Source organism: Sapajus apella, unplaced genomic scaffold, assembly GCF_009761245.1.
Source record: "Sapajus apella isolate SASKATOON/1434 unplaced genomic scaffold, GSC_monkey_1.0 scaffold93, whole genome shotgun sequence".
In the NCBI taxonomy this organism is placed as follows: Eukaryota; Metazoa; Chordata; class Mammalia; order Primates; family Cebidae; genus Sapajus; species Sapajus apella.
Window position 1 is genome coordinate 6,620,621 of NW_022437033.1, and position 127,809 is coordinate 6,748,429.

The 127,809-nt window shown below is 37.5% G+C and overlaps 1 protein-coding gene and 4 long non-coding RNA genes across 18 annotated transcripts; 3 read left to right on the top strand and 2 right to left on the bottom strand.

The window, feature by feature from the left end:
• Positions 1–17,267: 17,267 nt before the first annotated feature.
• LOC116535283 lies at positions 17,268–35,181 on the bottom strand. The gene is made up of 3 exons (XR_004262137.1): positions 35,106–35,181; positions 20,642–20,653; positions 17,268–17,278 (listed from the first exon to the last, which is right to left on the bottom strand). It is a non-coding gene; the product is annotated as an uncharacterized LOC116535283 (long non-coding RNA).
• On the top strand, positions 35,172–42,029 carry LOC116535282. Its single transcript, XR_004262136.1, has 3 exons — positions 35,172–35,206; positions 40,809–40,900; positions 41,455–42,029. It is a non-coding gene; the product is annotated as an uncharacterized LOC116535282 (long non-coding RNA).
• A 1,626-nt stretch (positions 42,030–43,655) lies between these two features.
• LOC116535284 lies at positions 43,656–63,635 on the top strand. Its single transcript, XR_004262138.1, has 3 exons — positions 43,656–43,757; positions 46,353–46,358; positions 63,623–63,635. It is a non-coding gene; the product is annotated as an uncharacterized LOC116535284 (long non-coding RNA).
• Positions 63,636–66,098: 2,463 nt separating this feature from the next.
• Positions 66,099–68,427, bottom strand: LOC116535245. Its single transcript, XR_004262119.1, has 3 exons — positions 68,254–68,427; positions 67,929–68,032; positions 66,099–67,644 (listed from the first exon to the last, which is right to left on the bottom strand). It is a non-coding gene; the product is annotated as an uncharacterized LOC116535245 (long non-coding RNA).
• Positions 68,428–68,536: 109 nt separating this feature from the next.
• On the top strand, positions 68,537–107,358 carry FMR1 (FMRP translational regulator 1). 14 transcript variants are annotated; one of them, XR_004262139.1, is made up of 18 exons: positions 68,730–68,811; positions 74,287–74,388; positions 77,803–77,876; positions 78,353–78,405; positions 82,344–82,437; positions 84,971–85,042; positions 85,304–85,452; positions 86,532–86,625; positions 86,712–86,828; positions 88,999–89,169; positions 89,259–89,337; positions 92,845–92,954; positions 93,898–94,032; positions 97,178–97,264; positions 99,718–99,913; positions 100,628–101,634; positions 102,410–102,492; positions 104,920–107,358. XR_004262139.1 is itself a non-coding variant. In XM_032256114.1 (18 exons), exons 2-18 carry the CDS (start codon positions 74,295–74,297, stop codon positions 105,079–105,081), a joined length of 1,917 nt encoding a protein of 638 aa, XP_032112005.1. In that variant the 5' UTR covers positions 68,732–68,811; positions 74,287–74,294; the 3' UTR covers positions 105,082–107,358. The 14 variants fall into 14 exon arrangements, 13 of the variants coding, with proteins under 13 accessions (XP_032112016.1, XP_032112010.1, XP_032112015.1 ...); XM_032256114.1 differs by having other exon boundaries at positions 68,732–68,811; positions 101,488–101,634; XM_032256117.1 differs by having other exon boundaries at positions 68,732–68,811; positions 101,527–101,634.
• The last annotated feature ends 20,451 nt before the right edge of the window (positions 107,359–127,809 follow it).

The window sequence follows — 127,809 nt, forward strand, 5'->3', positions numbered from 1 at the left end:
GTGCAGCAAACCACCACGGCATATGTTTACCTATGTAACAAACCTGCACATCCTGCACCAGTACCCCAGAACTTAAAATTAAAATTAACAAAGAAACCTGAATCTTAAGCAGATAGTAGAGAAAGCCAAGAAACAACATGATTTATACTGAAGAGTATCCCTAAATCCCAGGAACTGACTGTACCAAGTACCGCTGCAAAGAGGGTGGAAGAACAGGTTGAAAATAGAAGTGCTTGAAAGTCTGAACATCTAGAGTCTCAGATGTATACTTCTTTGCTCCATGCTGTGCGGTTGACTACTGTTCCCCAAACTCATCAGAGGACCAAAGGTATAGCCTATGAAGAAGATAAAACAGATGTCTGGACTAGAAAATAAGAAGCACAAATGACGGTGGAGATACCATATTGAAAACTGGGATTAAGTAAACTTCTCTGAGCGCTGACTATTGAGACCTTCAACCTCCTTCATCAACTGGGTTCCCAAAACACTAGACTGTACATTCCAGGCAGGAGATGGGAGGATGTCTCTCTGCAGAATACAACCAAGAAGAAATATCTAAAAACACTGAGTCTAAAGATACTGACAATCAGGGGTTCCCTTATGAAACAGTACAAAATACCACTGGCAGTGAACCCTACATGCTCAGCATTGCTAGTTTTCCTTTTAGTATCTCCCTCATAAACATGAGTGGACATCTAAAGATGACAGACATCTGAGGAAACTCTAACATGAGAGAAACCAAAACAAGCAAACAGAGAGGAATAACCTGAAGAAGAGAGTGATCATTCAAAAAGATGACAACTTCAAAATATATGCACACATTAATATGCCCAGCATCACAATAATGTAAACACTGCATATTGTTCAAACCAATGTGTGGGGAGGGAGAGAAAAGGAGAAACAGGAAGCATGATTGTTTGGGGAGTACAGGCACTGGTTGCACTGAATGAATTAGAAAGCTTTTCATTTTTGTTATATGACTAGCACAATTTGCATAGCATTACAATTATCCGTCTATTGAAGATTTGATGGAATGTTACTGTAAAATTATCTGAGTCAGATACATGCTAAGAGCAACATTTTTTAATATTTTTTCAGATTCTTATATTGCTGTTTTCCTACTCAAATTTTCTACCATTTCTTCAGGTATTTTCTGCAACCATGAGTTTAAATGTAGGGCATAAAATTGTACATGTAGAATTCTTCTTATAAATTTTAAAATATGCTCCATATATTTAATTCTGCTTTCTCATTCTTAACATTAATTGTGTGTTTGCTCTTTTTCTTTTTTTATAATCACACTTGTCAACGTTATTTTTCTTGTTCTTTCCAAAACCAGATTTCTGTTTTGTTGATTTAATTTAATGTATTGTTGGCTTGTCTTACTATTCTCTATAACATTATCTGTATCAATGTCAGTTCCTTCTGAATTTGTATTTTTAACGAGACGGAGTCTCACTGTCACCAGGCTGGTGTGCAATGTCGCGATCTCATCTCACTGCAACTTCCACTTCCTGAATTCAAGCAATTCTCCTGCCTCAGCCTCCCCAGTGGCATGCGCCACTACACCCAGCTGATTTTTTGTATTTTTAGTAGAAATGGGGTTTCACCATGTTAACCAGGATAGTCTTGATCTCCCTGGCCTTGTGATCTGCCTGCCTCGGCTTTCCAAAGTGTTGAGATTACAGATGTGAGTCACCACGCCCAGCCCTTCTTCTGATTTCTTTAGGTGTATTTTTTCTGTTAATTTTCTAGTTTGTTGAATTAAGCACTTAATTTTTTACCAATATTTACTGTTTTGTAATACATATGTCTAAAACTATACCTTGTCCTCTGAGTACAACTTTGAAGCATTCCATGGGTTTGAATATGTAGTACAATAACTGTTTTTCATTTTTAAATAAATTGCAATTTGAGTTTTTATTTCTTTTTTTAAAATCCAAGAGTTACAGGGAAGGTTGTCTTTTCACTCCCTGATTGTAGTAGATAGGACAACCTCCTACCCCAATCCCCCTGCGAAGACGTTCATGTCTTAAACCCTAGAAACTGTTACCTTACATGGCAAAACGGACTTTGCATATGTGATTGACAACTATCTTAAGATAAGAAGTGCCCAATATAATCTCAAGGGTCCTTAAAAGATGAAACAGGAAGGCAGCAGAGTCAGAGAAGGAGATGAGTCAATATAGATCAGAGTGATGAGGGCAACCTCTAGACACTGGAAAAGTCAAGAAAAGGATTTTCCCCTAAAGCCTCCAGAAAAAACAGAGATCTGTTGACACTTGATTTTAGCCTCATAAGATCCATTTCTGATTTCTGATCTCCAGATCATAAATTTACGTTGTTTTAAACCAAGTGTGTGGTAATTTCTTACAGTTGTAGTAAGAAACTAATACATAGGTTAATTTTATTTTTATTACTGTCTTTTTATTAAATTCTTGATTTTGCTTCCCTATTAAGAGAAAATGACTTGCTTACCTTTTGCTTTGGAGAATGTGTTCTTTTCCTTTGTGATCATATTCATTATCAATCTTTGTAAATTTTTTGTAATAGCCTGAAAAAGATGTGAAGTCCTTCTTTGATGGATATATGTGTGGATATATATATATATATGTGAAAAGACAACCTTCTCAATACATATATATATATACGTATATATATACATATATATACACACATATATACAATACATATGTATACATATATATGTGTGTATATATATATATGTGTATATCTTAGCTGACAAGATACATATATATCCTCTTGAAGGATAATCGATTGTAGTACCAATATAAGAAAGATCTCTATGTTTTATTTAATTGTTATATACACACACCACATTTAGCATTTGGCCTTAAGTTATATCTAGTATTGATATGTGCTTTTTTAAAATATGCATTTGCCTTGTGTTTATTTCTGTATCTCTTTATTTTCAACTTCTCTGTGTCATTTAATTCATTTGGCTGATTTCTAGTATATTTCTTCATGGTATATAGCTAGACCTTGTTAGAAGGGGAGTTTTTAACTCTATTTAAATGTCTTTATCTTTGAATTGGGGAATTTAACCAATAGATAATTATATGATCACTGATGCTCTATTTAACATTTATATTTACCTTTCTATTTATATTTATCATACATATTTATATGATTACTGATGCTCTATTTTGTATTTTATATTTATATTTACCTTTCTTTCCTTATATTTTTATTTTCCCCTTCTATTCCCATTCCTTTCCCTACCTTTCCCTCCTTTTTACTTTCTGGCACTTTGCTGACTTTTTCTTTTTTGCCCCTATACAGCTTTGTTACACATTCTATTTCTATTATTTTAGTGGCTACCCTTAAACTGTGAATAAATATTAAAAATTAACATTTTCCTTCTTCATGTACAATTAATAAGTATCTATATACTTCCCCCTGAAAAAGATCAGATCTCAAGCCCTCCATTATCCTTTCACCCTGCCCTGTCCATCTCCCATATTATAGTGATCTGGAAATTTAGTTCTAGGGATTTTTTTAAGTTATGCATCAACTATTATTTAGGCATATGTATAAGTATTTCTGGCCTGTTTGTATACTTTTATTTCTTGTATCTCCAATTTTCCACCTTGGATTTATTTTTCATTTTGCTACAGTAGCTTCTTTAGTAATTTTTTTCAGTGAGGTCTGCAGGGAATAACTTTCTGACTCTCTCCACATCTGCAAGAATTCTTACTTTGCCTCACTATAGTTTTAGCTTGACTACATATGGAATTTTAAGTTAAAAAATTATTTTCCCTCAGAACTTTGAAGATATTGCTTCTTTTTAATCTTATACAAATCTGATTTTTGCTTCCTTGGACAAAATTTTATTTCTGGTTCCGTCTCCCTAGAAGCTTCTGGAATTTTCTTTTATCCTTGGAGTTACAAAATACATAACAATATGCCCAGATGTGGGTCTTTTATTATTCTTCTTTGTCAGCTTTGGATAAATCTCTTCATTCTGAAAATTCCTTTTTTAAGCTTCGGAACAATTTTTCTGTTTTATTTCTTTAATTGTTTCTCCCCTCTTACTATGTTGTCTCTTACTGGATGGAGATTAAACTTCTAGGATTGATTGACAACATCCTCTCTTAACTTTTATCTCAGATTTTCAACTCTGTAGCTTGCAGGAGTTTTTTGTTTGTTGGTTTCCATCTTTCATTTTTTTAAATCCTTGACTTTATTCTCCAGAACCCCAATTTGCTCTTCAGTCATGCACATTCTATTATTTAAAACTTTTCTTGCATTTTTCTTATTTTGCTAAAAACATAATTTCAAAGAACTGTTTCTTGTTCTCTAATCTTCTTGTCACTGTGAAGCTTATTTTGTTTTATGAATGAAAATTATTTTTTTCTAATTTCTCAAAAATTTTATTGTTATTGTTGTATTCCTTAGCTGTTGTATGCATTATTTCTATTTCCTCTGAGATCAGTTGTTCTCTTGGTTTGTAGCGGCTTTTCTGTTTTATGCAGCTCTGTAGAGGTACTTGGCTATCTGTTCATGTTTATGAATGAAGGGCTAGGTTCAGAATACCAGTAGTTTTCATGGATTTCTCTGCAGTTTTGTGTTTTCCTAACAGGATGTTCCATTGAATGGGCACTATTGTATGTTAACTCAGCTATATGTAAATGGATAGGGCTTAAAGTATGTTTAGATATCTTTGCTTAAATGTATGTCAACCTAAAGTAGACCATCACCACTGCAATTGCTGATATATTGAAGGGTTTATTTCTCTCCTTAGTAGAAGTAATCTTTCTCAGCTATCTAACTCAACTGCGTATCTCAAATTCTTTTCTACTTCTCTCTAATACTTAGATACTCACACTGAAAGCTGTTCCTACAGGGCTAGTTCACTTGTTAAAAGTGTAGTTTCTTTACTGTCCACCTCTCCATGGTTAAGTGTATAACAGCTCAGTAAGAGGCGGGTGTTGTGAGAAGGTATTGGGAAAGATGGACAAATAGCCCTGTTATTTTAATTTAGTTATTTAATTAATTTCACTGGTGATTTCCACAGGGCACCTTTTGCCCTGCAGCATTTATTGCTTCTGATTTTGAAGTTTTGGGGGGGTTTGTTTTTACCTCTGCAGTTTTCTCCCATGTGTTTTAGAATGTGGTTTTCTCTGTCTGATCCTGTCTGCTCTCTATCCTCTGGAAATTCCTTATAATTTCTGGTCCACTGGTGATATACTGTCTTGTTTATCAGCATTGTTATATACTCAACAAATACTTTGGAGCTCCTGCACTGTGCCAGTCACTGTTCTAGGTACCAGAGATATAGCCATGAATAACGACAAAAAAATTCTCAGCTGCCATGAAGCTTACCTTCTAGTGGAGGGAGACAGACAACACATACGTCCTTAAAATGCGTAGCTTAACAGATAGTAATAATTGCTGGAGTTAGGTAGGGAGGAATTTAGAAAGAAATAGGAAAAAAGAGTATCTGCATATTTGCTTGTGTCATGGGATGGGGGTGGAGTTTGTGTAGCAATATGAAACAGGGTGTTCAAGAAAGACATAGATTGAAGGAAGTAAAGAAGCGATGAAGAGAGTCATGCAGATAGCTGAAGAAAGAAATCCAGACAGAGAAAACAGCAAGTACAAAGCCACTAACAAAGAAATTTCCTGGAGTTCTATAAGAATAGTAAGAAGGCCAATGTGGATTTGCTTCTATATCGCTATTTTACTAATTTTATAAAATTTGGAATAGAAGGGAGGTAGATATTTGTGCTCAATTGACATACTTGATCCAACCTTCCATTGGGATTTTATTCCCTGGATGTATTAGCCTTATTCTCTATACAACTTATTTATTTATTTATCTATTTATTTATTTTTGAGACAGAGTTTTGCTCTTGTCGCCCAGGCTGGAGTGCAATGGCGCAATCTCTGCAACCCCTGCCTCCCAGGTGCAAGCAATTCCCCTGCCTCAGCCTCCTGGGTAGGTGGGATTACAGGAATGCACCACCACACCCAGCTAATTTTTGTATTTTTAGTAGAGACAGGGTTTCACCGGGTTGGCCAGCCTGGTCTTGAACTCCTGACCTCAGGTGATCCACCCTCCTCGGCCTCCCAAAGTGCCTGGATTACAGGCGTGAGCCACCGCGCCAAGCCCATACAACTTATTTATAATTATAGATCCTCTCATGACCTTTTATATTGCTATGCCATGTTATATAACCAATGGTGTGCTAGAGCCAGCTCCCACGGGCTTACAAGACTTGGTTGTTAAAAAGTCAGGAGTTTTGCAAGTTGGTTGTTGAACCATTGGTAGCTTGTAGTTAGTTAACCATGGTAGGAGTATTTACCAATGGAATCACCAAAAGCTACAAATCAAGCCTTTTTTTTTCAGAGACTCACTTAACCAGTACAACAGTACAATTAATTTTCATATTATACAACTTTTTATGTATGTGTATTTTGCCTCCCACAATAAATTAATACCAAAATTTCATAAGGACCAAAATTATATTTTGGTATAACCAGAAATAATAAATAAATGTTGCTATGTATGTAACAGTGCCCTGTAGTTATTTGTTAAATAAAGGAAACAATTAGGACAACTAGAATTTTCTAGTTAAAAAGGTGGCTAAGACTAACAAATACGAACAGAAGAGTAAAACCAATGTCATTAAACCTTTAGGCTAGCCATTGAATCCTTTTGTAATTCATATCAATTATCATGGCATGTCTTAGTCTTTTTAATCAATGTTATAGTTAATGATTTTTAGTACTAATTATGCATACTGTGGTAAGCACTTTATATGTATTACTTCACTTACTCCTCAACAAATCCTAGGACAGGGTATTATAAATGGCTCTATTTTTGTATTAAGAGACTTGCTTTAAGTCATAAAGTTAGTGAGGGACAGAACCAAGGCTTGTCTGGCCTGTGTGACTTCCCATTCCATGCTCTTAACCGCTGCATACCATCTCCTACTTCTTCCCAAAATGTCACTTCATGTAGCCTCATATGACCACTAATAGCCCCCATACTGTGTGTTAATTTAAAATTAGATTGAGGTGGATTACTTTTTTCAATTTTAACTGAAGCAGATGTGAAAAGTCTAATATGGACGGTGAGATGTTTTGCTAATTACACTTCAGTTTAACAGCATGAGCATGGTGGAATTTTGAGCTCAACTTGTCTTTGCAGGTCCTCTTGTGGTATAACTCAATTACTGCAGTTTGGATTTATTAGATAACATAATTTTGGAAATTTTCCAAAAGCAAACTGTAAAAGGTACAAGAAGTCAACATTTAAAAGCCTAGGAACTTTAGTCTGAGAAATATATTTTTGAGGAGAGTACTTTGTTGATTTGCTTTTTAAGTAATTATGTTAATGGCATAAAACTATATCATAATAGAATTACCTTCCAGATAACATTTGTATCTGATTTGCAGTTAGGTACCATATTTCTAGAGCTGTATCATGCAATATGGTAGACATGAGCCACATAAAAGCTTGGAATGTGTATAGTGAAATGGAGAAACTAATTTTTTTAATTTATTCCACTGTATTTTATTTTATTTAAATTTAAAAATTAAAGCAGTGTACAATAATTTCTGTTAAATTTTTATTATTTTGGTAGAACTACTTTTTGCTGTAACCACTGAAAATTTAGCATCTGAACTGAAATGTGCTGTAAGTATAAACTTTATACAGATTTCAAATACTTAATATAAAAAGTCAAATATCTCGTTAATAATTTTATATTGACTACATGTTAATACATTTAAAATACATTTTAATGAAGTATAATATTAAAATTAATTTTACCCTTTTCTACTTTGTTGAAGTGACTAGTAGATCATTCAAAATTATATATGTGGTTCACATTGTATTTCTATTGGACAGTGTCATTCTAGAGCATTTAAATGTTAATGAGTTCTAGCAGAAACCCAGGTTTGCTGAGATAATTTGCAAATGGGACATTATACCTGTAGCAATGGTCACAGTCAGGCCTAATCTTCCTCATAATCCAAGGGCCATTTCTTACAGCTCAGATTCTCAACTGGTGTGCAGGAATAGTACATGATATGCAGTGACAGGAATTGCCACTCCCATTCCTGCACTCAGGGTGGCAAGGGCTAGGAGCAGAGTAGCATCCAGGCAGAGGCTTCTGGCTGGCACATCTTCAGGCATTGGCCCCAATATTTGTCTTTACATGTATTGCATATTTCTGTCCATTTGTGGCTGACATGACCTTTTGGTGATGTCCAAGCTCGATCCAAGTTGACTGCTCTAAGAATGTATAGATATTCTGCATTACTTTGAACAACTAGATAGGGCACTATTCAGCTTGATACAAAAACATACTTATTACAAAAATGTCAGTGTCACACTTCTTAATGAAATAAAAGAGTTGTTGAAATATTTATGTCATTTTAACTATTGTACATTTGGAAATGCAAACATTGATTTTACATTTTGAACTGTCTCACTAATGATAACTCTCAAGAATTCAAAGAGATGGGCCAAGCATGGTGGCTCACACCTGTGATAGCAGCATTTTGGGAGGCTGAGGTGGGTGGATCACTTAGGTCAGGAGTTCAAGACTAGCCTGGCCAACATGGTGAAACTCTGTCTCTACTAAAAATCCAAAAATTAGCCGGATGTGGTGGCAGGTGCCTGTAGTCTCAGCTACTCGAGGGGCTGAGGCAGGAGAATTGCTTGAACCTGGTAGGCAGAGGTTGCAGTGAGCCAAGATCCAGCCTGAGCGACAGAGTGAAACCCTGTCTCAAAAAATTTAAAAAATAGGATTTAAAGAGATGTCCTACTAAAAAGTCTTGATCAGGAATAGCAAGGATCCTTTAAGCATAAAACCTTTCTTTATTGCTTCTTTCCTTTAACAAATATTTACTGTGTACCTACTTTGTGCTCAGAGTTGTTCTAATGCTTAGAATCTATTAGTGCACAAAACAAACAAACAAACAAACAAACAACCCTGAGCTCAAAATGCCAGAGGTTGGAAAAGACACATGGATTATTGGCCACTTCTACTTTTAAATGCATTTCTCAACAGAAAATTCACTTTCATATAACATGTTGCACCATCTATTCATCCTAAAAGGACTGAGATCTACTTATCATTTGGTGATATGAATTTCTTTCACTGCCCAGAATTTAATGATTTATGAAAATATTTCCCAAAATTAGTATGTTTGCTTCATTGCTCCTAGATCTCCATTAAGAGGTTTGATTTTCACACCCCCCTCCAATCCTTCAGTGGAGAATAATAAATTCTTGTTCACAGGGAATAGGACTAAATCTCATTAGACTGGAACTTACCTAACCTAGATTAAAGAAAACTGCTGTTCATGTCCTTTGCAGGGACATGGATGAATCTGGAAATCATCATCCTCAGCAAACTGGCACAAGAACAGAAGACCAAACACCACATGTTCTCACTCATAAGTGGGTGTTGAACAATAAGAACACATGGACACAAGGAAGGGAACATCACACACTGGGGCTTGTCGGGGGGTGGGGGACTAGGGGAGTGATAGCAGGGGGTGGGGAGATAGGGGAGGGATAGCATTAGGAGAAATACCTAATGTAGATGACGGGGTGATGGATGCAGCAAACCACCATGGCATGTGTATACCTATGTGACAAACCTGCACATTCTGCGTATGTACCCGAGAACTTAAAGTATAATTTTAAAAAAAGAAAGTTATTTTAAAAAACTACTAATTTGGCTGCGATGATATATTCTTATGGAAAAGTGCTGAACTATACCTATCTGTATAAAATAACTTTTATAAAATCTCAAGACCTTTGAGTCTGCCTACAAGCCTCAAGTCATAATGGTGAGTTCTCTGTCTTCCTGGGACACCCTTTCCTAAAGATTTTGCTGCAGTCATCTCCCCTATTTGCTTTGAGAGTCAGAATATCCCTGAGATCTAACTGTAGCTTTCAGGATCCTCTCTACATTTCTAAGAGATCTAGGGGTTTTTAGGCAAATGACTCCAGTACTTGCCCAGACCTTCCAAAGCCTGTGCAGTGAGTTATGTTACCCATACATGAATAGCCCCACTTGAACCCTTATTCCTTAAGGCACTGTTTCCCACCTTTTGCATACTAGAGCAATTATAGGAAGTGATATTTGCAATGGGCACTAGCCTAAAGTGGAGGGCTTCAGGGCATTAGGAGGGAGTTGTTCAAAAACACACATTACATTTATGTTATATAATAATAGAAAATATATTAAGGAAAATAAAAAACCAACCATTACAGAAGAAGTGAAATATTAAATTTGTTAAAAATAATAATTTTAAGCTTCCTTTCATAAATACAACTTTACATCTGCTTTGCAGGAAAGCTATGGTATAAAAAAACCAAATCCATATCCCTCTTTTGAATTCGTAAATAAAAGTTTTTTTTCTGTTAAAAAAAAGAGTCACCAATAGTCTGTCCAATTCCTCTCCTTTTCATTCTAATTCCTCTTCCTCCTTGTGTAAGTTTCTTTTAGAAACTATTTCTGCCGCATTCACCCTTTCTCCACCACCTCCCCATCCACCATACGCAGCTCTGCATATTATTTTCCTTCTTAACTTTCCAGTGTTTATAAAAATAAAGCATTTATGAATATATAGTCTTATCCTTCTCCACCCTTTTTTATACCAGAACAATGCACTGTTCTACACATTGCTTTATGCAGCTAGGAAAATATCCTAGACATCTGAGATGTTTTATCATCACTGCATAGAGATGACTCTCATTTTTTCAGCTACCTCCCAGCCTATCTTCCGGATGTTTCACAGTTTATTTAAATAGCCTACAACAGCAGACCTCGTGATCTCTTTTATGATTACATACAATGCCATATATATATGTGAGAGAAAGTATAACTATACAGGTGAGGGGAAATGCAGCTTTCTCACCATGTGATCTTGATCAAGTCATTTCTCCACTCTGTGCTTCAGTTTGCTCCTCTGTAAAATGCAGACTTTCATCTTGGGATTGCAAAACTTCATTTCCACCGTAACGCTCTATAAGCTGCAATAATGAGAAATGAGCATTGCCCACTGACTTAACATAGTAGGGATGAGGATAATACTGACGTGGCCCTTTCTTTTTCCCATCTTCTCCAAACGTAGTGTTCTATTATCTACATTCTGTTGTTCCCCATATGGAAGGTGGAAAATGTTGAATAACTAGTGCCTGGCTCCACACAGATGTTAAACAGATATTTTTAAATGAATTAATGAATGAATAATTAAATTATCCTAGCCCCCATTTCTTAGAGACCCTGATATGACATTTCTTTATCCAGAGAAATGCTGAAATTTTGCCCACGGGCATGTATATGTACACACCTGTGTGTGCGCATGTGCTTGTGTGTGCATTTTTACAACTATGCCACATTCTTGTCCAGATTCTTTTTGTTCAAGAAAAAGACTGCCACGGTCATTCAAAAGCTTTCGGTAAAGAATGTTCTGCAACAAAAAGTCATGTCAGTTGCTAAAGGAACAGATTTTTGAGACCAGTCAAAATGGCTTGAGGCTCTTAAGAAAGTTGACTAAGTAGTTTAAACACTAAAAAGAAAGCGACATGTCAAACTCTGCTGTTGATGGATTCAATTAAATGGCTGTTCCTTCAGGCTGTACACAGGTTTGTTACGTACATTTGCTTTTAAATTAATCAACAAATAATTAAAACTTGACTCTTCATTCTTTAAAGGTTTTCCCATAAAATTATTAAAGTAAAAGAAAAAATGTAGGAGCACCATGTCTTGAGAGAACAAAAACTCAGAAAATATACATATTAGATGAGGATTATTCATGTTACAAAAAAGTTCACTGAATGCAGTTCCTTGAAATAGCCTGCTCCCTCAGTGCCCTTAAGATATGACTGGATTTTCCAAAGTTGTATCAACACAAAGCTTTTCAGGAAAACACATTTTGTAAAGTGAGTCTCCTCTATATTCAAAACTGAGCAACTTAAGTTGCCACTGTGTATCCAATAATTTTAATAGTTACTTAAACTGAAAACTCATTTCGAAGATGTCAACTCAAAATTGTTCCATTGGAAGCTTTCCAATAAACATAATACAGAATGTTTGTATAACAGGAAGGAATTTAAAGTTAATTTTATCGAATATTTGGCTATCTTGTGATGGAATAATTGCATTCTATTAACAGTTGCATATTAGTTTCTGAGTGACAGTTTCCCAGAAACTAATGTGCATATTTCCCAAATATAAAGTGAGTATACTCGGTATAACTCCTTGGTCAGGGTTATCAGAAGCTCTTGGCAAATCCTCTTTGCTTTTCATTAGTTAATTTATGATTTGAAATTTTACCCAATGCAGTAGTTAAGATTAATATCTCTTATGAATTTTTCCCCTTGTGGTATATATGTACTAGGTCGTACATATACTAGGTAGGAGTATAGGTACCTACTATGTATATGTGTGTGTATATATTTGTGTGTATATGTGTGTGTGTGCGTGTATGTGTATACCTACCCAGGAACACATATACCAAAAGGGGAACATTTCTTAAGAGATATTAATCATGACTACTGCATTGCATAACATTTTGAAACATATCTCAATCTTTCTTCCTCACTACCACATGCAGATTACGTTCAGATCTCCTTTTCTGTAATCTGCATGCAGTAGTGGGGAAGAGAAAGATTTAAAGCAGGAACATTTGAAAATGAGAAGCAGAAAAAGTGGTCCTCTTGAGGGAATAGTCTTTCTCGTGGCATGCTGCCCAGACACTGCTATTCCTTCCTGGCTAAAGCCACGGGGAAGATGAAAGGCAGAGGCCAACAAACAGAGTCAAATTGTGGTGGGAAACAGAGCTTCATGGAAGTCAGCAGTTTAAAAGCCGGAATGTCCGGTTTGAGTGTAACACAAGCCAGGAAGCTGTAATGGTCAGTCAGTGGCAACTGGGCAGGGCGGCATGAGAGTCAGGGCTGTCACTCAGAGCAATAGTCAGTGTTCCCAGTGAGAGTGGGACCCTGTGGTCATGCAACCAAGGTGGAGTTTCTCAGAAGGATCATGTGACCTACAGCCCACCTTTTTGAAGAATTGTGCAGCATTGAGAGACAACTGCAGACAAAAAATGGAGACACAAGGAACTATCCCAAAGACAGCACAAAGAACAAATATGCAGGGTTCAAGAGAAAACAGTGTAAATGGCAGTAGCCACAGGAACAGTGGCAGTAACAGCGGCAGAAAACTGGAACACAAAGCATATGATTTTGCATCAGGATCAAAGACTAAAGGAAAATGCAGCAGGAATCTGAGAGCCCCAGATGTCCACTATCAAGTACCAGTGAGATATCCAAAGTAGGGATAGCAAGTGTTGTCAAGGGGGAAAAGAAAAAACAAAACAAAAAACAAACAAAAAAACCAGAATTGAAACCTAGTCTACCACTTTAATATTTCATGATGCATCAGGGCACGAAAAAAAAAAAATGTCCAGTGTGATCAGGTAGGACAGACAGAACCAGGAACTAGAACAAGGTGTGCCTGCTATAATGGGGCATGGAGTTCTAGACAAAAGAGATTCCTAAATAACCTTCCCCGAGAACACTCTTCCAACAGAGCCTGCTCTCTTAAACCATCCCCACCCAGCTGATTCTGGGGGATTTCAGCAGTGGGGGCCTCTTCAGCCATCTCCTGCCTGCAGCTGAACTCACTCCAGGCAAGCTGGTGCCAGCAATTAACCCTACAGGTCACAGTTTCCCCCAAGGGATGTGACACCTGGTTCTGCAGTTTTAGCAGGATCCCAGGCTGAGTTCTCTTGCATTCCATCGGCTTGTTTATTAAGCCCACATCTACTAAACTGTCAGAAAAGTTTCAAGCTAGTTCCTTATGACCAAAAACATAATCCTATAATCCTTGAGAAATATTTTTAAACAGATAAACTGTACAGCATAGTATCTGACACAGCCAGGCACTTGCAGGCCAACCCATCCCCCAAAGCACAAGCCTCCTCACAGCAGTCTGGTCTGGTTAGTAGGCCCCATCCAATACAGTTAACCTGTTCGTGCTAATCAGGGTTCCAATCCTTCCTTGGAACTATGTTTTCTGTTAGGGTGCAGGTTACATGCGAAAAAAGAATCAATAAATAATGATGCATGGAGTAAGTGTTAACTTTCAGCAAAGAATGCTGTTCGTTGACCCAAACACCTAAACAAGATAGATTGAAGATAATATTTGCCTTCAGTAAGCCTAAATAGCTTACCTTTGGATGATTAAAATTTTTTTTTTAAAGAAAGCTCTCTCATTTAATGGACAGTTGGAGGTTTGTTTAGGTTGATTTTTTAAAATAAAATTAAAATTTGATCCTAGGTGGTTTTGAATTTTGAAAGTTTCATTTCCCTGAAAGAATATTGACAAGGAAGCAAAAGCTCTTATTCAATATGAAGCAAGTGTAATACTCCAATTGCCTAGAAGTTTAACTTCCAGCAACTTTAACCAACAAGCTCAAACTGGCTCAAACTGGACAATGAAGGTAAGTGAAAGTGTCCCTGAGCCCTTAAGGAAACTGTACAAAGGCCATGTACTTTAGCAAGTAGTAGGTGAGGAAGCTACTCTTCAGCCTTTCAACTAAGAACTATTGTTTTTGAATTATGTGTAAAATAATGAGAGGGCTGCAAAAGAAAACTGTGAGAAGGTTCATTAATGAAACACAAACAGAGAGAAAAGTCACTAGATGAGCCACGGAAGCCTGTGCAAACACTCTAAGTGAACCCTGAGTGCCCTGACAGGGCTACAAATAAAATATAATCTATAATGTTCCAAGGCATCATCAAGAAAGGGTTAAATCAGGTTAAGTACTTTATGTTGAATAAAGCACAGAAAGTGCATGAGGCATTTTAGAACTTTTCCAACTTTTGGGAAAACAAAGAGATAGACATTAGTTATGATGGGAAAATGCATTTACAGACACTACCCCATTCCTTCATAGATAATACTCCATTCCTTCACATAGAATACAGTATCCCTTATAGCTCAATAATAAACAGTAAGAACGGTTCTCAGTTTTTGAGTACCCTCACTGAGATAATCAATGCTGGAGTTCAGCTTCAAATCCAGAATGATCAGGCTTCACACCCTTCCCATTATACAACAGCTCAACAATAAGAAAGCCTGACTAAAAACAGGCAAAGGATTTCATTAGAAATTTCACCAAAGATTATAAAAATGGTCAAGGGGTACATGAAAAGATACTCAACATCGTTAGTCATCACAGGAATACAAATCAAAACCAGAATGAGATACCACTTCATACCTTACAGCTTCCATTTGTATTCATGACCTCCTTTGCAAAGTAGAAATTGAATTGCTGCTGTGGTATAGATTTGTTCTATATAATCCTGGGAGAGGGAACACTATAATCAAAATGACAGATAATAACAAGTGAGTGTTGGTTGCAGTTGCTCATGCCTGTAATTACAGCATTTTGGGAGGCCAAGACAGGAGGATGGCTTGAGCCCAGGAGTTTGAGACCAGCCTGGGCAAAATGACAAGACTCCACCTCTACAAAATATTAAAAAAAATTACAAGTGTTGATGAGGACACGGAGAAATTGGAACCCTCATACATGCTGTTGGAAATGTAAAATGGTGCAGTGGCTTTGCAGAACAGTCTGTCAGTTCTATGAAACATTAAATGTAGTCACCATATATCTCAACACTTTCACTTCTAAGTGTAATCAGAGAGGAATGAAAACAAATATCCACACAAAATAATTCATAGAAGCACTATTTATAATAGCCAAAAAATGGAAGCAATCCAAATGTTCATCAACTGATGAATGGATAAACAACATGTGGTATATTTATATGGCAGAATATTATTCAGCCATAAAAAAAGAATGAAGTAATGATATATGCTACAATATGGACAAACCTTGAAAACATCATGCTAAGTAAAAGAAGTCAGTTGTAAAATATCACACATTATAAAATTCCAATTATAAGAAAACACAGAACAGGAAAATTTGTAACAACAGGAAGTAGATTAGTGGTTACCAGCAGCTGGGGTAGTTTGAGTATGGGACGGATAGGGAGTGATGGGTAAGTGGTGTGAGGTGTCTTCTTGGAGTGATAAATATGTTCTAAAATTGATTATGGTAATGGTTTCACAACTCTGTGAATACACTAAAAACAACACTTAATTGTACACCTTAAATGGATGAATTATTTGGTATGTGAATCGTATCTCAATAAAGCTGATACATATGAAGACAGGATTTTTCTTCAACCTGCGTATCTTAAGGATCCTTAACATTCAGCTTATTTTCTACTGAATTTTGTAAATTGCTTATGAAACACTGCTGGTTTTCGAGTCATAGTCAGCAATGTACTTTTGCTGCTTTAAGTGTGTGTTCTTCCAAAGGTGCTGAGTAAAGTGAAAATGTTGTGTTGTTATTTATTCCCAAGAATAGGAAAAAAATATTTAGTAATTATAATTCATAATATATTGATATTAAATCAAGAGGTAAATCTATCTTGGCATGTGAAGTTTTTATTTATTTATTTATTTGTATCATATATATTTAAGGTGTACAACATGATGTTTTGATAAAAATCTACACAGTAAAATGATTACTACAGTCAAGCAATCAACATATCTATCACCTTACATAGGTTACCTTTATTTCATAGAAAAAGCACCTAAAATCTATTCTCTTAGCTACTCCTTAGTATACAGGACAATATTATAATCTTCATCTCATGCGTTCACTTTCTAGACTTACTCATTTTACACAACTGCAAGTTTGTGCCCACTGTAAGTGTGTGGATTTGTTTCCAGTTTCTCTATTCTGTTCCATTGGTCTATGTGTCTGATTTTATGTCAGTGCCATGTTGTTTTGGTTACTATAGCTCTGTGGTACAATTTGAAGTCAGGTAAAATGATACCTGCAGTTTTGTTCTTTCTGCTTAAGCTAGTTTTGACTATTCTGGGTCCTTTGTGGTTCCATATAAATTTTAGTATTTTTTCTATTTCTTTGAAGAATGTCACCTGTCTACCTTGTGTTCTATTTTATTGTGGCTGAGCTGGCACTCAAACCACAAGACACAGTCCTTCCCACTCTTTCCTCCCCTTTCCACAAGCAGAGAAGCCTCATCCTGTAGCCACTGCCACCCCAGGTCATGAGGAGTACTGCCTGACTACCAATCAACAGTCCTCTTAAGACCCAAGGGCTCTCAAGCCAGCTTGTGGTAAATGTTGCCTGGCCTGGGACTCACCCTTCAGAGCAGTGGGCTGCCCTTTGGCCCAGGACAGGTCTATAAATGCAGTCCATGTGTCAAGTCCTGGAATTGCAGAACCCAAGAACCCATTTGGTGCTCTGCCCTGCTGTAGCTGTGTTGATACCAAAGGTGCAAAACAAAGTCCCCTTTACTTTTGCTTCTGCTTTTCTTAAGCAGAAGTTTTGCCTCATAGCCAACAAAGCTGGGAATGTGCTGAATCTCACCTGCAGCCAGCAAGTCTCACACGCTTACAAAAGGCCCCTAATGTAGTACCTGGGTTTTGCAGCTTGTTAATTAGGGCCCAGGGGCTCTTTGGTTAGCAGGTGATGAATGCTGCCAGCATTAGGTTGTTCCCTTCAAGGCCTCAGGTTCTCTTCTGCCCCAGGGTGTTTCTTGAAATATCATCCGGGACCTAGGGCCTGGTATGGGTGCCTCATGCTGGCTGGTGTCTTAGATGCAAGACAATGTCCTCCTCATTCTTCACTCTCCACTTCTCAAGTGGGAGGAATGGGTTTGTATTGGAGACTGGAGCTGTGTGGCCTGGGGTTATAGGAGGGGTGACGTTAGCACTCCCTTGGCTGCCCAGCTGGCGTTTCAGTATGTCAGGTACCTTCCGCAGTCCACTGACTCTGGGTCTAGTTCAGCACTAGGCCTTGCCTATGAGTTGCAGTCCTTATGGCCTAGACTGCCTTTCAAGTTCGTTTAGACACACAGAGCACTGTAGCCCTTGGTGGTGAGGTTTGCAGGAACTCAAGGTTTGACCACTGGGATCAGCAATTCCCCTCTGGCTAGCACTGGTTTAAATGCTCCCTTAGTGGGCAGGTATCAGCTGAGTTGGTCTACTTTTCTTTTCTGCTCTAGCAGGAAAACACTAAGTTCAGTTACACTTAATTGCCGTGCTTTCCCTCCCCTGCAATGCCCGGAGATGCTCTCAGCACCAAGCTGCTGCTGCTGGGGGTGACAGAGGGGTGACATTGTCTTCAAGACTTTTTTTTAAATCTCTTCAGTGCTTTTATCAGTGATATGAAGTTAAAGCCAGGTGCCACGAGTGCTCACCTGATTTTTTGGTTCTTATGAAGGTGTTTTTTTCTGTGTAGATAGTTTACTTGGTGCCCTTGAAGAGGGGGATGATTGGTGGAGCCTTCTATTCTGCCATCTTGCTTCACCTATCTATCACATGTTGAAGTTTTTTCTTTACATGTTTAATGCATAAAATTATTTCTCCCACTAAAAAATAATGCATAGCAAAAGCCTTTTGCCAGGATGGATTTCAGTCAAGGTAATCAGCCTCCTTTTCGAAGTACATTATTATTGAGACACAGAGATTGTGTGAAACACTTCCAGTGCCCTGGGAGGGACCAGAAAGGTAACCAATTATGGGAGAGAAGAAATAGAAGGAGCTAATCTTCTCTGTCCTGGCTTGCTTTTCCCCCGAACTCTTAAAAGAATTAATTCACTTCTCTTGGAGATAATGGGAAACTGAGGTTGTTATTGGCAGCCTTCAAACACTATCCTTAATTATGGATAGTTACTAAACCACATAATCACACTCAGTTATCCCATTACAGGGCTCAGCAGAGCCCAGGTCTGCAGCCCTGGGTGTGAAGCTCAATTGCGAGAGGTTTTGAGAGTGTTTATTAAAAAGGGCATGAGTGCGCCCAGCCATCGTGCAGACCATTTAGGCTCCCAACACACAGCCCAAATAATGGATCCCATGCATAGGATTTGGCATTCTTCCATTGAAATCCTTTCCTTTATTTGATTTAAAATGATAATTCAACTAAAATAATTATTCTAATCAAACTTTATATCTTTTTGTCAGGTTCTGTGGGGAGGCCTCTGCCCTCAATGTTATTTTAGTATTTGCTTCATTTGTTTTCTCACCTGGCTGACTTTGGCTGTCTGACTTTTTGGAAAATTTTATGTCATTGGGCAATTACTGCACCATTCTGGAGCTTTCCACTCAAGATGCAGGGAACAAGGGAAATAAAATATCCTGGAGAACTGTTGCACTTTGAATTCTTACCAGTGGAGGCCAAGAAATAACTGAAGATGGAATATGATTGAGGTCACTCACCCATTCACCTAAATGCAAACCTCCAAGTGGTTGGCTAGCCTGTGTTAAAGCTGTAAGGTGAGGACAAATGATAGTCTCACCATCAGATTCCTATCTTTTTAAAATTTCTTCATTTTTCTTTTTTTTTTTTTTTTTTTTTTTTTTTTGTTCGAGACGGAGTTTCGCTCTTGTTACCCAGGCTGGAGTGCAATGGCGCGATCTCAGCTCACCGCAACCTCCGCCTCCCGGGTTCAGGCAATTCTCCTGCCCCAGCCTCCTGAGTCGCTGGGATTACAGGCACACGCCACCATGCCCAGCTAATTTTTTTTTGTATTTTTGGTAGAGACGGGGTTTCACCATGTTGACCAGGATGGTCTCGATCTCTTGACCTCGTGAAAAATTTCTTCATTTTTCTTTCAATGGCTGTTGTACTTTTGAAAGGTGTAAGTGTTGTTGTATCAGATCTCAGAAAGTGTGTGATATGATTTGGTTCTGCGTTCCCCACCCAAATCTCATGTAAAATTGTAATCCCCATGTGTCAGTGGAGGGGGCTGGTGGTAAATGATTTGATCACGGGGGTGGCCTTCCCTTTTGCTGTTCTAATTGTAGAGTTCACGTGAGAGCTAATGGTTTAAAAGTGTAGCACTTCCCCCACCGCCCCTCGCTCTCTCACTTGCCACCATGTAAGAGTTGCTTTGCTTCCCCTTCACCTTCCGCTATGATTGTAAATTTCCTGAGGCCTCCTCAGCCATGCAGAACAGCGAGTCAATTAAACCTCTCTTCTTTATTAAAATAAATAAATAATGCAAAATCAACATGGAAAATTCAAAAACTGCAGAAAACACAAGCCAGTCATTCTATTCTCACATACAACATTAACAGCCGTTAACATACTGATGTATTTTTTCCTTTGTTTTGCCATGCATATTTTTTTCACGCATTTGTGATCACATGGTACATTTCAACATTTATTCCCCATCTACTTTCATTATTACTTTGATGAATGAACCTAGTGAAACTTGTACCAGAGCGCTGATCTATCTCTTAAGGTACATCTTCCTTCCCCTCTTAACCTTCTCTTGCCTGGAGCTCCGCACCATCATCATTGAGCCTGAAGACAATGAAGTTGTTAAGAAGAAAAGCTAAGAAACAAGACTTGAACTGTCCATCATCCTGAAGTGCCTATCCATCACCATAAAGCTTGTTGTCTCTCAGGGTTACATGGAATGAATCAATACCACAGCAACAGTTCAGTTTCATCTTTGCAAATAAGGTCATGAATACAAAAGAGATGTTAAAGAGACTCTGCACTCTTCTAATCAAGTATCTGACCCCCTCACCACGTCACAGGAGATCTGTCATGCTGTCACAATCTTCTCAATATGTGGCCTCTTTAATGTTGTTAATAGAACAACACACCAGTTCTCCAGGAATCAAAGGCTGTGTTGCCACTGTTAGGGCATGATTACTAATAGTGTAAAATCATTCCAAGCTGAACATTGTATTTTAAAAGCTGTTGGGCATGGTGGCACACACCTGTAACCTCAACTACTCAGGAAACTGAGGTGGGAGGATCACCTGAGCCCAGGAGTTCAAGGCCAACCTGAGCAATACAGTGAGACCTCTGCCTCTAAAATATAAAAATTTGTAAAAACTCAATGATGCAAATTGCATCTACAAGCAGTGTGAAGCCTGTTTAAAGCATCAAGAAACAGAAGCTCTGCACACTGCTATAAAGAAATACCTGAAACCGTGTAACTTGCCTTTTTTAGAAAGAGATTTAATTGGCTCACAGTTCCACAGGCAATACATAAAGCATGGCTGGGGGAGGCCACAGGAAACTTACAATTATGGCAGAAGGTGAAGGGGAAGTTGGCATGTCCTACATGGCTGGAGCAGGAGGAAGAGTGAGCAAAGGGGAAAGTGTCATACACTTTTAACCATCAGATCTCATGAGAACTTACTATCATGAGAACGGCAAGGGGAAAATGTACCCCCATGATCCAATCACCTCCCACCAGTTCTCTCCCCCAACATTGGGAATTACAAGTCAACATGAGATTCGGATAGGGATACAGAGCCAAACCATGTCAAGCTCTATCTATTCCAAAGTCCCCAGCCAGCAAAAGTTGACAGATCCCAAGCTTGCAAACATAATAAATATAAAGGAGTTATTGTCCTATACATCAGTTGTCCCCAAACCCCAGGCTATGGATGGGTACTCTTTCATGGCCTGTAAGGATAATGAAACCAGGCTGCACCACGGGAAGTGAGTGGTGGGCAAGTGAGCATTACCGCCTAAGCTTTAGCTCCTGTCAGATCATCAGGTTTTAAATTCTCATAGGAGTGTAAACCCTATTGTGAACTGTGCATGGAGGGATCTAGGTTGTATGCTCCTTATAAGAATCTAGTGCCTGATAATCTGACATGAAACAGTTTTATCCCTACACCATCTTCCCCCATCCCACAGTCTGTGGAAAAATTGTCTTCCATAAACTGGTCAATGATTCCAAAAAGGTTGGGGACCACTGCTGTGCCTGGGAAATGTGCCTGTGTGCATATGTGTTCTGTTGCAGGAAGTGCTATTTGATCCAGCAAAGCCCAAAGCCCCACATTTAAAAATGCTTGCTGAAGGTAAGATCCACAGATATAACACTGCAAGATCTACCAAGGCAACAGCCTTGATAACCATGGTAGCACCTGAAGTTGCTCAAATGTTGAGTAGATATCAGATAAGAGACCTGCTGCTAATACCCTTGTGAATCATTAGGTCCCAATTTTCTCTTTTACATGCTAATTATTAAAGTGCCTTAGACCCCCTTGTGTACAGATGAAAATAACATATTTTTAAAAATAAGACACCTTAAGCCAGTTGTTCTTTGAATCTAACTGTGATCGAAAGCACTATTAGGACAAAAGCAGAGATGGATCATTCAAAGACTGTAACATTAGTCACTAATAAATCCTGTGGCAGAACCAAATGTAATAAGATAGGTACACAGTATGATGTCAAATTCACCCATCTTTTCAAGGACTATTGTACTAAGAAAAACAAAGCTAAAATGTGTGTACTTGTGAATCCAAAGGTTTGCAGTTATAAACAAGACTAAATTTGTTCAATTTACTAGAATGACCTGAAGCTAAAGTAGCCAGTCCAGTAGACAGGAAAATATTTGGCTAAAACATGGCAAGAAGCACAAACCAACTCTTGAGGAAGTAGTGAGTGTTATGAAAAGCCAGTTGGGGTGGAATAATGTTTTAAATGAGTGTTTTCTTCTACCTTCACCTTGATAAACAAGCACCTCTGAAGTGAGCAGAAGTCTTAAGGACAGCTACCTTGTGCCACAATGATGACCAGAGTTCAGTAAACAAGTGGTTGAACTCAAAGGACCCTCTTAAAGCTAATATTCATCAGAGGTTTCTTCTAAGGCTAATCCACTAATTTATATCAAACAATCCATAAGTCCAAATACCCAATCTAATAGATCCAACACAGAAAAGACAATTTAAATATGGAAAAATATTGAACTATCATATAATTCTCCTCCCAATTTAGTCTTGCTGTTTCAGGATAACTGGAAAATATTATGATTGATACTGTTTTTCATGCTAGGGGTCAGGGATTTACAGGTTATTCTTTAGGCCATTCTCTAGTTTCTATTTGGATTAGAGAAAAATAATTTAGAAAATTCATTCTCAGTTTCCATTTGTCATCTTTCTATATCAAAGACAGATGGAATTAGATGCAAACACATGGGAAGATTTTTTTCTAAGCCTAAAATGTCTTGTGTATTTGTGTCTATTCTCATGAGTATACAGGGCTGGACTTTCACTTGGCTGCTACCTTAAAGTAATTTCATCTGGGACATAGAGCGTATCTAGGTCTAGGTTAATTCCACTATAGGAAAAATGCAGACTATATAAAACAACTTCACTATACAGCTTGTTTTTTTCTCTACCCTTCATAAAAACTACTTCTGACCAATGTGCCCAGGGAAGTTTCAGCTACACTCTTCTGGTGCCTCTCTCTCAGCAAACTTTGGATCCTATATCAGGCTTACAGGATTTTCCATGGCACAATTACTTGTAAAATCAATTTCCGTATTGTCTTTCCATTTGTCTGCTTATACTCATCTCTTATTTTTGAAATTGAACCAGCATTCATATTCTTTCTCATCAGCATTTGAGGTCTATTTGCCACAAAACATTCATTGTCTTTAAATAGACCCCCCCACCCAGGATTGACCTTATTTAGCTGCCATCACTACCTGCCAATAAACATTTTAACATAAAATATTTCTTTACATAGTTGGCAGGACTGGCTTCCCATGTTCAGTGGTAGTAGATTAAGTTTGTTTTTTCTATTTGTTTGTACCCACCTCCCTGAATCACTCCGTTCCTAGTCTCAAATAAGAAGTGAAAGAGGGTACCATTTCAGCTATTTTAAATTAAAAGGAAACCATGAAAGATCAAGAAGAAAATATGGAAGGATATTAATCTTTTCTTAGAATGGGCTAGACTTTTACGAACACAAGAGCAAAAACGAAAAGTCATGAAATAAAAGATGTGTGGACCTAACAACTAAAAAATACAAATCTTCCGTATGTTGAAACAAAATTAAATTATAAACAAAAAGCTGGGAAAATATATTTACCAAACATATGTGATATGCAAAAAGATAATAAAAATATAACTTAGTAAGTTTGCCAAACAACAGTATATGGTCTTTTGCCTTTTTATCTTTTCAAAAATACAACTTTTTTGTATTGGTTTCTAAAAGCTATTTGTATATTAACAACATTAACCCTTTTTGTGAGTCACTGGCAAAATGACACAAGGGTGGGGGTAGTAATGTGACACAATCTTGCAAGTAAGTATCTGCTGGAGGAGAGAGGCATTACTAGGAAACCTGGCTACGTTGATTAAAAATACAGACATCACATACATTACTCACCTCATTCTTCCTTCCAGAAGGATGGGATGGCTGAAGCTGGGGCAGTCATCTTGCAAACATGATATCAGTGAGCTGCTCAGACTGGGATTTACACCACTGGCTCCTCTGCTTCTCAGGCTTTCAGACTTGAACTGAATTGAACTGAATTCTAACACTGGCTTTCCTGATTCCTCAGCTTGCAGATAAAACAATATCAGCAGCTGCTTACTTCAAGACATCTGTTTGTGTGAGAAAAAAATAAACCCTTATTAGTTGAAGCCACTGTTAATAAGGTTTCAGATACTTTGAGCCAAAAACATTTTTCATGGATGTTACTCACATGATTAAGCAATTCACACACAAAAAGTGAGAGACAGATGGACAATAATTATGAATATTATTTCACTTTTGTGATGGTTAATTTTATGTGTCAACTTGACTTGGATAAAGGATGCCCAGATAGCTGATGAAACATTATTTCTAGGTGTTTCTGTGAGGGTATTTCCAGAAGAGATTAGCCTTTAAATTGGTAGACTCAATAACAAAGATTGCTGTCACCAATGCAAGTGGGTATCATCCAATCCTGTAAAGGCCTGAATAGAACAAAAAGGCAGAGAAAGGATCTGTTTGCTTTTATTTGAGCTGAGACCTCCATCTTCTCCTTCCCTAGGACATTGGTGCTCCCAGTTCTTGGGCCTTTGGGCTCAGGGTGGGACTTACACCATTGGCTCCTCTGCTTCCCAGGCCTTCAGACTTGAAATGAACTGGAATGAATTGCAACACTGGCTTTCCTGATTCCTCAGCTTGCAAATGACAGATCATGGAATTTCTAGGTCTTCATAATCACATAAGTGAATTCCTATAATAAATCTCCTCATATATACATATATATATGCATACACATACATATACATCAATGTATAATTCCATTTATTGATATTAAATTTATATATGTGTGTGTTTGTACGTGTGTGTGTATACATATATATATGTACACATATATATAATTGGTCCTGTTTCTCTGGAGAACCTAATACAATTTTACAAATAATAAAATATGTTAAAAATAACCACCTTGAAGACTTTATGCCAAGTGAAAGAAACCAGTCAAAAAGGACAAATATTGTATGATTCCACTTGTATGAGGTCCCTAGAGTAGTCCAATTCATAGGGACAGAAAATAGAAGAGTGGTTTCCAGGGGATTAAGGAAGGAGAAATGGTGAGATAGCGTTTCATGGGTAAAGAGTTTCAGCTGGGAAAGATGAGAAAGTTCTGGAGATGGATGGTGGTGATGGTTGCACAACAATATGAATGTACTTAATGCCACTGAACTGTACACTTACAAATGCTTAATGCTAAATGGTAAAACTGGTAAATTTTGTATTATATATATTTTACCATAATAACAACGTTAAAAATCAGAAAAATAATATTTTAAATTAATAATTAATACTGTTTTTCAATTTTAAAACTGACTACATTTAAACGTTTTTTATTAATTTTGTTAATGATGATCTGCTGGTTCTGAGTGTAGGGAAACAGAAATTCTCACATACACTGGGGACAGTCTAAACTGGCCAAACTACTTTAGAGAGAAATATGGTCAATTGTACTAAAAAGTTTATACACTTTAACAAAGTGATCCTACTTCTAGTAATACAGCCAATAAAATAATCAAAATTGTAGATAATGTTTTGTGTCCAAAGATATTCATAACAGCATTGTCTATAATATTAAACCATTTGAAACAGCCTATGTGTCCAGAAAGTGACTGATTAAAATACATTGCTCTCTATTCTTTCCATGGAACACTATATCAGCATGATGAAAAATGGAGTAAGTAGCTCTGCATATTTGCTGCACATTTGAATCACCTAAGGAGATTTTACAATTCCTAGTGCCAGCCATATCTCATATTCAGTAAACCAGTATTTCTGGAGGTGGGGCCCAGGGATCGGTACTTTTTAAATCTACCCTCACCCCCACCACCCACTGATTCTAATGTGCAGCCAAGCTTAAGAACCACTGATGTAGTTTTATATTTATTGACATGGAAAAAATATAAATATTCACTGGAATTTGATGATAAAAGCAGATTATAGAAGAGTCTGTATAGCATGAGCTCATTTAAAAATATAAATGTGTGGGCCTTCTGAGTAAAGATGATGGATTGAACACCTACATTTGCTTTTACTTCCTCCTGAAACTCCACTAAAACAACAATAAAAAGATATTTTAAAAGGTACAAACTGATGAGTAAAAAATAACTGGAGGGAGGAACAGCAACAAAATTTTGGAAGCTAGAAAGCATTTGAATGGTGACTTAGAATGAAGCTGAATCCCAAACCAACAGTGGTTGGTAAGCAAATTTACAATGCAGACCTCCCATCCCTTATGATAAACTAATTAGTAGATGTGGATACCTCTGGAAGGGATGAAAGAAAAGGTCACTATAAAGTTTACTTAGGAAGCATTTAAAGCTCCCGATTCTTTCCACAACCCCAGTAGGAGTTGGAGGCTTATTTTCTAAAGAGGATAAAATGAAATGTCTCCAGACGGAGTCACCAGACACACTTGTGGACTGAGGGTGCTGTGCTAATAGTGGATGGATTCAGTTAATGCTAAGATCTCCAGCTCCTTTTCCCTACTCAGTTTCCAGAGCTGTAGTTGCCAGGTTTATCATCTTCCAGGAAGAAATTTGGAAGGAATCTGAGTAACCCAAGAAGAGAGACATGTACTTGTTATGGGCTTATTGGGGCCTCCAAAAATTGATATGTTGAATTCCTACCACAGAATGTTACTATAGTTGGAGATAAGATCTTTAAAGGAGTATTTTGGTAAAAATGAGGTCATTAAGGTAGCCCTTATCCGATGTGACTGGTATCCTTATAAGAGAAAATTTGGACACAGACACATACAGAGGAAAGGCTATGGTGAAGATACAGGGAGAAAATATCCATCAACAAGTCAAGGAGAGACACTTTAGAATAAACAAACCCGGACAACACCTTGTCTTGGACTTCTGACATCTGGAATTGTGAGAAAATAAATTTATCTTATGTAAGCCACTCAGTATGTGCTTTGTTATGGGAGCCCTAAGAAACTAATACACTTCTATACCAGAATTCTCCCCAAAATGGCCTCACCATACATACACGGTATAGTGAAACGAAGTTGACAAAGCCCACACACTCTCAGATATTCCAATGGATATCTGGTCCCTCTCTTTTAAAATTTAGCAGCATCCAAGGCTTATCAGACATTTGTGGAACACTTCCAACATAAAAGATAGAATCCAAAGCAAACAAACAAAAAACTCAGGGAAAGCAGGAACTATTCATGAAGGACTAAACCACGTGCTACAACATGATGAACTTTGAAAACATTATGCTAAGTTAAAAAACCAGACACAGAAGGCCACATATGTTATGATTCCATTGATATTGAATGTCCAGAATAGGCAAATCCATGATGATAGGAAGTAGATTAGTGGTAGCTGTACAACTGACTGCCCTACATCTTTTCTTTTTGAAACCATCCATTGCCTTACTGGGGAGAAAATCCATCATCATACAACTCTGCTTCCCCTACCTCAAGAGTGTGTACTTGTCTATTTGATCAATATATACCATCCTCCTGAGCATGCTGTTTGTTTCCTAACATTATACACGTAAAGCCAAGCCTGGATCTTTTTCAGCATTGATACAGAGACTGGTTATGAAAGTGCCTCTTCTAACACTGTAAGCACCGGGGACAATGTAAGCCTGGAGTGTTCGGATTTTTCCTTTGTAGCCTAGTGTGAGAGGAGTGCTTAAGAATGAAGCCAACACTAAGGGAAACAGAACAAAGAGATGGAAAGAGAAAAATAGAATTGAAATGATATTATTTGAATGCCTGCAACTAGCTTCATCTTCGGTGATGCAAGATTATGTGAGCCATCAGACTCCTTTTTTTTCCTTTTTGCTTAAGCTCATGCTCATTTGAGATAAGTTTCTGTCAAAATCAAAAGTCTCGACTAATTCAATAATTCATTGCACTGGTATTTCAGAGCAGAATAACTATATGAGCAGTGATATGGTTTGGCTTCGTGTTCCCACCCAAATTTCATGTTGAATTATAATTCCCAGTTTTGGGGAAGGGACCTGGTAGGAGGTGACTGGATCATGGGGGAGGATTTCCCCCATGCTTTTCTCATGATAGTGAGTGAGTCCTCATGATATCTGGTTGTTTAACAGTGTGTAGCACTTCCTCCTTCTCTCTCTTGCTCTGCCATGGTAAGACATGTTTGCTTCCACTTCATCTTCTGCCATGATTGTTAAGTTTCCTGAGGTTTCCCCAGCCATGCTTCCTGTACAGCCTGTAAAACTGTGAGCCAGTTAAAACTCTTTTCTTTATAAATTACCCATTATCAGGTAGTTCTTTATAATAATGTGAGAACAGACTAATAAAAGCAGTAATCACTAGAATATGCTAATTTTGTCAGTTTCACCAAGGTAGATTCCAATTGTGGCAAGGATTCCTTGGACAATCAGAAAAATTCAATTACAAAATTTTCTGCCCCCTGGATTTACTCATACTTCAATGAGATCTTTTAATGGAATAGAGATCCTATTAGGCAACCAAATAATATTGTATCTGTAATTCAACATTAGTGAAGTGTGTGCAAAAAGTTAATTTTTAAAAAGCAGTGTTATTTTCTGAAACAGCATATGTCTTAAATTTGAGCTGTAAGATATATGATACAGTTGAAGACATGATAAAAGGAGTTTATAATTCTAGCCTAAACTTCACAAATAGGGAGCAAGATGGTGCAATAGAAGTCTCCACCAATCAACCCCTCTTCAAGGACACCAAGTAAACAACTATTTACACAGAAATAATACCATCATAAGAATCAAATACCAGGTGCACACTCAAGAGTACTTGGCTCTAACTTCATATAACTGATAAAGGCACTGAAGAGATAGAAAAGCAGCCTGAAATCAAACACATAGACCAATGGAACAGAATAGAGAGACTAGAAACAAATCCACACTCTTACAGTGAACTCATTTGCAACAAAGGTGCCAAGAACATATACTGGGGGAAAGACAGTCTCTTTAATAAATGGTGCTGGGAAAACTGGGTATCCATCTGCAGAAGAATGAAACTAGAGTTCTACCTCTCACCATATTTAAAAATCAAATCAAAATGAATTAAAGACTTAAATCTAAGACTTCAAACAATGAAACTATTCCAAGAAAACTTTGAGGAAAATCGCCAAGACATTGGTCTGGTCAAAAATTTATTGAGGAGTACGCCATAAGCACAGACAACCAAAGCAAAAATGAACAAATGGGATCACATCGAGTTATAAAGCTTTTACACAGCAAAGGATACCATCAGCAAAGTGAAGAGATGACGCACAGAGTGGGAGAAAATATTTGCAAACTACTCATCTGACAAGGGATTCATAACCAGAATGTATAAGGAACACAAACAGCTCTATAGGAAGAAATCTAATAACCCAATTAAAAGATGGGCAAGAGATTTGAAAAGACTTTTCCCAAAAGAAGACATATGAATGGCAAACAGGAATATTAAAAGGTGCTAAACATCACTGATCATCAGAGATATGCAAATCAAAACCGCAACAAGATATCATCTCATGACAGTTAAAATGGCTTAAATCCAAAAGACGGGCAATAACAAATGCTGGAGAGAAAGTGGAGGAAAGAAAACACTTGTACAGTGTTGGTGGGAATGGAGATTAGTAGAACCACTATGGAGAGCAGCTTGAAGGTTCCTTGACAAACTGAACATTTAGCTATTGTATGATCCAGCAATCCTATTGCTGGGTATATACACCCAAAAAAATAAATCAGTATATGGAAGAGATATCTTCACTCCCATGTTTGTTTTAGCACTGTTCACAATAGCTAAGATTTGAAAGCAACCTAAGTGTTCATCAACAGATGAATGCTTAAAAAATATATGGTACTTATGCACAATGGAGTATGGAATACTGTTCAGCCAGAAACATGAATGATTCTGTCATCTGCAACAACATGGATGGAACTGGAGATAATTATGTTAAGTGAAAGAATAAATAAGACATATCATTTGATCCCACAATAAGGTGACTACAGTCAATAATAGCTGTACATTTCAAAATAGCTAATAGAGTATAATTAGATTGTTTGTAACACAAAGTATAAATGCTTGAGGGGATGGATAACCCATTCTCCATGATGTGATTATTTCATATTGCATGCCTTTATCAAAACATCTGATGTATTCCACAAATATATATACCTATTATGTACTCACAAAACTAAAAATTAAAAAAGACTTAAAGTTTATCAAAAAACAGAGGCAAGGGGAGGGATAGCATTAGGACAAATACCTAATGCACGCGAGGCTTAAAACCTAGATGACAGGTTAATAGTTGCAGCAAACCACCATGGCACATACATACCTATGTAACAAACCTGCATGTTCTGCACATGTATCCCAGAACTTAAAGAAAAATTATCAAAAAATACACTTCACAAATAATTTGCAATCTTTTAAATTTTTTAAACTTTATTTTGCAATCATTATAATTTACTCCTTATAATCTGCATATATACATGTTATATGTGTGTATATATATGTGCGTGTATATATATATATATATATATATATATATATATATATTTCTCCTTAGAGTGTATTTTCAGAACTAAAAGAGAAAAATGTTTTCAATTACTATTGGCAAACAATTAGTTTATGTGGGACTCAGATCAGTGTGAGTTTTTACTTCAGTGGGTTTTTTTTAATTGAATATATTAATTTTCCTTTACAGAGAAAAGACTGAAGTAGGGAGAGAAGAAGGAGATGAAGAAGGGAGGAAAAGGAAATACAAAGGAAAAGGGAATAATAACTAATACTTGAATCATTTGTTAACTGTAAGCATAATTTTAAATTTTCAGGTGCAAAAGTAGAAGGCAAAAGATTTTGCATAATTATGATTCTTTCAAGTCAGATTCTGAAATGGATGTGTTCTAAGTTTGGTATAAACAGGCTAACTCAAGGGTATGCATCTTACCACACTTGTCACAAAAATGTCCAGTTTTTTAAAATTCTTGTTTAATTTTGTCTGAGAGCCACACTTATTTAATGTAAAGGTTGAAAATACCAGCCACCTAATAAAATATCTCCTTTTTTGTTTGTTTTTTTAATAGTATCTCCTTTTAATCAGTAAAGATTTCTTCAGATAAAACCACTTTTAGGCATATAAAGTATAATATAAGTGTAAGGTTTATTGCCGAGGTAAAATGAGGAAACTGAGGCAAGTATAAGAAAATGAGAAGCTAATTTATTCAGCTCCCAGGTGAGGTTCTGTGGTCCAGGAAGGGGCCAGAGAAGTCACTTCCAGCTGTTTAGGTCATGGGGTTTTATGGGAAGGGAAGGTGATTGATTGGCTATTGGGGAAACAAAGCAAAGGCAATTTTATTGGCTGTCAGGAAGCAGGAAGTGCTTGAAACTAGTTGCTATTGGTAGGCGGGTGGGACTTTGGGTAAGTGGGTCTTGATTGGCTGTTGGGGAAACAAAGTGAAGGCAATCTTATTGGCTATTAACAAGAAGGAAATGCCTGGAGCTAGTGGTTATGGGTAGGCAGGCCTTCCGGGGGCATACAGAGCAGACTGCTACTGGGCAGGATCTGATGGGGCTTCTTTAAAAATTTTTCCTGCAGGTTTTATCAACAGCAGGCTGGGGGTTAAATGCATAATTTAGTGCTGAATGTGGGCTTGGGTCTGGTATGCAGAGGCGGGTGCGGAGAAGGCGTGCGGCAAGGCCAGATAACAAGCCCGGGTGATGACGTGGTTATCAGACACGGAGAGAGATGGATGTGTCCATTTAACCCTCTGCGAGGCAGCCGGCCTTACAATAAGGAAATGTCATTTGTATAAATATCCAATCTATTAGCATAATAAAATTTCTAGATCTAATTACAATCTAGTATTTATAAAAATAATTTGTATTTTAATATTTAAAAAGCAATCAAATTTACTGTCTTCACAATCAATTAAAAGTGAATTACGGTAATTCTGACATATTGGCTTATGACCTGGTTTAGCTGTGTCCCCACCCAAATCTCATTTTAAATTGTAGTTCCCATAATCCTCATGATGGGAAGGACAAAGTGGTAGGTAATTGAATCACGGGGGCTTTTATTCCGTGTTGTTCTCATGATAGTGAGTTCTCAGGAGATCTGATGGTTTTATAATGGGCTTATTCCCCCTTTTGCTAGGCACTTCTCTTTCCTGCATCATGTGAAGAATGATATGTTACTTCACCTTCTGCCATGATTGTAAATTTTCTGAGGCCTTCCTAGCCATGCTGAACTGTGAGTCAATTAAACCTTTTTTTTAAATAAATTACTCAATCTCAGGTATGTCTTTATTAGCATCATGAGAACAGACTAATACAGCTTATCCAACACAAAACAAACTGCTGCTTTCCCTGTCTTAATTTTTATTTTATCAAAGTAATGAATACGCATGGTACCAAAAGGTACAGAAAATCCTATGATGAAAGGCCGAAATTCTCTCCAGCCTCACTCTTCCCCAACCCTGAACCCACTTTTCAAAAGCAGTCAATTTTTACTGTTTTGCACTTTGAGCTCTCTGTAAGAGGGGATGATGTGCTTAGACCACTATTTCATGGTTTGTATCTGTTGAACCTCTCATAGTCCTGATATGAAAAACAAGCACTTAATTCACACAATCCCTCTGGTCCTCTCTCATCTTCCTGATTTTTGATCTTTGTTATTTTTAGTTCTCCTCTGGTTGCTTAGGTAACTTTAAATACTTGTGAAATGTGATATACAAAATGGTATCACTCTGCTTTAGAGCTCTAAAATGGAGTGAGGAAGTCGTTCTAAGAAGGACTACTTACACAGCTTGCAACCTTGCAAAAAACAAAAACAAAGCAGAAACTTGCCTTGAACTTTTGAATTAGGCCAAACTGTAGTGACCACATCTTAGAAAACAGCCAAATTTCACCAGTACTACAATTCCTGAACAGCAACAACCAATGAACTATGGACTCACTTATCAAGCCAGCCACCTGCACCAATGATGATTCTTTCAAAACAACTTGCACAATCAGCATTCTTTAAAAAGATCTCTACTCTCCTTTTCCTCTTCGGACACAATTTCGTTTCTTCCCCAGTCTGTGTCTCCTGAATTGCAGTTCCGAAGATCGCAATAAACACTTCGTCTTACTGCTTTACCGTCTGGTCTTTTGCCTCTTCTTGGTTGACATTAAATGGTGTCAGAATAGAGTGGGATACAAAGCAACTTTCCCCTGCATTCTGACACTGCCATGGATTCAGGCATGGTACCTGTAGGATCCCTATGTGTTCCATCGTCTCCCCAGCAGCCCAGGACCTCACTGGTGAGTCCTCTTATGTCCTTGAACCTCCCCCTTTGGTTAAGTTCAGCCCTTTATTGAGAGTCTTTTGTTGCTGGCTGTCGACAAAGGAATTTTTCACTTTTTGATGAGTATTCATAGATACTTTTGCTTCTAAGGGTATAGGTTATGTCATTCCCTTCTGGATGCCCTGCTGGTTTCTCGTGCAAAAAAAATTATAGTCCTTCATTTGATAAATTTCTTTCTTGAGGGGTCAATATTACTAAAAATAGTTTGGAATTACAATGGCCAACCTGAGGATCTTTTGATCTCCTGAAACTTGTTTTCCTCCATGGAAAATTAGAAGGGCTAAAAAGAAAGATTAAAAGATTAAAAAGCCCAAATGGGACATCTACTTTAATTTGGTATCCTGAGGCAACTAAAAGACTCCAGGAATGTAAACTAGTGTTCTTAAGAGATAACAATACCAAATGAGCTCAAAGACCCTAAATTAAGAAAAAAAAAAAAGTAGAAGCTTCTATTAATAATAATAAAACAAATCTGGAATTGCACATGCCTCTGTTTGTCTTTGGCCTGTGTTGCCTCCTGCTCCTGCCCCTACCCCTTCCATCCATCCCACTACTACCCTCTGCGCCCTCTTGCTTATGTGGTAAAAATGTATTCTAAACTGGAAAAATTATCTCCTGGGCTCCATGGAGAGGCTTATTGGATGGAGTCACTATTGGAATAGGAACACCATTAGAAATTCTACTCATCAGTAGCCAAAAGATGAATCTTTTTAAATTAGAAAGACTCCTTTATTTGAAAAATAGTTTAGAGATTTGTCATTCTAAATAATTATTTGTATTTATGGGAGGATTAAAAATATTTAAGGTACATAATAATGTCATGGCTAGCCCTAGAAATTCTGACAAAATTAAAGAACAAAGATCTGACCTAAAACAAAGTTAAAATCCTTTGTATGCTCAAACTGACTGCTTTGGATTCCCTGTGGGATTTATACAGGACGGGCACTCCATCCTATGGTTTAGTGGCTAGGATTTGGCACTTCACCACCGCTTTTTCCCTGTTTTGATTCCCAATCAGGAAACTATTCCCTGCTGATGTAAGTCTTTTAAATCAGAAGAAAGACTTATTTAAAAACTCGTTTGATATTTGTGTGACTCAACATTTCAGGGTGCTAATTTGTTATTGATCCTTTTTCCCTCTATGGACAACTTTTGATTTTCTGTCTTACCAACTGACATGGTTTGGATATTTGCTCCCTCCAAATCTATTTCAAAATTTGATCCCCAATATTGGAGACAGATCCTGGTGGGAGGTATTTGGAACATAAGGGCAGACCCCTCATGAATGACTTGGTGTGTCTTCACAGTAATGAGTGATTTCACACTGTATTAGTTTACGTGAGAGCTAGTTGTTTAAAAGAGAGTGGCACACCTGCCCTTTCTTGCTCTCTATTTCGTCATGTGACATGCCTGTTTCCTCTTCACCTTCCGCCATAATTGGAAGCTTCTTGAGGTTCTTACCAGAAGCAGATGCTGGTGCCATGCTTCCTGTACAGCCTGCAGGACTGTGAGTTAAATAAACTGCTTTTCTTTATGAAATACCTAACCTCAGGTATTCCTTTATAGCAATGCAAAACAGACTAAGACACTAACTGACTTTTAAAAGCTTTTATCTATGGGGCACATGGGATGGTTGACTTTTGTGTGTATATGGTCGGCTGGGAAGCTGAGATCCTAGAGAATTTGGCAGGAAAGAAATATGGGTTGTACTTTGTGGCTGGCAAAACTTTCTTTAGCTGCCTTTGAGATGCTCCTAGATCTTTTGAGGACTGCTTTGTACCTCTTTGGAGATGTCCCATGTATTCTTAGTTAAATCAAAACCTTGGTTAAGGAGTTTTGGTTTTGGTGAGTTATTTGAAAGATAATTTTGGGGGAAAATGTTTGAAAGCAAAGAATATTGGCTATTCATCCCAGCTAAAATCTGATCATGAAAGATTGAAAAAGATTTTTTTTAAAAAGCTCTATGGCCAGAAGTAACCTTAATTAAAAGCTGATATACCGACTATAATACTTTTTTTTAAAATAAAAGTTCTTTCTACTTTTTCTCTTTTGTATTCTGCTATTGGTATTTACTTTTCAGTCAACTGAAATCCCTTTTTAATTATATGATTGGTTCTTCTGTATGCTTTTTTTCTTCACATGATTTTTGCAGAGAAAAATGTAAAACTATATTGGCCCTTCGGGAAAGCTTAAAATCTCTAAATTGGTACATCTGAGACTTGTTCTTTCATTTTCTCTCACTTCTACTCCCCCTTCTTTTTTGCCATTTTCAATTCCACATAAAGAAATCTAGAAGGGACTTCTAGCAGCTCTAAGACCCGTTGAGGAACACAGAAAAAGGTGCCACACACACCCTTTTTGGGGTCATCTATTTTTCTCATGAATCCCCAAGAGTTGTGGACTGGTTGCTCTCAGGTCTAAGGCTCAGTTCTTTTGCATTAAATTCCGTGGTCTCTCTAACTTTTCGGGGTACCAGGGATTACTTTGTACTATGAGAGAAAACTTAATCTTTGTGTGTGTGATAGCTAGTTGGTCACTAGCAAAAGCTGCAATTCTGGGGGTGACTGAGAGCAGTTACAATGAATGGTTATTACTGTACAAGGCTATTCATTTGTTTGTGCATTTATATAAGAAAAGTGAGGTTTGGAAACTTGGAGGCTATGGATACATCACTGCAATCAAGGGATAAGACTCCCATGGGGGATAAACTTATCACAAAGTGGCTGATTGACATTGGGTCACCTTTGCAGTGACGTGCCCTGTGGAAGTGTTGAACAGCCTGGTCCTGTGGCATTCCCCTCTTCCTTTTTTGACATCCCAGGATTCAATGTAAAAATGAGTTATTGGTTTCTAAGGATATAGGTGATTTGCCTTCCTACTGCTTCTGCTTTTCCCTGTATAAGTATTAGGCCTCAGAAGCTGCAAATGCTTTGTTTGCCCTATTCATTAATGGGCTCTACCCTGAGGTCAGTGGTCCTGTTGTAAAATGGAGACTAAATTAAAAGCCACCTATCTAACTAAAATTGGTCTCCTTATAAAATCATCTACTGATTCTCAATGATTTCTTGTTACCTTAGCATTCCTTTTAATTGTCCTCTAACATACCCAAATTCCTTCTTCAAAAAGCTTAAATTCTCCTTCATGCTTTGAGATGTAAATTTGCAACCCTAGTTTCTCTAAAACTCAGTAAGGACTTCAACCATGTAGGACAAATAAACTTTATTTTAAAATATTTTTATTTATTTACTTTTTAGAGACAGGGTCTCACTCTGTCACCTAGGCTGGAGGGCAGTGGTATGATCCTAGCTCAATGCCACCTCATATTCCTGGGCTGAAACAATCCTCCCACCTCAGCTTCCCAAGAAGCAGGGACCCCCAGGCACACACCACCAGGCCCAACTAATTTATTTTTTTTATTTTTTAGTATAGACAGGGTCTTGCCTTGTTGCCCAGGCTGGTATTGAACTCCTGGATTCAAGTGATCGTCCTGCATGAGGCATTGCACCCAGCCCAGACAATCTTTAACTTGTTTCATTTACAGAGGTGCAAATTAATCCTTAACTAATCCTTTAACTGTCCTTTTAAACTAGTGAGTTTTACAGTCTCGTGACTAGAATTTTAAAATAAAAGCAAATATAGTTTGCATATTTTTCCCTACCCAAATCTTGTGTTGAATCATAATCCCCAGTGTTGGAATTGAGGCCTGGTGGGAGGTGTTTGGGCCATGGGGGTGGATCTCTCATGGCTTGATGCTGTCCTCAGGATAGTGACTGAGTTTTCCTGTGATTTAGTTGATTAAAGTGTGTGGCACCTCCCCCACCCTCCCTCCTGCTCCTGCTCTATGTGAAATGTCTGCTCCCATTTTGCTCTCTGCCATGAATAAAAGCTTCCTGAGGCCTCATGAAAGGCTGAGCAGATGCCAGCACTATGCTTCCTGTACAGCCTGCGGAATCATGAGCCAATGAAACCTCTTTTCTTTATAAATTACCCAGTCTCAAGTATTTCTTTATAAAACAGCCTAACACAAAAGCTATAAAACCTTTATTTGTGTTTGTTTGTATTTTATGTATAAAGGTGTATATGTCTGTTTTTATATTGTCTACATGGTACTGAGCTGAGTTATAAATAAATGAGCACTCATAAATTAAACAGTTAATCCGAAAGATTTTTTTTAAATTCATATGACTTTAGTAATCTTGGATATAAAAAGCAAATGTTGAAATTGTTGATAAAATAAAATAGAAATTCTTCAGAATTTTAGACCTTTTTGTCTTAGTCTACTGGTCAAATAAATGTATGCTGTTTCTGCTAAATATTTTAAGGTCAAAAAACTTGTTTTGGTGATATTTTTGATAATTGCTTGGTTTGTCTTTAAGCATATGTCTTTGGTTTTGAGCCTTTAGATTCCAGAGTCTAGACAGGTGGTCAGAGTGAGGCTTCCATAGCACCTAGACCACCAGCTGCAGGGCAGAGTCAAGCCCAATACTTCCTCCCTGGCCCAGCTCTGCCTCCTGGCCATGCTGGAAGGGGATAGATCCTCCATTAACTGTCTTTGCAGCTCTGTCATTTGTCCTGGGCTTTGCATTTGATACATAACAATTAAAATTGTTTTACTTCCTAGCTTTATCGCTAGAAATTGGGGTTACTAAAGTTAAAATTGTAGATAATATAATTAAAACTACTATATATAAGATAAACAATTATGTATAAAGAGTGTACAAAGAAAGTAGGATATGTTTTTGGTGAGGAAGTTCATAAGAAAGACATGAAGCCAGATGCTGTGGCTCATGCCTGTAATCCCAGCACTTTGGGAGGCTGAGGCAGGAGGACTGCTTGAGCCCAGGAGTTCAAGACTAGCCTGGGCTACATAAGGTGACCCTAACTCCATGCGTGCGTGCACACGTGCGTGTGCACACACACACACACACACAAGACTTGATGATGTGGCTTTGTTAAAGAAAAAGTATTTTTTCTAGTTTAGAGGTTATTCAAAGGCTGCTTTAAGTTGAAAAGATAAAAAAGAATGACAGAAAACTGAATGGATATAAAAAGTTCAGGAAAAAAAGAATGGGAAAAATTGTAAAAGATTATAAAATGTTCATGTAAATCTTTTCTGTGGTCAAAGGTGATTGAGATTGGATGGATTTGTTTATAATGTTTTGTTAAATTAGGTTTAGTGTTAATAATACACTGATGCAAAGTACAATTTGGTTTCCTTTTTTGAACAAGATTTTCACGTAGTACTAATAAGAAATGGTAAAACATTTGTTCACCTTTTCAGTAAAAAAAAAAAGATGACTTTGCCTTATGCTCTCTTTATTAGGTCTTTTGATTGTTTGGACAATTTAATCTCCTCTCTATCAAATAGTAAAGGTTTTTTTTCACTTTTTGAAACCTTTTAATTATCATTTTGACTAAATGAGTAACTAACATTTTACAGTGACTTGTGTACACTTATTTTGATATCAAGTGTTTTAAACTTTTGATATTTGACAAACATCCCAAAATCAAATTTCAAATTCTAAATTAAGTCTTTTTAAAGCTTGAACTAAATGTTTAGACATTCCAAAAAGAGCCCCTGGAAGTCTAAGAGAGACATATTAGGCTTATTTGGTATGTTAAAGTTATATGGGAAGCATTGTCAAATAAAAAATGATATCTAACTTTCTTTGAGTTATATTTAAATGGATATGTTATTAATGTATTTCAAAATTGCATGAGATTCCTAAAATATGATATATCTTCGTATATTCAGTAAATTGCTTAACTCTAATTATCTTTTTCTGACAGCTGTTTGTAAATTCTAAAGTGATGTGTCTTCAAGGAAGTTAATGGGAAAGACTGACAGGTAATCTGAAATACAGTCCTCTACTTATGACTTTGAGATTATACAATTGGACTGGGTAGAAAGTTAAAAAGAAAAGGCTAACGAAAAACTAGACATAGAATTGGAAAATTGCTAACCTAACCTCAAGTAGAAGAAGAACATGAGACTAAAGTGATGAAGGGCTGAAATGATTTTTCATGACTTTTTGCTTAAACATGGATAATTCTTTTTCTGTTTTGTTCTCCAGAATCAACAAACCTCCTTTTTCCTCTTAAGTCATTCATAGCTTATAGTAATTAGGTGAAGTATATTTTTGTAAGCAAAATGAAAACATTTACCTCAATAAGAGCATTTTCTTCATTAACGGGACACAATTGAAAATGCTGGTTATATTACAAAAGCTTTGACTGGTAATTTTGTGTCATATTTTCAAATGTGACCAGGCTGCTTTGAAGAACTGCAGTTTACTTTAAAGCCGACAGAGTTGGAAAAGACTGGCCGGGTACCTTATCTACACTATTCCCTTACAGGGTTCCTAACCTTGTGGTAAGTAAAAGTTGTCACTTTGTGACAAAACAAGCTACCTCAGATATTTTGGGGACCTCAAGAAGAGAGAAATTCACACAAGTATTACAAGCCCAGTCAGAAGATGAATCCTTCGCTTAGTGTCCTAGCCTCAAGAGGCTTTTAAAAGTCTGTTCTGGTATTTCTTATTTAAAAGTTCCAGCAAGGCCAGCTTAAAAATACCCTATATAGCCAATCACTATTCTTACTGCAAACAATCAGGCAAAGTATAATAAGACTAAAAGTTATTTTGCAAATAAATTGGTCTTCCTATGTTTTGTCTTTGGTAGAAATGGGAGACTAAAGAGAGAAATACTATTTTTCAGAAGAAAACTATAGTACACATTGCTAGATTCTAGCCTTGTCCATTGTTTGTGAGTTTTTATTATTTGATTACAACAATTTGGACTGAATCCTGAATTCTTTCCTGGCTACAAATCTCCAAACCAACATGCTCATATTTTTCCATTTTTCTGACTTGGACTCAGTGAAATTGCAGCTTTTTCCTGAGGCCCTGCAAGCTGAAGCTTATATATAAACGTCCTTGTGATATACAAACTACAGGCCAGAAAAATATGTCAGATTGCCACTGCCTACTTCCACTTTAACTGGAGATGGTTTGAGTCTAACATCTAGCACTTCAACTGACTGCTCCCCCCAAACTCTAAAGAAACTGGCTTAAAAAGTGTTCCAAACATTAACCTCTCTTTTGCTTCAGTTTGAGTGCCTGACTGCAACACCATCTCCTGAAATAAGACACAACTGTTTAATTCACTGGCCTATTCTCAGAAATGGGAGACCAGTTTAATGGTATCCTTTGGCATTCAGCTATTAACTCAATTTTTCTCTCCACAGCCACCAACTCAGCTTTTAGTGTGTAAAACTTCTAGGGAGGTTTCAGGAAGGAGAATGCTGGGCTGCAGAAAATGATTTTCCAAAATATGGCACTTTGGCATGCTGAGTACTTTTGAAAATTGAAAGGCGTCAGAAATAGGATGTTAAGTTAGCAATTTTATAAGTCCTCAGAATCGAAGTTCATCTAACCTTGTCTTGTTCCTCCCCCTCCATGGCCAAGAGGGTATTCTCTAGAATTTCCTTCCAAGTAGCTAGAATTACAGGTGTGTCCCACCATTCTTAGTAAATTTGCCTTTATCCTCTCCCTGAAATCTCATAATCTATTTCAGAAAAGAAAACTGAGTAATGACCTATAGACACTGTTAATCAAATATACCCTTCTCCTGACATACTGCTAATCACCATAGACTAATGCAGACCTGCTTGTTAGAATGGCTTTATTGTTACTTGAATTAGACCAATCTCTAATGCCTTGGATGCACATTGACTTTCCATAATCCAAACTCTAGAAATACCTCTAGAGTGGAACATGACACTCTAAAAAACAGGCATTTCTACCTCCAAGGGAAACAGATAACAAATCTCTGGCTGACCAACTGATGATTATCAGCAATGCTTCCTCGCATCACATCTTTATCAACATGATGAAATGTGAAATGTCAAATACAAAACAATATCACTTGGTTCAGAGCTCTAAAATGAAGTCGGGAAGCCATTCTATTACTACCTACACAACATGCCACCCTACAGAAAAAAAAAATAAAGAAAAAGGAAAAGGAACTTGCCTTGAATCTTTGAACTGGGCTAAACTACAATGATCACATCTTAGAAAGTAGCTGAATTTCACTAGCACTGCAACTCCTGCATAGCAACAACCAATGTACCATGGACTCATGTTCTAAGCCAGCCACCTCCACCAATGATAATTCTTTCAAAACAACTTGTGCAATCACTCTCGGCATCCTTTGAAAAATTCCTACTCTCCTTCCTCTCTTTGGAAAACAATTTGACTCTTAGCCAAATCTGTGTCTCCCAAATTGCAACTTTTAAGACCTCAATAAATGCCAAGTCTTATTGCATTGCACTCTGCTGTTTTGCCTCTTCTTACTTGACACATTACACTTACATCTCTATTTCTAGTAGTATTGATTTTTTTTTTTTTTTTTTTTGAGATAGTGTCTCACTCTGTCACCCAGGCTGGAGTACAGTGATGCAGTCAGGACTCACTGCAGCCTTGACCACCTGGGCTCAAGTGATCCTCCCACCTCAGCCTCCCAAGTAGCTGGAACTACAGACATGCACCACCATGCCTAGCTAGCTTTCTTATTTTTTGTAGAGACAGGGTTTCACCACGTTGCCCAGACTTGTCTCAAACTTCTGGGTTCAAGTTATCCACCTGCCTTGGCCTCCCAAAGTGCTTGTATTACAGGTGTGAGCCACTGTGCCTGGCTTTGTAACAACTTTTTGATAGTATCTATTGGACAGAAGGTAAATGTGAGTAATACAGACTCAGCATGATAGAGAAATGATATATGGAGGAGTGGTATTACAGAGACAAGATAGATTATTCAATACATAGTTCTGGGACAATTAGATATCCAACCATATGCCCTATTCAAAAATCAGTTGCTGGTGGATCCAAATTTTATTTTAAAACTTCATTTAAAAAATTGTTTTATTTTATCACATATGTGTGTGTGTGTGTGTGTGTGTGTACACATATATATGTACATATATATATATATATATATATATATGCATCTGTATGGAATTTTTCCCATCTTACTTTTTTAATTTTGGGGGGTACACAGTAGGTATATATATTCATGGGGTACATAAAATACTTTCTATATTTTCTACAGGCATGCAATGCATAATAGTCACATCAGAGTGAATGGGGTAGCCATTCCCTCAAGGGTTTATCTTTTATATTACAAACAATCCAATTACACTCTTTTAGTTATTTTGAAATGTATGATTAAATTATTTTTACTACAGTCCCCTTGTAGTGCTAGCAAATACTAAGTCTAATTCATTCCTTTCAACTATTTTTTGTACCTGTTAATCATGACCTACTCCCCCTTGCCCAGAACCCCACGACCCTTCCCAGCCTCTGGCAACTTCCTTCTACTCTCTACGTCCATAAGTTCAATTGTTTTGATCTTTAGCTCCCACAAATAAGTCAGAATATGCAAAGTTTTTCTTTCTCTGCTTGCCTTATTTCACTTAACATGATGACCTCAAGTTCCATCCATGTTGTTGCCAATTACAGGATCTCATTCATTTTTTATGACTGCATAGTACTCCATTGTTTACATGTGCCATATTTTCATTATCCATTCATCTGTTGATGGAGGCTTAGGTTGCTTCCAAAGCTTGACTTTTATGAATAGTGCTGCAATAAACATGGAGTGTAGATATAACCTTGAAGCACTGATTTCCATTCTTTTTTGTATATACTTAGGAGTAGGATTGCGGATCATAAGGTAGCCCTGTTTTTATTTATTTGAGGAACCTCCAAAGTGTTCTCCATAGTGTTTGTACTGATTTCCATTCCCACCAAGAGTGTATGAGGGTTCCCCATTCACCCCATTTTTGCCAGCATTTGTTGTTGCCTGGCTATTGGATAAAAGCCATTTTAACTGGGGTGAGATGATATCTCATTGCAGTTTTGATTTTGGTTTACTGATGATTAATGATGTTTAGCACCTTTTCATATGCCTGTTTGTCATGTGACATTTCTTTTGAGAAATGTCTATTCAGATCTTTTGCCCATCTTTAAGCAGATTATTAGATTTATTCCAATAGAGTTGTTTGAGCACCTTATATATTCTGGTTATAAATCCCTTGTCATATGAGTAGTTTGCAAATATTTTCTCCCATTCAGTAGGTTGTCTCTCACTTTGTTGATTGCTGTGCAGAAGCTTTTTAACGTGATGTCATCCTATTTGTCTATTTTTGTTTTGGTTGCCTGTGCTTGTAGACTATTATTCAAGAAATATTTGCCCATTTCAATATCCTGAAGAATTACTCCAATGTTTTCTTTTATTATTCTTACAGTCTGGTGGCTTATATTTAAGACTTTAATCCATTTTGATTTGATTTTTGTATATGGTAAGAGGTAGGGGTCCAGTTTCATTCTTTTGCACATGGATATCTAGTTCTCCCAGCACCATCTGTTGAAGAGAGTGTCCTTTTACCCAATCTATGTTCTTGGCATGTTTGTCAAAAATGAGTTCACTGTAGATGTATCAATTTGTCTCTGTGTTCCTTATTCCGTTCCACTGATCTATGTGTCTATTTTTTATGTCAGTACCACGCGGCATTGTGTATTGCTCTGTAGTATAATTTGAAGTCAGGTAATATGATTCCTCAAGTTTTCTTATTCTTGCTGAGGATAGTTTTGGCTATTCTGGGTCACTTGAAGTTTCATGTAAGTTTTGGGATTCTTTTTTCATTTCTGTGAAGAATGTCATTGGTATTTTTATAGAAATAGCATTAAATCTATAGATTGCTTTGGGTAGTACAAATATTTTAACAATATTGATTCTTCCAATCTATGAATATGAAGTACCTTTCCATTGTTTTATCTCTTCTACTCTTGCATCAATGTTTTAAAGTTTTTATAATAGAGATCGTTCACTTCTTTGGTTAATTCTGAGGTATTTTGTTTTATATTTAGCTATGGTAAATGATATTACTCTTTTATTTCTTTCTCAGATGGTTCACTGTTTGCATATAGAAATGCTACTACTTTTGTATGTTTATTTTGTTTCCTGCAACGTCACTGAATTTGTTTATTATTTCTAATAGTTTTTCGGCGGAGTCTTTAGGTTTTTTCCAAATATAAGATCATATCATCTGCAAATGAGGATGATTAACTTTTTCCTTTCCAATTTAGATGTATTTTACTTCTTTCTCTTGTCAGATCATTCAAGCTATGACTTCCAGTACTATGTTGAATATTAGTGATGAATGTGGGCATCATTGTAGTGTTTCCAATCTTAGAGGAAACGCTTACAGTTTTTCCCCATTCAGTATGACACTAGATATGGGTCTGTTGTGTATGACTTTTATTATATAGTGGTATGTTTCTTCTATACCCAGTTTTTCAGGGTTTTCATCATGAAGTGATGTTGAAATTTATCAAATGCTTATTCAGCATCAATTGAAATAATTATATGGAGGCCAGGCGCAGTGGTTCATGCTTGTAATCCTGGCACTTTGGGAGGCTGCGGAGGGTGGCTCACTTGAGGTCAGGAGTTCAAGACCATCCTGGCCAACATGGGGCAACCCCATCTCTACTAAAAATACAAAAATTAGCTGGGAGTGGTGGTGCATGCCTGTAATCCCAGCTACTCAGGAGGCTGAGGCAGGAGAATTGCTTGAACCCAAGAGGCAGAAGTTGCAGTAAGCTGAGATTGTGCCACTGCATTCCAGCCTGGGGGACAGAGTGAGACTATCTCAAAAAAAAAAAGGGGGGGGGAAGAAATAATTATATGGTTTTTGTCCTTCAGTCTGTTGATATGATGTGTCACATTAATTGATTTGCGTGCATTGAACCATCATTATATCCTTTGAGTAAATGTCATGTAGTCATGATGAATGATCTTTTTAATATGGCAATCGATTCTATTTGCTAATATTTTGTTGAGGATTTCTGCATCAATATTCATCAGTCATACTGGCCTATAGGTTTCTTTTTTTAAGTGTGTTTATCTGGTTTTGGTATCATGGTAATACTGGCCTCATGGAATAAGGTTGAAAGTAGTCCCTTCTCTTCTGTTTTTTGGAATAGATTGAGGAGGATTGGTATTATTTCTTCTTTAAATGTTTGGTAGAATTCAGCAGTGAAGCCATCGGGTCACGGGCTTTTCTTTGCTGGTAGACTTTTTATTACAGCTTTGATCTCATTATTTGTTATTGGTTTGTTCAGGTTTTGAATTTCTTTATGGTTCAGTCTTGGAAGGTTTTATGTGTCTAGGAATTGATCCATTTCTTATAAATCTTCCAATTTATTGGCATATAGTTGCTCATAGTAGCAATTAATGATCCTTTGAATTCCTCCAGTATCAGTTATAATGACCCCTTTTTCATTTCTGATTTTATTTATTTGGGTCTTCTTTTTTTCTTAGTCTGGCTAAAGATTTGTCAATTTTGTTTAATTTTTCAAAACACCAAATCTTTGTTTCTTGATCCTTTGTATTTTAAAATTTCAATTTCATTTATTTCTGCTTATATTGTTATTTCTTTTCTTCTACTATTTTTGGATTTGATTTGCTCTTACTTTCCCAGTTCTTTAAGATACATTGTTGGATTTTTTTATTTAGGGTTCTTCCTCTTCTTTGATGTAGGCACTTGTAGCTAAAAACTTCCCTCTGATTACTGCTTTCATTGTATCCTATAGGTTTTGGTATGTCATGTTTCCATTACGATTTTCTTCAAGAAATTTTTCAATCTCCTTAATTTTTTCACTAACCCCACAGGTCATTCAGGAGTATATTGTTTAATTTCCATGTGTTTGCATGCTTTCCAAAATTATTCTTGTTGTTGATTTCTAGTTTTGTTTCATTGAGGTCAGAGAAAATGCTTGATATGATTTTAGGGTTTTTTTTTTTAATGTTATAAGAGTTCTTGGCCAGGTGTGGTGGCTCACGCCTGCAATTCCAGCACTTTGGGAGGCTGAGGCAGGTGGATCGCCTGAGGTTAGGAGTTCAAGACCAGCCTGGTCAACATGGCAAAACTCTGTCTCTACTAAAAATACAAAAATTAGCCAGGCATGGTAGCACATGCCTGTAATCCCAGCTACTGGGGAGGCTGAGGCAGGAGAATCATTTGAACTCAGGGGTGGAGGTTGCAGTGAGCTGAGATTGCACCATTGCACACTCCAGCCTGGACAACAAGAGTGAAACTTGGTCTCAAAAAAGAAAAAAAAAAGAGTTCTTTTGTGACCTTAATATTGTCTATCCTTGAGAATAATCTATGTGCTGAGGAAAGAAGGTGTATTTTACAAATGTGGGATGAAACATTCTGTAAATATGTATTAGGTTCATTTGGTCTACAGTTCAGATTAATTCTGATGTTTCTTTGTTCATTTTCTGTTTGGAAGATCTGTCCAGTGCTGACAGTTGGGTGTTAAAAGTCTCCAGGTATTATTGTACTGGGGTCTATTTTCTCTCCTTAGCTCTAATACTATTTGCCTTAAATATCTGGGTGCCCCAATGTTGGGTGCATATATATTTACAATTGCTATATCCCATTGCTGAATTGGCCCCTTTATCATTATATATTGTCCTTTGTCTCTTCATACAGTTTTTGTTTTGAAATATATTTTTTCTGTTGTAAGTATAGCTACTCCTGCTTTTTCTTGGTTTCCATCTGCATGCAAAATCTTTTCCCATCCCTTTATTTTCAGTCTGTATCTGTCTTTATAGGTGAAATGCATTTCTTGTAGGCAACCAATCATTGTGTCTTGCTTTTTTTTTAATCCATTCAGCCACTCTATTGGAATGTTTAGCCCATTTACATTCAATGTTATTATTGGTAAGTAATGACTTCTGCTTTTTTGTAATTTGTTTTCTGGTGGTTTTGTGGTCTTCTCTTCCTTCTTCGCTTCTTTCCTGTATTCTTTTTAGGGAAGACGATTTTATCTGGCAGTTTTAATTTCTTACTTTTGATTTTTTTGTGTACTCATTACATGTTTTTTGATTTGAGGTTACCATGAAGCTTGCAAGTACTATCTTAGAACCCATTATTTTAAGCTTATAAGAACTTAATACTGTTTGCATAAACAAAGAGCCAAACAAAAAGAAACCTAATAACAATTCTACATCTTAACTTTTTCCCCAGCTTTTTACCTTTTTGTTGTTTCTATTTATATCTTATTGTACTATGTCTTGAAAAGTTGTTTTAGTTATTATTTTTAATTGGTTTATCCTTTAGTCTTTCTACTTAAGAGGATTTCACTCACCACAGTTACAGTGTTATAAAATTATGCATATTTCTATACACTTATTATTGCCATTGAGTTGTATACCTTCAGATGATTTCTTACTGCTCATTAACATCATTTTCTTTCTGATTAAAGTACTTCTTTTAGCATTTCTCATAGGACAGCTCTGGTATTGATGAAATCCCTCAGCTTTTGTTTGTCTGGAAATGTATTTCTCCTTCAGATTTGAAGGATATTCTTAGGATACACTATTCTAGGGTAAAATATTTTTTCCTTTAGCACTTTAAATATGCTATTCCATGCTCTCCTGGCCTGTAGGGTTCTCAGTGAGAAATCCGCTGCCAGATGTACTGGGGATCCATTGTATGTTATCTGTTTCTTTTATCTTGCTGCATTTTAAGATCCCTTCTTTATCCTTGACCTTTGGGAGTTTGATTATTAAATGCCTGAAAGTAGTCTTTTGGGGGTTAAATCTGCTTAGTGTTCTATAACCTTATAATTGAATGTTGATTTCTCTCTACGTTTGGGAAGTTCTCTGTAATTGTCCCTTTTAATAAACTTTTTATCCCTTCTCTTTTTCTACCTCCTCTTTAAAGCCAATGACCCTTAGATTTGCCATTTTGAGGCTATTCTCTAGATTCTGTAGGATCTGCTTCATTGTTATTTTACTCTGTTTTGTGTCCTGTAACTGTGTACTTTCAAATAGCCTGTCTTCAAGCTCACTAATTATCTCTTGTGCTTTATAATTCTGCTATTAAGAGAATTTAATGTATTCCTCTCTAGGTCAATTGCATCTATCAAGTTCAGAATTTCTGCTTGATTCCTTTCATTTATTTCTGTCTCTTTGTTAAATTTATCTGATAGAATTCTGAATTTCTTTTCTGTGTTAAATTTCTTTGAGTCTCCTCAACACAGTTATTTTAAATTTTCTGTCTGAAAGTTCACATCTCTGTTTCTCCACGATCGGTCCTTACTGCCTTATTTAGTTCATTTGGTGAGGTCCTTTTCCTAGATGGTGTTAATGCTCTTGGATGTTCATCTGTGTCTGGGCATTGAAGAGTTAGGTATTTATTGTAGTCTTCAAAATTTAGTTTTATTTGTACCAATCTTTCTTAGGAAGGCTTTCCAGGTATTCAAAAGGACTCGAATGTTGTGATCTAACCCATATCTGCATTAGGGGGTAGCCCAAGCCCTGTAACTCTGTGATTCTGGCAGACTCATAGAGGTACCGCCTTGGTGGTCTTGAATAATGTCTGAAAGACTTCTCTGAATTACCAGGCAGAGACTCTTGTTCTCTTTCTTTACTTTCTCCCAAACAAATGGAGTCTCTTTCTCTGTTCTGAGCTACCTGGAGCTAAGGGTGGAGTGACATAAGTACCCCTACATCCACCACCAGTAGAACAGCCCTGGGTCATGCCTGAAGCAAGCACGGCACTAGGTGTTTTCCAAAGCTTGCTGTAACCACTACCTGGCTACAGCCTACATTTGCTCAAGGCCCTGGGGCTCTATAATCAGCAGGTGGTAAAGCCAGCTAGCCTCTTATTCTTCTCTTCAAGGTGGTGTGGGTGAGTTCCCCCAGGCCCAAGGCAGGTCCAGATGTGCTGTCCATCAAGAAACAGCACATAGACAAAGGGAAGGACTTCATGACTAAAACACCAAAAGTAATGGCAACGAAAGCCAAAATAGACAAATGGGATCTAATTAAACTTAAGAGCTTCTGCACAACAAAAGAAACAATCATTAGAGTGAACTAGCAACCAACAAAATGGGTAAAAATTTTTGCAATCTACCCATCTGACAAAGGCTAATATCCAGAATCTATGAAGAACTCGAGCAGATTTACTAGAAACAAACAAACAAACCCATTCCACTTGCATTCTTTTTTATTTGCATTTGCCTAATATTTTTTGCCCATCCCCTTAAATTAAATATGTATCCATTTAAGTGTATTTCAAATCTCCTTTCTGTCTCTGTAGTTTAATGAGATCAGCCCATTCAAATATAAAGTCTCACATGTATTATTTTGTTTTACATCTTGCTTTATATCTTCTATTTACTTCATTTGCTATTTTTTCTTTCTTCTAATACACATACTTCTTTAGTATTTACTTAAAATAGTAAATAGTAAATGTTGCCTCCATCGAAATGTTCTATTTCTTCCCCAATTTTTTCAATGCCAGTAAGATAAAACATATAGAATACTTTCACCTCACCCTACCTTCATCTCCTTATCCTTTAAAAAGACCTTTATCTCTTTTCACCTCCCATTTTTCAGCCTAACCTCGACATTTGGTTCAGGAACAATTGGATATCTATTTGGAAAAAAAAGTGAATTTTATACAAAAGTTAAACTGAAATGGATGAGGCTGAGCATGGTGGCTCACGCCTGTAATCCTAGCACTTTGGGGAGGCCAAGGTGGGCAGATCACTTGAGCTCAGTACTTCAAGACCAGCCTAGGCAACATGGTAAAACCCTGTCTCTACAAAAAACACAAAAATTAGCCAGGTGTGGTGGCATGCACCTGTACTTCTAGATACGTAGGAGGCTGAGGTGAGAGGATCTCTTGAGCACAGGAGGCAGAGGTTGCAGTGAGCCAAGATCGTACCACTGCATTCCATCCTGGGCAGCAGAGCCAGACCCTGTCTCAAAAAAAAAAGAGAGAGAGAGAAAGAAAGAAAGAGGAAGGAAGGAAGGAAGGAAGGGAGGGAGGGAGGGAGGGAGGGAGGGGAAGAAAGAAAAGAAAAAATAGATTTAAAATTTTAAAAACTGAAATAGATGATAAACCTAAACCTAAAATATAAAACTACAGAACTTCTAGAATATAATATAGGAAAGAAAACTTTACCATCTTCAGGTAAGTAAAAATTTTATTTGGTAGGACACATAAAGCCCAATCTATAAAGAATAAATTGTACTGTATCAAAACAGATTATTAAGACAAACAAACAGCCTTTTTGAAAATGGGCAAAAGATTTATGGGCAGTTTACTATAGAAGATATACAATGGATAGTAAACACATGAATTTAACATGCCACTCATGAGGAAAATATAAATTAAAATCCATATGTGATATCACTTCACACCTATTAGGATGGCAATTTTTTTAATGACAATGCCCAGTGCTGGCAAAAATGTTCAGCAGCATATATCACTGGTGGCAATGCAAAATAGCCACTTTCAAAAATCAGCTAGCAATTTCTTATAATAGTAAGCATACAATTACCCTACAAACCAGCAATCCCACTTCTGTATATTAACCTGAGAGAATAAAAAACCTGTATTCACATACATATTTCTATGTAAATTTTTATGCCAGGTTTATTCATAATCTCCTAAAAGAGAAAACAACCTAGTGTCTTCTCAACAATGATTAAGCTGTGGTACATGTCCATATATGCACATAATGCGCTACCACTCAGCAATACAAAGTAACAAACTACTGACACATGCAACAAAATAGACAAAGTTCAAAAGCATTTTTCTAAGTGCACAAATTCAGACTCCAAAGGGAACATATTGTGTATGATTCCATTAATGTGACATTCTGGGAAAGGTAAAACTATAGGGAAAGAAAATAGGTAAGTTTTTGCCAGGGGCTGGGTATGAGAGGGTGAGATTGTGGTTGTACAATTGTGATGATTTATCAAAACTCATAGAACCATACATCAAAGCCTGTAAATTGTACTTTATGTAAATTACACTTCAATAAAAAGGACAAAAACATCCAAAATAGCTCATTTTTTCACTCTGTGGTTACCTCATGATCTACACAGTGATAAAGCACAAAGCCTGTCCCTTCCAAGTAATCTGCTGAGGAGTCCATAAAATCCTCAAGAACGGTGTATGGTTTTGCCAGAACCATAAGAGGTCAACTAGAAGTTGAAATTCCTACTGAGACTTGGATGGGACCCAGTAATATATTCTTCAGGAATTTAACTGCTTCAAATGAACTCTTTTCTTGTGGCTGGTAATACTAGCAGTTCTCAGTTTGCATGTCCAATCAGCACCTGTTTTCAGCAGCAATTTAACTTGGGGGCAGGTCTCAGTCAAGCCTGTCTCCCCAGAGTTCAGTTCTCTGAAAAGGTTTTTTCCTAATTCTATGTCTTCCTGGTGCCTGCAGTCAGACTCTTTGAGCTCTGAAGCTAGGCAATGCAGCTTTTCTTCCACAGGTCTTTCTGATTTACTTTGAAAATCTGACTTATGGTATCTTTCATTGTGGTTGGTTCTGGCTATGCATGCATGAGGAGCTCAATGTGACCTGACAGGGGTAGGAGTCAGGGGATCTCCGATGCCTTGCTGTTTATTCCTGTCCTGTACGCTTAATGCCAGAACTACTACTGAACTGTTAATACTATAGATTTCCCTCCCATCCAATAATACTGTCTATATAACAACCCCTCCCATCTTTTACAATCTGCACTTTCTCAACTTTTATTAGACAGTCCAAATTCTCCATCTGCCAGCTCAGATATCACAGCCTCAAGTCAAGATTTTAAGTCTAAGAAAAAGAAAACAAAAGAAAAGCAAACAAACTATTCTTTTCCCAAGACTTGTGGCCTTGGGAAAAAATATTCAGTAACTATCTGGGTTTACTGAAAACATCCCAGCCCCAAACGCTAATGTTGAAGAATTAATTTCTTCTGAATAATTAGTTGGTCAGTTTCCATGAATAAAGTTCATGTTTAAAGTGTAGCTTTCCACTTCGGGACATTGAGGGAGGACAGCTTGAGGCCAGGAGTTTGAGACCAGCTTGGGCAACATACCAGGACCCCATCTCTACAAATAAATAAAAATAATAATAATAATAATCAAGATCTTGTTCCAGTGCAATCGATTCCTTGCCTCCTCAGTATGCCAGCTTTATGAATGCTTTTACTGGTTCTTTTATATGCAGAATTCCAGCAGGAAGCCATGGGTTCTCGAGCCAGGACACATTCTGAAAAACTGATATTATAATATACTTAGTATCAGTCCTCCTGTCCATGCAGGCCTCTGTTCTTGAAACACATTTGCTTGATATCTCTATCTATTCTTTCATAATAGGCCTCCCATTCCTCATGAAAAAACAGACTTATTGTGGACCATTCTACTAGCAGTTTTGTGGACATGCCAAAATTCCAGCTGTGAAAATACCTTAGGCTCCGACTAGTACAATTGGATCTCATTCATCCTGATTACAGTTGCTGTTTTTTAAATGTAAATACTTATTTTGTCATATAATAATTTTTTCCTCCAGCATTCCCTTAGTTTTTTCTTTCTTTCCTTTTTTTTTTTTTTTTTTTTTTTGAGACAGTCTGGCTCTGTCACTCAGGTTGGAGTGCAGGGTGCGATCTCGGCTCACAGCAACCTCCACCTCCCCAGCTCAAGCGACCATCCCACCTCAGCCTCCAGAGTAGCTGGGACTACAGGCACATACCACCACATCCAGCTAATTTTTTTATTTTGTTATAAAGATGGGGGTCTTATCATATTTCCCAGGCTGGTCTCAAGCTCCTAGGCTCAAGCTATCCTTCTGTCTCAGCCTCCCATAGTGCTGGGATTATAGACGTGAGCCACCGCACTCAGCTGCCCTTAATTTTTCTAATGAAGAAATTTTGCATGTTCTTCACATGTACCCCAAAATGTAAAATGCAATAAAATAAATAAATGGGAAAAAAAAAAAAAAAAGATTTATGATTCCAAAAATTCAAATAACTACGATGCTGTAAAATATTGTACAATTTAGATACTCAACTTTTAAATCCTTGAGGTTGTTATTCATCAATACTTGCTTATAATTATGTTTAACAGTAATGATCTTAACTTCCCACATGAAGTAAATTAAGTACTCTGATCATTAATAAAAGATGTAATTGCTTTAAAAAAAAAAAAAAAAAGAAATGTTGGAAGAAAAATTATTTTCTTTTTTATTTTAGAATAACTTTCAATTTACAAAAAAAAGGTACAAAGCTAATACAGAGTACTTATATAACCCTCACCCAGTTTCCCCTAATGTTAACACTTTATATTAGCATGTTACATTTGTCACAACTAAGAACGCAACATCTGTATGTTACTGGTAACTAAACTGCAGACTTTTTTCAGATTTCGCTCATTTTCACTACCTTCCTTTTTCTCTTCCAGGATCTAATACAGGATACCACATTGTATTTTGCCAATATGTGTTTTTAGTCTCCTTTGGTCTACTGACATTTCTCAGTCTTGTCACTTTAATTTTTAAATGATTGGGATTTTTTTTTTTTTTTTTTGAGACAGGATCTTGCTCTGTTGCCTAGGAGGGAGTGCAGTGGTGCAATCTTGGCTGACTGCCAGTCTCAGCTGATCCTCTCACCTCAGCCACCTGAGTAGCTGGGACTACAGGCACATACCACCATGCCTGGCTAATTTTTTTTTTTTTTTTTTTTTTTTGTAGAGATGATGTCTCCCCATTTAGCCCAGGCTATGGTTGGGATATTTTTATGTCAGTTCCACAGGAAGGATCTGAGGCCTGCTCTGCCTAGGTACTACAATTTATGAAAAACATTATTTCCCACTAATTCTAACAACGTATATTTGTCAATAGAGAGGAGTAAGAAAGCGCTAGAATGTTGCTTCATAATACAATCATGGATTATACTACTGAGGTTGGATTTTCCTTTACTTGTTCAAAACAGGCAACCTTTTCATTCAGACTTGGGGCAAACATCTCTACACTTAAGCCACATACTCTGCTCCATAAACTAGTTTGCCATTTTGAGTAACGGGATGAAGGATGCAGCACTCACAGCAAGCTGCACACCCAACACCATCATCCTCATCTTCCAAAAGAAATACAGTTCTGTTTAGGACAGCAAGGTGTCTGACCACAATCCTTGGGCTTCCTTGTAGCTATGTGTAGTCAGGTAACATGTTCCCAGCCAATAAGATGTAAGCAGAAATCTACTGAATGTGGCTTCTGGGAGAGCTAGTATTTTCTTGATTATTATTTTTTAAAGGAGCAGCTGGCATGTGCCTTTTGCACACTCTGTTCTTAAATCGTTTTTCCTGCATAAAATGTAAACTCACGGTTTAGAGAAGGAGAGTCAACTTCCAAACATGGGGATTTCAAGGAGGATTAGTGGGAAGAAGAAGGTGCCACCAGACTACTTCCTCACTTCTTGTCTCCAGATTTCTTGTTTCATAAAAAGAATAAATAAAATAAATGCTTTACTTGTTTAGGTCAATATTTTTCAGGTTTAAGTATTACATAGTCAACTGTAACCAGATCAAGAAACAGAGCCACACTTGTGACATGTACTGACCTAGTAAGTGCAATAGACAGTGACAGTCAGTAACCACCTTAAATAATCTCTGAGAAAGATGCCCGGAGATTGGAGATAGACAATATTCCACATTTCCACATTTCAAAAGGTACATACAGGCCTCCCAGCTTAATCAGCTCCTGGAAAAACCCTAAACACTATTCTTTCTAAACAGAGTTGCACTTCTGAAAGAATTTGTTTACTGCCCTTCAGGTAAAAGTTCACTTAACTTTGGCAGCTCATTAAGCCCAAATTAATGTTCAAACCAAGGTCCATTGCAGCTCAGAAATATTTCTCTGCTTCGGTATTAAGAGCTCTCTTAAAGCACTCCTTGATATGAAAACAAACTAGTCATGAGTGCTACTCCTCAGAGGCAAAATTCTGTGTGGGTTTGTGGACAATGTGGGCAATATATGCAGAGACTTAGGGCCACAATTCAGTTTTAACATCATTGAAACTGTAAGGCTGGTTGCCTCGCAGGGAGTTCGGACACGCCCATCTCCCTCCCCGCTTGAAAATTACATTATCAGAATATGCCCATCATTTAGCTCCGCCTTGGAAATCCCCTCTGCACTCAGCACTTAGCCCGCTCACCGGAAATCCCACCTACCTACCAATAGCAGCTCACTCTGACCACATCTTGTTTCTCCACATCCAATCAAACGCCTTCACTCCCTATAAAACCCCACTCCTGAGCGGAGTCGAGCGGCGGTTTCCCTGGCCTGTCTCCCCGGGATCGCAGAACCTCACCTGGGAGCTGAATAAATTGGCATCTAATTTTCTTGTGCTGGCTTCAGTTTCCTCATTTTTAACTCGGCAATAAACCTACAGAGAATAAACTTTACAGAAACGACCTTTAATGTGTACAGACACTGGCTGACTTCTTTACATAGAATATCTCATTTGATGCTCACAACACCTCCAATGAAATGCATGCTTTTATTATTCCCATTTTATGGATAAGGAAACTGAAGCGCAGAGAGATCAAGTAACTTGCCCAAGAAGACTGATTAAAGAAGAGCCTCATTCCTAACTCATAAAAACCTTAGAAATCTATCCTTTGGTTGGATCTGATAACCAAAATGAGTGATTGCGGCATAAGTCTCGAAACATCAAGGTTTATTGAGCCAGCTTGAGGGTGTAACCAGGAAATATGTAACAGAAGCATCTGTGGCTGTGTTTTTCCCGAAGAGGTTCACAGAAGGTTTAGTATTTATACATTTTCTTTAAAAAATGAGTGGTGGCAGTGAGACAAATAATTATATATTTGTGAGACTTTAGTGGCCAGTAAATCCACACTGACATAAGGCGAACATTTGAAGAAAAAGGCAATGGAGAAAGCAAATTTCTTGGGGAGAGGGGGTAAATAAATGATTAATCTCGTCTTTGTTCTGTACCTGGGACAATCACCTAGTAGCCTTTTGAAAGGGCTGGTTTCTGTTTAGCCCTTAGGGAATAAAACCTATGACCGTTAGCGAGGAAGGGGATATAATGAGCCGTGTCCAATCTCTCATCCTTTCATGGCCATGAATTCAGCTTTCAAGGTTTCTCTTCAGTTCCCCTGGCCAAAGTGGGGTCTGTTCATTCAAATGAAAGCTAGGAATTTTATTTTTATTTCTCAGATCCATCTGTGCAGCTCAGGGAGGCTGCTATGGCTCCCACCTCCTTGAAAATTGCCATTTTCTCAATGTTACTGATCACTGGCACTTTGGTTTAATGCTTTTTCTTTTTTCTTTTTTTTCCTTTCTTAAACTGTTTTTAGAGACAGGGTTTTACTTTGTTGCCCAAGCTGGGGTGCAGTGGCCTGATCTTAGCTCACTGCAGCCTCAAATTCCTGGCCTGGAGTGATCCTCTCACCTCTGCCTCCTAAGTAGCTGACACTATAGGAATGCACCACCATGCCAGGCTAATTTTCTTACTTTCTTATAGAGTGGGGGGGGGGTCTCACTATGTTGCCCAGGCTTGGCTCAAACTCCTGGCCTCAGGCAATCTTCTCAATTTGGCCTCCCAAAGTGCTGGGATTACAGGAATGAAACTGGCACTTTGAGTTTACAGAGAAAATATCCCCTCCACATTTGTTATGACACATGTGCATAACAAATGGCAATCAGCAAAACTCTAGTCCTTGGAATTTCAACAATGTTGCAACTGATCTTTGCTTTAGTTCTTTGAATGGGTGGGCCTCAACATGACTCACTGTAGCCAAGTTGACTCCTGCTCTTCATAGTTGTTATCTATTAGTCTGACTGGTTTTGTGCCTCAGATTCCATATAGGTTAGGTGTTCTATCAGAAATGCATATGGATGCAGGTTATTGAAAAGCCACTTTAGGAACACTTAATCAAACAGAGGTTTGTTTTTCTCATATAAGTCTGGTGGTGGCTGGACACAGTGGTGTATGCCTGTAATCCCAGCACATTGGGAGGCCAAGGTGGGTGGATCGCTTGAGCTCAAGAGTTCGAGACCAGCTTGGGCAACATGGCGAAACCCCGGCTCTACAGAAAAATACAAAAATTAGCTGGGCGTGGTGATGAATGCCTGTAGTCCCAGCTACTTGAGAGGCTGACATGGAAGGATGGCTTTCGATTAAACACAGCCTCAAGGTTTCCCTAGGTTTAGGTGTCACATCCACAACCAAAGCGGGCATTACAAAAGAAGATGTATCAGCCAAATTTGTCCCTTTTCCTCAAAAAAGCAAAAGCTTTTCTAGAAACTTCCCTGTAAACTTATATTTAGATCATATTTGCAAAAAAAAAAAAAAAAAACAAAGAAGTCATGTGGCTACTGTGGTTTCAGGGGTGGCTGGAAACTTGCATATTTAGGTTTTCCAGTCTCTAGAGTAGAGGCAGACAAGAGAAATTAAGGCTGGGCATGTAAGTCAAGTTAGCCAAACCAGTGATTGTGACCGATTGCATGCTATTTGTTCTCAATGGATAAAGAGAAAATAATGTGATTATCTCATAATGAAATCAATACTAAAATGACCATGAGGGTCAATACTTCTACCTGTACAGGCTTGTTTGTGATGTTTGGGCTATAAATATCAGTCCTGACACTCGACTACAAGCCAAGAAGCAAATTCCAAATCAAATGTATAAAATTGTGCTCTGACATGTACAGACATTGTAAATTGGCACTCCTTTCAACAACAACAAAGCATTGAACAAAGAGAAAAGCAATGACTTCTCTTAGACCAAGAGATTTGAGGGCAACGTGCCAGCACCAAATCTGGAGAGATAGGTGAATACAGAGAATCAGAGCAGAATTTAGATTTCCTGAAACAGAAGCCACTGGAGCCAATTGGGTAGGAAAACTTAAATGGTGGTTTTGGTGAATTGCTTGAGGCTGGGTGTGGGCTAGTTTGAGAGTTAAAAATTCCTGGGGGACAAATGTTGGATGGTGAAGGCTACACTTTCATGGGTTTTGCCCTCAGGAACCCCACCAGTTTCTGACAGTGTGGATCAGAGAAGCTCCCCTTCTTGTTTCCTGCAGGAGGAGCGGGAAGCAACCACTTTGAAATATATTCGGCATATTCTTTATAACAAATGCCTGCCCTACCAGGGAAACTACCTTTCCAGAACCATTCCTGACCTAGGAAGGGACTAATAGCCAGTGCTAGTCCTTTCTTGCCTTCTTATCTCACCTAAAGGGAGAAAAAAAGCAAAGAAGATTACAGCCCAGGAACTCAACTAAAAATCTGAAATTTAATCATAAAAGTATAGAACACTTCCTTTCCCTAACACCACGCTACCACATCAAGAGTGCTCCAGTATAATAGCAATAGATTACAATCAGAGAGCTGAGAAACTCAGACCATTTAAGAAGAAGTTGATAGGGAAACCCAAAGACAGCAAAGGAGACAAAAACAAGGATGCTGAAGTAAAGCATCTGGCACCTAAAGCTACAGTAAACATTTAACACCCCAACACGTAACTGATTAACATAAAAACTCAAACTAAAACCTAATTGCCTCAGTTCCTATTACCCAATACATTATACCTGACTTTCAAAAAAAAAAATTGCAAAGAATGCAGAAAGGCAAGAAAAAACAGTCTGTAAAGATAACGCAAGCATAGGAACCAGATTTTAAATGTAACAGTGATTTTAGAATCATTAGAAAGAAAATTTTAAAAAACTATAATTAATATGTTTAGAGCACTAATGGAAAAAGTAGACAACATGTAAGAACAAATGGATAATGTAAGCAGGGCTCATCAGTAGACTTCATCAGCTGCGGAAGAATTAGGGGAAAGAATCAATGAGATTGAAGATGTGTTAATAGAAACTTATGTTAATCAAGTTTATCCTAAAGCTGCCTCCTTACATACCTTACATATTTAAGTTCAGCCTACAGGTTTTTCTGTACATCTTGAACTATAACAAGTGGATGTATAAAACGACCATAGCCCACACCTGTGCCAGTGACTGAGTTTTGGCCAATCAAATGTAGCAAACTATTTGAACCCTGTTCAAATAACGCTAACGCCAAGCTGTAACCAATCCAGTTGTTTCTGTACTCAACTTCTGATTTCTGTACATCATTTTCCTTTTTTGTCTATAAATCTTCTTCCACCACATGGCTGCAGTGAGTCTCTGTGAATTTGCTGTGATTCTGGGAGCTGCCTGATTCACCAATTGTTCATTGCTCAATTAAATGCCTTTAAATGTAATTTGGCTGAAGTTTTTCTTTTAACACTTCCCAAACTGAAATTCAAAAATTTTAAATTAAAAATAAACAAAATTTTCTAGAACTGTAGAACAATTACTAAAGGTATAATATGCTTATATGAGAATACCAGAGTAGGAGAGAAGAAGCAGAAGAAATATATGAAATAATAAAGGCTGAGAATTTTCCAACAATCAATAACAGACACCAAACCACACAACCAGGAAGCTCAAAAGACACCAAGCAGGATAAATTGGGAGGAAAAAAAAAAAAGTCTGACCTAGGCATATTATGTGCAAATCACAGAAAGCTAAAGACAACCAGAAAACATGAAAGAAGCTAGAAAAGAGGAGAAATTTACCTATAGAGAAACAAGGATAAGCATTACATCACAAATCTCATTGGAAACTATGCAAGAAAGAAGAGGGTAGGGTGAAATATTTAAAGTGCTGAAAGGAAAAAACTAGATTTCTGCATACAGTGAAATTATCCTTCAAAAGCAAAGAAGAAATGCTTTCTCAGACAAAGACTGAATCTGCCACCAGTAGAACTGCCTTGAAAGAAATGTTAAAAGAAATTCTCCAGACAGAAAGGAAATGACATTGGTAAAAAACTGAAATCTACAGAACTTTCAAGAAGGAATAAATGAGCATAAAATAAAGCCTTTAATTTTCCTTAACCTTAATTGATCTAATAAATGTAACTATTTTTCAAGCTAATAATAACAGTGATGTTTTGGATGATTATAGTATATGGATAAGTGAAGTGAATAATAGCAAAATTATAAGGAACATAAGGCAGGAATTGGGAATACTCTGAAATAAGGTACCTGTACTACCCATAAAGCACTATAGTGTTATTTGAAAGTAGATTTAAATTAGATGTAAATATATACTGCAAAATCTAGCGAAACTACTACATTTTTAAAAGTATAATCAATATCTAAGATCTCTTTTCCTAGAGAATAATACAAAATGTTCAATTAAAACCAGAGAAGGCAGAAGAGGAGGAAAAGTTAAAAAAGAAACCAAGAACAAGTGAAATAAATAAAAAACAGTTAAAATAGGGTAGATATGAATCGAACTATATTATTATAATAATCACTTTAAATTTGAATGGTCTAAATACATAAATTAAAAGATGAATGCTGTCAGAATGATTTTTTTAAGACTCAATTATGTATTGTCTGCAAGAAGCCCAATTTAAATATAATGATGTAGCTAGATTAAAAGCAAAGGGATAGAAAAAGATATACCATGCTAACACTAACCAAAAGAAAGCTGAAGTAGCTATATTAATTTCAGACAAAGCAGACTTCAGAGCAAGAACATAATCAGGAATAAAGAGAGACATTACATACCGATAAAGGTGTCAATTCTCCAAGAAAACATAAAAATCCTTACTGTGTATCCATCTAACAACAGTGCCAAATATATGAGGCAAAAGCTGACAGAATTGCAAAGAGAAATAGACAAATGCACTGTCATATTTGGAGACTTCAACACCACTACTCTGTCAGTAATTTACAGATATAGCCAAAGAAAATCAGTAAGGATACAGTTGAACTGAGCATTCTTATCAATCAACTTGATCTAATCAACACCTATAGACTTGTGCATGTGTGCGTGCATGTGTGTGTGTGTGTGTGTGTGTGACAGTCTCGCTCTCTTGCTCAGGCTTGGAGTGCAGTGGTGCAATCTCTGCTCGATGCAACCTCTGCCTCCCACCTTCAAGTGATTCTCATCATGCCCCAGCCTCCTGAGTAGCTGGGATTACAGGCATGCACCAGCACACACAGCTAATTTTTTTGCATTTTTAGTAGAGACAGTGTTTCACTATGTTGGACAGGCTGGTCTTGAACTTCTGGCCTCAAGTGATCCTCCCACCTCAGCCTCCCAAACTGTTGGGATTACAGGCATGAGCCACTGTGCCTGGTCTGATAGTTATAGACCATTTGATCCAACAGAGACAGAATATACATTTTTCTCATGTTCACATGTAACATTAATCAATATGGATGACATTCTGTTTCATAAAATTCACCTTAAAATTAAAAGAATAGAAATCAAACAAGATATTTTCACATATTACAATAAAATTAAACTAGGTATTTTTAGAAACCTAGAAACTTAGCTGGGCAATGTCCTCAAATATTTGGAGATTAAACAACACACTTCTAAATAATATATGGATCAAAGAAGATGTTTCAAGAGATATTAAAAATATTTTAAACTAAATGAAAAAATAAAACTTATTAAATTTATGGGATGCAGCAAAAGCAGTGATGAGAGGGAAATTTATATATCCCCATAATAAACAATTGGAATTTGAAATTAGAAACATATCATTTAAATCATTACTGAAAAACAAAATATTTAGGTATAAATCTAACAAATATGTACAGAATCTAGTGCAAAACCTTATGAAATAAATGAAAGATATAAAAAGCTGGAGAAATATCCCATGTTCATAAATAGCAAGACTAATATTTTTAAGCTATCACTTCTTCCCAACTTGATCTACAGATTCAATGCTATCTCAATCTAAATCCCAGCAAGTTATTTAGTGAATATTGACAAACTGACTGTAAAGTCTATATGGAAAGACAGAAAATCCAGAATAGACAGTATAATATTGAGGAAAAACCATGTTGGAAGACAGACATTTACTTCAAGACTTATTATAAAGTTACACTAATCAAGACAGTGGGGTATCGATGAAAGGAAAAGAGAAATACTGTCATTCCTCAGTATCTGCGGGGAACTGGTTTCAGAATGTCTGAGGATATTGTAATCTGTGGATTCTCAAATTCCTTATATAATACAGCATAGTATTTGCATATAACCTATGCACATCCTCCTGTATACTTTAAATTATGTCTAGATTATATATAATACCTAATACAATGTAAATGCTATGTAATAGTTGTTATACTTTATTGGTTTTTATTTGTATTATTTTATTGTTATATTGTTATTTTTAGGGGATTTCTTTTGAGATGGAATCTCACACTGTTGTCAGGGCTGGAGTGCAGTGGCGCGATCTTGGCTCAGTACAACCTCTGCCTCCCGGGTTCAGGTGATTCTCCTACCTCAGCCTCCCAAGCAGCTGAGACTACAGGTGCCTGCCACCATGCCCTACTAATTTTTTGTATTTCTAGTAGAGACGGGGCTTCACTACGTTGACCAGGCTGGTCTTGAACTCCTGACCTCATGATTCCCCCAACCTTGGCCTCCCAAAGTGCTGGGACTACAGGCGTGAGCCACTGTGCCTGGCCATTTTTAGGGGATTTTTAAATAATGTTTTTGATCTGTGGTTGGTTGAATCTGTTGATGAAGAACACATGGATACAGAGAACAACTGTAGATCAATGGAAAAAAATAAAGAGGCCAGAATTAGACCCATACAAATATAGTCAACTGATCATTGACAAAGGAGCAAAGAATCCAATGGAGGAACAATGATCTTTTCAACAAATGGTACTGGAATAACTGGAAATTCATATGCAAAAAATAATCTAGACACAGACCTTATATCTTTCAGAAAAATTTACTCAAAGTGAATCACAGACCTAAATGCAAACACAAAACTGTAAAACTTCTGGAAGATAACATAGGAGAAAATCTAGGTGAACTTGTGTTTGGTGAGGATTTTTTGAGTACAATGCTAAATGCATGATCCATGAAAAAAACTGAACAGTTGAAATTTTTAAATTAGAAACATCTGATCTATAAAAGAAATTGTTAAGTGAATGAAAAGACAAGCCACAGTCTGGGAGAAAATATTTGCAAAATACACATCTGATAAAGGGCTGATATTTAAAATATATAAAGAACACTTCTAGATTTGAGCTGACACTGTATCAAAGAAGATATATAGATGACAAATAAGGAGAAGATGCACAATGCCAATGCCGTATGTCATTAGGAAATTGCAAACTAAAACATTGAGATTCTACGACACACCTATTAGAATGGACAAAATTCAAAACACTGGCAACACCAAATCCTGGCAAGGATGTGTAGTAACAGGAAAGTCTCATTCATTGCTGCTGAAAAATGTAAACTGTTACAGCCACTTTGGGAGACCATCCGGTAATTTTTGATAAAGCAAAATATAGTCTTACCATATGATCCAGCAATCACACTCCTTGGTGTTTACCTAAATGAGGTAAAAACTTATGTCTATACAAAAACCTGTACAAGAATGTTTACAGTAGCCTTATTCATAATTATTAAAGACTGGAAGCAACCAAGATGTTTTTCAATAAATAAATGGATAAACAAATCATGGTACATCCATACAGCAGAATATTGTGTCCAATAAAAAAAAACTATCAAGCCATGAAAAGACAGAGGAATGTTAAATGTATATTGCTAAGTAAAAAAATAAAAGCAGTATGAAAAGACCACCTACTATATGATTCCAACTCTATGACATTCTGGAAAAGGCAAAATTCTACAGAAAGTAAAAAGATCAGTGATTGCCAGTGCTTGGTTGCGGGTAGACTAGATGAATAGGTGGAATACAAGGAATCTTTTAGTGCAGTGTAACTGTTCTGCTGACACTGTAATGGTGGATATGTTATGCATTTTTCAAAATCCACAGAGCTGTGCAACACAAAGAGTGAGTAATAATGCATCAAAATGTACCATACAAAGGCAAGATGTTAGTAATAGGAGAAACTGTACAGGAGGAAGGGAGATTAGGTAGTACATGCATTATGGCAACAACCTCTTCGCTGGTCTCCCTGCAGTCACTGTTGTCCCCTCTCTGACATTTCTCAACATTTAAGACAGAATGACCCTGTTCAGGTGTCAATCAAGTCACTCTGCCACTCAGAATCCTCCAGTGGCTCCCTATCTGCTTAATTTTTCCATAAATCTAAAAGTGTTCTAAAAAATAAAGCCAACTAATTTTTTTCTAATATCTCATTCAAATGAGAGGTCACAGTCAAGTGAAATTGTCAGATAAAGTGTCAAGAAAGAAGTGTGACTTTAGCTGGATCCTGAAGAGTACATAAGATTTTTAGAGTTGGAAAGGGCAGAAGGCCTTTCAGCTGGGATTGAGGCATGAAAAAGACTCTAGAGGGCTCAAGTTGCGAAGGAGCAGGAAATAGCAGAGAATAAATCAATGCAAAGACAACAGGCAGCAATTTAATGGAAACCAGGGGCCAAGGCAGGGCTAGAAACACTGAAGCATCATTGCAATATCAGATAAATATAGGCATGACAGCTGACTCAACCTTGGCCGGGTCCTCAACACATATCCGTTCATTCATGTAATATTCAGTAAACATTCACTATGTTCCAGACACTGTGGTAGGCACTGGGGACAAGCAGTAAATTAAACAAATGGAAATCTTTGTTCTCACTGAGCTTACACTCTAGTGAGGGGAGACAGACAGAACCTGCCTGGTATTTTCAAGAAACAACAAAGAAAATACTATGGCTGAAATGAGAAACAATGGTCTTTTCAACAAATGGTCCTGGAATAACTGAAAAATTAATCTAGACACAGACCTTATATCTTTTGCAAAAAAATTTACTCAAAATGGATTATAGACCTAAATGCAAAGCACAAAATTGTAAAATTTCTGGAAGAAAACATAGGAGAAAGTCTAGGGGAACTAGATTTCATTCACTGGAATGACGTGAAGGGGGAAAGTAAAAGGTGAGATAGAGGAGATAATAGAAGTCAGAGTATATAGGGCATGGAAGCCAGAATAAATAACGAATGTGGCTTTTACTCTGAGAGATATAGGGAGTCACTGGGGGATTCTGAGTGGCAGAGTGACTTGATTGATACCTGAACAAGGGCATTCTGTTTTCTGTGCTGAGAACTGTCAGAGAGGGGACAATAGTGACTGCAAGGAGACCAGTGAAGAAATTGTTGCCACAGTGCAGGTAAGAGAGAATGGAAGCTTGGACTATGGGTTGTAGCTGAGCAAACGATGAGAAGCAGATTCTGGATTCTGCAATGATTTGCTGATGGATTTGATGTGTGGAAGCAGGTGAAAATGTCTCAGTTTTAGGCTTGAGCAATGAACTAGAAGGCAAGAGTTGTCTGTAAAAGGAGAGAGGGAGAAAGAGAGAAGGCGGGGGAGAGAGGATTTTGGAAGAGCAGGCTCATGATCAGGCCTGAGCCCAGCGTCTGAGTTCAGGTAAGCTATCTTGAAAGGAGAAATATCAAAAGCTAGAGGTCAGAGTGAGGCTGAGACTCAGAGTCAACTGGGCAAGACTAAGTTGCAGTATGTACTGGCAGTGAGGAAACTATTTATTTATTCCTTCATTGAACATACCTTGAAATCAACCACTTTTAATGTGCCAGCGACACAAGGATAGAAAAGATATTTGCCCTGTCTGGGAGGTACTAATAATCCAATAAGGAAAACAAAAATATAAATAAATTATTCTGGTATACTAACCATCAATAGTAGAGGTATTCAACATTTGTTGAGTCCCTGCTACATGCCAAGCAGTGTAATGAGGAGGCAGGAGGTATGCACAAAGTTCTACAAGAGCACAAGATAAGTTCTGGTAAAGGTTTGTAAAGACATTCCCAAGGGTTTTCACCACAGTATGACTTCAGGGAGTTGGCAGCAACCTAGATGCCGGATCAGTAGGGATATGTATGAATAAAATCTATAGAATACTCAGTAGCAAACTAGGTGTACACACAGCAATGTGGGTATAGCTCAAAAACATAGTGTTGAGTAAAACAGTGGGAAATAGAGATTTACAGTCCAATACCACCTCTGTAAATGCAAGAGGCATAAACAAAACATTATCTGTCTTAAATTATCAAGGATCTATATTGCAGTTTGTGTCTGGAAGAATGAGAGTGGGAATTGAGAAAGATGAGGAAAAAAATCATATAAACAATATAAAATAATATAAAACAAGGACCTTGTAGGGACTGATATGACAATGTGCTGAAAATGGAGGAGCAAAGTTAACTTTCTGTATCTGAAATAAAATAACTAGCTAATAGGAATCCAGCTGAAAACCTTAAGGGGCAGGGCCTCTATGGGGCTCAGGAAGGATGTGTAGAGACATGAAAGGATGAAAGTGCATCACAGGTTCAGGAACAGCACAGGATGAGTGTGGCTTGCAATAAAGATAGTTGTGAAGAGTTGACCTATTTTTAAGCCCTGGGTAAATTGAACAACACCTTACACGTGGAGAGGTATAATTATTCTAATCAATGTGCCGCCTTTTACTATAATACATTGGAATTACAGCTAATGCTCTGCTCCCATTCAACCTATGATGAGATTCTCTTTCAGCCCTATTGAAGTCTTGGTCTCAAGTGACTACTCCAAAGACGGTAGTCCAAATAGGTCTTTCCTGTTTACTATGGCCTTGAGGAATGTGGCCCTAAATCCACTGCTTTAAAGCTGGCATTCCACCAGCACCAACATCTTCTCATTCTGGGGCACCTGCCTGGGGCAGGTCATCCTGCCTCTGCCAACTCAGTGCTACAGTTAACTCCCACCTGCCATATTCCAGCTGGAATCATTTCTGATTCTCCACCCCAGACTGGGTCATGTTATGTCATCATGGATGCACCTATTCTTCGTAGCCCTTATCACAGCTGCAACTCCTCATTTACTTGCCAGCATAATTTATGTCCATCTACTTCGCTAGGTTCCAAGTTCAATGCTGGCACTCTTTTCTTTTTTCTGTTTTACTCACCAATTTCTCGCTAGCACTTAGCACAGTGCCTGGCACATGATAGGTGCTCCATAAACTTCTCAGTTGGATACCAGCATCCCTAAGGAAACATCGATCAACGCAGCTATAAGCACGGTGCAGAAACAGGAATAAGAAAAAGTTGGGCTTTGTTTTAGAGTAGAAGGTAAAGGGTTGCAAGGAGGTGCATCGGTCCCCGTAGACAGGACCCATGACTGCCACACACATGCTCACCCCGACATAGGGTGCGCATACAGCAGGGGCAGAAACGAACTTTAAAGACATTAAGAAGTGCTTAACACAATTTTTTAGTGTGTCAAGTGAAAGTATGAAAATAAACTGAGGAAAGGCAAGTACGTGGGTCAAAGCTGGGTGTGAGGAAAGGCTAACATTTTGAGGTCCTGACTCAATACATTGTCCCTGAAAAGGCCCAGGATGTCTCCACAGGAAAGCCCAAAATCTGGTGAGAGAGGGCGTGACTCTTCACCCCCTGCCTCTATGGGTCTCGAAAGCCAAGGTCATCCTGGTTGCCACTGTTCCTAGTTCAAAGTCTTCTTCAATCTACTCCTTCACCCTCATTCTCGCCTTCCACTCCACCTCCCGCTCAATCAGGCTCTGCGCACTTTGAATCAAACCAAACCAGACATGCCCCCGGAATCCTAGCGAGGCCAATGGATAACCGGATGCAGTTGATTTCACACGACACGGCATGCACCTCTGCAGAAATGGGAGTTCTGACCCTCGCGAGGCGGTGCGACCTGTCACCGCCCTTCAGCCTTCCCGCCCTCCGCCGGGCCCGCGCACGCCCGGCCCGCGCATCTGACGTTCGACCCGGCACTCCGGCCCGTTCCCAGCAACGCGCATGCGCGCGCTCTCTGGCCACTGGAAGCGAGAGGGCGGGGCCGAGGGGCTGAGCCCGCGGGGGGAGGGAACAGCGTCGATCACGTGACGCAGTTTCAGTGTTTACACGCTCAGAGGGCCGAGGGTTCGGCCTCAGTCAGGCGCTCGGCTCCGTTTCGGTTTCACTTCCGGTGGAGGGCCCGGCGGGCCGACGGCGAGCGCGGGCGGCGGCGGTGACGGAGGCGCCGCTGCCAGGGGGCGTGCGGCAGCGCGGCGGCGGCGGCGGCGGCGGCGGCGGCGGCGGCGGCGGCGGCTGGGCCTCGAGCGCCCGCAGCCCACCTCTCGGGGGCGGGCTCCCGGCGCGAGCAGGGCTGAAGAGAAGATGGAGGAGCTGGTGGTGGAAGTGCGGGGCTCCAATGGCGCTTTCTACAAGGTACTTGGCTCCAGGGCAGGCCCCATCTTCGCCCTTCCTTCCCTCCTTTTTCTTCTTGGCGTTGGCGGGAGGCAGGCCCGGGGCCCTCTACCCCAGCGCCGCGCCTGGGTGCCAGGGCACGCTCGGCGGGATGTTGATTCGGAGGGAAGGACTGGACTTGGGGCCTGTAGAAAGCCCCTCGAGCCCCGCTCCGACTCCGAGAGGCCCTAGCGCCTAACGGGATGAGAGACGAACGCGGACAGGGTTCCCTTGCGGCGCTGAGCCCCGTCGGGGTGAGCTGGGGATGGGCTAGGGCCGGCGGCAGGTACAGGAGCCGGGGCGGGAAGGGCCGAAATCCGCGCTAAGTGACGGCGACGGCTTCTTCCTTCTTTCCTAAATATCTTCTCCCAGCGGGATCCGGGCCTGACGTGTGGGTAGTTGTGGAGGAGCGGGGGGCGCTTCAGCCGGGCCGCCTCCTGCAGCGCCAAGAGGGTTTCAGGTCTCCTTTGGCTTCTCTTTTCCGGTCCAGCATTGGGACTTCGGAGAGCTCCCCTGCTCTGGGCGAGGGCTGTGAAGAAAGAGTAGTAAGAAGCGGTAGTCGGCACCAAATCACAATGGCAACTGATTTTTAGTGGCTTCTCTTTGTGGATTTCGGAGGAGATTTTAGATCCAAAAGTTTCAGGAAGACCCTAACATGCCTCAGCAATGCATTGAAGACGTTGATCATCGTGAATATTCGCGCCCCCCCTTTTGTTAAACGGGGTAAATTCAGGAATGCACACGCTTCAGCGTCTAAAACCATTGGCAACTCTGTTACTTCAAAATTTTGTGTGTGTGTGTGTGTGTGTGTGTGTTTAAGTTTCCAGAGACCTAAATATATGCCATGGAACTTCAGGAAATTAACAGAGAGTATATTACTAGGGCATTTTTTAAACTGATCGAAAATATTTTTGTGCCCTTAAGAACTTGACCATATTTCCTTTGAATTTGTGGTGTGGCAGTGGACTGAATTGTTGAGGCTTAGGGATCCATGGGTTTACTGTGCTTTTTAAAGTTACACCATTGCAGATCGACTAACACCTTTCATTTTTAAATGGAAGATTTACAAATTTGATGTAGCAGGAGTGCGTTTGTTGGTATGTAGTTGCTGTAGATCTACTAATCTATAATTCTCATTTCCTCTTGAATGTCTATGATCTCTGTAAATAATATCCCACCTTACTACAGTATTTTGGCAATAGAAGGTGCACGTGGAAGAAAGCATGGAAAATAGCTATTACCATTGTCCAACACAATTCTTAAATTTATTATGGAATGACTTGAATGTTTCAAACATGACAAGTTTGGCTAGGAAAATAAACAATTTGACTTTAATATATTCTGGGTTTACCAATTTTATGAAGACTTTTGGAGATCAGTATATTTCATAAATGAGTAAAGTATGTAAAATGTTCCATACTTTGAGCGCAAAGATAAAACCTTTCGCTGTAAAAGGAGGCACAAAGTAACCCCACGTTTATGTTCTTAACAGTCTCACGAATATGCAATTTTTTCAGTTGACTCTGCAGTCAAAATTTTTATTGCATTGACTTTATTGATCCATAATTTTTTCTGGTGAGTTTGCATAGGATCGTTCAGGGTCCTAGATTAGTGGGTTTGGTCACTAGATTTCTGCCACTAATAACTCTGTATATACATATATATATGTATGAGTAAGGGCTTAATGGGTAAGTAGGATTCTGATTGATCTGTGATATCAGCTTAGGTTGGATGCCACTAAACTTTGCTTACCACAGAGGGCAAGTAGCACATTCTGGCCTTGAAGCACTTATTGTTCTCTTCCAGCCACTTAGGATTTGCTCCAGTGATTTTGCTTGCAAACTGACTGGAATATAAGAAATGCCTTCTATTTTTGCTATTAATTGCCCCCTTTTGGGGTTTTCTTTTCTAACAAAGTTGTTTAACTTGAAGGTAAATGAAGAATAGATTGGTTACCCCTTAGTTCCCTGAGGAGAAATGTAGTACTTGAACAAGTGTGTGTCAGAGAAATTGCTGTTATGTTTATTTAATTAAGTTTAATTTCTTAGAAAATGTCAAATGGTCTGCACTGATGGAAAAATGGTTTCTGTAACAAAAAGCTCAAAGTTTTTATATGACTTATAATATTACTGTGAGTTATAAAAGTAAAGCAAAAGTACACTGAGTTGCTTGTCCAGTGGGATGGACAGGAAAGATGTGAAATAAAAACCAATTAAAAATGAACTTCTATGGAGAAGTCTTACATTTATGGAAAAAGAAATAGGAACCTTGTTCAAATTGATAGAAAAGCTTTAAAAACTAAACAAATCAAACAACTTAGGTATAATTGAATTCAGACTTTGATTTGCTTAACATAACCACCATATTTCCAAGGACAGCTCTCTTTTTCTGGTGTTTCTTCTTGAAAACTTAAGTTAGATTTAGTAATCACCAGAGCCACTACTTTTAAGCTTAGGTATTTGACTTAGAAAAAGTTGGACACGTGTACCACTTACAGTGCCCTGCGGGTGCTATGTAAGATATGAAGACACTTTGACTTAGACTTCATGAAATCTTTACAAAGTATTTTCTAAATGAGTAATGATGAAATAAAGCCTTTATTCTAGGGGCATGTGCCCCACATAATTTGTTTTCTTTGGACTAGAAGTTTTGATGTGTTGAGAATGGTAATGAATTAACTCCATTTTAAATGTAGAATGCATATCATTCCAATATGAATGCCCTAATAAATCCTAAGATTTGTAGGTTTTGGTAAAATTGCTAAAGATGGATACCTCACATATCGAAGACATAAGAACCCTTTTTGTTTCTGAAAATACAGCCTCTAATTTCTGATTCCTTATTGTCATATGGTATAATTGTGCTACATTGTAATTTTGTTGTTAGATTATACTTTATTTTTTCAGTATTTACAGACAGACTTTAATTTGGTGAGCAGTAGTATGGCAGCTAGCAGCTAAATATGATAAAGTGTACAATCAAAAGAAAATTTTTAATGAAGGTATTAGTGGTCTAACATGTCATTTCAGATGCTAAGTGAAATGTAGTAAAATCAGTTTTACTATAAATAAACTTGTATAAGGCTTATAAGTTTATAAAAGAACTTGCATAAAGTGTAAATAAACTTGCAACATGTTTTCTCTGAAGTTTCTTGAGCTAGCTTTGCATAAAGGTGTTATTCTGTACTTCGAGGAAGTGAATTATTTGGGTCAACCACATTTATTGTTTCCTTCCTAGAGTCTAATTACTCTTTTTAGTTTTTAGGAGCTTCGTGGCTACATCATTTTCCCCTTTTTGACCTTTGTATTTTCTAACTCCATATCTAAGTATTCTGATAACCTCCAAATTATTAATTAGATGCAGAATTCAGTGGTATATTACTAGAGTTTCTGATTTCTGCCCACTGTAGGAATGTGCTTCCTGAGAAGATCAGGATCACGATTATAATAATATTTAACAGGGGATGAGTACTTTCTAGGTGCCAGGCACTGTCCTAAGTGCTTTACCTCTGATACTTTATTTGAGGTATTGTTATTATTCCCATTCTTTAAATGATGCACAGAGAGGTTAGGTAAGTGGCTTACTACCAAGTGTCAGGGGCATTAAGGGTCAGGATTCTGACTTCCTGAAATGATGAAATTTAGCTTGAAGAAATTGGTTTGATTTCCTGCTCAGTTTTCAATTTCACTGCGGTCTTTGATTGTATTTTGTGTTGTAATACTGCCTTCGCATCCTATAACTACAGTTAGAAGGTCATATTACTATTTTTTACTGTTAATAGAAAGCTGTCATGAAATAATTTAGTTTATGTGCCAGCCTTTTTCGTTGTTAACTCTTGACCCTTGACACTGTACTTCTTCATATGGATGCCTATTAAGGAACAATAAGGTTGGAAATCTTTGACCCGGCTAGGAAATTTGCCTTGTTATATTGGGAGCTCATAAAACTGAACTATTCAAAAATTAGAATACATACACACGAGGAAAATTAATAACTAATACTGTTTTCTTTGCACGTGTCTCTGTTGTCTTTTGGTCAGGGTGAAGCAGAATGTGTTTTTTTCATAATTTGTGGCAAATGCCTATATGAAGTCCTGGATATGTGGTATGGTTGGAAGGACTGTTGATGAGGTTTATTGTCCTTGTTTATTCTTTTATGTTGTTAGTGTCCCCATAAAAAGGGGACAAAATGATAACTTTATATATGAAGACTTTGGTTTGAATCATACTTTTATCACATTTTCCATGTCCCTGTCCTCTCTATCTCCTGCAGGTTTGGTTTTGTTTTGTTTAGCTTTCTGTCTTTCTGTCTTTGACCTTCCTCCCCTGCCCTCGCTCTTCTCTTCTCCTCTCCTCTCCTCTCCCTCCTCTCCTCTCCTCTCCTCTCCTCTTCCTTTTCCTTTTCCTTTTCCTTTTCCTTTCCTTTTTCCTTTCTTTTCCTTTCCCTGTCTTTTTTTTTTCTCTTTTCTTTTTTCTTTCTTTCTTCTTTTTTTTTTTTTAATAGAGTCTCACTCTGTTGCCCCAGGCTGGAATGCAGTGGCAGGATCTCAGCTCACTGCACCCTCCACCTCTCGGGTTCAAGCCAGTCTTGTGCTTCAGCCTTCCAGGTAGCTGAGATTACAGACATGTGCCACCACGCCCGGCTATTTTTTGTCTTTTTAGTAGAGATGGGGTTTCACCATGTTGGCCAGGCTGGTGTCAAGTTATCTGCCTGCCTCAGCTTCCCAAAGTGGTAGGATTATGGGCGTGAGCCTCCAGGCCCGGCCTCCTGCAGGGTTTCCTTAGGAGGGATATTTTACAATGCTGTTAAGTTTTTCCTAATGAAAATTATCATAGCACTACATGTTCTGTCTTCAGTAAGTGATAGAAGCTTACTGATAATGTAGTAGTTGTGTTCATTGGTGGTTGGGTGTACATTGAAACATTAATACACAATATCCTCTCCTGTGAGCAGTGGCTCCTGTTTGCAAGATACCTTACTAAGCTAAGGAATGTGAGGTGTGGTAGGGGAGAGTTTACCCAAATAGAGATGGACTTTCTTTGTTTCATCAGTCCCAATAATAGAATGTTTGAATGGATAGTTCTAGGCATTACATACTTTGGTAAATATGATTTTTTAAATTACCTCTTTGGCCCAGTTGCCAGTAAATTGGGGATTCCTTAATGATTTATTTTCTGTTTATTCACCCTGATGAAGGACCTGTATCTCTTTTAAACTGTACTTTATCACCTTTCTCAAACCCCAAAATTTTCGTCACATTTTTTTTTCTTCCAAGACTCTAAACAACCTTTTAGTATTGAGTATCTTTGTGGAAACATTCTTTTCTTTTTCTATCCCAATTTTTAAAGCTTTTTTAAAGTGTACTTTTGTTGTGATGTACATTTTTAAAATGGAAGAGCATTTATGATTCTGCATTTTTTGTAAAATATGACACTCTCTACTTTATCTCTTATTTAGTGCCACCCATGTGTGTAATTTCATTACCCACAACAACCTTAGGAGGCTGGTCGAGTTCCTTATTTGCAGATGAGGAATCTGAGGTCCAGAGATCACTTCTTGGTGAGAGTCTCACAGCTATTTTGTGTTAGAGCCAAGATTTTGAACCTAGATCTGATTTACAGCAAAACCATTATCTACTAAGTCCACTGACTCCAATAAGAGTCCTAGCTCTCACACAATACACTGTAATTCCCCTTGTGTGTTTATTCAAACTCATTCAATATGCTGCTTTTGGAAACCTCTCAGGAATCTTCTTAACTTGTCTTCTCTACAGACATCAGCTTTACCTGAAAGGTAGGGATCACAGCAAAATACAATTTTACAAGTTGGTGATTGCTGGAGTGATAGTGCTCTGGAGATGGCCAAAGAAGGAAGGTATGAGTGTGTCTGTGGGTGGGTGAGTGGTGGATAAGGGGAAGGACAGTGCCAAAAGGGGGACTATTGGAAAAACTATGATGAGAAACAGGAAGATGGAACCTTGTTGGAATGAAGATTTAGTGAAAGACCTTAGAATTCACAGGAGGTATTTGTCCTTCATGCGGGAGTAGACCAAAGGCAACCTATGAGTTTCTTTTATTCCACTTATTAAGGCAGCAACCAAAGGTTTTATATGCCTTCTGTATTCACTTAAAATGACTAGTTTTGAAACAGTCATGCAAACATCCATATACAGATAAGCCTGATTAACTCAGTCAGTGGCCCTGTTGAGCTATGATGATTAGTCAAACAATTTCTGACACTATGTCTGGAAATGCATTCAGAGTCTGCTAAAGCTTTTTTTTTTTTTTTTTTTTTTTTTTTTTCCCATAGCCACAGCACTTGCACATCTTCCTCCTTTGAGAGATTATTTGATTTCAGGAAATAAGCAAATGTTGCGAATAAGTATTAATCAACTGGGCAATAACTTTTAGGCAAAGAGGAAAAAAAATAGCAATGTAGTGATAAGGCTGATATTATAGTGCTGTGATTAGTCTGAAGACAGTCTCCAACATTTCTAAATGTTTTAAATCGATTCTGTCTACTACAGTAGCCCTTAAGTCATATGTGGCTATTGAGCACTTGACATGTGGCAAGAGTGAATGGGAGACTGATTTTAATTTCACTTAATTTTAATGTAAGTAGCCACACATGACGCATGGCTGCTGTGGTAGATAGCATAGTTTTATACAAGGGCAGGAGTCTTGGATAGACACTTGATTTTCTGAAAACATTTCTTTACCTCGCTGTAATAAGGTCCTAATAGCTGATTAAAAGACTTAACGTTTTTAGCATATAATATACAGTAAGGAGCTAATGTTAATTACTGCCAAGATGTATAAACATTATAAAACTTTAGACAGGGATGAACACAGAAGCAATCGCCCTTTGTAAATATGGGATCAGTTACTTCCTAAAAGGTGTCTTAATTTTAGTTAGTAATCTAATAGCACCCCAAAAAGCAAACGGTTAATTTGTGGGACAGGAGAGTCCTCTTTCCCATTCTCCATAATTTTTACAACTTATAGAAAAAAGAGCCTAAGAGTTACCAATTTCTGCAACTTAACTCAAAATCAGGCCTCTCTGTTGAAGTAATAGGGAAACAATCCCTTATGAAATCTAATAATTCTAAAATTCATTGGCATTATTAAGCTAGAGTTCTCAAAATATGCTGTAGAAAATATAGCTGAGTAAAAATAAGCAGGATCAAAATGATAAGAAAATGTTGATTTCTCCCCCAGCTCTAAGGATATATACCCATGCTTAACTTAAAAATAATTATTTAGCCACCTTGGGTATAGCACAACATGTGGATGCCGTTATAGTCCACCTTGATCTTGCAGGGAAACTTTCTTTTAGCATAGCTTGACTTATATTTATTTAAGCATTATTGGAGAAGTTTGGTATCTCTCTTTAAGTTGCTTCTGTATCAGTGTTCCCAGGGCCCTGTCTCAGCTTCCATAGTTTTTCTTAAGAGCAGCTAATTAATGCTTCACTCCATATGCTTTAATTTGATATTTTGGGAAGTTTCATTTTTTAAAAGAATCTTTATGTAAGGCCTTTAAAGACATATTTGTTTACCAAGACATCTGCATTGGAACATTTGTTTTTAAAAACATGTATTGGGCACCCACTATAAACCAGAAACTGCCATTTACTGAGGACACAGAAGTTAGAGAATGGTCTTAATCCAAACTAGTTATCATCTTACTATCTAATATAGAGATCAGACATTCAACGTCAGGAGGATTTACTACTGTGTTTTCTCCCAAGAGTTGTATACGTTTAGCGTTTATATTTAGGTCTTCAATGCATATTCATTGACTTTTTTGTATGCAGTATGAGGTAAAGGTTGAAACATGTTCTTTTTGTATGTGAATATCCACTTGTCCCAGCTTCATTTTTTGAAAACAGTATTCTTTCCCCCATTGAATTGTCTTGGCTTCTTTGTTGACAAAGGATTTATTATTTCTGCCACAACCCAGCTGTTTTTCAATATCTAAATCTTTATGCCTGCTGCCCCTTAGGCTTAGTGGAATGCCTCTCCATCCTCCTCTCTCTTTTGTTTAGCGAAGCCTTCCTTATGCTTTAAGGGGTCCGTAGGAACCTCACCTTCTTCAGTGTGTTTTCCTTTATCTTATCAACCTACTACGACCACCCACATGCATACATTTCCTTAAGGCTGGGATAGGAACCTCTTTGGCAATGAGCTATTTGATAACTACTCACTGAGTTCACACTAGGCACTCTGCAATATGACTGTAAGTGAAGTAAAACCTGACACCACCCTCAGGAAATTTACCATGAATGAGAAAATGGGCTATAATAATAGAGGGAGGTAAGTTTATTGTAGGAATAAGCATAGGATGCTATGAATATGCAGAGGACAGGAATTTAACTTGGACTTCTCAGTTCTCCCATTGAAGATGACATTTGAACTGAAATCTGAAAGACCAATAAGAAATAGCTATGTAAAAAGAGGGGGAAGGACAATAGGAAAGAAGGAAAGGAAAGAGGCCCAGAACAGAGTCAGGCAAAAGTAGTTTTTAGCATTGTTGGGTTACAAACTCTAAGGATATGAAAGATAAAGCTTGAAGAAGTGGTGGGGGTGGAGAGAACAGCTCCTGTACAACCTTTTACAGCCAGAGAAGGAGTTTGGCTATGGTCCTGCAGGTAGGGAGAAACCATTGAAGGGGAGAAACATACAGAAGAAATTTGAGTAAGAAGCTTAAATCTCCCCAGGCCCTTTTAAAATGAATTAAGATATAAAGCCTCTGAGTTTCCTTATGCTTTGTCCTATTCCTCTAATTGTCCGAAACAAAAGAAAAACCCTCTTTTTCTGTACCTATTAAAAGCTTAATTTTGTAAAATTCCAGCATGCAGATTAAAGAATTCTTGATAATTAGTTAGCTATTTTCTGTCTGTGTGTAGATTACTAGCAATTGTGTCATCAGATTTAAAAGATCAAAACCTCTGGACTTTATATATTTTTTCTAGAAGTGCCTGTGAGATTGAGAATTAAATTCAATTCTGGACCGTTTAGTGTTGTTTGCAGCATGTGGTTGTTAAAGGTTAGTATATTTGTGTGTGTATGGGTAGATAGATAGATAGATTTGAGGTTACATTTAATCATTGACTATTGGTATTCTAAGATTTTAAGAAGAAAAAGGTGGGTTACAACATATCTATACTGGTTAATATGTGACTCTGGAACAATTTTCTTAGTTTTCAGTACTTCTAGCTTAAAATATATGTCCAGCTTTGCACTCACCACCACATTGTAATTTTCAGTATACTTGTCTATTTTTTGAGATGTTGAACTCTGTAGAGCAGTTTTTTCTTGTTTAGTGTTTTAGCTATCTGTATCTCTAGGGTATAGCATATACAAGGTGGCAATATAGATGTGCTTAATGAATAAATGATCTTCAAAAACTGACCTTCATTTGAAGCTCCATTTTATTCATAAACACATAAAACGTTTGGTATCACTGTAAAATTAAAAAAAAAAAACTTTAAGCTCACAAGTTAATGTTTTTTTCTTACACAGGCATTTGTAAAGGATGTTCATGAAGATTCAATAACAGTTGCATTTGAAAACAAGTAAGTGTCTTGTTATATAATTTTAATGATGAGGTTCTTTAATATTTTATGCTAATTCTACTCTTCATTTTTTAAAAATTCAAGTCAAGTTTGAGTGCTTTTTAGGAATGGATCTTCATGTTACTGACTGAGAAGTTTCTGAACAACTCAGAATTAAACTAATGGAATGACTGTTTCTGCTAATGACCTAGAGGTCCTTTGTTGTATAATATTGATCCTTACATTTTAATTCCCTTGAATGTGAAGAAAGAAACCAGAGATCCTTGTGCATTAATAACTGAGAGGTTTTTTTGTTTGTTTTTTATTTTTAAAGATGGGGTTTTGCCATGATGGCCAGGCTGGTCTTGAACTTCTGACCTCAGGTGATCCACCCACCTTGGCCTCCCAAAGTGCTGAGATTACAGGCATGAGCGACCACGCCCGGCCAGTAACTGAGAGTTTGCATAGGATTATTTCTAAATTTTAAAAGGATAGTAATGAAGGGATTCATGAATATTGCCTAAAAAGTGTATGTGAGTTCTTTAACATTAAATCTAAAACTGATGGTTTTAGTTGTCTAGTATATTTTATCAGAAACAGTCGTATTTACCAATTATCTGATTTTTTTATGTTTTACTTATTCAGTAATAGCAGTAGCTGATCTTTTCTGCTCTCTTTCGCTAGATGAGGAAATAAAAATAGTTGTAGGCCTAGGAATATTAACTGTATGAAAGCATCAATAGTATAGATATTAACATTTTATTGGAGAAGACAGGTCTCCTGACTACATTTTTTGAATGCTAATAAGACCGTTTTCAGGGTAGCTGTTTAAGATTCTAAAGTACATATAAACTCCTTAGCCGAAGTGTAGATGTGGCTGTTATCTTAGGATTTTACTAAACTCTTACGGATGGTTAACAGTTACCATTTTTTGGCTCTTATATACCAAGAGAATTAACAGTATCAAAAGCAGGCTGCAAATCTATAGAGATAGAAAGTAGATTAGTGATTACTTAGTGCTGGGGCTTGTGGGAAGGCCATAGCTAAAGAGTTCAGGATTTTTTGTGTGACAATGAAAATGTTGTAAAATAGACTGGTAATTATTGCACATATCTCTAAACCATTGAATTCTACAAACCATTGAATTGTACATTTAAATTGATGAGTTATATGATATGTGGATTATGTCTGCCAAACGTAGTAGGTGACCCAGACATACTGAGCAATAAATACACACGTCTTGCTTCTAAATAATTTAAAACCAGGCCTGTGTTGCAGCGTCTAGAAAATAAATTTTGTAATTGAACTTAGCAGATTCTTTTGGCTAGCAACAGGACAAAGTGGTATCCTTAGATGCCTGAAACACATGTAGGGGAACAGAGATAAAAGGATTGAAAGTATCTAACCCTATTTCTGGCTCTGGACTAATAATCTCAGACGAGAATACAACATTGAATAATAGAATACCTTTCCCTGAACACATAAAGCCTAAAGTTTCAGAATTTGTCTTTTTGCTGTTTCACATATCCATGGTTATGAAATAACAAAATAGACAATGGTATCACACCAACAGAGAAATCTTTGATAACTTGGAGGGTATTTTTTTCTTATAGTTATACACTTTATCTACTTACATCACTAGGTAAACGCTGTTTCCCATAAAGGGACAGTTGTCTTTATTTGCTACTCTTTTAGTTTTTCCTGTAGTCTACAATCCAAAATATTAAGCAAACAGTCATATCCTCTGTGCATTTAAGAATTTGTCTGGTTTATAAATTGATTTATCAGATCACTTCTTTTTGGTTTTCAGTCAGATTTCTACCATAAACTTAAAATTATTCCATCTTTGGACCTTCTAATTATTTATTTCTTGTACCATATCTGCCTAAAAGTTTCTCTTCAATCTCTTTGTCATCCTGGGAGTTTGAAATAGATCATCGATTTTTCCTTGTGTTCATGGGATATGTTTGTGATACAACACTGGGTTTGAGCACATCAGTAGGATTTAATAGGTCCCTACCAAAGTCATCTCTTTGCCCTTCCTTGTGTGTTTCCTTTTTGGTTTTCTGTTAGAAATGAAACGAAAACAGTGTTTTGTAGAACACCAGATTGTATTTACCCTTTCTTTCCTTTCAATAATGAAGAAGCTCCTGTTACTAATACAGCTAGTGCTCGACTTACGACCACGATTGGTTCCGACAGACGGGTCGTAACACGATTTGGTCGTAAGTTGAGTAGGCTATATGCACGCGGAGATGGTAGTGCTGCTGGAAGCTGGTCCGCACTGTCGTACGCCCAGCTGGGCAACGTTTGCGCTGCCAGACGCGTAGCAGTCGTGGCTAGCGATTGTGGTCATAAAGTCGAATGGTCATAAGTTGCATAGGTCCTAAGTCTTTCAATACCTGTACCAAGATTGTTTTAGGTGCTTAGTTCTTACGTGCTTCCTAAACAATCCGTGAAGCATAAGGGTGTTTCCATTTTCACATTTTTGAATAAGGAATTTGAATTTTTAGCTGTATACACTTAAACTAATTATTTCTTCTTTGGAACCAAGAAGTTATATTACACATTATTATATGCTTTAAAATCAAATTTAGCAATGAACGTATAACATCTGTTAAGTGTTTATAATAACTCAGAGGAGGGTTCAGTTAATTTAGGCCCTAGTCAGACTTCCACAAATTCTGACTTACTGTTTGCCCTCTTATATAATAGCTCTTCTTTAAACAAAACTTGGTGCTTTTCTCAGTAGAATTTTACTAAGAAAGCCCTTTAGCAAAACATCGACATTACACATAGAATATATCTCAGTATTTACTGATGAAAACCACCAAAAAGAACCCAGATGTGGCTGCTTCAGAAGTTGAGTCCTCAGTGTTTTTGCAAAGTTTGTCTTTTAATATTGTGTGTGTGTGTGTGTGTGTGTGTGTGTGTGTGTGTGTGTGTGTGTATTTAAAGACAGGGTCTCACTCTGACCCAGGCTGAGTGTGCAGTGGCATGATCATGGCTCACTGTAACCTTGAACTCCTGAGTTCAACTATCCTTTCACCTCAACCTCCCAAGTAGCTGGGACTATAAGCCCATGCCGCCACACCTAATACTTTTTTAAATAATTTGTTGTGAAGATGAGGTCTTGCTTTGTGTTACCCAGGCTGCTCTTGAAGTCCTGGCCTGAAGCAGTACTCCCACTTCAGCCTCCCAGAGCTCTGGGATTATAGGCATGAGCCACCGCATCCTAATATTTTACATTTTTATGGATATAAAAAATAATTTGGTATCTTTCAAAGTTGTTTAATATCATTTTAAGTTTAAAAACATAGGCAACTTAAACTCCTATAGGCTGTCTCCATCAAGTTTCTGTGGTTTAGGAGAGCCCACCATCTCAGTGCATGCTGATAACGTCATACTGATCAGCAGCCAGCTACCCACAGCAAGAATTGACCACCTCGTGGGATCTAAAATTTAAAGGGGGAAAAGTGAGTTGTGAATTGCTAATGTGTTGACTGCCCCATGTTGCTTGGGAGTTAGAGGGCAGTTTTTGTGGTCCTCGGAATGTGGTTAAAATTCTACTGCAAGTGGAAGTATATTTATATTACTAACAATTACTGGCACTAATACTCAAATGTTGAAGGAAATTTCTGTTATGGTCTTATGTTTAAAGCTCTTAGAAGTTGAAATTACTGGAAAGAAGACTTGTTTTGAAAAATCATAATGTTGCTGTATTGTGTTTAGAGAAATACTCCAAATGGAAGTAGGCTGCTGTGTTGCATGCAGACTTTGCTGAAATGTTACTATATTGCCATTATGCCCTCCTCAGCAAAAACTGATCATTTTAAAGCTTTTGCTTCTTTAAACTAGAAAAAGAGGGTCACACTTAACCAAAAGTTGCTGGCAGAGTGATCATTGTTACAGTTAAACATGAAAAGCATGTTAATAATTTTATGTTTGCTTATTTACAGCTGGCAGCCTGAAAGGCAGATTCCGTTCCATGATGTCAGATTCCCACCTCCTGTAGGTTATAATAAAGATATAAATGAAAGTGATGAAGTTGAGGTGAGTTTTCCCTGCTATAAAGTCATTTAACACTGAAGAAGTGGGGTTATTTAATTTATCTGTGCTTTTTTTAATACCTTGTCTTTATCACTGTTTAAATTACTTTGAGAATTACAGTTGAAATGGACATGTGCATTTGACTAACTCATCTTATTAATAATTCAAAATGATACATGATGCTTACATTTGGCTATTTGAGCAGTACTGAGAGCATATATATGAAAGTCACTGCCTCAAGTTTCTTTGCCCACTAGTAATTCTTTTTCCTTCTCTCAATTTCTGAATCTTTGTTTGAATAATGTGTTGTTTGTTTACAACTGTGTCCCCATTGTAGGCAAAATTGATTATGAAAATTAATTTTACACAGGAAAGAAATCATGCTTTATTACAGAGTGGTATACTATAATTTATTTAAGTAGTAGTGAATCTTCTTGGTATATTTTTAAAAACCTACAAAATTGGTTTTATATTTAAGGCACTTACCTTGCCTCATATAGTTTGTGTGGTATCCTCTCTCCTTTGTATCCTTTCACATACTCCATTTTGAGCTTCTTCTCTTCTTTTTCCACAATAATAAGCATAATGCCTTACTATTAGCTAATAATAGTTGCTGTTTTATCAATATTTGTAGTATGAAGGATGTGGCTAACTAGACATTTGTGCAGGTAAGGCAGAGTGGTTCTAGGTCCTTCAATTCTTTCTTTTTTTTTTTTTTTTGAGATGGAGTCTCGCTCTGTCGCCCAGGCTGGAGTGCATTGTCACTATCTTGGTTCACTGCAACCTCTGGCTTCTGGGTTCTAGCAATTCTCCTGCCTCAGCCTCCCGAGTACCTGGGATTACAGGTTCCTGCCACCATGTCCAGCTAATTATTGTATTTTTAGTAGAGATGGGGGTTTCACCATCTTGGACAGGCTGGTCTTGAACTTCGGACTTCAGGTGATCACCCACCTTGACCTCCCAAAGTGCTGGGATTACAGGCATAAGCCACCACACCCAGCTGTTTCTTGAATTCTTATTTGCTGCACTAGGAAGTAAAGGTATAGCAAAACAGGACAGAGTCTTCTGCCTTTGATGAAATCACATTCCAGTGAGGATAGCTAATATGACAGATGTGAGTCTTAACAAAGGAAAAAAAAAAAAAGCGAGAGGATGAAAGGTGATATAGGGGCTATTTTAGAGGGTAGTCAGGGAAGGTCTCTCAATGTCCAGGCCTGTTTTTCTCTCTACAGTTTTAAAGTGGAAATAGGATAAAGTGTTATTTATTTTCCCAAAAATGTACCCAATCTCTACTAGGTGTAAGCAACTGGGCTTGGTTTTGCAAGGGATCTTAATAGGGAACAGAAACACTGTGTATGCTTAGCTGTCCACTTCCCAAAGACAGTATAAGCTCTCTGAAGGCAAGGCCCAGGTCTTTGGTCTATATTAGGAATACCCAGGATAGTGTTTGATGGAGGGATGAAAGGGACTTTTTCTCCCCAGCTTAGTCACTTGACAAATGGGGACCAATGAGATGCCATTGCTAGGATGACCTCACTGTATTACACACCGATTAGCTGAGGTAATTTCCCTGGCTGGAGTAGTTGAGAATGATGGAAGCAAGAGGGAAAGGTATGTTAAGTTGTACTCTGTCAGTGTATTGTATGATCATTAACTTTGGTTATAAAAGGGAGACAAGTTTGAGCTTTTACTTGCTTGTCAGCCTTATACTCTGTACGTTTCTGGGCCTCACCTCCTTAACCCCTTGTCCTCCCGGTTTTCTCTTTTCTGCTTCTGAGTATCTCAGTCTTTCTCTCCATGTATACTCTATTGTCTCTTTTCCTATTAACCTTGATTTGCTAGGGTCTTCACGAAATGTTCCATACTGTACATCTTAAGTGAACTTTGAAGTGGTCACCAAAGAGATCAGTTAGAAGAACTGATCCACAGTTCAGTGGATCAGAGCAGGAAGGTGATATCCAGAGGATTGCCAGCATGAAGTTGTTCTTTTTAGTGGAGTGGAAGCAGGAGACCAGAGAGTTACCAAGGATCTGTCCATTTAGTTCCCAGGAGATGTGAATGCTAGAGTGGTATCCTTAGTGGGCTGCACGTTCAGTGATCTTACTTACTTAGTGACCAAGCAACAAGACAGTAGGGCAGGGTCAGTAACTTTTAGTAAATTTTTCCTACTGGAATAAACAAAAATAAGCTTATGCATTTTTAGATACATTTTTGTAACTCACTAAGTACCCAAGGAAAGTGTGCGTATATTTATGAGCACCTATTTTCAGAGTACTAATTGTTGCTGACGTAGATCAGAAATATAGGAAAACTGATTTTTACAAGGAGCCTTAAAGCAGTCTCAGGTAGTTTCTGATTATGTATCTCTGCCTAGCTTGGGGTACATAGACAAGGGTACAATTTGGTTGAAGATACATGACATGTGATTTTAAAGACACCTAGGGGCATTTTAAGAAAAGTTCCTCAATATCTGATAATCCGTAGATTTCAAAATTATGTTAATCATGAAATATTCTGTGTTGTAATTTTTGTATAGGTTTATTCCAGAGCAAATGAAAAAGAGCCTTGCTGTTGGTGGTTAGCTAAAGTGAGGATGATAAAGGGTGAGGTAGGAAAATGCTTATTTAAATTTTTTTCTTATACTGTTTCCTTTTTTTAAACCCAGGTTCTACATTTCCATGTGGATTTCTATTTTGAAGTAATCTCTAGTTTTGAGACATTTTATTAGAATGTTTTCACTGTGTGTTCAGTATGTTTGAGTTGGTTATAAATTTTTTCCCATAGATAATTTATTTTAAAATAATTGAATAGGGAGAGCTTCTTGCTCTTTGAAAGCTGTGATTAGAAGTGATTTTTATTTATTTCTCAGTTTTATGTGATAGAATATGCAGCATGTGATGCAACTTACAATGAAATTGTCACAATTGAACGTCTAAGATCGGTTAATCCCAACAAACCTGCCACAAAAGATACTTTCCATAAGATCAAGCTGGATGTGCCGGAAGACTTACGACAAATGTAAGTTGATACACAAGAAATTCTGAGAACTTGGAACTGATACGCAATTAGTTTAAAAGCATATAAATTTTAAAATAGTAGAAATTGATTTTAAGTTTGGTGAACTTTGGCAAACATTGTTTGGTTTGCAAGAGCAATGGGGAAAAACTTATTTAGCTTTTCCTACTTATAGAATCAAGGCAGCCTTGCACTTGTTTAAACTTACTTGGCTGTATACATGGCTGATGTACATAATATACATTTGTTTTCTAAACTAACTTCATTCATGAATTCTAAGATTTAAAAACTGATCAAACATGATAATTCTGTCATAAGTCACACACTAAATTATAGACTAAAAGATTTTTCTCCTTTACCTAAAATGTTCTCAGATAAATGTGTAATAACTAGAGCCAAAGAAGCTTTAAAAAGTCATCTCATCTTACAATCCATGATCTGGAATAATGCTTAAAGACAATAGAAGAGATTCTTTTTTTTACAGATTTTATCAAGTGAATACAATACATTTGATTTGGACATGTTGCACCTCAGATGAACATTAAATTGCAGTTGAGAATACATAGAAATCTTCCCTTTTGATTCTAGAGATTGTGTATAAATTTTTGTGCCTTCTCATTCATACACATTTCCTTCTCTTCCTCAGATTGGTTAGCAGTTTCCTACCCCATTTTCCATGATGTGCTTATTTCATATTGCATGCCTGTATCAAAACATCTCATATGCCCCATAAATACATATAAATACTACTACATGCCCACAAAACTAAAAATTTAAAAAAAGAAAAAAGGAAAAAAGAAACAGGCCTGCTACAAGAAAAAAAGAAAGAAATCAGATACAATGTAGTAGCTGTCTCCAAAAGCTTTCAACAGTTGACTTAAGAAAACTGCTGACTTACATGTAACTGAAATCAGGAAACCTGTAGTGTAAAGTGGTTCCCGAACATGTCTCCTAAGCTGTATTTCAGAGATGTACGGAAAAGGTGCTAAACTTCTAAATGGATATAGCATATTTTGCATAAATCAAATTTAATATGAATCCATGTTGGTAATTATTCATCTTAATTTTTTTTTAATTTCTAGGTGTGCTAAAGAGTCGGCTCACAAGGACTTTAAAAAGGCAGTTGGTGCCTTTTCTGTAACTTATGATCCAGAAAGTTATCAGCTTGTCATTTTGGTGAGCATTTTCGAGTTGTTTATTTTTGGTTTATTTCATCTGGGGCAATTGCCTTGATAATAATGTTGTTCATTTAAATCATTTAGTCCATCAGTGAAGTCACCTCAAAGCGAGCACATATGCTGATTGACATGCACTTTCGGAGTCTGCGCACTAAGTTGTCTCTGATACTGAGAAATGAAGAAGCTAGTAAGCAGCTGGAGGTATGTCACTTTCCCTAGCACTGCTTATAAAGCTACTAGAAATGATAACTCTATTGTTCCAAAACTTGAATATGGGCCGCTTGTCATTTATTTACTACTTCCTAGCAATTCCTTAGATTCTGTAGTTGGAAAATAGTACAAAGCATAACCATACTAAAATTTCCATGCCTAAGGTTTCAGAATTAAGCAGCAGTTCATGTATATCAAGGGACTTCTGGTCTTTTCACTTTTACTAAAAGTTTATCAAAGCTACTAATAAAATGAGGCAATGCATCTTCCATATAACATAATTAATGTACTAGAGAATATTTAAGTATCTAATCATATTCCTTTCATTATGTAGGTTTATCTTTGTTCAAAAGGGTATAGAACTTCTTCCTTCTAATTGATTGTCATTCTTTAAAACTTCTGTCTTCAGATTCCCGCCAGAGGCTATTTCCCTAACTTACTATTTCGTCTCTTAAGGTGCATTTTATCTACTTTTATTAATCCTCCAATAATTTTCATCACCATACATTTATTTTCATTGATAACTATCTAGTACATCCATCTATTCCTATAGAAACTAAGTGGATCTTAGATGAACATGCCAGCTCTATTCTATTACTGTCAAATTCCAGAGTTCCTCATCATTATTCATTTCGTTAGAAGGAAAACACCACACATTTGAAATAGTAAAGAAGAAAAGGAGTTCCATACTGCATTTTAAGAGAAAAGGTAGTGAAGTCTCTGTTCTTGTAAAACCCTGTGGAATTTGCCACCTGCCAACTTGATGTATGGTGCTGAACTCTTAGCAGAAGGAGAAAAGTTTAATCTCTTTTGCTACTTTGTTTTTTCTTAAGGCCATGGAGGTCTGTTTAATTCTTTAATTTTTGCCCTCATTCTTTCTAAGATGTCTCTGTGTTCACAATTTTGTGGTTTCTTTAGTGATTCTCTTGTAACTTTTAGCCCAGAGCTGCCTCCTTACTTTCATTGTATTATGAAAATATACTCCACGTGTGTACAAATTATTCTTAAATGATCTTTTATCATACTTTTGGCTAACCGTTTATCAGTGAATTATCAATGAAAAACAATGAACCAGATTAATGAACCAGAACTCAAAAAACATGACTTCTTGAAAAGTCCTAGAATTATTTTGTACATTTTATTATTCTAGTCTAAAACAAATGGATATTGCACTTTTAAAATTAGTTATAATAGCTATATTCATTCATTCATTCAAATTATCAGATCTGTTGAATGAGAAACTAGTATGCATGCCTATCTTTCTTCACTACTACTATTAAAGAGATTTACATGTTCCTATAAGAAAATCCCATTTTTCGACATGAACCACTAATATGTTTGGTTTTCATTAATGGCATACTAGAACTAAACACTAAATTTTGATAATGGTGTTTAAAGACAGTGATGATCCATAAGTTGGGGATGTCAGTGTAACTTAGTTTCATCATCTCTGAATATTTACAAGTACTCATCAGACTTGTGGATCCAGATCACTAAGTCTTACAGACTCTGGTCTCATGTTAGCTTTCAGATGCTTAGTAAGTTTTTAATTTTTGACATTTTTTGATTATTCAGTTTACTGTACCAACAATTTTGGTTCCTTAGGTTTTGAGGGAGGTATCATTTTAATGTCATTTTAACAGAGGAATGTTTAGACTACAGTACCTAGTGATGTTATAAAAAATGGCATTGTTTCCAGAAAATATGTACTGTTATCTTTTAATAAAAATGAAGCGAATAAAATTTTCTATAAAGATGGTATTTAAACTTTTTTGTAATCTAAATAAGTAACATTGAGTTTGTCAGACCAAGTGAGCTGGTTTTAACTGGGGAACATTTGACCTGCTTCTTAGTTATTATATTGTTGATGTAATTGGTTAACTAAGGCAGCCTTGAGATAGGTTTTTGATAGTTATTTTGGAAAATGTCAGCAAGTTCTTTCCTGTTAACAAAAACATATAAAATGACATAGACCTTTAGTGACCTAAAAAGTACTTAGGCTGTGAGAGATATTTTCTAAAGCCTGTTAATTTTCAACTAAAACTATTAATAATTTATGGACCCCTCTTATACAGGGTCAAGATAATTTACATGGCTGACCTAAATACAGTTGTCTTAATAGTTGATAAAGTGTATTCATCAGACGTGCATTTTTCTTCAGAGTTCAAGACAGCTTGCCTCGAGGTTTCATGAACAGTTTATTGTAAGAGAAGATCTGATGGGTCTAGCTATTGGTACTCATGGTGCTAATATTCAGCAAGCTAGAAAAGTACCTGGGGTCACTGCTATTGATCTAGATGAAGATACCTGCACATTTCATATTTATGGAGAGGTAAATATTTTACTGCATAGTATTCTTTTTCCCGAAAAAGTATTTCAGCTGGCTAATCTTTTGTCTTAAAACTTTTCCCCTTTTATTAGGATCAGGATGCAGTGAAAAAAGCTAGAAGCTTTCTCGAATTTGCTGAAGATGTCATACAAGTTCCAAGAAACTTAGTAGGTGAGTCAGAAATATCTGTTGACGTACACTACAAAAACAAAGTTTAGGTAAACAGTTTATAGTGATAGAATTACATTTTTTCTCACTGAAGGGTATAATTTAATTGAAATATAGTCTTTGAAATATGATCTGTTCTTACACAAAGAACATTTGGTAAGTGTGATGCTCAAAGATTACATTTTCAGAAGGTATTCAAAAGAGATTGATTTTCTAGTTCAAACCTACTAATACCTGAAAGGATAAATCTTTCCCAGCCTCCTTACTGTATACTTTTTATATCTTAAAATTAAATAATTTTTCAAAATGAGTGATATTTGGGGGCCTCATAATTTAAAAGTAGATTTGTATTTGTTCTTATGGTACTATAAAATGATAGCATTCATTTTAATTATCTCAGGGTTGAAGCTCTGAACATAGGTTACTTAAATCTAAAATGTTTCAAAGCTAGAAGAAACTTCAAATGTCTCTGGGACTTTCTGCAAAGTCAATAGTAATTATTCATTTTGACTTGAGTACTGTTTTATGACCATCACCATCATGAGTATCAGCAAATATTTAGGAGCTCTTCACCAATACTCCCAAATACTGCAGATATCTTTAGTAGAACATATTAAAACCAGGTGCAGTTTTATCAAGAAAGCTACATATGTTTTTAATTTATAAATAAAATTTTGACATACTGCCTATGTTTTGTATTTTTTAAACTTGAGATCATGACCGTGACCATTTTATATAAAGTAATACGTGTTCTTTGGAAAGTTTTCAGAAGAAAGCAAGGACTTCTCGTACATTCTGTTTACCAAGTTTCAATGCTAATTTATCCTGCTTTTTTGTTAGCATAAAATTCATAAACATCTCCCTTGTCATTAACAAACACTAGAAATGATTAATATGTCTCCCAAAGAAAATTAGCTTGAAGATAAAGTACAAATAGTAGGGCAGCAACGCAGAAGTGTTAGCTAAACTGTATATTACAGACAACAAGAGAATGTGTTTGTAATGGTACTGAGGTAACTTGCACACCAATTGTATGTGTACAGAATGTATGCATAGCACAAGATAAAGTGGTAATCTCAAGACAGTGGGGTGATGAATAATATTTATTTTCTTCTTTACAGCTTGTCAAGCAGTTGCATACCTTTTGTAGTTAGAAAGGTTATTGTAAATTTAGGAATTCTTATGGAAAAAGAGCCGGTAGGTTTTTTTTTTTTTTTAATAGCAAATGAGTAGAGATTTATGTGTCATTCATTAAAGTTGGTTTTGGAGGTGGCATGATGGTAGCGGGGAACGTGCTTGGGCATTGGAGTTGGATCCAGATTTCAGTCCTACTTCATTCTTTGGCGGCAGTGTAACTATTGGTCACTGTCTTAGCCCCCCTGAGACTTCTTTTTCTTACCTACCAAACAAATGTGATGAGTATCCATCTCACAGAGTTGATGTGACAATTAAATGGGAAGATATAGTAGGGGACAATTCTGGACATAGTAGGGAACTGTGTTAGTTCTTCCCTTTGTTCAAAACAACTCCATTTCAGTAGAACAGAATTATAATAAATTGTCCTTTGAGATCTGGAAATAAGTGTGAATGTAGAATTGGATTATTTGCTATTAAATATTAAAAGTAGATTCTATCTGTGGTTACCTGGAAAGAAGAGGATCTCAGAAATAACCAGAAAGACTGCTAAAGTATATCAGCCTGGTTTTTCTTTTGTTGTTTCTAGTTAATAAAATGAGAGAATTCTGTTTTAGAGATGGTCCACTGTAACACTGGGAATGTTGAGAATTTTCAGAAAGTATTTTTATATAAGATTTTGCAAGGCAGATCTTTAGAGAGGTCATAATCAGTGTTACATGCGTTTTGTTTGAGTCAGCCAACATGATTTATCATCTCTAGTTTTCACAAACTGTCTTTATTACTATGTGTACTAATTTATCTTCTTTTCTTTAAAATGGGATTCTTCACTCACTAAGAATAAATTGGTATAACTATTCGGTCAGCTATAATTAACACACAGTACTTAGGATAGTTAAGACATTATCTTAATAAAAACATCCCAAAATCTCATTTTTTTGTGTTGTTAACTCAGATTTTTATTAAAATCAACACTAATTCATGAAAATATAAGTGTTGCAGGTTAAAAGCAAACTGTGTGAAAACTCCAGGTGACTTCTCTCACCTCACCTTTCCTCTTTTCATTATTAAAGAACAGAAATAATTGATAGAAGGACCTAGACCAAGAATCCTGATTTAGTGGTATCAGTTCTGTTCCCTGACCAGTCGAAGAGTTTCTAGGGGTGAATGAGGCAGCCATACACAGCAAGAGTTTCAAAGCTGTGCTCTGATTACAAGAATCACAAGAATTTTTTGTGAGAAGGCTTTTCACTGAGTTTTTATCTAGCATTGGTTCAAAGCAAATTTTTGCTTTCATCTTTTCCCCCAACTTTGCCTAGAGCTTTGCCTTTAAAACTCAGGGTAAAGTTGGGGGAAAAAATGGAAGGTGAGATGGTGAGATCAAGCACATGATGGATGTGGCCAATGTAAGGATACTTAGATACCTTGTGTAAGCCCTCAGAATCATGTAGTTCACATGTACATTTCTAGAATTAGAAATTAAGTTTATAATGTCTTTCTTTCACACTCATGTGTGATGATGCTTATGAAAGCAGTCATTTCCCAGTAATGTATATGATTGAATTTTATAAAATAAGGAAAATAAGTTCCTATTTTTTACTGGTACTTGAAATCTCGAGTTTTAATAGATGTTACTGAAAGAATACTTAAACTCGTTTTAAGCTTTTTCATTGGGGTTTGAGTTATCTTAAAGTGAGTTTTCTTAATCTTTTACTCTGTGACTAATCCCTTCACCTTTTAATACATTCCTAATGTTTGTGAGTAATGCACAGGAGTGATACTCTGTTAGCACATTGGCCTTGAAGAATTTGTATTCCTTTTAGATGTATGTCTAGCAGCTTAAGCCACTTTCAAACTTAGAATGTCTTTTATAAATGTGCCTGTCATACAGAGCTCTGAAAATATTTACCATGAGACAAAGAAGCAGATTTAAATCAGGTACAGATAAGAATTGAAATTATTGAATAAGTGAATATATTTCCTATTATCTCTCCTTTTTTCTTAATTCTTTTTATAGAACTTTGCAGAAAGAATGATATAGTACCAGCAAGTTTAGAGTGTACCCTTTTGTGCAAAAATAAGAGGATATCTTTGAACTGCCTTAAAAATTCAAAATTACCCAATCAGTTTACAAGTATTAACTCTAGTACCTGACCAAAGGAGTTTAAACAATGATGTCCTAATTAAACAGAAAACCAGATTAACCATCTTCTTGAAGAGTCTCTACTTTAGTTTTGAAATCTTACAATTCAATATATACATACATATACATACACATATAAATATCTATATGAATGTAATAGTTTACAGTAGGGCTGTGCTTACTGCTTTGAGGTATGTGTTTTTAAAACCAAACATGATTTGTTTATTTCTTAGGCAAAGTGATAGGAAAAAATGGAAAACTGATTCAAGAGATTGTGGACAAGTCAGGAGTTGTAAGGGTGAGGATTGAGGCTGAAAATGAGAAAAATGTTCCTCAAGAAGAGGTATGTTACAGTGCAAATATTTTGTGGTTTGTCTAATAAAAATAAAAATTTTTATGTGATACATTAAAGACCTCTAAGATGTGCATAAAGTGAATGCAAATATTCTGATTATCAAGCATGCCTGCTGTAATTAATGTTAAAGTTATAGATAATGGCCACTCTCTGTCCTCTAATGCTGTGAGTTTGGATTAGTCACTTTATTTTAGTCTTTTTTCCTAATTTTTAAAAGGAGTAGTTATAAATTTTTAAATATGAAACATACATGACTGGGTCGAGTGTTAATGACCATTTAATAATATATATGAAAATGCTTTGTAAAGCACTTTTTAAATGTTAATGTTGCTGACAAAGGCAAAATTGGAACACAGGTTAGGTTTTCTGGCTTTCATCTTTTCAGTTTTTTAGTTTGGGGATTTTGTAGTATGTGTGTTTATTCTGTGTGCTTTAAATTATTTTCTGTGCTTAGTATCTCTTCCCCATCCTTCATACCTTTAAATTCTATAACCCTTTTATCTTCAAAAATATGAAGATAAAAAAAAGTTGCTTTTTGTAGCAACTTTTAAAGTATTTGCATGGGGTAGAGGGGTGAGGATGCACCCTTCTGTGCAATAGTACTCTTGTCTAAGATACTATCTCTTCAAAGTGCCATAATTTTCACATATTGTCTAGCTTGCTTTTGTGAAAAATTCTCTTAGCTAAAATTAAATCTTTTTTTTTTTTTTTTTTTTTTTTTGTTTGTGTTTTGTTTTGCTAAAGTTAAATCCTTTGGGTTTTTTTTTTTTTTTTAACTGTATAGTTTGTATTTTATAATTTTGTATACCCAAACTGTTTATAATAACTTACATTTTTAACAATATGATGATTGATACATTAATAGAGCTAAATAAGGTCTTAAAATTGATTCTTTTCTTTTCCTCTTTTGTGTTTTCTGTTTTGTACCAAGGAAATTATACCACCAAATTCCCTTCCTTCCAATAATTCAAGGGTTGGACCTAATGCCCCAGAAGAAAAAAAGCATTTAGATATAAAGGAAAACAGCACCCATTTTTCTCAACCTAACAGTACAAAAGTTCAGAGGGTAAGAATTACTTGTCACTTAGAATTACACTAAAAATAATTTGTCTCAGATGTCACAATTGGTGTTTTGGGTGTTTTCTCTGGTTAGACTTGTAGGCTACTTATGTTCTATATTTTTCAAATCTCATTGCCATCTTATGAGATAACTACAAACTAATGTGATGCATACTTTTATTCACAGTGACAAATCTTATGCTGTAAACATAAAATAATGGGGTTGCATTTAGTAGTCACATTTTTCTTTTGAGGTTGGACTCTCCTTTTTCCATGCCTTCTCTCTTTAAATTTTTCAGTTATCATGGCTCTAAATATACCTGCTGTTGGATGCAGTAGTTACTACTTAAAACCATATTTTAGAAACTAATTTTCTCTATTTGAACAAACCTATTTAGAAATGGGTTTAAAAGTCCTGCAGTGAAAGTCCTGTGTTCAGGCTTCTGTGTATCATTTGTTACAGTTAATGACATCCCTTGCATTCCTTATACTGCTTTAGGTGTTAGTGGTTTCATCAGTTGTAGCAGGGGAATCCCAGAAACCTGAACTCAAGGCTTGGCAGGTAGGAAAACATTCCTTGAGAAATACACTTTCAGTTTATATTTTAATGTTTATTCCCCTTGTTAAGAAAGGTTACAAATGATCATCAGGATTAGGAACTGGAAGGAGGAGTGTTTGTGGGTATGTGGATTCATTGCCCTGGAGTTAAAGCTTAAACACTTTCATGCCACTTGTAGGGCCAGTTACTTGTCTGGTATCATCTTAAATTGTCCTCTCCCTTGGACTCTAGAGAAGCTTGAGCCATACTGAAGGACTTTGAGTTCTCTGAACATTCTCATGCTTATGTTGCTTCTAGACATACATACAGTTTTACTCTGCCCGGAGTACTTTTTCTCCTCCACTTGCCACCTCATTTTGTCTTTACTCCTTATAAAGCTTTCTTTGTGTACTTGCCAAAGATTCCTACCTTCCTGATGACTGGTTCAAGGGCCTTCCCCTTCTGTTTTGCAATGTGCTCACCCCTAGCATAGTGCTTAAACATAGGTGTTTACTTGTTGATCTCCTCAACCACATTGTAAGTTCCTTGAGGGCAGGGAGAGCCGGTGAGAACTATTTATGGAAAAGATGTTGTGGACTCATGGATTAAAAGCAAAGATGCCATTTTACCAAGAGGACTATAACGGCAAGTGGATTGGATATGCCTCATTGCTGGGCAGCCCAGTTCTTATTCCAGAACAAGGAGTAAGCTTTTTCTGGTATCTGTATTGAAGGCCACTATTCCATTCTTGCCTTTCTTCATTTTAGTTTACTATTCAGGTCTACTAGTGAAGTGCTTAAATTAGAGTGGTCCTTGGGGTACTCCAACAGTTTAGATTGTTGCAGGAAAAGATATTTGTAAATAATTTACTCCAAAGTTAATCTAACTAAATCTGTTACATAGGATTTTAAAGCTTATTTTGGTGATGTTTGACCCAGAGGGAAGGGTGTAGCATTCATTCCATCACGTGGCATTTTGGGAAATTATATGGTTAAACGCTTTGTGACAAATAAAGCTTGTTGGGGAAAAACCCAACACCCAAAAATGATGTTTTTGGGAAAAAAATCTGATTCATAGGCTGATATTATTTCCATAATTCATATATTTGATGCAAAAAAAATCCATATGAAGCCCATGGATTTTCAATGACACCGATTCTTCAGGTGGTCGTTGCTACTCAAAGTCAGTGCTTTGACTACTGAATGAAGGTCAGTTTGCAAGCAGTATTTCCTAATTGTTCAGTTTTGTTCTCCACTGATATCCACATTCATGTGGAGAGAAAAAGAAAAACCTATTCCAGCCCCCACATGCCTTTAAGATGCTGTATACTGAATGCAAGCAAGCAAGAGCAGCCCAGCAGTAGTAACACCTACCAGATGCATACTCTTTATGAAAGAGTGATACTTTGTTTAAAGGACAGTTTCTTGACTTCTCATACCTTTTAATTTTGCCTAGAAAATTACAATCCGCATCAGAGCTACAATATGCTTTTCATTTGTCACTTATTAATATCAGTAACCATTATATTTATTCAGCAGCAAAATATTGAACTGTTGTCAACTTTGAATGTCTGTCATGATTGCCAGTTATTAGTTTGCACAATTGTGTCTAGGTTTCCCTATAACTTGTGACAGGAGGTAGTTTTTTTTGTCTCATAATACACGCATACGCCTTTTAAAAAGTATCCATAGAGAGAAGTTCAAACTTTCCTTGTGATTCGGCCTTTTAAAATTTTCAGAGTATATTATTGAAATGTGCATGGGCTTGCTAAACCTTATGCTTGTCAGTGTACCTATTTTCTTTGTCTCACAGATTACTTAGTGCATTTTTATCCTAATTTTTTTTTTGTATTTTATATGTACTCTATTTACTTGGTTAGCAAAACATGATTTACTTTTTTTTACTTTTGTATCCCTGGTATTTCATTTTGATTTTTTTTAAAGAATTTGATTGGCCAGGTGTGGTGGCTCACGCCTGTAATCCCAGCACTTTGGGAGGCCAAGGCAGGCAGATCACCTGAGCCCAGGAGTTTGAGACCAGCCTGGGCAATATGGCGAAACCCTGTCTCTACAAAAAGTACAAAAATTAGCAGGGTATGGTGGCATGCATCTATAGTCCCAGCTATTCAGGAGGCTGAGGTGGGAGGAGCCTGGGGCCTGGGGAGGTTGAGGCTGCAGGGAGCCGTTATTGTGCCACTGCACTCCAGCCTGGATGACACAGTAAGACCCTATCTCAAAAAAAAAAAAGACTTTGATCATGATAAAGCGTTTAGTAAATGAATTAGAGCATCTTACACTGTTCATTTTGTCTGTACATCAAGCTGCTATAGTTTTGAATTATACATTTTTTTATTTTGCTGTTACTGAATACTAATCTTCAAAATATAATAATCTGATACATTTAAGAGGTTGCTATTGATCTGTTCTTATTCACAGTAGATGTGTAAAGTGGTATATCAACTACTTTTGTTTTCATATGTTGATTTATATTTTCAGCAAATATTTGTATACCTACTGTTCATCAGATCCTGTGCTAGGGAATTCGTCATTATTTACATTTTTCAGATTTAATCTATCATTAATTTTTAGGATCATCATTGCAATTTCTTTTTCAGGGTATGGTACCATTTGTTTTTGTGGGAACAAAGGACAGCATCGCTAATGCCACTGTTCTTTTGGATTATCACCTGAACTATTTAAAGGTGAGAAAGAACAGAAAGAACTTTAACATCTAATCCTTTTGTACTAAAATATACAAACTTTATAGTAGATCTTTTAGCAGTTAGGATTCATTCTAGCCTGTGTAAAACACTGACTTGTCAAAGATAATAGAGAAAATATGTTGTTTAGCTTATAATTTTTCTAAAAATGGAAGTCATTACAAATTTAAGGATCAATATAGCAGTTCTTAGTAAAATTTTATACTTCCCCTTATTCTTCTCTTAAACCCTTACACTCCGTTTAGGCAGTCCTGTACATAATCTTTTAATCAATTTGATCCTTTCTAGCATTTTGGTTTTTCCAGGCCAAAATTTGTGTCTGTAACTCCTGCCTTTATTATTCCTTTTGTGTCATTTATCAAGGAAATCTAAGCATTTCATGAAGTCCTTTGTTTAAATGTTTACCCTGTCTATTCTTCTCTTTGCTATTCTTCAAAATACAAACTATTTGTGTTTTCTCATAAATAGTCATTTTAGAGTTAGACAGTTATGCCTCCTTTAAATTTCAAACTGGGAGATAGGATCTAGGAGGCTGCAGGGTGTAGTGGAGGAAGCACTGGATTGGCAATCCAGCAATTTGCTTATAAGTCTTCAGCCAATGAACTAGCTGTGTGACTTTAGGCAAGTCACTTCCCTACACTAGATGCTTCTTGAAATTCCTTTTGGCCAAAATGTTCTATAATTTCATGAAGTGGAAACTGATCTACTTCATTTTTATAATGTTTTATTTGTATCCATAAATATCAAAATGACAATGTAGCTGGTATTAAATGTCTTTAAAAGCAATCAACTCTTATTTATGGCGTTAGGAATTTTTTTGCTGATTTCTTGAAAGAAAGCAAAAGTGATTTCTGCTTGTGTATAAATAGAATGAAAGGAAGAAAAAGTGTGTTACTGGGCATGTCATTCATTCTTATGGTGGCCAGTTAATTAAAAGGGGGACGGTTTCATCCAGCAAGGTTTACATTGGTAGGAATACCTCTTTGATTTTTTTTTTTTTTACAGTATGTTTATGTGTAATCTTTAGTGTTTCTTCATATTCTTAGCTTAAATCATTTTGAAGACCTGGAGAGTTAGGATTGCATTGTATCAAATCCCTTGTTATTTTGACTAATGTTCTTTTCTTAGATCCTTTGATTTATTCTCAAGAATATCTTCTTTGGTTATCAGCAGCTGCCCTGTTGCCATTCTTTACATCACCAGAACTTCCCTTGTTTGGGCCTGGCATCTCTCACCAAAAGGTGACTGCTTTGCCCCAGTGGGATAACCTGGACTACTGTTCTGTTTTGCAAGATATCCCCATTCCATGAGATATTACTATACCTTTGGAGGAAGTCACTCAGCTGCAGTCTCTCCTTTGCTCAAATTCTATGTAAAACAGATTCTGATGTAACTGTGTGACTTGGCTAATGATGGCAGAGTGCAGGTGAAACTCACCAAATCCTTACCTGACGTTTCTTTTCCAGAAGCTGCCACAATCAAGATTTTAGAAACTTAGTTTTACAGGGACTTCTCGACTGACTGTTCATATAGACAGTCTCTGATAACCTCTGCTTGACTGAGACACCTACTGCTACTATAGTTATGTATCTGATTCCCTGTAGCCAGTAAACGAGATGTTTCTGAGTGGACTGGAAGGACAGTGGTTAGAAGTGAGGTTTCACCTGGATTTAACAGAACCCAACATATTGGAAGCACTGTGTGTAAGGGTCTGTCAGTGGACCCCAGGCGTATATTTCTATCAACTGATTGTATACTGTGTCTCGTACTTGTTGTAGCAGAATTGTAGTCTTTAAGAAGTTTTCAAGGCATGATGTGAGACCTAGCTGTCTGGTCAGCTATTAAATAGTTTTGTTTTCCCTTCATAAGGAACAGTCAGCATTTTCAGTTCATGAAAAATAATTATTTCTTAACCATAGTATATGTTCTTTTAAAACAAAAGATGGCCCAGACTCAATGCTTTGTAAATTTAGATATTAACTGACAAATCTACTTTAATTAAGATTATTTACAATGTGTGATTTTTAAGGTTAGCTGGTTGAACCTTAAATGTCATTTATCTGTATTCATACATTTTAGCATTGTTTAATATCCTGTCATGAAGAAGTCCCCAAAAGAGCATATCTGTGCCTTAGCAGTAGAATAATTGGATAATAGTGCCAAATTAGACAACTTTAAATTTTATTCAGTATAATTTTAATGCTGAGTGTTTTTGTTATATCTTTAATTCTGGACATCAATAATCTGTTATCTGTAGTAATTTTCTTTTTAAGGAGATCATTCAGTTTCCTGATAATTCTATGTAACAGTATTTACTGTAAATTTAGAGCTGAAATTGAAATATTCCAGTATATTTTTATCTGATGAAAAGGAGAAAGGTTTTATTAAGTAAAATGTCAAATTATTTTTACTGTTATCTTGTATATTTTAAATAGGAAGTAGACCAGTTGCGTTTGGAGAGATTACAAATTGATGAGCAGTTGCGACAGATTGGAGCTAGTTCTAGACCACCACCAAATCGTACAGATAAGGAAAAAGGCTATGTGACTGATGATGGTCAAGGAATGGGTCGAGGTAGTAGACCTTACAGAAATAGGGGGCACGGCAGACGCGGTCCTGGATATACTTCAGGTACAAACTAAGCATTTTACTCAGTAACTTTATCTGTTCCTAGACTTATAGCTGCTAATCTCTAATATTCATTAGAACCCCATTATAACAATTTGTCACTACATGCTTTCCAATTCACAGTGGGTTAAATTGTGTTACAAGAGACATAGAGTAAAAACCGGATAATAAACACTTAGAGTTCACAGGGTAGGTGCAAGTTCTGTTCATGTTCTGATTGGGGGTAAATCTGCAAAGCCCTTGTGTGTTGATGACTTTCTTAAGGCCTCTCCTGATTTTATAACTGTATAGCCAAAACTTTTTTCATTTGCGTACTGTGGCTCATTTTTTTGTCAGGTATGTGCTGGTCATACTTGCTGGATGGACTGTGTAAATCAGGGGTCTGCATCTTGTGGCTCGTAAGGTGATTTTGAGTGGCATGGCCAAAGTCAGCCCTAGGCACAGTCAAGAAGTAGGCGAAGTTTCTCTTTGCCTTCCCAGCTTTTCTGTCCGTGCTTCTTTCTTCTCTCCCAGTACCTTTCAGTAAACCCGGTCCCCACCTGCCAGTGCCTACTGTCTTTCTTGCTCAACTGTGTACTTTGTAACTTGCTAATGATGGTATAAGATATAATCCATCTCACGCATATTTGCATTTCAAAAAGGAACTCTTTAAGATGGAAAAGCCTTCAAGATCCACAGGAATGAAGCTATAATGGTGAAGCTATAATTGGTCATTAGCTCCAACAGAGGAAGAGAGAGAGGTAGTAGAGTTGATATTCTGGAGTTGGGGAGAGATACCTACTCCTAAGGCCAACCTTCAACCTAACCCCTAACCCCTCTCCCAACAGTCTGTTCTTTTTACTCATGAATTTCTGCCTCACCGTGGAGCTCTTTTTCTCCACTCCTGTCCTCTTAAGTCATTAACCCCTTCAGGCATAATGAGTTTATTACAGTAATTTTTTATTAATGATCAATTATTGCAATGGGAGTGGGAGGGCAGGTTGTGGACCAAACATCAGGCAAGCATAACCACCTTCGGCTAGATCCAACCCCTTACCTTACAAGAGATCCTTCCCCGAAGCAGTTGCCACTGTGGCCTCCTTTGCCACCCTCTCAGAAATGACCAAAATATATACATTCCCCTCTGTCCTGGGCCAAATCTTGCTAAAAGGAGCTCTCTTCATAGAGGTTTTGTTTATCAAGGTATCACACTTAACTGTTGTAGATAATTTGTCCTCCAGAGAGCATAGATGTTTAAAGGAACACAGCTGTTTAATGGTGTGGCTCAGTAAGGTTTCAACTTAGGTGGCTAATAAAATACCTTTTTAAAAATGAGAATGAGATGTTAATAACTGAAATTACCTCAAATATTGCGAAGCCCTTCATTTTGAGTTTAAGATTATTTGTTTTACAAAGTGGAAGGTGATAATAGTCTTTGTGGGCTTATAAATTGGGAAGAGTATTGGATTACCCCTGAAACATCTCTGGAAGCTTCTGTTAACCTCTTTTTTTTTTTTTTTTTTTAAGTCAGACAATGGTATATAACTTTTAACTCTCGATAGGAACTAATTCTGAAGCATCAAATGCTTCTGAAACAGAATCTGACCACAGAGACGAACTCAGTGATTGGTCATTAGCTCCAACAGAGGAAGAGAGGGAGAGCTTCCTGCGCAGAGGAGACGGACGGCGGCGTGGAGGGGGAGGAAGAGGACAAGGAGGAAGAGGACGTGGAGGAGGCTTCAAAGGTATGGGGATCTTCATCATTAAGAAATCAAGGTGTGTAATTCCAGCACTTTGGGAGGCCGAGGCGGGTGGATCACGAGGTCAAGAGATCGAGACCATTCTCGCCATGATGAAACTCCGTCTCTACTAAAAATACAAAAATTAGCCCGGTGTGGTGGCACGCGCCTGTAGTCCCAGCTACTCGGGAGGCTGAGGCGGAAGAATCGCTTGAACCCAGGAGACGGAGGTTGCAGTGAGCCGAGATTGCGCCACTGCACTCCAGCCTGGCGACAGAGCAAGACTCCGTCTCAAAAAAAAAAAAAAAAAAAGAAAAAAGAAATCAAGGTGAATTGTAACAGCTGTCTTGAAGTTCCATAAAAAATTCTGTTGATGCAATTAAGTATTATCAAGATCCATCTCTCTCGTTTTGTGCTGATCACCATAAGAAAGGATCAGCCTTCCACTTTTGTAGAAAGAAAGAATATTAGGCAGCCTTCCTTATGGTTCATATAGATATGTGAATAAATGTTGATAACTAATTCAGCATCTTTGTAAGTCTAAACAGCATCCCTTCATTAACTCACATTGACTTGTAGATGTAGAATTATAATACCTGTGAAGTATTTTCTGTTGCTTTGCAGCAGGCTAGATTATTAACCATTATATAACTGGAATCACTGGACTATTGATTACATTTCAGATTCTATGGATGGTTTAGATAGAGGATGTGGGAATAAAAAACTTCCAGTAAGCATTTCAGAATCAGTAACTGTTGGACTTTTGAAAATATTTTCATAGGAAACGACGATCACTCCCGAACAGATAATCGTCCACGTAATCCAAGAGAGGCTAAAGGAAGAACAACGGATGGATCCCTTCAGGTAAAACCTGTCTGCCTCTTTTCATCTAAATTGTTTGAATATGGTATTTTGAGATGTATGAGTTTCTTTTACTTTATTAAAAACATATTTAAAGATTGCAAATTTGGTTTATGTGAAATATTTTACCTTCAGTATTACAATTGTGGTCAATCTTAGTCCTTTGTAACAAGTATACAAATAAGAGGATTTCTCTAGATAATATGCAGTCTGAGTATTTGTAAAGACCTTGACAGCCACACTGTGGTTTTAATACCACATTGGTGGTCCTACAATCCCCCAGACGAGGAACATCCTGGAATGTACTTAGAGACCTCAGTAAGCCCTGTGTGTCTTTGCTTCTCCGAGTTAACAGGGATAGGGTATTCTCTTTAAGTAGAAAATAAGGAAAAGATGTCTCTCTTACAACCAATAATCATGACAGACAGAGCTTCCTCAGTCAGTCATCTGCTTATTTGCAGCCAGGACCTAGACTGAGGATCCCTACTCAATTGGCTGTCACCAATAGTAAACCAATTGTTGAGTAATTTTAAAATTATTCCCTGGGCACATCTAGACACCTTTGCTAAGTGCTTTGTGTATGTTTTATCTCTTAATCCTACACTAATCCACTGAGGTAAGTAGTTTTATTATTCCACTTCATAGGTGAGTGCACTGAAGCTTCAGTCCTTTTCCCACAGCCGCATAGCTAGCATATGGCCAAATGATATTCAAACATTTTAGTGTCTGATTCTCCAAATGTATGTTGTCTTCTACTTTTTCTGTAAGTTTTAATTCTTATGGAGTTAGGGTTCCTTCCTGATTATGGATTCATTTGGGACCATCACCCAAGATTATTGAGGGACACTTTTAAGACAAAATGTTTATGATGAAATATTTCTAGGTTGGAATTCATAGCAGCTCAAAGTTAGTATTAACTTTTTTTTTTTTTTTTTTTTTTTTTTTGAGACAAAGTCTCGCTGTGTTGCCAGACCAGAGTGCAGTGGCAGGATCTCGGCTCACTGCAATCTCCGTCTCCCAGGTTCAAGCAATTCTCCTGCCTCGGCCTCCCGAGTAGCTGGGATTACAGGCATGCGCCACCAAGTCCAGCTAATATTTGTATTTTTAGTTAATGGAGACAGGGTGTCACCATGCTGGCCAGGCTGATCTCAAACTCTTGACCTCATGATCCACCCGCCTCGGCCTCCCAAAGTGCTGAGATTACAGGCATGAGCCACCGTGCCCAGCCTATTGGTGAGTTCTTAAGGGCCAGCATAGAAATACCTTGGTCCTAGATGGATTGGCAGATTAGTGTAGGTACCTGTCCTTTACAAAGCTATAAGATATTTATGTACTAGTTTTGTAACTCCCCACTTAAACTGACATGTTTGATGAACTTGGCAGTCTAACCATATTGGTTAAAAGGATGCACATTTATATTTATAAATGAAATGGAATACTGAATTTAAAAAAGGTGATGTTACAGCTATTAAGTATGAAAATAGATACAAATCAAAGTACTGAATCCTTGGTAACCAGACATTTAAAACACATACCCATACCCACTAACTAAAGATATTTTGAAATTATAACCATTTGGAGATGTTTTTAGCATTTGTGCTTGCTGTAGATCAGTATTTGTAGTTGTTTTAGGTCAATTTGTCACTGTTAACTTTCATTTATACCTCTGGAATTAGCAGTGTTGTGTTCAGCATTGACTTAAAATATTTTATAACTCTTAAAACACTATTTTTTAAATTACATTAATCTTTATACTCTCCTAGGATTTCAGTCCTTTCACAAATTATTATATTCAGTTTTCTTTATACTGTTCCATTCTTCAGACAGAGTTCACATTGTAGTATCATCTGAGTTTTCTTAGGTATTTGAAATACAGGCCAGTAGAAACCAAAGCTTGTGTTTTTCTACTGTATGATCAAGTATAGAAAAAGTTGATCACACCTGTGATAGGTAGAAAGATGTAAACTAAAGTCTAGTTAGTGAGTTATTTGAGTGGTAATGCTAGAATAGGAAAACACTTTTTTTCTCTCTTCCTAAGTTTCACAATCTTTGGAGAATAACTCATTTTAACTCTAGTGTTAGAGGCATATATGTCTTCTGGTAGTCAGTAATAGTAATTCATTTTACCTGTTTGTTTCTCATTGTTTTATTCTACTTAGAAGACGACATGATAGGATTGTGAGTTTTTCTCTTAACTTTGGATGCAGTGAGATGACCAGTGTGTTCCAGTTAAAGAAGAAGAGTGTTTTAAAATTATAAACCAAATAAAGAATCCTACCTTACATTAATTTCTTGCACTTCTTCTATTCTCATCTCCATTTCTCTTTTTAACATGTGGAATTTACACTTCAGGTTTAAATTTCTTCTCAGGCCAATTACAGATTACAGTAGGATATGGTCTGTATATATAACAACTATAACTTGTTTTAGATCAGAGTTGACTGCAATAATGAAAGGAGTGTCCACACTAAAACATTACAGAATACCTCCAGTGAAGGTAATCGGCTGCGCACGGGTAAAGATCGTAACCAGAAGAAGGAAAAGCCAGACAGCGTGGATGGTCAGCAACCACTCGTGAATGGAGTACCCTAAACTACATAATTCTGAAGTTATATTTCCTATACCATTTCCGTAATTCTTATTCCATATTAGAAAACTTTGTTAGGCCAAAGACGAATAGTAGGCAAGATGGCACAGGGCATGAAATGAACACAAATTCTGCTGAGAATTTTTTATTTTTTGGTATTGGCCATAAGCAACAATTTTCAGATTTGCACAAAAAGATACCTTAAAATTTAAAACATTGCTTTTAAATCTACTTAGCACTTCAGGGCAGATTTTAGTTTTATTTTCTAAAGTACTGAGCAGTGATATTCTTTGTTAATTTGGACCATTTTCCTGCATTGGGTGGTAATTCACCAGTACATTCTCAGTTTTTCTTAATATATAGCATTTATGGTAATCATATTAGACTTCTGTTTTCAATCTCGTATAGAAGTCTTCATGAAATGCTATGTCATTTCATGTCCTGTGTCAGTTTATGTTTTGGTCCACTTTTCCAGTATTTTAGTGGACCCTGATATGTGTGTGATGTGACATTTGTCATTTTCATTAGCAAAAAAAGTTGTATGATCTGTGCCTTTTTTATATCTTGGCAGGTAGGAATATTATATTTGGATGCAGAGTTCAGGGAAGATAAGTTGGAAACACTAAATGTTAAAGATGTAGCAAACCCTGTCAAACATTAGTACTTTATAGAAGAATGCATGCTTTCCATATTTTTTTCCTTACATAAACATCAGGTTAGGCAGTATAAAGAATAGGACTTGTTTTTGTTTTTGTTTTGTTGCACTGAAGTTTGATAAATAGTGTTTTTGAGAGAGATGTGTAATTTTTCTGTATAGACAGGAGAAGAAATAACTATCTTTTCATTTGAGAGAGGCTGAAATGTTTTCAGCTAGGAACCAATCTTCCTGGTCGAAAGTTAGTAGGGTATGCCTGCTCTTTGGCCTGATGACCAATTTTAACTTAGAGCTTTTTTTTATTTTGTCTGCCCCAAGTTTTGTGAAGTTTTTCATATTTTAATTTCAAGCTTATTTTGGAGAGATAGGAAGGTCATTTCCATGTATGCATAATAATTCTGTGAAGTACAGGAGGTACTTTGTCTAAGAAACATTGGAAGCAGGTTAAATGTTTTGTAAACTTTTTGAAATATAAGGTCTAATGTATAAGCAGAATTGGAAAAGACTAGAATCGGTTAACAATTAATATGTTTTTTTCTTTTATTTTTTGATGTGTTGGGGTTTTGTTTTGTTTTTGGAGTCTTTTTTTTTTTTTATGAAATTTATTGAGGAAAAATATGTGAAGGACCTTCACTCTAAGATGTTATATTTTTCTTAAAAAGTAACTCCGAGTAGGGGTACCACTGAATCTGTACAGAGCCGTGAAAACTGAAGTTCTGCCTCTGATGTATTTTGTGAGTTTGTTTCTTTGAATTTTCATTTTACAGTTACTTTTCCTTGCATACAAACAAGCATATAAAAATGGCAACAAACTGCACATGATTTCACAAATATTAAAAAGTCTTTTAAAAAGTATTGCCAAACATTAATGTTGATTTCTAGTTATTTATTCTGGGAATGTATAGTATTTGAAAACAGAAATTGGTACCTTGCACACATCATCTGTAAGCTGTTTGGTTTTAAAATACTGTAGATAATTAACCAAGGTAGAATGACCTTGTAATGTAACTGCTCTTGGGCAATATTCTCTGTACATATTAGCGACAACAGATTGGATTTTATGTTCACATTTGTTTGGTTATAGTGCAATATATTTTGTATGCAAGCAGTTTCAATAAAGTTTGATCTTCCTCTGCTAAATTGATGTTGATGCAATCCTTACAAATGATTGCTTTTAAAATTTTAAGCTAGGAAAAGAAATCTATAGAAAGTGTTCTGTTACAAAATGTAACTGTTACCATTGGAAATTTCACGTCATAGGAAGTTAGCCTTTATCTACCAACTTTCAAGAACTTGTTTAATAAAGTGAAAAACTCAACCCAATGGTACAAAACCACAGTGTACCATTACAATATGCACTAAGTCTCTTTTTTACAAAGGCTGAATTCAGCAAGGCGCTAACTTGCTTAAATGTGAATTACTAACTTCTAAAACTGTACTTTGATTCACATGTTTTCAAATGGAGTTGGAGTTGATTCATATTACAATATTTGTGTGCTAAACATGTATGTTTTTCAGTTCAAAGTCATGATGTTTTTAAAATCTTATTAAAGTTTCAAAAATCTGAAGATTGTTTATCTAGATGTAAATTTTTATTAAAAAGTTGCACTTATGAAAAAGCAAAAAATTAGTCTGACAGATGTTTGCTCCTGGTTTTAAATTTCTACATGTGACAAAAACTAATGATATGTTGGGGGAAATTTACGCAAAGCAAATGTGTGTTGCAGCTAATTTTTTATGAGCCCTTGAAAGGCAAAAACAAAGACACTTGAAAATGATTCTCCATATTCTCAGCCATAAAATGTCAATACATTTATTACATTATTATGTAGGATGCCACTATACCATATTGAGCATATATTCCTCTGTGTGCACACATAAACATACCCTGCCCTTTGGAAAAAAGTATGTCTATGGAGTAAAAAAAATTCAATTTAAACATCTCAGTAATAAAATAAACGACAGGTTTGTCAGTACAATGTGCCTGGGAATTGACTATTGTAATCACTTCAAGGAACTCTGGCACAGCCTACCGCCTAAAAGGTACAAATGGATAGGTGATGGTGTCAGTGTTCTACCCAGTGTTAGAATCCAAAATGATATTAAGACAGTCTCCTCTACATGGGTAAGTTTTTTTTTCCCCCCTAGAAGAATAGTCTTTATTTTCTACTTTTCTAGTTTTTCATTCTAATACCTTTCTGGGGTTCTTTGCTACCCATTCTGTCCAGCTGGGCGTCAGTGGTGGGTAGGCTGAAACCACACTCAAGTAACTTGTTTGGATTTTCCTTGTTTCACAGTCATTTTCAGCATTACACATTAACAGTCTGTTGGAGGCAGCCAGCTTAACACTCAACTTGGGTCTCAGAGCCGTTTCTCTCATATGATCATTTATCTTAGAATTCCTGGTGGCTCAGAATATAGTGTCTTTTTTAGAGGCAGCATAATGGTTCTGACCCTTTTGAGCCATAAACAGCCTTGTGAACCTCTATGCCTCTGATAACCAGTTATTCTGAAATAGCCATTACCATGTGCTAGTCTTGATTGCTCATAAGGCTTAATGTACCAGAATTTAAATCTTGAGCATTTTTTTTTCTCTGTATGTTTATCTGGGGGGCATTTAAAAAGTTTTCTTTCAATTCCTGTGTACCATAATGAAACTGGGAAAATTCATTTTTTTATGCTAAGGGGTTTTCTTTTGGTGGGAGAGGCTTGCTCTGTGTTCAAATAAGCTCACAGGGAAGAAGTATCCTTCCCCTGGAATACAGACCCAGGGTGCAGCGAGCAGTGCTCTGGCCTTTCCATGAGAGAATAGTATCCATGTGTTTCTTGCTTACCCTTTGCTGACAGGTTTCCCTCATTAAAACCTTTTTCTTCCGTATGGCTTTGTGCAGTTTGCCATAACCCATCACCTCAAAAATGGTGCCCAACATGAAGTAAAATCCACTTACTCCACCTCTGGGTTTCTGGAAACTAAAAGGGATCAACTGAGCAATACTAGGAATGGACAGCATCCCTTCTGGGGCTGGTGGTGGGAAACATAGCCAAGCTAAAATCTCTAGTAAACATGTTAGTGTGCTTATTTGTGTCCATATGCCACAAAGGTCCGGGGAAGTCTGTGTAAGGCAGATCAGACAATTTCATCCTTTGGCACTCAAGTCTGACAGCCTTTGTGAGACTTAAGGAAAAAGAAGTTGGGAGAAAAGAATCCTCAGCACACAAGCGCCATTGGAATAGTTGATGCAATCTAAACTTTTTTTTTTTGGAGACAGGGTTTCTGTCACCCAGGCTGGAGTGTAGTGGCATGATCTCAGCTCACTGCAACCTCTGTCTCCCAGGTTCAAGCGATTCCTGTGCCTCAGCCTCCTGAGTAGCTGGCACTACAGGCATGTGTCACCACGCCTAGCTAATTTTATTATTTTTTTGTGGAGATGCAGTTTTGCCACGTTGGCCAGGCTGGTGTCAAACTCCTGATCTCAGGTGATCCGCCCGCCTAGGCCTACCAAAGTGCTGGGGTTACAGGTCTGAGCCACCGTGCCCGGCCAACACTTTTAGATTTGAGACTTGTCGTCGTGCAGTGTGCCACCCGGAGGCCTTTGGGAGGAATTGAGGTACATCCTGTGGGGCTTCAAAAGCAGTAACAGGGAATTGGACTCCCAGCAATGGTTATAAGAGTGACCTGAGGCTTTAATTGCTTATATAATGAAGAGGCTACACCCACAAACTAGTGAAGCTGAATGGCAAGCACTTGGGTTTTATCATGGGATTTTCTTGCCAGATGAATTTGTTAGGCTAACCAATAGGGAGGGAGCAAATAGACCTGAATTGGATGATCAAGGAAATCAGATTCATAATCACCAAGAAGAGACTTCCTGAGATACTGAGTGCAAAATGGAACCACTCTACTTAGGTTAAAGCTGTTTTGAGATAACTTTGCATTTTTGGATGATTGTATGGAAATCCTAGGCATCTTGCATAACTTGTAAGCAAATGACCTTAATTCAGATAATGCTGCTGGAAAAGTTGATGGTTTCTTATACGGAGACATCCCTAACTTTGCTCCTTCTGCCGAAGTGTAAAGCATGAGATAATGTGCCACCCAAAGTGGGGCAATGAGATAAGGAGCCCTGGAAGGATAATATGTCTCAGCAAAATTGAAAAGTCAAGGGAAGAACATCACTCCAGACTTTTCCTAGGCTTGCACAGGCAGTACATTATGGCTCTTAGTCTGGAACAAAGTGATGACTAGCTAAGGAGATAGATAGTAAAAGTAGAATCACTCTAAGGAGATTGCAGAGAGGAGGATGCAGGAAACACTGGTATTAGAGTAGGCATTAAGGACCCTCCCCCCCATGGAGAGCTGATGCAAGGAGGTTTTGGATGGGAGGGTTCCCTTTGGAGATGGAGGCAGTTAACTTTCCCCACTGCCTGGCTAGCAAAGCTCCAATGCCTCCTGCGTCCTTGTAGAAGGGTTTAGAGGAAGCTAAGCAGTTAGCCACATCTTAACACTGCTGAAGCAAGACTCTTCGAGACACTCCCTACCCCCAGAAGCCTTTGTGTTATCTGAGAGATTGATTTTCTAGGCTGATTGCCAAGGAGCTCTTCAATCCAGATTTAAGTCCATTTAAACCAAAAGCAAACTTGTCCCAGGGCCAGTGCCTCTGCCCTCTTCAAAGAGATGCTAACTTTATGTCCTAACCCATAGAGCCTGGAACATAGGTAGGGGAAGGACTCAACAGGCCTACACTTAACCGAACACAGGAGCCCAAGGAGCTGTTATTGGACCTGATCAAGTCCACAGTCAATTTCCCTGGCAGGAGTTGGGATTTGTTTTGCTTAGAACCAAGAGACTCAGCACAATTACTGCAGACGCTGTTGGCTGCTTTGATGAGACCATGCTCACTCACCATCCTTTGTCAGACTGCACAATTGATACGGACATGCTGAGTTCCCTCAGCCCAGCAAAGCAAAGCATCTGAATGGATGCAAGCATGGCAGTCTTGGTGAATACCATACATCAGTCCTGAGTCTGCAGAACCTCCTGCCCTTCTAAATCCTTTCAGGATTGTGCAGTTAAAGCTGGCAAGTACCAAAGATGACAAAGAAAACATTCCGCTCATACACGATTTACTGCCATTGCCATGAAGGAATGATAGGCTACACTACCTTCCAATTCCCCAGCCCTATTAAGCCAATCCAGTGTCCTTGGCCTCAGATTACAGATCATTCTGGATCATTGTGGTTTTAACAGTGGCCACCATGGCAGTCATAGTGCCTGATAAACCAACGGATGACTGAAGTGATTGCAGCCATTACTGGCAATGTGATATGTCCTAGAGCTACGCAGTCCTGTTCTTCAGCCACTAGCCATATACAGCTGTTGAGAGCTTCAAATGTGCTGGTCTGAATTAAGATATGCCGAAGGTGTAGAATACGCAAGAGATTTTGAAGACTTGGTTTGGAAAGAAGAATGAAAAATGTCTCTTTTTTATATTTAGCTGTTGAATATCAATATTTTAAATCTCTTGGGTTATCTAAAGTATGCCATGAAAATTCATTGTACCTATCTCTTTTTTACCCTTTTAATAATGACCACTAGATAAAATTACATATGTGGCTCACGTTATATTTCAACTGGATAGAATGACTTTAGATATTGCTAATGTTCTCCAAATTTCTCCAGAAAGAGAAGAAATATTTCACTTTGACCTGACAGAACATTAATTTCTGGTTTGTTGTGGGAATTTCACACTTCTCCAGCAAATAAGTGCAATTTATCAGTAATGGGTTGGGCAAGCCCATTCCATTATATTGATGATATTTTGGTAGTGGCCCTTACAAAGGAAACTGTCCTCACTGTAATGCATGCTCTCTTATCTAAGTACAAGTGTCCACAGGTGGCCTGGCCCTCGAATGAGGATAGATACCAGAGCAAGGCAACTCAAGTACATATCTTGGGGACTGTATCAGGAAAAAAAAAAAAAAGGCCAAAGAGACATTCCTTAGCATAATAAGGAAAATCTACTAGGCTTGCAGACACTACAAAGAAAAGGAGGCCTATGATCTATGATCTGAGTGGCCTCTTTCGGTATTAGAGCAGCACATCTCACGTTTCAAAATGTTATTCAAGCATCTGTACCTAGTCACCACACTGGTAGCCAAATTCAAAGGGAGACCCCTCCAGCAAGAAGCCTCAGAAGCAATGCAAGAAAATAAAACCTAATTCCCATGGAGTTTTGTGTATCCATGACAGGTCTTAAATCTGATACACCTGGCAACAATACTCTGCCAATACTGGGGTGGGAAATCTCTCCACTACTGAATGGTACATGCCTTTTAAATGATGATTGTTTGTCCATTATAAATCCCTGGTGGGGACTGAAGGGAAATCTCACTGAAGGGAAGTGATTGTCAGATCTAACATTCCCACTCTACAATGGGTTCACTGAACCAAATTTCATAAGATGAGTGTATCAGTGAGGGTCCAGTCAGGAAAACAGAAATCACACCACTAATTTTAGCAGAGAGTTTGATGTAGGGATTGGTTAAACAGATATTAAAGGACAGAAAATGCAGAACAAGAACATTAAGGTAATAGAGGTATGATCTAAAGGAAGCATCTACCATCCTGAAGCCTGGTGGAATGAAGGGATGAATCTGGTATGAGGGGAACCCAAAGCTCAAGGGAGGGGCCCATTGAATTAAAACTTCAGACCTTTAGGAAAGGGATGCTGTTTAGCTAGCACTGGTATCTTGGGGGCAGACCCTCATGGGGCTTGGATTTAGACCACTTAGGAGAGGGTGCCAGCCAACTGGCTGACGCTCGTGTCTGAGGAGGCATGATGATGCTGGCTGAGAAAGTGTGGAGGGAAAAATCTGGGAACTGGATTCAAGTGCTGCTACTGGAAAAGACTGTTTCTACCAGAGTGAAGAACCATCATCTTCAGGTCTCCTTCTAGAGCCCCTTATTGTCAGAACCTAATAGGAAGCAGCTGGTGAAGGAGACATGTGATGTGCCAAGTCCCAGCCCCAGCATCAAAGAGCAGATTATAGAAGGTTAGTTTGGAACTGAGAGACTATAGTTTAATAATTGGCAGCGTGTGACAAGCTAAAGAAATGTGAAATGGAAATGGTACATCCAATAGAGAGTCAAGCAAACTGCAAGGATAAGTGGTTGCCTATGCAGTAGGTACTGAGAAAGCTTCACTCCTGCTTTGCCTGAGCAACTGGCTCAATGATGGCTTCAATTTCAATGGAATACTAAGCCATTGGTTATAATGATGATAAGCGGTGTTGTTCCATGGCACTGGGTCCTCTGCACAATTAATAGAAGTACTTCAAGTGGTGCTTTTGGGCAATAAAACATTCTGCCCCTTGAATGAAAATGCCTTTACATAGACATGGGCTGCTGCTACTGGCCTTGCTCTTAGGTCAGGCTGTTGGACCACCCAGGAAGAGACCATGAAAGTCATATGCATGTGGTGCTCCCTATGGAAACAGATGCAACTCATCCACAGGCACAATTAAAAAGTCACATATGTGTTTGTCTCTTAGAAAGGGCCACATCCTGAGAAAAGCAAAACATTTGGAATGAGAAAGTCAATTGAGCTTGTGAGCCGTCCTATTTATGGTGACCTACTGGATCCAGGTTTAGACCTACCACAGTAACAAAACCATCGTGAAGGGCTGTCATACAGGACTCAGAACTACCTCGTACTGGCAGGTTTACTATATAGGCCCTCTGCCCCTATTAGAGCCAGATAGTGGGTCCTGACTGCTTTAGACAAACGTTCTAGGTATGGGTTGCTTTCCACCTGGCCCAGTCAGATAGCACACATAAAGTGTGAGACTGACTTTACTACCTTTGTCATGTGTTGACATGTTCTTACATGATACAATATGACAACTCATTTATGGCCAGTATCAAACAACAAGGGGCCAATGAGCCTGTCAGCATGGAATTCACTGGCAATCCTGTCTTCTTTCCATTCTCATTCAGTAGGTGCAATGAAGTGCTAGAATGCTCAGCTTAAGGAACAACCACACTGGCCGCTTTAAGAACAAACTCTGTAAGGCTGACTAGTACAATTCTTATCAGCTGTATACACTGCCATATTCCATGTGGTAGTTCCAGTCCTCTAAGAAGCAGATGTCAAGACAGAATTAGATGTGCAAGGTATTTTTGGGTGAGAGCTCAAGACAGGTAAAGGGGAGAGAGTCAGAGAAGGTCAAGAGAGACTTTAGACCATGATACCAATCTGACATCGATGAAGGGTAGGGAAGAAAGAAGGATTGGGTATGGAGATCCCCAACTATAGTGCAGTTTCAAGTAAGTTTTTCAACCAGGTGGATGAGGAGTACTTGATCCAAAGTCATTTGTTTAAAAAGTTCTACTTGCAAGAACTTTTTTCTTGCATGATTCTGCAATACCATTAGTACCCCTACTGTGCTCAGTTAGTGGCTGATTATTGGCTGGAAGTAGGCTGAAGGAAGCACAACCTCAGTGCGTACACAGTGGTGGATTCAGAAGGGTAGCATCTGGGGCTGTCAGTCAATTATGCTCTCCACAACAGGAGACTGAAGTGGTACACTTTGGTGGCCACCACATTATGTAAGAATAATTTCCCTCTTTTTGTGCGTTTGTTTGTTTTTAAAAATAAGGTCTCACTCCTCTGAAACATAGGCAGAAAAAAAAAAAAAGAAAAAAAAAATGAGGTCTCACTATGTTGCCCAGGCGGGTCTCGAACTCCTGAGTTCAAGCGATCCTCCCACCTTGGCCTTCCAAAGTGCTAGGTTTGCAGGCATGAACCACCACACCCAGCCAATTTCCCTCCTTTTTTTGGATCCACACTAGCCATGATGAATACCTGGGAAGATTGTATTGCATAGATCACAGAAATGTGGATGAACACAAATTTGGAGGCTTTTTTCTTTTTTCATTGAAATGACATCCGGTATCCTTTCCTCTGCCCCCAACCCCCGCAGACAACTCTGAATCTGGGATTGCCACACGCCTCCTCTGCAATTTGAGAACACTGCTGTGGTTCTCAAGCTCATGTAATCCGTCATCTCTGTGCTGTAACCATCTTCCTGATCTCAAGAGATTGCCTTTGATAAAGGAATTGTTACCCCCATGGTCTCTGCAGACTTTCATTCTCGGAAATAAAAGAAGGTCTAGTTCTTTCCTGAGGGTAGCTGACAGACCCTGACTGGTTGAGCATGGGCAAATTCGACCCTGAGAAGCAAGTAGAGGATCAAGTGGCAAAAAACCTCTGTTTTCCTATTCCATATAGAGACAGACTGTACCTGTCTGAGGCAGTGACCGCTAGTGCCAACTATCACAAAGCTAAATATGTCACTCCCAGCGGGATTTGGCTATGGGGGATCATATTAGCAACCCACTCTCAAACCATGCCTCAGGTATTGCTCCTATAGGCAAGAGGCCTCAGCCACCATTTGCCTTGGCCTTCTACACTCATGTGTCTATCCCCTGTGATGTCCATGCCAAACGAATGCAGAGGATCATCTTGGACCCAACTCAAAGCAGTATTTGTGTACCCCTCACCAGATTCCAGGATTCGTTTTTCTGTGTAGTTAAGATAGCTTCCTTGCCTCCCCTGCCTTTACCTTCAAAAGGTTGCCCACTTCCTTAGGGTAGTCATACAACTCTTCAAAAAGCAAAGAACCGGTGGGCACAGACTATATCCTCAGCTTCTGGTACCATCAGTAGGCTCTCCTTAGGAGCACTACAGATACAGTTTGTTGTTATTTTACAAGGGGTTTTCTTTCATTAAGTTGTGTTCGTAAGGCTCAACAGGGGAGATTACCAATGAGACAGCTGGGGATCTCACTATCAAAGATTTTGACTCCCTAAGTCAGATTGTGTTAGACATCTGCATAACTTTGGATTATTTACTAACTAGGCTATGTGCATTGTGGTCAACCTGATTCTGGGTGTGTACTTCAATACAAGTAGAGCTATTGCTCAGCAACTGGTGGAGTTAGCCACATGGCTCCAAAACACCCCCAATCTAAGCCTTGGATCTTTTTCTCATAATTTGGCCTGGGCTCCATGACTAGAGGTCTCAGGGAATGCTACAGGTTTTAATTATAAATTTTGTACTATTATTTAAGACCTTCCTAACTTCACAAAATTTCCTTCAGCATAGTCACAAACTCCAGAAACCCCACTGAAAAATCCAATTTATGTTTAGTATCAGTGGGCAGGCACATCTCCTGGAAGGACAGAATACTATGTACTTCATCTTACTAACACTTCGGCTTGTAAGTTACTCCCAATTAAACCTATCCTTATGCCCATTCTACATAACAAAATAATGTTCTATTCTACTCACCTTTCAAAGACAGACTAAATGGGCAAAACTACAGGCAGAAAGTTCAGGTTGTTGAAATTATGAGCCAGTGCTAAGCTAGTGAGAATGGAGAAGGATTATGGGATTCTTACGATATTTAAGATATGGGATCAGTGGGACTTGCTGATTATTATGTGAGAAGAAAGGGCGAGGGAAGAGGCTAGGGTTATGATTTGCAATGTCTTTTGGGGAAACAGACTGATGTTATTCATTCAACTGATGTTTATTGACGCTATACCATGAGTCAGGGAGTGTGTTTGATGTTGGGGATACAGAAGAAAAATACACTGGGAGACAGAAATTAACATAAAATAAAATAATCATTGCAGAGACAAATAGTTGTAATGTGCCTTCTCATATGATGCACTGAGAGGTATACAACCTCACTTCTGTAGTGTTCCTGCTAAAAAATGAATACGCTGAAATTAGTCATATGAAAACATCAGACAAGTCCAAATAGATGAACATTTACAAAATGAATTGCTCGCACTCTTCATAATTATTGAAGTCATAAAAGACAAAGACATACTGAGAAACTATTTCAGATCAAAAGAGACATGGTAATTAAATGTAACAGAATCCTGGATTGGACTTTGAACCAGAAAATGTTGTCTTTTGTCATAAATGACATTATTGGAACAATTGGCTAAATATGAATGAAGTCTGCAGATTACACAATGTGACAATGCTACATTTCTAATTTCGAAGGCTGTACTGTGGTTATGTAAGAGAATGTTCTTGTTTCCAGGAAATACACACTAAAGGGTTTAGAAGGAAAGGGCTGAGGTATTGGCTGAGAGAAGATGTAAACAGTAGCAGAGCAACCAAGCATGCGTAGGTTCTGTCGTGAAATTACCTGGGTTCTAACCCCAGCACAGCAATTCGCTACCTATGAGACTTCAGGCAAGTTACTGAAGCATTCTAGAATTTAAATTTTCTCACGAGTAAAATGGACGATGCTTATAATAGCCCCTACCCTATAGAGATGGCATGAAGGTGCAATTAGTGAGCATATGTGAAGCACTTAGGCTTATGCTTGGCATGTATGTGTCATCAATGCTGGCTGGACTTAAGCTATTTTCCCTCTGTCCTGTAATACAGAGGGAAATGTGACATAGCCTGCTTCTTCAGGGAGACACAGTGTAGTGAGAAAACTAACAAGGTTAACGGATAATAATAAAACCACGTGATGAGTACCCTGCTCTGGACTTGAGCTGAGAGCCGCTGAGCTGGAGAAATACATTTTTGTGGGACGATGTCAGGAGGGGTTTCATGAAGGCCTTATGATTTGAATTGGACCAAGAGGGGTGAACAAAAGTTGGCACAAAATACGCACCTCCCACTTCTGCCAGGCCAAGGGCATCATACGAAACTCCGTATAAGCACAGAGTTCTGGGAGGTATTGCATACTATAGTGCAGCACAGTAGTGGTTGGCAGAAGGGCCAGACTCAGCTTCCAGGTGTGTGGAGAGCATTGACTGCCAGTCAGTTGACACAGGTTCAGATCCCAGCTTAAATATCAATTGTGGCTTTGAGCAACTCATGACATCTCTCTGAACCTGTTTCCTTTCCAAAATGGAGATATTAACATTTACCTCAGAGTTCCCGTGAGGATTAATGTAAAGTGCTTAGCACAGTGCTCAGCACATGGCCTGTGTTTAATAACGGATAGCAATTTGTAATAATCCTGGTAATGGACATTTCGAGGTCTCCCCAAATTTTCTGGTTCTCCTTTTCTTCCAGGCGCATGCTTCCCTGTGTGAACATGGCCCTGTACCTTCATTTGGATAATAAAGTGGAAGCGAAAAGGATACATGTGCTTTCTGACTGGAGCCGTTGAAGAGGCAGCATAGTTTGATTCTCTACATACTCTTCCCCTGATACAACAATTTGGAATTTCAACTTGGGATGGCAGCATCATAAGATGATGATATCTCTGTCAGCATAGGTCTCAGGGATGATCAGCAGTGTCCCTGCAAACCTGTGTTGGGCATGTAGCATGAGCAAGCAACAAAACTTTGCTGCTATAAGGCAGTGAGATTTTGGAATTTCATCATCCTTAGCCACACTTGTAAACTCCGAAGAATTAGGGACTTTTCTAAAAACATTGATGTCTCATGCCAATCTTCAGATAAGGGAAAATGGGCGCTCTTCAACTCTCCCACCTTGCTGATGGGATGACACAATGTGATGGAAGGTTTGGCAGCAACGTAGCTTAACAGAGGAATCCCAACTCAATATAAACAAAGAAAAACCACCAGACAGATGTATGGCCACTTGAAGACATACTGACTTAGAAAAGATCCCAAACAGTTCACAGAGGAAGCAGTAAATAGTGAGCACATCTTTCTCTCCTTGTTTAAATTAACTGAATTATTTCTTCATACTCAAGCACTATAGTATTAATGATATTGTAACCAAACCTTATTGGAAAGTATACGATGCAGATTGAACCTGGCCTGAGGATGATATTTAAGTTGAGCTCTGAAGGCGGAAGAGGAGCTAGCTAGGTGAGAGGAAGGAGAAAGCTTGTACAAATGCAGGAGACAGCATTAGGAGTCTGGGGAAGTTTGGTAGGGTCGTAACATATGAATGAGGGAGAGGGGGCAAAGGCTGAGGCTAGGGTGGTAAGCAAGGTACAGAGAAGGTGAGTGCTCATAAACCAGGGAAAAGAATTTGGATTGTTGGAGCAATCACCAGTGGCTGAAGGATATTAAGCAAGAGAGTGACATAATCAGGTTTACAACTTTACAAGTACACAATAATTACAGCGTGGTGAATGGCTTGGAATGAGCAAGACCACAGGAGGAGACAGTGTAGAGCCCTGAATTAATTAGAGACATAGTGTATCAAGTGTATCAGTCAAGGCTCCCTACAGAAACAAACTCAGTAATATATATATATATATATGTGCATGTGTATGTGTGTGTGTGTGTGTGTGTGTGTGTCTATATGATATAAAGTATTATATATAAAGTATAGAATATATAAATATACACTATATAAATATATAAAATGTATACTGTATACATATTGGATTAGAGATTTATTTAAGGAATCGGCTTATGCAATTGTGGGAGTTGGCAAGTTCAAAATTCATAGGATAGGTTAGCATGCTGGAAACTCAGCAGGAGTTGTTGCTGGAGTCTTCAGGCAGAATTACTTTTTCTTCAAGGAAACCCAAAATTTTCAACTAATTTGATAAGGTCAACCCAAATTATCAGGAGTAATATTCTTAACTTGAAGTCAATTTAAACTGGACCCATTCATTACATGATATACAAAAATTAGCTCAAGGTGGATTAAAGACAACGTAAAACCCCAAACTGTAAACACTCGGATGACAACGTAGGAAATACCATTCTGGACATAGGAACTGGCAAAAGTTTCATGACCAAGATGCCAAAAGCAATCACAACAAAAGCCAACATTGACAAATGGGATCTAATTAAAATGACCTTATGCAGAGCAAAAGAAACTATCAGTAGAATAAACAGATGATCAACAGAATTGGAAAAACTTTTTGCAAACTTTGTATCTCACGAAAGTCTAATGTCCAGCACCTATAGTTTCTCTATATAACAAACCTGCCCATGTACCCCAAACTTAAAAGTTAACAAAATAAAGTCAGTTGATTGTAGATTTAACCACATCTAGAAAACACCTTAAGTACTACCTAGTGTTTGAATAACTTGGCACTATAGCCTGACCAAGGTGACATATAAAACTAACCAATGCAGGTAATTTGGGAGGTAGGATAGAGAGGTTTTGCTGATTGAATAAATGGAGATTGAGGAATGTGGAAGAATCAAAGGTGGCTCATATTTTTCACTTGAGCAACTGGATAAAAGGTATTAACTGTAGGTTATAGAAAAGTGAAGAAAGAAAAGGTTTGTGGTGGATAACCATAAAGTTTTGATATGAACAGTTTTGTTTCCAAGTTATCCAAGCAGAGATGCTTAAGTGGGATCAGAAGAGAGATAAATGTAAGCTGTAGTGTGTAAGTCATCAGGATGTAATGGCAAGTTAGCAGTGGGAGTGCATGGGATCATTTGGGAAGATAGTGTAGAGTGAGGAAGGAAAGAGAAGGAGACCTAAAAGAGAGCCCTGAGGAAACCCAACACTTAGATGCTGAGTAGAAGAGGAATATTCATCAACGCAAATGAGAAGTGAGCCAGATATGTAAGAAAGCCAGGAGACAAAGAACTAAAAACACCAAAGAGAGCGAGAGACTGCTTCATGGAGGGAGCAGATTTATTGCCATCATTTTTCCTGTAGACTTCAGGGAGCCAGCAAAGGCATTTTTCTAAGTCTCTCTTTAGACTCCTCCATGAAAAACACCTTTCCTATCTTGTTTGCCTGGACATTATCTACTTAATCTTCAAAGCCCGAATTAAATGTCACTTCTCAGTAGTTTTCGCTGATAAATCCAGTCTGAATAAATTGCATCCTCCATTGTGTTCCTGCAGCACTGTGTTCAAAACTTTGTTTTTAAGAGCATTCATCACATTGGACTACAACTGTATTGTACATGCCTGTTTCCCACACTAGACTGGAGGTCCTAGAGCCCAGGGCCTCTGGTTCCATCTGGTTCTTCTACAGGTAAGAACGTTGAGCTTGCTTAGTTGATCTCCATTGTGGAGCTCAGGAAAGAGGCAAGACTAGATATATGAAAATTAAAGTGTCTTTGATATAGAGGCAATCTCTAAAGAAATGGAAGTAAATATATCACGCCTGGTTGTGGAGTGACTAGAGAATACAAATAATAGACGGCAGTAAGACCAAATTTCAGGGAATGTCTACATTTATCCAACAGCATAAGGATTGGTAGGATGTGAGAATTGAGCTTTGTCTGACAATTATGCATTAAAATATATGTATTGGGGAAATACTATGAGCTATTCAATGTTTAGGCACTGAAAATATAGCAATAAATAAGGCAGACAAGTTCTCTTCTCTTGGAGAACATACAGGCCAGTAAGGACACATAGATTCCCTGAGAAAAATAGGGAAGTTAGCTGTTTCAAATGCTGCAAAGTGTTTGAGAAGGATAAATACTTTACTGGCTTTCAAATTTGAAAAGTGGAAGCCAGAATAACCAGGTAGCCAGCTTCATTCTAAGAATAAAGGCCAAGGGTTGTGAGTGAAAGGAAGTTGCTGATTCAGGTGCTAAAATATAGAAGCAAGAAATACAGACTTTTTAAAATTTAGTAGGCCCCTGAGATGCAAAAATTCAAGCAGGTGGTATAATCAGATAATGTGGGCTCCAAAAGAGAGGAAATTGACAAGCATTGAAACCATGGTTTGGGGTAGCAAAGAGGTGTAAGAAATTTACTAACCTCTTCTTTTCCCCTGCAAGTAGAAGGAGGAGTAGTATCCACTGAAGGGAGTTTCCAGCACAGTGGTTAACCCAGGGAGGGTTAATCAGTTGGAAGCTAATTAAAGGTGTAGGAAAGCAGAGGAAAAGAAAATAATGTGGAAAATTTAGAGCAGCTTCTTTACATTAGGATGGAGATTTTAAAAGGCACAGTGGAAGGAGCTGATAGAGTGTGTAAGAAGTGGAGTAGTTCAGGGCATGAGCTGGCTGTATGTGAGGCTATTAAAGATGGTAGTGGCTTGCCCAACATCCACCCAAACCTCTTCAAGTATGCCTTCCTGTACTGCAGAAGCTAGAAAGCTAAAACGCCACATTTTCCAGATTCCTATGCAGACCAGATTTTGGATGTGATTTTGGTACAACCAATCAGTTGTAATTACGTTATGCTTGGTTTCCAAAATGAGCCAAATGGGAAGGAAGTGGCATGCAAGACATCCATTTTGCTGGTGAGGGTCTGGAGACAATAGTTCTGGCAGCAGGTTCCTAATCCCCAGATCTCAGCAAACTACTGCTTTCCTAGAACCAACCATTCTAGAAATGACTTACTAATCCCCAGGCAAAGTAATGAACAGACACTTCCCAAAAGAAGGCATATAAGTGGCCAAGAAACAGATGAAAAAGTGCTCAACATCACTAATCATCAGATAAATGAAAGTCAAACCCACGGCGAGATAGTGTCACACCAGTCAGAACAGCTATTATTTAAAATGTCAAAAACTAACAGATGGTGGTGGGGCTGTGGAGAAAAGGAAATGCTTATACACTGTTGGTGCGTATGTAAAGTACTTCGGCCACTGTGGAAAGTAGTTTGGAGATTTCTCAGAGAACTAAAAATAAAACTACCGTTAGACCCAGCAATCCTATCACTGGATATAAAACCAAAGGAATATAAATCATTCTACCAAAAAGACACATGTACTCATATGCTCATCACAGCACTATTCACAATAGCAAAGACATGCAGTCAGTCTAGGTGCTCATCAATAATGGATTGGATAAAGAAAATGTGGTACATACATATACACCATGAAATACTATGCAGACACAAAAAGGACTGAAATCATGTCCTTTGCAGCAACATGGATGCCACTGAATGCCATTATCCTAAGCAAATTAACACAGAAACAGAAAACCGAATACTGAATGTTCTCAGTTATAAGTGGGAGCTATGCACATGGACATAAAGATGTGAATAATAAACACTGGGGACCACTGGGGGAGGGTAAAGGGAAGGGGAAAAGAGCTGAAAATCTACCTGTTGGATACTATGCTGACTACATGGGTGACCAGATCTCTTGTGACCCAAACCTCAGCATCATGCAATATACCCATGTAACAAATCTGCACTTGTACCCCTGAATCTAAATTAAAAGTTGAAATTATAACAACAAAAATAAAAAATTATTAAAGATAAAGATATTTGATTGTTAAAAATATATAATCTGGTAAAGAAATTAAAAGTACACAAAATAATGGAAAGATATTCTATGCTTATGAATCACAATATTATTACAATGACTGTACTCTCCCAAAGCAACTTAAATATTCAATGTAATCCTTATCAAAATATCAATGACATTCTCCATAGAAATAGGAAACAAAAATTATGTGGAACCCTAAAAATTATGTGGAACCACAAAAGATCCAAATAGCCAAACCAATCCCGAGTAAAAAGAATGAATGAAGCTGAAGGCATCCCATTATCTGACTTCAAAATTTACTACAAAGGTATAATAACGAAGACAACATGGTACTAGCATAAAAACAGACACATTGACGAGTAGAGCATAATAGAGAACCCAGACATAAATCCATCCATTTGTAGCCAACTCATCTTCAACAAAAGTATGAAGAACATCCAGTGGGGACAGGACAGTCTTTTCAATAAGTGGTGTTGTACAGGCTGGATAACTATACGTAGGAGAATGAAACTATACGTCTATCTCTCACCCTACACAAAGATAAAATAAAAGTGGATTAAAGACTTGAGTCTAAGACCTCAAACTATGAAACTACTAGAAGGAAATATTGGGGAAATGTTCCCTGACATTGGTCTGAGCAAAGATTTTTTTGTGTAAGACCTCAAAAGCACAGGCAACAAAAGTAAAAGTAGACAAATGGGATCACTGGAGGTTAAAAACCTTCTACACAGTAAAGGAAACCAGTCAACAAATTGAAGAGACAATCCACAGAATGGAAGAAAATATTTGCAAACTATCCATCTGACAAGGGATTGAAAACCAGAATATATAAGGAGCTCAAAATACTCTATAGCAAAAAGCCCCAAATAATCTGATTTAAAAACGGGCAAACGATCTAAATAGACATTTCTCAAAATAATACATAAAAACGGCCAATAGGTATATGAAAAAAATGTCAAACATTACTAATCATTGGAGAAATGCAAATCAAAACCACAATGAGATATCATCTCAGCACATTAAAATGGCCTGTGTCAAAAAGGCAGGCACTAACAGATGTTGGTGAGGATGTGAAGAGAGGGGAACCCTCACACACTGTTGGTAGGAATGTAAATTAGTACAGCCGCTAAGAGTATAGAGGTTCCTAAAAAAAACTAGACTTAGAATACCATGTGATCCAGCCATTCTACTACTTGATATGTATCCAAAAGAAAGGAAATCAATATATTCAAGGGATACCTGCACTTCTATGTTTATTGCAGCAGTATTCCCAATAGCCAAAATATGGAATCAACCTAATTCCCAAACAAAGGATGAAAGAATAAAGAAATGTACCATATACACATGAAGGAATATTATTCAGCCATAAAATAGAATAAAATTTTGTCATTTGCAGTAACATGGATGGAACTGGAAGTCATTATATTAAGTGAAATAAACCAAGCAAAAAGTGACACATATCACATGTTCTCACTCATGTGGAAATTATAAAAGTGAATCATGAAGATAGACTAGAACAATTGTTACCAGAAGTCAGGAAGGTTGAGGGGAGAGGGAGATGAAAGGGAAAAAAATATATAAATATATTTGTTACCACTAAACTGTACACTTAAAGATGTAAAGATGGCAAATTTTATATGTATTTCAACAAAAAGATGTAAAAACAAACAATATTAAGTCTTCAAAAAGCAATGAATTAACATTTGATTACATTATACATTTTTTAACAAAAGGGGCACGAACATCTGCATGTTGATCTGTTGCCCTAATGAATAATAGCATTTAATGCTATTAACATTTGCAGTATAATAACATTTGCATTATACATCAGAGTTGTCACAGTGTTTCACTGTAAATTTTAAACACAAATTAAAACTCCAAGTGGTATCATAGAATGACAGAACTGAAGAAAATCAAGTGTTTTTTGTCCTCATATTTACAATCACTGTGCTTTTGTTTAAACACAGGAATGTGTAGCATCACAAGTGTTAGAGACATGAAGTAACTGTACCTGAAGGAAGCTTGGATGGATTAAACTGTGATGAAATTGCTCTCAAAACAGAAATGTATAGTTGGGTCCAGAAGGACTGGGGATTGCATATATAACTGGAGATTCTCCAAATTCACTTCCATTTTGAATACAATGTTGATGAAAGGATATGTAATTTAAATGTGCTGATTTGAAGTATACTTATCTATTATTACAACTCAACAGTAGTCTCAGCAATTTGCTTAAAATATAGCTCAACAAACGATTTTGTTTCCAGAGAAGAATGTTTTCCCAGTGACATGATTTAGAATTGTTGACATGGTGATAATCACAAAGCAGGCCAAATTATAATTGGTTTTCTTCTTCTTCCTTCTCTAGAGACAGTGCACTTCCTCATTGTCTGCAACCAAGACAATGCTCCCATTGCCCTGGCTTTGATGTGTCAGTGGTTTCCTACTGTGTTGTTCTAGAATTTTTTACTGGAAGCCCAGCTGAGCTTCCTCCTCCAGTCCTTCCTAGAATTTTGTAATCAACAAATTCCCTATATTAAAATCCCTCTTTGCTTAAAATATCTACTTATGTATTCTAACTAGCTAACTAACTATTCTAGTCATCTGCAAATAAACCCTGACTGATACAGATAGTAGTCAAGAAACAGAGGATTTTGCTTAGAGCAATAGTAGTTAAGAACATTTATTCCTTTATCCATCCATTCACTCAACAAATACATGGATCTCTCTGTATATGCAGCTATGCCTATGTGTTATTCAAATTTGGGGTATTTTCTTCTGAGAGCATTGGATTTTGACTAGGTGATCAAGTAATACACAAGAGAGAAAGTTTGGACAACTATATTAGTTAGAAAGCATTTGGCTGTCAGAAACAGAAACACTAACTCGAAGTGGTTAAAACTATTAGGAAATATATTATCTCACAAACTGGAAGTTTCACAATGGGTCAAGTTTCGGGGTAGTTCAATGCTATCATTAGGTATTCAGGTTCTTCCTGTTCCTCTTTTCTGCCATTCTCCATATTGACTTCATTCTTATACGGGCAGCAAGATGGCTGCAGCTCATCCAGAAACAACAATGATCAGCGAAAGAGAACAGAAAGAATAGTTCTCTCTTAGGAATAAGTAGATTCCTGTGTCAATACGGCTCCACTCATAGGTGATCTGTAGGATGGTGGGGAAGGGAAATCTACCTGCTGGGCAGAACTTCAAGTCATATATTTGGTTGTCCCCTTCATCTGGAACTTGCCTTGTTTGCCAGGTAGAAGAGAAAGGCTGTGGCAAGGATCTATGCTGACTCATGGCAGAGGCTAATGTTGCGGCTGGATGGTCTGGGTCTTGGAAGGAGCAAGTTTGGAGGATTGATAGCAAGGAAATTTGAGAAAGAAGTATGTGAGTTGATCTAGAATATAGGTCTTGCATATGAATATTTATCAAAAGGTTCTCTTTGTAGGAGAGGTGCCAAATAGTCAGATGGACGTAATGCCCATTCAGTGACCTTGGAGACAGAAATGAAAATATGCATGGACTCAATAATAAGAATTTCCTCTCACCAAAACTTACTATTACTACTGCTTGGATGCCCAATTTACCAGCAGCAGCCATTAACCCTGGGACCCTGATGTGGCATAATATCCTATGGGTACCATCCAGCCATCTTGGGACAGTTCCATTACTTCGGACTCCTTTTATTACAAACTGGACAGTGACTTTTTTCTTAACTTGAATAGATCGGAGTTGTTTGTTTTCCTGTTTACAAACAGGAATTGGATTTATTTTCCTTTTTATAGTAACTCTGCTAGCCCTACCATCTATAGATTTATTGAATACCTATTGAAGCACTATTGTATCTAACACAACATTGCTTCCATCTAAAGAACTCACATTACCCTGATCTAAGTACAAGAAAGAACTGAAGCCTGTTGACTTCACTGGTTTTGCCACATGCCACCTCATCTAGAAGAAGACAACCTAATAAAACAATGAAATCATCTCTTATAGACCTACTTGTGACACCTCATAATCCACAAAAAAATTGTGTTTTGCTTCCTATTCTCACAACTTTGGCTTCTGCTATTTTAGAAATAGAAGTTTATTATTATTCAACATTTCTTTCAGGGAACACAATAATAATTCCACTCAATTAGAAGCTGAGACTGTCACCTCACGCTGGTAGGCAAACCAGTAAAAAAAAAAAAAAGATAATTACTACCTTGGCTAGGGCTATTGATCCTGACTATTGTTAAATGTTATATTATACATTATAGGAATGAACTAGTTTGCTTTTATTACCCTACTGAGACATCATTTATGTTATTTCCACTATAACAATGAATAATGTTGTACATGTCTCCTTGTACACATGCCACTTTTAGATACCTAAAAGTGGAATTCCTAGGTCACAGAATATGTGAATATTTAACTTTACAATGTGTTGTTAAAAAATCACCAAAGTGGGTCAGGCACAGTGGCTCATGCCTATAATCCCAGCACTTTGGGAGGCCAAGATGGGCTGATCACCTGAGGTCAGGCATTCAAGACCAGCCTGGTCAACATATAGTGAAACCCTGCCTCTACTAAAAAATACAGAGTTAGCTGGGGCACAGAGGCACATGCCTGTAGTCCCAGCTACTTGGGATGCTGAGGCAGTAGAATCTCTTATACCCAGGAAGTGGATGTTTCAGTGAGCTGAGATAGCACCACTGGACTCCAGCCTGGGTGACAGAGTGAGACTCTGTCTCAAACAACAACAACAACAACAACTCACCAAAGTGGTTGTACCCATTTGTAACCCCACCAACAATGACCAAAGTCTTATTTCTATATATTTGTGTGGATATTTATTGATTTTTGCTAATCTGATCAGTGTGACATATCTCTTTATTGATTTAACTTATATTCCCATGATTA

What these genes read in the sequence shown, in the direction of transcription:
- FMR1 (XM_032256113.1), top strand. Translation starts at nt 74,295, where the DNA reads ATGTGTGTAATTTCATTACCCACAACAACCTTAGGAGGCTGGTCGAGT. An exon ending in CGGTCCTGGATATACTTCAG is followed by an intron (nt 99,914 to 101,451) that starts GTACAAACTAAG and finishes AACTCTCGATAG; the next exon opens with GAACTAATTCTGAAGCATCA. An exon ending in ACGTGGAGGAGGCTTCAAAG is followed by an intron (nt 101,635 to 102,409) that starts GTATGGGGATCT and finishes ATATTTTCATAG; the next exon opens with GAAACGACGATCACTCCCGA.